The sequence below is a fragment of the Chenopodium album genome, chromosome 8 (assembly GCF_948465745.1).
Source record: "Chenopodium album chromosome 8, dcCheAlbu1.1, whole genome shotgun sequence".
Lineage (NCBI taxonomy): Eukaryota > Viridiplantae > Streptophyta > Magnoliopsida > Caryophyllales > Amaranthaceae > Chenopodium > Chenopodium album.
In genome coordinates, this window is record NC_137841.1 from 5,709,367 (window position 1) to 5,853,545 (window position 144,179).

The window sequence follows — 144,179 nt, forward strand, 5'->3', positions numbered from 1 at the left end:
TCCATTCTCTTCATTTTGTGTTCTGTTATTATTTCAGTACCTCCAATCCAAAAGCTTTCCCTAGGAGGAGCTTAACTGAAGATACAGAACACCTTTGACTTTACTTGTCCATATCATATGCATAACTACTCAAGAAACTGTATTGACTCTAACAACACGTAATCATTACAATCCCTCCATCCCAAGATATAGTGCCTATTATATTTTGCATGGTCTTCAAGATGCAACTTTGACCATCAATATCTTTAATTACAAATTAACAAAATTATAAAAATTTGAAATTTTAAAGCTACACATTGAGACGAATTTATCAATATCTCACATGCCTATATTTTTTTGTATACATTAACGAGAATTTTTGGTCAATAAATTAAAACTTTGACCATGATAATAGAAATGAGCAGTTGAGCACTATATAATGGGATGGAGGGAGTATAAGTTAGCATGCAATTGACCTATGCTACTACAAAATGCTTGGCTGAGCAGCACATCTGTAAATGTGCCAACATTATACTCAAAAGAGACAACCAGGTATAATTGCTAGTTGCTAACCACAGATCACACAAGCTGTATTTTCAGCAACAAGAAGGATCAGAACTCAAAAATGTGATACCAACAAAGCTTACCTCCACCAACAAGGATTCTGATGTCATTATGTGCTTTTGATCGGATTCTTTGCCTTTCTTCTTATTATAGGCTCTAGGGAGACTTGACAAATCATGTGGGTGATATATTTCAACATCAAAATCTATTACACTCCAAAGTTGGAGCATTTTGAGGACCTCTGAATAAATCAGAGATAGGATAGCAACAGATCCACAACGCTGTGCTAGAACCTGTTTGCAAGTTAGCAACAAGACATTCAGAAGCTCACCTTAAAAGTAATGTGAAGTACTTAAAATATAAAAAATTTATAAAAAGTCATCATGCCATACCGAGTGAAGATAATAGTCTTTTGTTGAAGGGTTAGAACCTGCAGTGGTTCTCCGAAAACCCTATCAAGAAACCTCAAGTTAGTATGGTAAAAAAATTTAACAACAGCAGCAAGTATTATTTTTTTAAAAAAGAACTTCTGATTAAACTACAGTGCATGACTAATAAAAGTTGGACAAACTAATCTGGCTATATACATCTACCACAATCACCACATAGTGTGGGTCCTATGACTTATATCTCTTGCAATGTCTAGGGATGCCACCACAGATGCCACTATACCAGTAACCATCAGCACTAGCAAAGAGACTACTTTTGAGGAACACACATCATCACAAATGATGCGATAAATCACTATGTTTTATCATGCATTAACACATTCTATATCCGTCCACACTTAGGTATTGTTGATAATTAAGATATGTCCAATGATTCTAAATGATCTGAATGTCAATGCAGAAATATACCTTTGTGATGTACAGGTACCTCTCTAAACTATCCAAGAGATCCTCTGGTGATGAAGATAGCGAAGAACGATAATGAGGACAATAGCTTGTAGAAAGGTTATCCAATCTCTCCACAAAAGCATCAACTGGAAGAGGTACAGATGAGTGAGACATGAGGGAGTCATCTTCTGCAGCAATATATAGAGCTGTTTTACCCAGGTCAACACATCTATTAATACATATGCTAGTTTCTCTCTCAATCTCAGACAAATTCCGAATCTGTGAATTAAAGCCATCCCTTGCAACCTGCTCAAACACAATGCACCAATCAAGAGAAATTTCATGAGGAACAAATCAGTAAGAAAATAACCATAATAGAATACTACATTGAAAATCACACACGAGCTACTCAACACAAAATGCTTGTTGGCAAAGTATAATAAAATTTTGAAATAAGAATTATAGGAACTTCTTACAGATCTAAGAATTTCTGCATTCATAAATAGGTTTGGCACTCCTTAATAAATACAACTTCCAAATAAACTGCACATTCCTAGAATGAAATGAACACTTAGTCACTTAGGACACCTAACAAAACTGAAAATAATCAAGTAATGTATGAAACATCTTTCGGCATGATTCAATTTTTGAAATTTCTACCCACCTATTGCATAGTATAATCACTGCACACATTGATGAGAGAAAAGAAATTTAAAAAGAAGTTGTGTCCCATATTTAAAGAACATATCATGCCTATGTTGATTGTGTTAATGCTTAAGAAATTTGTCCATACTCCATATGGTATTAATACTCGAACTTGTTTCCGTTTCCGTTTCCATCCAACCTGACTCAACAAAGCCACAAGATCACATCCTAAGTCAATTGAATGCTCCCATATATCCACCTATCCGACTATTAAAGCTGGCTAATGTAACACTTTTAGCGGCCCGCAACTTATACAGTATAACAATCCTGACTAACAACTAGAGTTCAACATTCAAAAATCAACAAACCAGAAATATAAATCAACACAAACAAAATTAAAATGAAAATTTAATCAAATGACCCTATTTTTATAACAAACATAATTGCGATCATACAAACATTCCATTAATTAATCACATGATCATATCACTTGTTCATATGTTTAATCGTTAATTAATAATATCTCTAATAATCAATCATCAAAAAAACCAAATTCATCCAAAAATTTCACCAATTTTCAATCCAAAAAAAAAAAAAAAAAAAAAAAATACAAATCAAAATGAAATTTACGAATTAATTTACAAGAGAAATACCTGAGCATGAGAGATGTCAGTTCCAGAAGAATGAAGAGCATCGTGAAGGACGAATTTGAGGTCTTTTGCAGAGAATTGAGAGCGGCAGAATAATCGAAAACCTGAAGATGATGAAGAAGAAGAAGAGTGAAGTCGAGGGAGTCTCGGAGGAGAGAGAGTGAAGGTTCCAGAAATCCATGGAGAAGAAGTACAATCCATGGCTGGCGCTGCTACTCTGTAATAGGTCAGCGAATGTTGAAGCTAATTACGGTTGCACATCACAGTGGATTCAGTGATTTCATAGATAGATTATTTTTTTTTTTCTTTCATCGGTTAGGATCCGTTCAGTTCAGCTTCATTTCATTTAAGTTTTTAATTTCCTTCTCTTAGAAACAATTCAGTTCAGCCCTAATCAGTTCAATTCAGCCGTAATCAATTTAGTTGTTTTCAGTATATCGGAACAAGCCATTAGTCATGATTTTCTAAATATTTTTTTTCACTTTTTGGGACATATATTGAAGAAAGAAGGAATAATGTTTTAGCTCTAAGCCACTTGATTTGTCTTTTTTGGTATAGACGGTAAACTAAAGAACAACGATGTAGATGAATTCAATCTCATGTTTTGAGTATCCTCTTTTAAAACTTTAACCAAGTAAACTAATTGATTAGTTCCAACATTTGTACTCGTATATATAAGAAGTATGTACCAACTATGTCTTTGCCTAATGGTTAAAACTAAGGGTGTATCAGTGTATGTACAATATCACAAGTTCAAATTACCCAACATTAAGACACCTACTAGTTATAATTTTTAGGAAAAATACACTTTTATAATCTCAACTATGGGCGATCTACTTTTGATAATCCCAACAAAGGTTTATTACCTAATAATCCTAACAATTGGGGGTATTTGCCATTCAATAGTCCCAACTGGTCACAACTAAGTCAATAACATGTTATAACAGATTACCATGACACATGTTAACACGTGATTGGTCCAAATTTAAAAAAAAAAAATAAAACATAAAAAAAAAAAAAAATCCCAACCACCCTTTACCTCCGTGAAACCCTAACCTTGCGGACTGGTCGGCCACCGCCATTTGGCCACCGAAACCAACCGGTCGGTGAATCCCGACCCCCCAAACCACCATCTTAGCCAACGTCGACCCCCAACACCACCAGCCCAGCGCACAAATGGAAAGAACAAAGCAAATAAAAAAAACCAAAAGAAAGATATTTATTGTAATTTTTTATACACATGATGATGAATTTGAATGCTTGAATTGCATTATGATTTTATGAGTGATCATAAGTTCAATTTCTATGCTGATACGAAATAACCCCTTAAAAAACACCACTAGTAGTTTGTCGATCATCAACTCACATATCCCTATCCCTACTTCCCTACTTTATAAAAAGTAGAAAATAACTCTTAGGAATAGTGTGCTACCAAATATACCCTTAAAAATATGTATAAAATTGTGTACAAAAATATATATTTACTTTTTTACCCTCATTAATATGTTTACTCTCATTAATATGTTTACTCTCATTAATATATTTAATTAGGTTTTTTTTTTTCATTAAACATACCATCAATTAATACAAAGTTTTTTTTAACAAAAACTTGTAATGCCTTTTTTTAAATAAAAAAATTATAATGTTTTGTACTTCATATGTTATTATTGTTATTTAAAAAGGAAAAAAAAAAAAAATTGTATGTACGAAGACTTTGTTTATTACCACGAGATGATTTATTTTTACACCTTCGTGGTTGCTCTTCTTATTTACAATTTTGTTGTCCTTTAATTATTACAAATATTGTTATTGTTTATTAGCTTTTTAATTGTGCATTATTTGATGGTACGCACGTAAACAACGTGGAATTTAAATGACATTCATATTAAATAATGATATTTGAGCAGATGTTATCAAGAGGTATAAATAACTTTAAAATCCTAAAATCGAAGGAAATCGATGATAGAAAAAAAAAATGTATTAAATATGGAGAGAATTTAAGAGGAAAAATATAACTAAGTGGTTATTGCTTTATTATTAGATATAGATATAGATATAGATATTAGATGGTCGTAGAACATTGAACTTACATTATTAAGTTTTTAGCTACAACGAACATTTCATATATTATTACTCCGTATGACCAAGCTCACAAAAAATTCGTTTGAAGAAAAATACGTTAAGTATTATTGAATCATGCAAATCAATTAAGAGTTCTAAACTAGATTAAGATATGAAGGGATGCAAATCAATTAAATATTATTTAATAATAATTTTGAAATAACACTGTCAAACTTTTGAGGATTTTAAAAATAATTATTGTTATGGGGTAATTTTGTACAATGGTTGACCGATAATGATAGTCAATGATCGATGCTACAAGACCGGGTCAAGATAGTTACGAGTGCTCCCTAGAATCAAGGAGAGACAGAGGGGCAATAAGAATAATTCTTCAAGGTTGTTAATACGTATCTACACTCTAAGCAAGTCCAAGTTCATTGGAGACCAAGTAAAAGCAATAACCACTACTCCCACTATCTGAGGATGTGGTTGAGGAAATCATGCAACAACCACCCAAAGTATCTCACAACCACGGTGCTGCTACATTGAAGCTCTATAAATAGGAAAGCCCTCTTCCCATGAAGAAGACACATCCTACGTACATAACCTCCTCCTAAACATACTACTCCTTTATTCCCATGCAATTTCTCCAACCTCCATCCACATGGACCTTCCACTAAAAGTGTCATTGCTCAACTACTATATTTTAATCCCAATACCACTCTCCTAAAAGACCACTACTGCAATGTATTTCCACAATACTACTTAGCCTTTTACGCCATATACACCCTGCCATACTACGTACAAAGTCCATACTCCCTGTTTACTTGTAATTAGCTCCGTATATTTCTATAATTATCGTATACATTGTAATTGTAATGTTTGGCTTCATGCCCATATTATAGTGGATTGGTGGCCTCATTGCCACCCGCGGTTTTTACCTACCTTCATTGGGGTTTTCCGCGTCACCATATCATGTCTCCTCCCTCTCCCTTTATTTTTTGTTATTTATATTCCGCATTCCATGCTTATTATTTTAATTTAGTTGATCCGTAGCCCGTATCCCACATCAAATCCTACTTGACGAAATTTAGCATAAACAATTATCATTTAAGATTTTGGTGGCTTTTTTATATTTCTACAAAACCACTATATAGGCACATAACCAAATAGTACGTATTGAAACTACCAGATCTACCACCCAAACCAAAGGTGTAACTACTTGCTAATACAACTTCTATGCAAGAGCTAACTTTTTCGCGCGCATCGCGCGCGTAGGATACCCTAGTTAAAGAAAAAAGGTCGAAAATAGTTTAATTTCCAAAGAATGAAATTGGATTATTTCCGCCCTTAACAAAACCAAAAACTTAAACCCTAAAAGAGAGAGGAGAGAAAAGAGAGTAATTCTAATCTATCTAAAATAAAAAATAATTAAATTTAACATAAAATATTACTATAAATGTTACTATTATACTAATCAAAACTAAAATATTCAATCAATAAAATATTTCGATTAGTTTCTATAATATCGATAATTTTTTTTTAAAAAAATACGAAGTATCAACTCATTTTGTATTTCAATATTCAAAGTTGAGTCTCATCAATGGAGATTGGAGATGGTCTATGAGTAAAGCATAAATATGGTCCTTGAACTTTTATATTTGTGCACTTTTAGTCCCTTAACTTTCATTTGTGCACTTTTGATCCCTCAACCATAGGGGTGAGCAAAAAATCAGGGTACCCTGAATCGGAACCGGACCGGAACCAGAACCTGTACAAGAGGTTCCGGTTCCGGGTAGCAAACTGGAGAACCTGTTGTAATAGGTTCCGGTTCAGGTTCTCAATTTTTTGGAACCGGAACCTGTAGGGTACCCTGTACCTGATAAAAGTATCACTTAATTTCAAATATACACTAATTCTTACTCAATTTTTAAATAATAAATATCAAAATTACAAGTATAACAATATATGTATTAAATTTGTTAGACAACTACTATTAGTTTGTCTTATTTGCAAGTTGCAAACATTATAAATTAGTGACCAACCAGTTTTTTATTAAAAATTCCGCGAAAAAGTTAGTGAGTATATTATAATACAGGGTACCCTGAATCGGAACCGGAACCGGTTCCGGTTCCGGTTCCGGTTCCCAATTTTCAAGAACCTGTTCAACAGGTTTCGGTTCCTGGATTTTTTACAGGGTACCCTGTTATGCTCACCCCTACTCAACCACCACTCTTGGTATGAGTGGTGGTTTGACCAAAAAGTTAGGGGACTTAGGCCCCGTTCTTTAGAGCTGCTTTGCTCTACCCTGCCCTTCTCTACTTAAAAATAATAATTAATATTGATTTATTATAATAATGGTTAATATTTAATAATAATAATAAAGAAATAATTAATATTTAATAATAATAATAATTAATATTTAATAATAATAATCATATAAATGATAATAATAATGATAATAATAATAATCGTAATTAATAATAATAATAATTGGATTTTTATAATAAAAATTAATATTTAAAGATAATAACTAATATTGAAAGATAATGATAATTAATACGAAGTAATAATAATATTAAATAATAACAAATAATTAATATTTAGTAATAATAATAATATTTAATGATTATAATGTAATGCAATAATAATAATAATAATGATAATAATAATCCAAATAATAATAATAAAAAAATATTTATAATTAAAAAATTATAATAATAATGAGGTAATAATAATAATAATAATAATAATAATAATAATAATAATAATAATAATAATAATAATAATAATGAATTATGCTCTACTGCAATCTGCTCTTCTCTGTTGACTCTTGCTTTGCACATAAGCTCAAAAGAACCGGGCCTTACCTAGTCAACAAAAGTTTAGGGACTAATAGTCATTAGTTAATTTATTTTATCTTTTGTAATTTTGTCTACAATTACAAAATTCCTCCGTTAAAAAAAATTAATAAATAAATTCCAGAATCATCTTTCCCTCGCGTCACTCTAATCTAGTGGCGGTTCCATTATGGGTTCAGCTAAATCCATACTAAATTTGGGAGAAATTCATAATTCAGAAATACTGAGTTGAATAAAAAAATAAATAAAAAATAAAAAAGCTCCTTGAAGCATTATGCCTATCCATTCAACGGTCAAGCATATCACATGCAAGACTTCACTTAGGATCAAATCCCTTACCAAACCATTTTGTTTATTTTTGTTAAAGTATTTTCAGTGCACGTTTTGTTTAGTATTGTTTTAATTTACTTCTATTTTAAACCTCTTTTATTGTGCATTTTCCCCCCACAATCATACTTTTTGTTTAAAAAAAAAAACAGATAAACAAAAGTATGATTGTGGGAAAAAATGCACAATAAAAGAGGTTTTATAAATCTTTTTTTTTTTTTTCACATTTAACACAAAAAAACCTGTTAATTTCTAGAATATTTTTTGTGGCTTCATTGATTTTTATTAATGTGTATTATTTTTTTTCCTTTTCAATAAAATCAAACCATCTATCTATAAATATGACTAAAGTAACAACCGTTGACATCATATTGTCCATGTGGCGACGTTGCAAGAAAAATTTTCTCGCCTAAATAAAATATGATGTCATTATATTTTCTTTGGTTTCAAAACTCAAATTTAATTTCATCTCCTTTTAATTTATCTATACTCTTTAATTTATTTATTTTCGGTCTATCACCAACTCTCTATATCTAATGCATCTTTCCCTTATGCTTTATAAAATATATACTTTGTAAAATATATACTCTATGTTTTTTTTAATAGCATATATTCTATGTTTCTTATATGCGGTAATTAAGTAATATGAATACATAAAATATATACTCTACCTATCAAAGAAATTTTTAATGTCGTGTATCACACGAGATTAATCTAGTTTTATACTCCACAGTATTATTTTACATTGTCATACTTTAAGTAATAGAAGTATTATATTATATTTATTTCATTTTTATTATTGTATATTACTTTTTTCCTTTTCATTAAAATCAAAGAATATATACATGTATTATTTTACACCATCATACTTTTATTATGTACAAGTACTATACTAATTCCATTTCATATTTTCTGCAACTTTGAAAAATTTTATATCGCACAAATAATACCCCAAAGTTACAAAAAAATAAATAAACAGATGTAGTATATTTTTTTTTGAAGACAGAGGTAGTATATAATATATTTCGATATACATCAGTTAACAAAACTATCTCATGTTCGATAGCTATGAAAGTCCGAGTATATATAATTATTAACAAATTATATATAAATTGTTCATAAATTAACAATACGTGAAAATAATTAGTAAATTAACAAATAAAGTGAATAGTGATGTCGAATTGAATTTTTATCAACGAATTGATTTCCTTGCTGGTAAATTCCGAATTGAATTTATATCTGGCATACGAAGAATCTATGAGCCTTTTTTGATACTTGTTCAAGCTAGATTGTTGGAAAAAATTCATTTATAATGATGGATGAAAGGAAGTGGGCTCCATGGATCACGAGAAAGTGGACAAGATTTAGATCACCCTCACCCTCACCTTCACCTTCACCGCAACTAGGGGTAAAGGATGTATGTGTCTGTGTTCGTTTGATATATCATAATGAAGATGGGTGTATTAAGTGGTTGAGGCTTAAGATCCCAGGTACCTTGATTGAAGAATTTGGAATCACCGATACAACTGATGACCCTTGTATCTCCACTGTATCTCATTCTTCATTAGCTTGTTCTTATTCGATGGGAATGAAGGAGCTAGACAACAACTACGAGGGTGGGAAGGTTGATGGGGATAAGGGAAAGACCGAAAGAGTGAGGGAAAGGGAAAAGAAACAGAGATGAAAATGGAAATGGAAACCCCGAGGGATAAGGATGAGCATAACCATAAATCCCCCTGTTCAGACGCTAGCAGCACTGAATATGAGTTAAATGACCCCCACTCGGTTATTCTTCACGATTGGAGAGAGATTAGGTGCATGCTTCATCCTATCAACGACCTTTTTCATTTCCATTTAAGGCTAAATGATAATGGATGCATTGTACTAGTCATTGGTGCTTTATGTTTATAAATTGAAATTAAATGCATTATATAAATTTAAAAACTCTTTTTATAATATTGCATGTTTTCATAATAGTGTTGGTAACAATGTCTAATAAAAAACATTAAAAGATAGCTTGCCCTCATGCCATGTGGTAAAAAATTGTAGTAGACCGCTATCAGATCACTGGGATCCATTGGCACAGTTTTCCACCAATCAACTATCTCAAACACCCCTATTGCCGGGGTCTCGTTGTCGCCTTTGGCTTCAACTACTTTATCATTGTCAGCCCCTAGGTTCTCTTTCGTCTCTTTCATTTTTATTTGTTACTTATAACAAAGAAATCTTATCTTAGTTCCTCATTAGTGAGTCGATAACCGAGCTCTAGGCGCTTTCGAAGAATCATAGTTTTTAAAAGCGCCCGGTATTGATTGAGCTCAAGCTCTAATGTCTTGATTCAATTGTACAACATTATCAAAATCAGCTTTTTGTATATATAATTATTAACAAGTTATATATAAATTGTTCATAAATTAACAATACGTGAAAATAATTCGTAAATTAACAAATAAAGTGAATAGTGATGTCGAATTGAATTTTTATCAATGAATTGATTTCCTTGCTGGTAAATTCCGAATTGAATTTATATTCGTAAATTAACAAATAAAGTGAATAGTGATGTCGAATTGAATTTTTATCAATGAATTGATTTCCTTGCTGGTTAATTCCGAATTGAATTTATATCTGGCATACGAAGAATCTATGAGCCTTTTTTGATACTTGTTCAAGCTAGATTGTTGGAAAAAATTCATTTATAATGATGGATGAAAGGAAGTGGGCTCCACGGATCACAAGAAAGTGGACAAGATTTAGGTCACCCTCACCCTCATCTTCACCGCAACAAGGGGTAAAGGATGTATGTGTCTGTGTTCATTTGATATATCATAATGAATATTAGGGTAAGCGAAGGGGAGGGGGGTCGATTTCGGTAGGGGAAACGGGGCTAGGGGCGGATTGTGGTGGGGGGAAGGGGAAAGGGGTGGTTTTGGTTCGGGGTGGGGGTCGGGGCAACGAGAACGGGGAAAAGGAAGGGATTCGCCAGCGCCGGACGCAGCTTTAGGCGCCGGCCGCCAGTAGGGGGGCTGGGTGGCTAACGGGACTACGTGAAGGGCTGGGCTTGGTGTAGTGGCTGGTTTTTGTAAAAAAAAAAATATTTTTTTTTTGGTGGCTGACGGGGAGACATTTAGGGTGGTTAGGATGGAGTGGTGGCTGGAAGGTGGTAATGAGGGTGGTTGGATCTCTCTAACGGAATTATTAACGGATTCCGTTATCTGATAGCAAAATTTTAAAATACGGGATTTGATAGGTAGTAAAATAAAATAAAAGTTTTCCTAGTTAGCAAAAGTGAATTTGATGTGTTTCAGAGGTAGCAAAGTCAAAATAAAAAAACAAAAAACAACAAAAAAAAACTTTCAATAAGGAAATCACCATTAGGGGTGTTCAAAAAAACCCGACCCGACTGTCCCGACCCGCTGTCCCGGCAAATACCCGATGAAAATTTTAGGGAAAAAACCTGTTTTTTCGGGTTGGGTACCCGTCCCGGGAAAACTGCCTTCTATCCGGGTCGGGACATGGGCCGAATTTTTTCAGAAACGGGTACCTGATTACCCGAATTAAAAAAAAAAATAAATTCCCCTCAAGCTCCTCACTGTAGGTAGTAAGGCAATTAGGGCTTTATACAACCTAACAGGAGTCGTCACTCTCCTTCTCTTAACTCTCTCTCCTCTCCTCTCTCTCCCCTCTTTCATCTCTTCCCTTAACTCACAATCACACACTCTCACAACAACTTATCAAGCCTTTTATCAACCAAGTGAATCGATGTAATTGAACCACGCAAGGGGTCTTCGACTCTTCGGTCCCACCGCAGCGGAACGATGAACAACCGCGTGAGAAATCTTCACCGCAGCGGAACAACGGACAACCACCGAGAGATTCCCACCGCAGCGGCAACCGCGCGAGTTTGAGTTCAGATTGCCAAGTTGTTCATTTGGGAATGATAATGGTGTTTGAGTGTTTCAGTGTTTCAGTGTTCTTCTCTATTTTACTCCGTATCTTTGATATTTTGTATTTGCAATTGTATTTTTTTTGAGGAATTGTATTTGCAATTGTTATTTCCCCTCAATTTCTTTTAATTCATGGGTTGAATATTGATTATTTTCAATTTTTTTATTGCAGCATTTTTTTTAAGGATTTTTATTGCAGCATTAAACTTTCTTTATTTTAAGTTTTTTTTTTTATTTTATTCGGGTACCCATCGACCCGACCCGAGAAATTCGGGTACCCGAAATCCGAGTACCCGGATTTCTCGGGTCGGGACATGGGCCGAGTAATTGACTACCCGAAAATTCGGGTACCCGCATTTTTGGGTACCCGAAAATCCGGGTACCCGAAAATGCGGGTACCCGGATTTGAACACCCCTAATCACCATTATACTACGTATATAATCTACTCTGTACTTTCATATATAATCCATAACTCCATGCCATTCAAGAAATCCAATCTTTGTTTTGGTGGATGGTGTTGTGCTAGAATTTTCACCCTAAATTCCTATGATCTACAGGTAGACAAGTTACAGGTTGCAGATTAGCAGCGTACAGGTCAAAGGTAGCTGCCAAGTCAAGACCAGGCAACAGAGCATATTCTCAAGGAATATTCCAAGGAATCTTCGAGTAGGGGAAGGTATAAAATGTTATCCAAAGAAGTCGGGACCACTACTAGCAGTCAAGCCGTTGAGAAAGACTAATTCAAACGTGGGAGTACCAGACCTGGAGACGTGGAGAGAAAGTAGGAACAACTTGAGGCATTAGCTCCGGATTCCTAGGGATTGTGGGAAAGAGCCGTTGAAGATCTTTTGAGTGCTTTTCTAGTATAAATAGGCAAGCTTAATCATTGTAGGAGGTATTAACAAAGACATTAGCCTTAATGCTAAGCATTATCATAGAGAACAATTACTGTTATTACTCATTCCATAATTTGTAACCCGTATTGTAACCTGTTTCACCTAAACACCTAGTGGATTGGTGGACTCACAGCCACCCGCAGTTTTTACCCTTATTCTTGGGGTTTTCTGCGTCATCATTCTTTGTGTCTTCTCCTCTTCTTCCTCTTTTTCTTTTCCATTAATTCTTGTTAGCATATTTCGCCATTTCAATCTAGCTCTAATTATCGCAACCTAGGTCGAACCTGGTAGTCAATTTTTTGACCAAAACAGTTTGGCGCCGTCTGTGGGGATACAGTTAGATAATTCGGCCCATCTTTTACAACGGGAGAAGATCTTGATCCAAACGCAAATGCATTAATCGAGCAATTGCGAGAAGAGCTGAAAGCCTCCATAGAGCGGAGCCAGAAGCTCGAAGAGGAATCTCAAGCAACTTTAGCAAGACTCAAAGCTGAATCTGAAGCATCCTTGGAAAAGCTATCCAAAGAGCTGGAATTTGTCAGGAGTAACAAGAAGAAAAGGGTTAAGATCGATGACATACCCCAGTTCACCCTGGTCTCCTCTGATGAATCTGAAGGCGAAGATGCGGGAGAAGGATCTCGTGATGATGAGGAATAATCTGGTGGGAATCCCAACCCTATGGCTAGGGAAGTCGCCGTTATTAAAGCTCAAAACCGGAAAATGATGAAACTCCTGACCCGCTTACCAGGTGCTCCTAAACCTGTAGCCTATGAATCTCGTGATGGGTTCGCTGAATCCCCATTTGTAGAGGAGATTGCTAAAGTACGTATTCCCACAAAGCTAAGCATCCCCTCCTTCCAAAAGATGTACGACGGAACCACTGATCCCTAAGATCATGTGGCCCAGTACAAGCAAAAGATGTGGCAATTGTCAATTTCGTGGGAACTAATTGAGCCCACTATGTGTAAGTCCTTTGGCGCTACTCTATCAGGACCTGCACTTCAATGGCTTATCAACCTCAAGCCAGGTACCATCGCCAGCTTCTCCAGCTTGGTGAACAAATTCTATCAGCAATTCGCCACCAGCCGAGAGCTGGATAAGCAGAGCAGTGACCTGTATCGGATCGTTCAGAAGCAGAACGAGACAACCCGACAGTACTGGGATAGGTTCAATCGAGAAATGGTCAGAATCAAAAATTGTGACCACTCAACTGCTATCGAAGCCATTCGTAAAGGTCTCAATTACAGATCCAGGTTGTATTATGAGCTGACAAGATATCCTTGCTCTTCATTTGAAGAAGTTAGGACCAGAGCAATGGCTGAAGTCCGCGTAGAAGAAGATGAGCATGCTAGGAGCTGGGTCGAAAGGAGACCGTCGGTATACCCGGGGAATCAATCCTCCAACAATCAAAACTCCGGCACCCGACAGAGTAGCTGGCAGCAAAGGCGCAGCAACGTCAACAGCATATCCGAGCCAAAAGCAGGTGAAAGCTCCAACTGGCCAGCTATAGAGTACTATCCAGATATCAGCTCTTATGGTTTCGACACCGATATAGTAGGAGTGGTAAACGCTCTCAAAGATATCGGGCAACCGGTAAGGTGGCCTAGAAAGAGCGACAAACCCGACCACCAGAAGGATAAATTAAGGTGGTGTGAATACCATGGAGACCATGGGCATAGGACTGACGAATGTAACAGTCTTAAAAGAGAAGTAGCCTGGCTGCTCAAAAGAGGCTATCTGAAAGACCTCCTTAGAAAGAAGGGAAAAGGACCTGAAATCAAGCGGGAAGCACTGCCAGGTCCGCCGCCTTTGCCTACCCCGGGCGTTGTGATTCAAGCAATATCAGGAGGATCTAGCATCAGCGGTCTGACCTACTCCAATGCAAAGCGTATAACAAGAGTTGGCACCTCAGCATCCAGCATCCCCCAAACCTATCCAAGCAGTGAAGAAAAGAAGCTGGATGATATGGCAATACTATTCGATGAGAGTAGGTTTAACGAGCCCAAGCATCATGATTGCTTGGTAATCTCCCTCCATGTGGGTCATTGCAAGATGAAAAGAGTACTAGTAGATAACGGAAGCTCGACCAACATAATTTTCAAAGACGCTCTAGATCAAGCCGGCTTCAAAGACTCCGACATCACCAAAAGGTCTATGGTCCTGGTCGGGTTCAACGGCGAACCTATGAATTCCCTAGGAGAAATCCAGCTGCCTACGCTGCTCAAAGGAATCAACATGATGCACAAGTTCTACGTGATAGACTGCAAAACCGCTTATAATGTGATAGTAGGAACCCCTTGGATCCATAAAATGAAATCTATCCCATCTACCAATCACCAGTTGCTCAAATTTCCAAGCCCGTGGGGAGTGGCAGTAGTCGAAGGAGACAGGAAGCAAGCGCGGGAATGCTACCAGCTCGCCCTAAAACCCCATGACCCCGCCATCTAGCAATTACAGAAAAATCCAGCACCCAACAAGTGCCCAGACGAGCTACAATTAGATGAAGTCGTGCTGGATGAATCAAAGCCGGAGCAAAAGGTCAAAATCGGAGCTGCATTGACAACGGATCAGAAAGAAGCTATCATCAAGTGCCTCAGAGAAAATTCAGATTGTTTTGCATGGTCGCACCAGGATATGACGGGAATCAATCCTGAAATCATCACTCATAAGCTGAACATGTATCCCAATGTAAGGCCGGTGAAGCAAAAAAGGAGAAAATTTACGCCAGAGCGCAATCAGATCATTAACGAGGAAGTCCAGAAGCTATTAGATACCGGGAAAATAAGGGAAGTTAAGTACCCAGATTGGCCAGCTAACGTGGTTGTCGTCAGCAAGAAGAATGGAACCTGGAGAGTCTGTATCGACTTCACAGACCTAAATAAGGCATGCCCCAAAGACCCGTTCCCTCTCCCTCATATAGACTCAATGGTAGATGCAACAGCTGGCCACAAGCTCCTCACTTTCATGGACGCGTATTCCGGCTACAACCAGATCTTAATGCACCCAGATGACCAAGAGAAGACGGCTTTCATGACAGATAAAGGAATCTACTGTTACAAGGTAATGCCGTTCGGCTTGAAGAACGCAGGTTCAACCTATCAAAGGCTAGTCAACAAAATGTTCAAGGATCAGCTGGGGGACACCATGGAGGTATACTTCGATGATATGTTGGTAAAGTCCAAGAAAGCAGCTGGTCATGTGACCCATTTAGAAGAAACATTCAGCATTCTGCGGAAGTACGAAATGAAGCTGAACCCGTCCAAATGTTCGTTCGGAGTAGCTGCAGGTAAGTTTCTGGGCTACATAGTCACCCAGCGAGGAATCGAAGCTAGCCCAGACCAGGTACGCGCTATAATCGATATTCAATCACCTAGAAACTTGAAAGAGGTACAAAAATTAACAGGTAGAGTAGTTGCATTAAATAGGTTTATTTCGAGATCATCAGATAAATGCCACCTATTTTACAACGTCCTAAAGAAAAATAAAGTTTTTAATTGGTCTGATGATCACGAAAAGGCCCTACAAGACCTCAAACACTATTTAATGACGCCACCTTTATTATCTAAAACTGCTGAAGGAGAGTCTTTGCAGCTTTACCTCGCAGTCAGCACCCAAGCTGTTAGTGCTGTCTTAGCAAGGGAGGCTGAAAGCCAGCAGTTACCTGTTTATTATGTGAGCAAAACTCTCCTCAGTGCTGAAACCAGATACTCCTCTCTTGAAAAACTGGTTTTAGCACTGATCGTAGCTAGCAGAAAACTTCGCCATTATTTCGAAACTCACCCAATAGTGGTGAAAACTAACTATCCCGTGAAGGCTATTTTGTGCAGACCAGAGTTAACAGGTCGAATGAGCAAATGGGCAATTGAGCTCAGTGGATTTGGTATAACATACGAACCAAGAGCAGCTATCAAATCTCAAGCACTGGCCGACTTTGTGGCTGACTTCAGCCCCGATCTCGAACAACAAGCAGCCTTGGAATCTGAACAGATCAACCAAATCTGTAACCCAGGTACCTGGATACTCTATGTTGACGGTTCATCTAACTTTCGAGGTGCACGTCTAGGTGTTGTGCTGAAGTCGCCACAGGGGGACATGATGGTACAGGCTATTTGTTGTGATTTCAAAGCTACTAACAACGAGGCAGAATACGAAGCTTTGATTGCAGGTATGAATCTCGCAACAGACCTGGGTATTACTAACTTGCAGGCATTTTGCGATTCCCTCCTGGTAGCAAGTCAAATGAACGGAGAATTTACGGCCAAGGATTCCAAAATGGTTCTATACCTAGACTTCGCCAAATCCTTAGCAACCAAATTCTCAACCTTCACCATAAAGCAAATACCCAGAGACAAAAACACACAAGCAGACGCCTTAGCCAAACTGGGATCAGCCCTAAGAAAATCCAAATTCTCCTCTATCCCCTTGATCCACCTGCTAGCTCCCGCCGTTGATACAACCAACCGCCCATCTAAACCTAGCGTCCCAAAACCTGTAAAACCCGAACCAGACAATCCAGAAACATCCATCCCTAAACCGAACCAACCTATTAAAATCGAACCTGAAGAACCTAACCTCGTTGCACCTGTGACCAACCTAACCAGCTGGACACAACCTATATCTGATTACCTAGAGCACGACACATTACCAGAAAACAAAGCAGAAGCAAGGGCACTCAGATTTAAAGCCAGCAGATACACGATCATCCAAGGTGTCCTATTCAAAAATTCCACCAGAGGTATCTTGCAACGCTGCATAAAAGAAGAGGGCTACGAACAGATCCTCAAAGACTTTCATGACGGAGAATGTGGAGCTCATTCAGCTGGAAGAACCTTAGCCAATAGAATACTCGCCTATGGGTACTACTGGCCAACTTTGCGAGAGGATGCTCACAGGTACGTGCGAAAATGTGATAACTGTCAGCGACACTCAGGTATTACTGACAAACCCTTTATGCCTTTGCATCCCACTTTGACACCATGGCCTTTCATGAGATGGGGCATGGACATAGTAGGTAAATTACCTGCCGCCCCAGGTCAGAAGGTCTATATGTTGGCTCTAACAGATTACTTTTCCAAGTGGATTGAAGCTGACGCGTTTCAACAGGTTAAAGACAAAGAAGTTATCAACTTTATCTGGACTAATATAATCTGCAGGTTCGGAGTACCATCTGAAATAGTGTGTGACAACGGGTCCCAGTTCATAAGCCCCCCAACCAGAAACTTCTACGACAAATGGAACATCACACTAGTCACCTCTACACCCAGATATCCTCAAGCAAACGGACAAGCCGAATCCGGTAACAAAGTCATCATTGGGTCCCTAAAAAAGAAGCTAAAGGATAAGAAAGGTAGGTGGGCAGAAGAGCTTCCAAGAATCCTATGGGCCAATAGAACCACACCAAGAACCGCCACAGGTCAGACGCCTTTCTCACTGGTATACAGATGCGAAGCTGTACTACCTACGGAAGTTACCACCCCAACAGCCAGATACGACTTGATGACGCCAGAGCGCAATAACGAAGAGCTATCAAACGACCTAGATACCATAGAAGAACGAAGAGACCTAGCTCGCATAAGGATAGCCACCTATCAGCAGATGGTAGCTAGAAGCTTTAATAGAAACGTCAGAGCCAGAATGTTCAAAGTCGGAGATTGGGTTCTAAGGAATGTTTTCCAAAATACCCAAGAGCTCAACGCAGGTAAGTTGGGGGCAACCTGGGAAGGCCCATACCAAATTGTAGAAGTCATAGGCAAAGGGGCCTACAGGTTAGCTACAACGAATGGTAAGCTGGTACCCAGAAGCTGGAACGCAGCACATCTGAAACTCTATCACTTTTAAAGTCCTAAAAAAAAAAAAAAAAAAAATTGCATATCCATTTTCTAAGTCACCAGTGCTAACTTAAGCTTTGGAGGGCCGTTGGTGGCAACACCAACGGCCAGCTCTAACCCGTTGTTTTGCAGAATCAAAGGACCAAGAGAGGATAACTAAAGACAACCTGAAAAGCAGCAAGATGTAACAAGGAGCAAAAATATTCAATGAGCAAAGCAGCTAAGGGCCTAAGCGCCAGACACCGCAGATTCACAGAAACAAAGACCAAGGACAAAGCATATACGCAAGACAAAGAAATCTAAGGTATCAAACGGTTACTCAAAAGAAATTGATATGCAATGTTCAAACAGCAGAAAATGCAAAGTTCAAACCCCCGCTCCCACAAGCGAGGTAAAACAAAGTTTAAAAAGAGAAAAACATTATTTTAACAACCGATATCAAGAGTCTAAAGAAACAAAAGCATCATAGATCAGGCATCAGGTAGCTGCACATCCTCCTCAATCCTCCTAGGTGGGGACTCGAGCTGATGACCTAGAGAAGACTCAGCAGTAGACTTCATGGCCTCAGGTTCCCCAGGGTCAGCTTCGCTAGATGCCAGGTCCCTGATATAGCCAACTGTTAGATAATCATCAACAAGCTGTCGAAGTTTCTTCACACCTGCGTCCCCTTCAAACTTCTTCAGCAAAAATCTATTAGCCATATAGGCTTTAATCCTCAGAGTAACCTCAGCCTCAATGTTCTTGTTCTCATCCTCTAGGTCAACCAACTTTTTATAGAGATCTGCCGCCACCTTGTCCTTCTTACTCAGCTCCTCATCCTTAGCTCGTAAAGCATCCTCCTTCTTCTTCATCTCCTCCTCAAAATGTTTCTGCCTACCCTCTAGCTGCAGGTTGACATCCTCTACCTTCTTCTTAGCCGCTTCTACCTGAAGTTGTAACATCTTTTTAGCTTTGTCAGACTCTAGCAGCTTCCTCTCCAAGCCATCAAGCTAGGACTTAGAATACAAAATATTTTGGAAACCCTGTTACGCCAACCAAGCATCTAGTCAGTATGTACCCATCTAGAAACTGATTAAACAGAGCTAGTTCAGAAACCATACCTGTAGAACCAGTTGAGCCCCGTCAGCTAGAGACAGAGAACCATCCAAACTCGCCAAGCGCTTGGCAGCTGCTGGAAACAGGAGCTTCTGAGCCTCTGGCCAGATCCTATTACTTGTGCCTTCCCCAGCCAAAAAGTCAGGAGGGAAGCTGACATCGTGGGTATCCGGGATAATCATAGCCTCAACAGGAACACTAGACCTAGTGCGAGGAATCCTAACCTCTTCTCTGTTGGAAAGAGTCCTAGAAGGGCTATTTTCAGCCCGATGAGTAGTAGTATCAATCGAGCCACCTGCTGAGCTGTCACCTCTCTTCCTTTTGGCACGTTGCAGTGCCTCTTCCCGAGACATGATGACACTCTTCCCTGGTACAACCAAACAGACACCACTCCATAAACACAGTACACAGAACCATATTTCAAGCAAACCAACAAACACAAAAGCTATACCTGAAGACATAGTAGCACTAGCAGTAGTAGCAGAAGGAGTAGGGAGATCGCCTGTAACTTTCCTAGGAATTTGATACAATGTCCTCACAACCAACTCTGAACCGTCCTCCGGCTTAATAGCATCCAGACGCAGATCTGCAAAAGGTACACAAAGTTCAAAACACTTAGTTAATATACCTTATTCCAAAACCTACCACACCAAAGATCAAAACTTTACCTTTATGCCAGCCACTCCTAATCTGTAACACCCCAATAATTCTCTCTTTAAACCTATGAGGACCCTGAACAACATTCAAGATAATTACTGGCGTGCTACCGCCACGTGTTCAAACGTTAAGGCTTTATCAGAAAATAGCAGCGGAAAAACTAAATCAGTTATAAATAAGTTTCAAAACCAACGAATGAAACCAAATTAAGTCATACAACTTGGAACCATTAAGGCCCTTATTCAAAACCCAATAAAAGTAGTAAGTGATTAAATTCAGTGTTCAAATAAATTCAAACCCAAAAGAAATAGTGTCGAATAAAATCGAATTAAAATAAATTCAAACTTGCAAAAGAAATAAAATGCAAACAACCAACTCTCTACTCAAGACCCCACAACCCTGATGAATGTTGCATGTGTAAGAACCTGTGGTAATTCTGCTCCCCAACATTACAAGTGTAAAAATTGGATCATCACAGGGTCATTGAAAGGCGAAGGCCATGACCAAAGAAAGACACACAAAGCACGCAATCAGCAAAGCTGAGTACATACAAGCTGCAAAATAAATTAAGAAATCCATAACATGCTACTAATAATCAATCATCATGCATCATTAAATTATAGACTCAACACACGACTCAACTATTTATATTACTAAGACTCCATTAATTAATAATAGGTAAATCATTATTTTTATTCATTGGATTACGCAATAGACAAGGTTGTCCAACCCATGCTCCATTTGGAACATCAATAAAAGAAAAACCCCATGTCTCCTTTCGGAAACATCAATAAACATCCAACGACCACGGGCGCGACTCCGTGACCGTAGTTAGTATGAGATCTCACCTAACTCCTAGTTTTGAAAAATATTTGAAATAAGAGACTCGTAGATCAGACGGCCTCGAGAAAAGTACACGGCTAATACCCCATGTACCCCAACCCCTGATTGTCATTACTCCAGAAGTGCACCAATCCAGAGTTTTATTGCTCATCCATCTTGCACTTTACGTGATTTACAGGTTTAGACTTGGTGATGACTCATATACATAACAATACAAACATTCTAAACACAATTTAATCAAACAAGACAAGTTTCCAATTTCAATTCTTGATTTATTAGTGACAAACAACATTTATTATTTAATCCTTTACTACCTCGGTGTATAAACACCTTGAGTGCATAAGGCACCCCAAAACCTTAACCTCGTCTTATAAGACTTAAATCCTTCCTATACTCATCCTGTTTGCATAATCATGAATGAGTAATAAATTAATCTTTTTACTAATCACATACCTTTGCCTCTAAACGCACCTTGCATAATTAGAGCACAAATAATACTTGCATTATAAAATAGTGCACATCATTTGAAATTCACAATGTATAACCAAACAATTTAACCCAGTCAATCCTATACATGATACTAAGTTCTCGATCCGTCCTTAAACATGCACCTAAAAGAAAGGTTTTGTAACTCGTACGTACCTTGAGCAAACGAATTGGTATGCCACTTTACTAACTAGAAATCACCTTCAATAAAATCCTCTCCTAAGCCAAATAATAACATCTCAATCAATACACAATCAATCAAATTTACAGCAATACTAACGTACTTTAAAACCTTCAAAATCCAAATCAAACAACACTTTTAAACCTTCCCTTTAGTTAAAATTAAAGGCTTATATATAGTTCTTTAAATTTTCTTCATAAAAACCTTAAAATACACTCTTATACATGAAATTACAGCAAGTTCAAAGTCTAATAAAAATCTGAAAATTATATAAAAACCCCTAATAATCTCCCTTTTTAATGGGTGATTAAACCCTCTTTATAAAACATCAAAAGTAGTACTTAGAAACTATTTCTCACACTTAAAACTTCAATAAAAAAATATATTTATACTTAATTAACTTTAAACATAATTAATTTTATTAATCAAACTCAAGGATAATATTTTAAGTATAAAAATACTTCGTTAAAATAAAAAACTGCCCGAAAATCATATTTAGAGGCTGAATTTGGCCACGATAGGGTAGTGCTCACTACCAAAGGTAGTCCTCACTACCAAAGGTAGTGAGTCTTTCTTAAAACGTTGTTTCCACATGGAAAACACTACTTTTTCATCAAAATCGGATGAGTTCAGAATCTGATCGGGATTAAAACGGGATTAATATTAATGAACGAAAATCTAAAAATTAAAACACGAATCTACATGTTCAAAATAATCTGGAATTAAGTTAAACTAATCAGTAGTTATAATCACCAAAATTTCAAAACATCATTACTATAAAAGCCCTAAATCAATTGTTCATAAAAACCCTAAAATCATGATGTTTATACACCGAGGTAAATCATGATGTTTATTTTTATTCATTGGATTACGCATAAGCTGCCCTGGACTCAAGTCAAAAGTTTCTAGAATTTGCCTATCCAAGTGAAAGAAGGGATAAGTAAAACCATGTTTAAAGGGGTACTCATAGAACACAATGTTATCCTTGCTGCAGAGCTGTGGCCTGTCATCTGGTCCAGGCACAATCAGCACAGCAGATTCAGGGAACCCAGCCGATGCTTTCAGCTCTGCCAAATCAGCCTCCGTAACCTTGCTAACCTTGTCTTCATATGCTCTCCCCATCTTACTTTGGCTCACTCTCAAGTTCCTAGTTATATGTCTATGGCATTTCTTCTTAGCAACATGTTTGATTTTTACCATAATTGAAAGCAATTTTCGCAAAACAAAACAAAGAAAACAATGAAATCAAGAAACAAGAAACAAATTACTTACCAGGGTAAAGGGAATTAGCAAAGCTTGACTCCACAACAGCGAAGTCCCAATTTAAATTGCGTCTTGTCTTCGTCAATCTTGTTTCCCCAATTTTCGCAGATTGAAAAACCCTAGATCTTCTGAAACAATGTTTATCGCAAAAAGGGGGAGTAGTTGAAAGGGTTTACTGCTTATCTATTTATACCACATTTAATTGTTTCTAACGGCCAGAAGTTATCTTTTCTAGAATGTTTATCTTCGCAGCAAATTCGAATTTATCTTTAAAAATTGCATTTTTGAAATACTTATCTTTTCTAACGGAATTTCTGAGCTTGCCTCGTAGAAGTCACTAGAACATCTAAGAGACAAGCTGGGGGCAAACTGTTGTGCTAGAATTTTCACCCTAAATTCCTATGATCTACAGGTAGATAGGTTACAGGTTGCAGATTAGCAGTGTACAGGTCAAAGGTAGCTGCCAAGTCAAGACCAGGCAACAGAGCATATTCTCAAGGAATATTCCAAGGAATCTTCGAGTAGGGGAAGGTATAAAATGTTATCCAAAGAAGTCGGGACCACTACTAGCAGTCAAGCCGTTGAGAAAGACTAATTCAAACGTGGGAGTACCGAGACGTGGAGAGAAAGTAGGAACAACTTGAGGCATTAGCTTCGGATTCCTAGGGATTGTGGGAAAGAGCCGTTGAAGATCTTTTAAGTGCTTTTCTAGTATAAATAGGCAAGCTTAATCATTGTAGGAGGTATCAACAAAGACATTAGCCTTACTGCTAAGCATTATCATAGAGAACAATTACTGTTATTACTCATTCCATAATTTGTAACCCGTATTGTAACCTGTTTCACCTAAACACCTAGTGGATTGGTGAACTCACAGCCACCCGCAGTTTTTACCCTTATTCTTGGGGTTTTCTGCGTCATCATTCTTTGTGTCTTCTCCTCTTCTTCCTCTTTTTCTTTTCCATTAATTCCTGTTAGCATATTTCGCCATTTCAATCTAGCTGTAATTATCGCAACCTAGGTCGAACCTAGTAGTCAGTTTTTTGACCAAAACAGATGGTATATAAATGAACACCATCTAAAGCATGGGTCATATTTAATAACTAATTTAATATGCATATGATACTATTAGACTCAATTTAGAGATAATAAAGCAACATATTATATTTAAATGAAAACAAAAAAATCATGGGACATACCTACTATACTAATACACCTTCTGCAAGCAGGATCCTGGAGCCGATGCTTCTTTTCATAAAAATCTTCGGCTCTTCATCTTTAGGAGGAGAACTGCAGGCGATCAAATAAGCTTGACTTTGATTCACTCGAACAATTGGAGCAATTGCATAATTGAATCAGATTGCAAAAAATTCATGGATCTAATCAACCGTGCAACTGAACAAGAAAATAGCAGACTAAGAAACTCGATACTCTGAGATTGGTAGCCATCCTCACTTGAGAAATAATAAAACCCTAACTTGAGTGAGTTAGAGATAGAGAGCGTGAGAATGTCTAAGTTAGCAAGGAAATGGGAAACGTGTACATTTTGTAAGGAGTTTTTTCGTGTCAAAACAATAACGAGCTGAGCTATAATTCACCATCGAGTGAAGACAAGTAGGAGCGAGATATAGAAAAATTGTCAATTGGCATATACTTATTTTTTCCTATCACTAGAATGGCTTATGCGCGCGTCATATCTAGTCATTTTCTATGTTCTTTTTCATTTGTTGGTTATAGTAGGGAAAAAAGTAAACAAGTAGTTTAGGAATAAATGTTTGCACGCTATTTTAAATAGTTCAAAAAAAAAGGATAATAAACATTAATCACGATAAATTAGCAATATATATATAACATTAATGAAGGTAAAATAAAACTTGTACATATTAATGAGGTTAAACAAGTAATGCACATTTTAAAGGGTGTAATTGGTAACACATTATTTATTAGAGTAACCTTGTATGTTTTATAAAGTAGGGATTTTGCTTCCACTTGCACTCCAAGTCTCCAACCCAACAAAAGTAATCATAAACACTAAAGTGACAAGCTTAATAATAACATGATGAGAACACACCATAAGTTATGTGTGTGCATGTGGAGTGACAATTCACGCCAAAAGACCAAGGGCGGATCCAGAAATTTTTTATAAACCGGGCCAAAGTTATAAAGAATTTCAAATAATAAAGCCCTACGGAAAAAAAATAATTAAAAAAAAAAAAAAGTGCAAGCAAGGCGAATTGAACCCTTGACCTCCAAAACTATGCAACTAGTAACTCATCAACTAAGCCTACTATAAAACTTGAATATTTGTACAAGTTTTTTATTTATTTATTTAATATCAAAATCTGGGCATGGGGGTGGGGGGAGGGGGGGCCAAGGCCCGGGTAGGCCCCCCCCTTGGGTCCGCCTATGCAAAAGACATTCATTCCTCCTAAGCTAAGCCTATATCAGGTTGTCTAGTTTGATAACTAAGGATTTGTTCTCTTCAGCTTATTTTAGGCTAAGCCTATATCAGGTTGTCTAGTTTGATGACTAAGGATCTGTTCTCTTCAACTTATTTTCAGTTCAGTTCAGTTCAGCTCTGTAAATCAGAACAGGTCCTAATCCCCTGCAATATGATTTGTTTTGAGCTCTCTTAAGATAAATTTTTATTTGTTTTGAGCTCTTTTAGGAAGAATTTTTATTTGTTCTAAGCTCTTTAGGTCGTAATTTGTCTATTGCTTTTATTTATGAAGTCTATTAGTAAAAAAAAAAAAAAAAAAAAATGAAGTATTTCCATCGTTGCCAGGGAACAAGTACATGCTCTCCATTAAAATTGCTTCATTTTAGGTGGCCTTCTAACATTCCACACTAATCTCCAAATATCTCCATCTGCATGAGTTCTCGTCATCTCACATGATCTAAACAGCCCAACCAGTAGCCAAACTTAATCAAGTACATCAAATCCTCAATACATTGTACGCTTAATGAAATGGATGACTATTTTTCTCGAAATAAAAACACTAATTAACATGCACCCTCATATTTTTGCACATTACACTAATCTTGAAATTAGTGTGAATTACTTTGAACATCAATACAGAGAATGAGATAATACAAACACTTGCTAAAATATTATTACAGCAAATAATTCACAAGTTGAACTAATAATTACAGCATTACTTCATGTGTTTAAAAACCAAAACCTTTCAAAGGAATCCTAACTTGATGTAACACAAGATCCCAAGCTATTACGAAGTATTTACAAAGGAACACAAGGAAACTACTCCAAATAGATTATAACCAATATAGACTAGGCTATTAAAATGTTGTTGGTTATTATTAAGAGGACTGAAGCTAGATAAGTGAGATAAGGGCTCCAAGAAAATCCATGGCCTTGTAAGCTTTTTCGCACATTCATATCGTACCTACTTGATACTCCTCTTGGCAAACCACATTAGAGGAGCACATACTTTTGTTAACGCTATAACATTATGCGATGATGGCTTCACTACTTGTGTGGTTTTCCGTAGATGATTTTCCATAGGATTAAGGATGTGAAGTGTACGATATTGAAAATGTAACAAGGACGGAGACCCGGATGTACCTGTCACAGGCTTCTGCAACAAATAATCAATTAATGCAACATCAACATACAATACATACAAAACTGTAATGTAAATCTAATGATTGTTATAAAGTAGATTGCACTAAACTTCGATGCATTAAATTTGAAAAACTAGCAAATCTATATTCAAAAGCATCCCGAAAAGATGCCATTTAGATAAACACGAGTAAAACCAACAAGTATAACAAGTCAAGTATATGACATGCTTTGCAAGAATTATTCAAGAAACGAAAATAAACCAAAAACAGAAAAAAAAAAAATTGTTAAGTGAGTCAAGTCACTCAAGTAGTATTACTAATTTGAAATCACTATCGAATATTGCAATGCGGTCAAAATTTAGTCAACAGTGTTTTAGCTAATTTTTTTAGTAAAAAGTTGGAATATTTACCCCAACAAAAGAAAATAATACTGGACCAGATCGTCGTGGCTCCACATAATATTTTTGCTCTGGCAGCACTGTATGACATCAAAAGCCCTTCCACCACTTAACAAAACTAAACAGAGTATTTGTTGTATAAAAATCTTAGTTCAATTGTAATCAAAACTACATACCTTTAGTTTTAGCTTTTGACGTGGCCTTAGGCAGGAGACTTCATCAATCGAAATAGGATATCAAGTTCACAAACATAATATTAAGTAATATATATATTAAGATGCAAATTATACGGAGATGATTCTATCAGAATTTAACAAAATAACTACAAGGAGATGCTTCTATAAGATAAAATTATGAATAAACAAAAGAATAAAATTGCAAACTAATTCTGAACAGTTGATCTCTTCTAATTAGCAACACATAAAATTGACCACTCAACACTCCATATTAAGCTTTCACTATACATTGTCATGCAATAAATATGAAACGAAAGATCATTAGCAACGCTCGATCAATCAAATGCTATTATCTTCATGATTCAAACCAAGGCTACTACATTCATTTACTTCTGTATGATTAAGCAAGCCCCTCGTATAAAAATATCATCCTTTTGTGCAAAATAGGGCAGGTAGCACGTGCGCTATAGCTAGCCATGTCCAAACACTATTCGTAAGAGTTATTTCAAACAATAAAAGGTAGGGAAGTGACACAAGGCTATCACAATAATTAAAAAAATGAAATGAAATAAATGAAAATGCCCATAATCAAAATGCAATATGGTTATGCCCAGTCCTCGGCGAGGAAAAAAGTATGGAAAACAGGTCACTTAGATCAAATTTGATTCAGGTCATATCCAAGAGTTTTAGCCATCCAGTTGAGTCTTTTGCCAGTCAAGCAGTATACTATAAGTCATTAAGTCATTAAAATTGATAACTAAGTTAAGTAACTACAGATACATTTCAAGTTTGGGTCAGATGATCCAGCACCCAAATCTCTCATTAATGAGTGCACTGCAATTATTGGAAAATGTTATGCTCATTTCACATCTCTAATGAAATTGCTTGTTAAATGTTAGGATTTCATCATGCCATAACCTACTCAAATTAATGGGCATAATTTCAGAACTACTTCTCAATTCCTATGCTAGCACTTCAGTTAAAAGGGGAGGATGCAAATTGTATGTATAGACTACACAAATTTTGTAATGTATCTTTCAATGACAAGATATTCATGTGACCATTTTTGCCAAAATTAAGGGGTTACACTAGCATAAACAAACTACTCGGGCAACCAAATAGGAGTAAAAAACAGACTGCTCAACCAAATGTAAAATGTTAGTGCATATGTAATATAGGCATATAGCATCAAACTCTTTTTACCACTGTATGTTGACACCACCAGGCTTCAAGTCAAGTCCCGCATCTTTAAGCTCATATATAATGTGGATTGGCAGCTCATACATCCGTACACTCTTGAAAAGAGATGGAAAATAAATGTCAATAAAAAAAACAATGCAAAGGAAAAAAGGGAGAAAAACAAAACATAAATAAAGGTAAGAGACGTTGAAGTTCCTATATCATTACTCCAAACATATTAGAAGAGCTTTTATCACAAAGTTTAGGTTTCTGAAAGCACCAACACTAGTCTCTATACTGACAACCACTTCCAAGTGACTAGATTATGTTGTAGATAACTCCAATCGTCATTCAATTGCTTCTTGATCTTTAACAGTTCCTCTTTTATTTTAAGAAATGGGTTGCTGCAATGGCTTCCACATTACAGGTAGACATTTGATACTTATCCATGTAGACGCTAAAGGTATAATCCATGTCATTATCCATGTGGCGCCTAGTCATAAATCTCATCATGACATAAGAGTGACATGTTGTCAACATCTTTTCCATTTGAGATTTAATAATATTACAGATTTTTCATATAAAATCTTCAATTGTAAGCATAATTATAAGATGAGGGTGTATGATTTAAGGAGATTTGGTCATGTAAGACAGAGACCAAGTACCACATTGATAAGGAGGCTTGAAGAGTGGCAAAGAGAAAAGAAAGTGAGAAATAGAAGAAGACGAAAGCAAGTTTGGATGAGGGTGGTTGAAAGCGATAAATGTCAAAGAAGAATGGAGAAAGGATCTATGTATATGACTCATGCAATAATGTCTATATGACCCTAATATATATTGCGATTAAGGCATTGTTGTTGTAACATCTTTGATATACTAAATTTGCTATGTTACTCGAACTTGGCTAAAAGGCCACCGAACTATGTCAGTCACTCAACACGACACAAATTCGGACACCCACAAAATTCGTATGTTGGATTCGATAAGAACCCTAGATCTACAAAATTATACGCCATAGTTATGAATGAAGAAAGGAATGCCTTACCATTTCTTGTTTTTCTCTCTCTTACAACACTTTTTTTATTCACGTGAATTTAAAAAACATAAAAATTTCATATGACGCCTAGTAGGCTAGTAGTGTGGTTGACAGCTTATACTGTTTTCCTTTCCTCTTTTTTTTTTTTTTTAATTTCTTTAATTTTTTTTTATTTGAGTTGTTAACCACAATTTCCTTTTCAATCTTATTTTTCTTTTCCTTCGGCCACATGATAATCTAATTGATCTTCTCAACTCTTTTAATTCTTTTTTTCACACAAATTTACAGTATATGTTGGCTCTTTTTTTTAAGTTAAGTAGGCTTTTACATTGGTTTTTAAAACTACTTGGCCTTAGCACCTATTAAATAATTTTAATAATAGCAAGGGTTCTGTGCTAAATATTTATCTTGGATTGAAATGTCTTTAAAAAACCTCTGTTTCCCGCAATTGTATTTCACTAAATATTTTATCATAGGCCATATAATTATACTTCCTCGGTTTTTTTCTTTTTGATGTTGTTATTCTTGTCGCTATTGTTGTGATACTTTGACAAAAATATCAGAGCTTTTTAATTAATGTACCACAACTAAAAAATCGGAGGAAGTGTGAAACCTCAAGTCACCGCTCAGAAAATTTCCCCAATTACATATCTTAATCAAACTTCCTTCCCTAATCATGCGTTCATCACTTTTCATCAATACTAGTTCCTAACATGCTAGTATGCCATACAATAAGGAGGCATATACTAATGGTGGCACCTTAGATGATTGTTGGTGGCATATTTATCATGATGATTCCTCATATGACTATGATAGATTGATAGTATACTACATTTTTGCAACAAATGATATTTTGGAGATTTACAATTATTAGCAACAAATGTATGATTTCCTCATATGCTAAGAATAGGCTTATGAAAAACCTGCTATACTCCTACCTTTAAACATAAATACAGGTTACCGGTAATAATCTAACTTACTAAAAAATCAAACTAAATCTAACTTACTAAGATCTAAGTAATTACTAACACCAACAATCACCACCAAATTATTATACCAACAGCCACCACCCTCACCAACCTCAACAGTAAACCCTTACGCTTACCATCACCTATGCTGCCACCCCCTTCTCCACCCCCATCAAGCCCACCAGCAAACCATCACCCTTGCAACCACTATAACCCGCAGAAACTACCACTGCTTAAAACCACACAGACTCCTGAAAACAACCTCAAAACAATATAACATCAAGTAGCTTATAGCAAATTATTGAAGGAGGCTTTAAACATAAAAAACAACAATGTGCTTTAGGCTTAAGGGTAGTTAGTTAAGTTTGCAAACCAAACAAAAGTAAAATCAAGGATGTAAGAGAAAGAAGATATAAAGAAGATAAATACAAAATACTGAGAAGGTTTACCTCAACCCTTGAGTGAAAATAGCGCTCAATGACACCTCTAGTCATCGACATAGTTTTGACCACATACCATGCTATCGTCAAATTCTTCACCGCCCTTTTCATATTCATTTCCAATTGGAACTTATCCCAAAATTCGCAAGTGACACCACATATCTCATGCAGGTATGATACATTTCTTAGCCCCCGAAATATGTGTTGCCCAACTGGGGTGGTCTCTAGGTCCCCCTCAGCAGACGAGACCATGAGCTTATCCCAAGCAACCAACAATAATACAGCATATTTTTGGGCAGAACTACTATTTATCAAAGCAATGCAAAGATCCTTGACTTGATGACTATGTGACGCCAGCAGTCTGATAGTATCAATGGGTTCTTTCTGCAAAGCATAGGACTAAGTCAAAGCAGGAACTTTATTTTCAAGAGTGGTAAGTAAAAGACTGGAAAGAACAATAAAAGTAGATGATCACCAATTCTGGTAAGCAGAAAAAGTAGAAAAGCTTGGGGATGGATTTTTCATCGGTGCAACCTTGTTCAAAATATTTAAGCTTACTGTGACATTGAAAACGCAAACCCAAGAGTAAAGCTCCTAAAAGTCAAATAAAGAAACCATGAAACAGGAAGGTTTGGGAACGAGGCACGTACCTGAATGCATCTACCGCATTCCAAAGTGGGGTTCCAAAACCACTAAAAGAAAGATCAGCGTCAGCTCCATGATCTAAAAGAACCTTAGTCATGCCATAAGATAAGTTCCTAGCCACCATGAACAAAGGGGATTTTCCCGTATATTTAAATTGCAAATTTACATCCACATCGAGTCCAGATTCAAGCAGTGCAGTAGCACAAGCAGCAGCAGAATGGTGGCAGATCAACTGGAAAACCTTAACTGGAGAATATTTCTGCACCAACTCACGGTTGGCTATCAGGAAAGAGGCAAACTGATCCTTGTCATCGATACCAATAAGCCTTTTGATTTCAGTCACTAAGTTGTAATATGGAACAAGGAAAGCAGCCTCTTCTGATTCAAGTAATCTAGGAGTAACATCAAACTCCTCAGCCAATTCCAAAAGAACACTTGGGCAGACGTTATTCCCAAGATTCAATTTCAAACATTCAAGTATGTCTTCAGGACTCATAAATTCATGTTCCTGTTCACACAAGACCCCAATATCACATCACCATCAATTTTACTACTTCATTACACTTCTAATATAAAGGTCAAATCATTCCTTAAAATAAATGAAAATTAATAATTATAAAATATTCCTTAATGAAAATACTCATATAATATTCTTGTTCACACAAGGCCTATTCATCAAATTTTACTACTTCATTAGTTCATTACACTTCTAATATAAAGGTCAGATCTTTTTTTGAAATAAATGAAAATTATTAATAATAAATTTTACTACTTTATTACACTTCTAATTTCATAGTTCAAATTGTTCAATCCTAACATTAAAGGGTTGGGCAATAAAATAGCAACCAAATATGATTCAATTATCTCGAAAAATACATAATTTCAGGGATATTTTGATTCAATAATGAAATTAGGCTCATAATTTTCTTTTCTTTTGGTTATGATGTTTCATAATCTTAGAATTTAGAACCAATAGTTGAGAGTTTAGAACCCTACACTTAATGCACTGACAATTATACTTAGATGAGATCAAAGATAAACCCTGGATTGTGAAATTGTTGATGATAACAAAAACAAACAACTTCTTACCCCATAATGTTCAGCTTCGGCCGGTATGATTACTTGAAGGCGCGGTGCCATTCAAGTATTCAACTGAGAACGTGGAATGCGCTTCATTGAGTGAGCTTAAATAGATACCTGTGAGAGAGGCAGGGTTGGAGGTCTTGGAGCCCGTAAAAGCCGTGACCTGGCACAGTTATAAATGGGTTAGATCGGTCTAATACGAAGCAAATAAATGGGACGAGTCTTCTAAGGATTTAAAATAACGCGTCTTAAAAAAAAAAAATGAAAAGTACTGGTATTAGTTTTTCTTCGTCTTTCCATTTCTCAAATACGTAGTACTATTTTCACACACCAAAGCTTATATCAATTTTGATAAGTTGTTAAATTTATTTTGAAAACGATTGAAATCACATTAATTAAATAGAGTTTACAACAAACGAAAGTAAAGTAAAGTAACATGAGTAAGAAGCCCTTACACAACACCAACTATTCAACTAAGGTCATTAACGACATTTACCATTAAGCTATTATAACAAGTGCGAACAACACAAATAAAACTTACCAGCTTACATTAACATGCGATAGGAGGAATAAAAATTAAGATTAAATCTAATTAAGTAAGCATAATTAAAAAAAAAAGAAATAAAATACCTCTATGAATTAATGTAAGACGCTCAAGAGCAATTTATGGAAGAATCCGTGGAATTACCAAACCTATGACTAAATCAATCAATCAATCAATCAATCAAAGCCTTAATCCCAAAAGTGGGGTCGGCTAACATGAACCAAATTTGATTATTCCGTGTAGTCATCAACATAAATCTTTCTCCTCCATCCCTTACGATCCAAAACTTCATCCTCACGTAAATCCATGCACTTCATATCCTTCCTCACTCCTTCCAACCAAGTCATCTTTGGTCTCCCTCTTCCTCGTTTAATCCCTCCATGGTCCCACTCTTCCACTCTTCGCACCGGTGCACCCTCGGGTCTCCGTCTTACATGTCCAAACCAACGCAGACGATTTTCCCTTAATTTATCTACAATGCCCGCCACACCTACTTTCTTGCGAATAACCTCATTTCTGATTCTATCTCTTAAAGTGTTTCCACACATCCACCTTAACATGCGCATTTCCGTAACCTCCATCTTTTTAATATGCTCTTTCTTAGAAGCCCAACATTCTGTACCATAGAGCAACACTGGTCTTATGGCAGTCCTGTAGAATTTTCCCTTCAACTTTAAGGGAATGCTGCGGTCGCATAACACTCCCGTGGCCGCTCTCCATTTAAGCCACCCTGACTTAATCCTGTGGGTCACGTCTTGATCAATGTCACCATTCTTCTGGATGATCGACCCTAGGTACTTAAAACATTCACTCATGGTCAAATCCTTTCCATCCAAACTCACCACTTCATTGCTTGTCCCCCTCTGAGTGCCAAAACGACATACCAAATATTCAGTCTTACTCCGACTTAGCTTAAACCCTCTAGATTCCAACCTTTGCCTCCATTGCTCCAACTTGACATTAACCCCATCCTTAGTCTCATCCACCAAAACGATATCATCTGCGAACAGCATACACCATGGAACCTCATCTTGAATTGGTCTAGTTAATTCATCTAGAACCGTTGCAAAAAGAAAAGGGCTTAATGCAGACCCTTGATGCAATCCGATTGTAATAGGGAAATCTTTTGTCAACCCTCCGCATGTCCTCACATTTGTTGACACATCCCGATACATATCCTTAACTAGGTCTACATACCTTCGTGGGATACCTTTCTTCAACATTGCCCACCAAAGTATCTCTCTTGGCACCTTGTCATATGCCTTCTCTAAATCAATAAAGACCATATGAAGATCTTTCTTCTTTACCCTATAAAACTCCATCATTTGTCTTATCAAATGGATTGCCTCCATAGTAGATCTCCCAGGCATAAAACCAAATTGGTTATCTGAAATGCTTGTGCATGCCCTCAACCTTTGTTCAATCACCCTTTCCCACAACTTCATAGTATGGCTCATAAGCTTAATTCCTCGATAGTTAGAACAATCTTGAGCGTCTCCTTTGTTTTTATAAACCGGGACCAAGGTGCTCTTCCTCCAATCTCGTGGGATCCTTGTAGCCGTCCATATCTTGTTGAAAAGGTTTGTTAACCACTCAATACCAATCTTACCCAAACACCTCCACACCTCTATCGGTACCCCATCAGGGCCAACCGCCTTCTTAGGTTTCATCTTCCTCAGTGCAATCTCCACCTCTACTCTCCTAATCCTTCGCACATACTCCATGTTGATTTCTTCATCACTCATAGAGGTATCTCCTATCACAACTCCATTACTTCCATTAAATAATTCATCGAAGTACCCCTTCCACCTGTCCTTGATGCCCTCCTCTTGCACTAGGACCATTTGGTTCTTATCTTTGACACACTTCACCATGCCAATATCCTTCCTTGCCTCTTGTCTTCTCTTTGCCATCTTATAAATGATCCTTTCTCCCTCCTTGGAATCAAGCTTTTCATAAACCTCCTGATATGCCTTTTCTTTTGCTTGGCGAACAGCTGCCTTTGCCTTACTCTTAGCCTCCTTATACGCTGCAAAGGTTTCATCACTCCTACATTTTCCTAAGGCTTGATAGCATTCCCTTTTTTGCTTAATTACTGCTTTCACCTCTTCATTCCACCACGAAGTATCTCTCTGTACCGAAGTTCTTCCCCTTACTTCCCCTAAGGCCTCTTTGGCCACTCTTAGGAAACAGTTCTTCATTCGTAACCAAGTCATGTCCGGATCCACCTCTCCATCCCAATCCGCTTCTTCAATTACCTTTTCTGTAAAAACCTTAGCTTTTGCATCCCTTAGGGTCCACCATCTTATCCTTGGTTCTTCTTGTCTAACTTTTTTCTTCGCCTTCTCTTTCAGACGAATAGTCATTACCAATAGCCGGTGTTGGGTGACCACACTCTCCCCTGGGATAACCTTACAGTTTATGCAACTTTGTCTATCTATGCTCCTTGTGAGCAGGAAGTCTATTTGAGTTGCATTTGCTCCATTCCGAAAAGTTATCAAGTGTGAATCCCTCTTCTTAAACCAAGTATTAGCCAAAATTAAATCATATGATTGGGCAAAATCCATAATAGCTTCACCACCGGCGTCCCTCTGCCCATACCCAAAGCCTCCATGGACACTCTCATAGCCATCTCGGCTCGCCCCAACGTGCCCATTTAGATCCCCTCCAATATATAACTTCTCTGAGTGGTGGACACCCTGCACCACCTCGTCTAGGTCCTCCCAAAATTGTCGTTTCTCTTCTGCATCTAAACCCACTTGGGGAGCATAAGCACTGATAACATTCACAATCTCCTTGCCACATAGCAACTTCAGCCTTATCAACCTATCGTTCTTCCGATAGACCTCGATCACCTCTTTTGCCAACCTCTCATCGAGAACCACACCAACTCCGTTCCTAGCTCCACCATTCCTTGTTCTGTGGCTCGTTTCTTGCCCAACATACCATACCTTATACCCCAGAACCAAGCCTCGAGCTCCTTCTCCTGTCCATCTTGTCTCTTGGAGGCACATGATGTTCACGCGTCGTCTTTTCATTACTTCTACCAATTCTGCTGATTTTCCCGTAAGAGACCCCACATTCCAAGAACCAATCCGCAAACTAAATTCTTTTCTCCCACGCTCCCTCCTGATCCCAACTCCAAGCCCTTGATTATTTGACACCACAATTGGGCAATATGGCGCGTCGCTTCTGGGCGACGACCTAGCAACCCTTACATACTTATCACTGCACCCGGGTCTGGGAAGTGCAGCGCGTCGCTCAGTAGGGAACGCCCCAATGGCACGCCCTTGCTCATTTGACACCACACTCGGGCAATGTGGCGCGTCGCTTCTGGGCGACGACCTAGCAACCCTTGCATACTTATCACTACACCCGGGTCTAGGAAGTGCAGCGCGTCGCTGAGTAGGGAACGCCCCCACGAAAACCTATGACTAAAGGAAAACAAAAAAAACAAAAAACAAAAAAAACAAAAAACAAAAAACAAAAAATAATAATAAAAGGCATAAGGCAAAAATAAATCTCCTTGAGTATTCATAGCCCCTTAAATTCTAAGCTAAAGAAATTATAAAAGAAAATAGAAAAATAAAATAATCAAACATAAGCTATATTATTATTGGATGACGGGCAATGAGCCAATGATATGGCAAGACCACGTGACAAAGATGACCAATCGACCTAAGAACCAAGCCTCAAGAGTGGCCATTAATGCATATGTAAGTGCTACTAGCTCGCGAGGCTTCAGTAAGCGTCGTAGTAGCAGCAAGCTATAGCTCACCATCAAGTGAAGGCAGGTAGGAGCGAGCTATAGAAAAATTGTCAAATGTCGTATACTCAATAGAATTGTTTATTTTGCTTCCATTTGCACTCCAACCCAACAAAAGTAATCATAAACACTAAAAGTCTAAAAATAGAAATACTTAATAGAATTGTTTATTTTACCAGACATGCCAAAATATATAATCACACAACATTCTTTGAAGAATAGGCTTGAATTCCACCAACATATGTAGCCTTTACAGAAGTAAATGCTTCAGCTATAAATTTCTCCCATGAGTTTGTGGACAATACAACAAAATCTGCCCGTTTTCCTGGAGATATTGACCCTATTTCTTTGTCAAGAAAACACGCACGAGCTGCTGAAATCGTGTGCCTGCATGCAGAAAATTTTGCGATATTTAAGAGATGTTTTTATTGGTTTATGAAAATAAAATGCACAAGCTGGAGTGAAGGATTAAGACCAAATCTCACAGAGACTTGTACATGTAGTATAGACTCCCTTCTTCTCTTGCCAAAATTTCCTTTAGTAGATTTTAAGAAGCTAACAACTTTCTATAATGACATCATAGAATTATAAGCAATTAGTTAGCTAATTGTAGGAAAAATAATGTTTTATTTACTTATTGTTACTATACCTAACAGGCAAGTTTCAATTTCAGTAAGTTCCTTTCTAATACACATTACTAATGATTATGCTCGTAATTGCATAACATGACATGAACTACATCTAGAATATACACTTCCACTATCCCTGTTTAATTTTACGTGTAGATGACAAACTTAATAATAATGAGAAAGCACCATAAGTTTTGTGTGTGTGGAGTGACCATTCACACCGAAAGACATTCATTCCTCCTAGGCTAGGCCTATATCAGGTTGTCTAGTATGTTGACACGCCCCTGCAATATGATTGTGAGAGGAATAAGGCAAGAGAAAGCCTCGTTATATAAACTTGCCGGGAAATTGAATGTGGGAAACTGGGACTTCAAGGTAAGAGAGTGACAAGCCAAGCAAAGCTGACATACTATAACCCTAATACTTTAATAGTATTTCTGGAGTCACTAACAGAAGAAACTCTATGAGGTTTTCCGTAAGCAGGTCTACAGAATGATTCTTGAATGATTTTAGTATTCAGATATGACAAACTAAAAAAAGCTCTCACTGGAAACATCAATCATAGGGGATCTACAGAAATGTCAAGACAAAAGATGAGCCTTACGCATCAAGTGCATCATTGAGTGAGAGGGATTCAGATGGAATCCATGATCTTTCCCACATTGGTGGAACCCTTTTTACTGCTGTCCTAATGTTGTTCAAAGGATCAATGTCTGCAACCTAATACATTGTCAGGAAAATACAGATATTAGAAGTTGGAGAAGTGCCAAAAAAGAGAAGATAGTAATGGAAAGAAGTTTTGTTCGCACAGGCCAATCAGATCCAAAAGCTAGCAGTGAGTGACTTGTTAGAAGTGAATGAAAGAGATAAGATCCATGTTCAGCCCGTTGCTTCCCCAATTTTCTTTCTACAGAAATAGCATCATCAAGAAGGTGCACAGGCTGCCAAAATTTAACAGAAATTTCAGAATTTCTGAACAATCTTTTAATATTGATGTGATGCAAAACATAAACATACTGGTGAACAAATTGTCTTCTCTTGAAGTGGTATCACATGAGATGAAACATCATGCATGTTGTAAAGCCAATCAAAAAGTACGTAGTATATGAGAAAATGCAAAGAACAATGTCCCAATCAAACCTGTACTGAAGCAACTACTTCTTGTTTACCAAATCGAGCCGCTGAACCAAGTGCCAAATGCTGAGCATGTTCAATCTAAAATAACATGACCACGAACTCGTGACAGTAATAAATAAGTTTTAAACATGCAACAATGTACGGTGGTCTCATCATAATTGCAGGCCACTTAGCTGATAACAACGAAAGTCAAAAATTTACTTACCCTAAATCTTCGGTCCCTTTCTCCATTCTCAGAAGCAACTGAGTCATACACATCTAAGATTAAGTCATTCGCCTTATCGCCAATAGCATGAATGGCGACCTGGTATAGTCATGAAAAGCGCTTATAGAATTTTTATCCTATCCTGACAGCTTGAGAGATTCTATTGAGTAAAATAGATGTAGTGTCAAGGGACCACCTGCAGCCCAGATTTGTCAGAAAGTGCAGTCATGTTGAGCAGATCGTCAAGGTCCATCACTTGAAAGCCTGAACTCTCAGGATCATCAGCATATGGCTGCATAGGAAAACCAAGAATCAAGAGTGCACAGTTAGTTCATCATAATTACAACTTTCATTCCAAGCATTACAAGAATTGACAATATCTGGTACATAAGCATTCATTAACATCAAAATGACCAATCTAAATGAATAACCATGGAGTAGATATTAGCTCGTGCATGCTAACCTCATAAAAGAGGGCACTATTAGACCCCAACGATCCATCTAAGAAAGCCTTGACACCACCAAGGTAAAGCCACTTGCTAACCATACGACCTGATTTCTGCACAAGATCCTGATTAAGCAGTATATGTAAGCCCATAGTAAATAAGTAAATAAATTAAAACATAGATTGACTGGATACCTTCAGAAAAAATAAGAAAAAACCAAATAAATTAACTTAATAATTGTACAGTAGTACATACAGATACACGTGACCAGGTATCAAGGGGGAAAAACAGACAAACTCTGATCATCATATTTCCAGAAGCATTTGCCCAGTTGTAGACATCTGCCAAACCATATAAAGGGGAAAATTCAATTTAAACATTCAGCAAGAAAAAAAAAAAGATACAATTATTTGATTGCTATAATAACTAACACATGGTCAGTTCAACAAGCAAATTATCAAACTAAAAAAAGAATTCCACGAACTGCATTCCTCTTGGAGGGATTTTAACTAATCACTAGGCCATTGGACTAAATGCTCTGTCCAGAGGAAACACAATTTGGGTGCAGATGATATCAAAACAATTATTCAAACAGCATACAGAAAACGGACACAGTATGAGAATAGCATGTAAATAACCAAGAAATATCTCAAGAAAGAGAAAACAATATGACTACATTATAAAAGGAAAAAACTTTTGGAATAGAGCACATATAAGCATAATTTGTGTACTTCATAACCTGTAAAATCTTGCCATGGTAACTCTGATGAAGAACCGGGAACATATCTTCCCATATCAACCACTGTTGTTACACCTTTGGTCAAAGCATAATAGCTGGCCTTTAATAATGCTTCCCTCCTTTCATCAATGGTGGGTTCTGGGATATTTGGAAGAATAAGCTGTCTTGCAGCATCTATCAGCAATCCAGTAGGCTCTAATAGAAGAATGAAACAACGGAATAAGTGCATATATCACTATATAAAATAGTCACATTACTCAGTACTTAGAATAATATTGAACACCACAATATACCATGAAAAGACACCAAAGAACTTCTGAAGCTTATATTTGCATACATAGAGGTCCCCCCCCCCCCCCCCCCTTCTCCCTCAGGCGGCTATTCTCTGGGAAAAGATGCATCGACATATACAAGTGATATAACTGATATTTACCTCCATCTGCAGTTCTGATTAATGTGCCCCCAGGTGGATCTTTGGTTTCTCGAGTAATACCAGCCATCTTGATTGCCAGTGAATTAGCCAAACCCATATGACCATCCATCCGTGATAGCCAAACCTGCAAGATAATGCAGCATAAATATTTAAGATGCTTCAAAGTATCAAGCTGCAAAAAACCATGTCAAATTTGAAATTTTGACTTTACAGGATTTTGAGGACTTATATCATCAATCCAATTTGCCATTGGCAGTTCTCCTCCCCAAAGGTCATTGTTCCATCCACCACCCAAAACCCAAACACCTTCCTTCTTACCTGCAATGTTTTTTAAGCCAAGTTAAAAAAAAAAAAAAAAAAATTATATTAACTGAGAAGAAAGAGAGCAACCAGAAGGGGCATCTTCCAAAATACATAAAATTCTAGTTCTTTATTAATCCTAAGATGTAACCAGTGACATGGGTTCAAAATATACTCTTAAGGGAATCAGGATATCTAACTATCAAATCTACCATTTAAAGTAGAACCCACATACTACCATTAGCCGCCCTAGTCTCAACGACCAAATGGTGCATAACCAAGCCTAACTGCTGCCTTTGAGAGTGATTGTGTACTTCTCTCGACATGAATGTTAACACACGTGAAAGGGTCTCACAAGATCTCAAGAGATTTTATCATGTTCAGACTCTAAATCTGATGTAGCATTGTTCACATTTGACAAAATGAGACATTGAACAAACAACTGGTATCAAAGGAATAACTAGATTATCTTAATGGTGCACCTATTACAGACAAACTAAACTCGACCCAGTAGACTATATAGCCAGCTATGACTTTGGTCTATCAAAAAAATGTTTACTTATGGTCACTGAAAGAAGAAAAATGTCGGCAGCTCCTATAGTAGGTAAATAAATCTAAAGCTGGAAAATTCATAAATGAGAGCTTTTCTCTTCCACCAGCAGCTGAAATATGGACTTATATTCAAGAGATCTTATTTATTTTGTTTTGGAGCATCTTTATGCAGTGCATAAAAGAAGATTAGAAGCAACAGGTTGTAGAGTCACAATAGATTGTTCTTGTGCCCAGTATTCTTGCCTTCATGGGCTACAGCTGCTCACTAATAGGATCTGTTTTGTTGGGTACTATCAAGATAGAATTGTTCTTTTTTTTTTTTTTTTTTTTTTTTTTGAGGGAAAAGATAGAATTGTTCTTGTTACTTTTGATCCAGTTATGATGTTAGTTTGTACAGTTTCCCATCATATAGATATCATTTTTTGGTCCAAGCATCTATAATTTGCAAAACGTAGCCCTCAAAAATGGAAGAGCAAAGGCGTGGTTGGTTACGACTACAATTACCCATTCTTTATTTCACAATACAGCTTTCAATCCAAGTGAATTCAAGCTGACTGTGCTAATAATCCCTATCCTTTTTCTCTTATAGTTTAATTATCCACTAAATATAATCTCTTTTAAGTTTTTATAATCTTTTAAATCCAAAGCAAAGCCACTTTATGATGCATGGGATACCCAAAAATAATTTTTCATTCAGCAATTTGTAATACTTAAGTGTTCCAACCATTTTATGATATCAAGCTCTTTAAAGTTTACATACTTTTAACAGCGGCTTCAATCTTCATAACAAACTCCTGTTTCGTACTGACACCATGGAGTTCCACTTGAGTCATCTGCTTAACATGTAACAGGTTAGCAGTAATCAGTAATGTCACATAGACTGGAAGATTAGTGTTCAAACAGCTTCACTTTTGCATCCTACCAAAATAACATGCATTGATAATATACTTTTTAGCTGTTTTACAAGATATTAAGAGTACTATTATCATAATCTACTTTTCTTAAAAACATTTTGGTAAAAGTTTCCTACTTTTATAACAATCGCAATAAATAATAAATCAAACTTTAATCACCAAGACTATATATATACTCATAAAGGACTGTTAACATCATTATGTAACAATTGGAAAAGTCTACCTCAATCTCGTTTGTTTTAGTCAAATTAGCTTTTTCATTAATTTTGTAAACCATCATTAATCCTACTTTTATCACACATCAAAGTGATCAAACACTTTTGTCCCTACTTACATTCAACTAAGTGAAGTAGTAAATAACTTTTTTTTTATTATCTCATATGGATATTACATACAATAACCCGAGACATCACCCAAACAAAAAACTAATTTAAAACCATAAAACAATCTAATTCCGTCTACATCACTGCCTTTACTGTAAAGACGAGTTCACAAGAGATTCGCTTTTCAGACAAACCTGTAGTCCACCATAAAGCAAGTGCAAATGGGAATCTATAAATCCAGGAACCACAATTTTTCCCTCCAAATTCAATTTCTCCGTTGTACTTCCTTCAAATCCCTTCAATACAGCAACAAAATAAACTAAATCCAAACTATAAAACTATGAAATTAATTTATTGAAAAAAAACTATAATCTTTAATTACAAAAAACCTGAAGAGATGAATAATTGCCAACACCCAAAAATCGACCATTTTTAATGGCAATGGAACTAGCAAAGGGCAGAGAAGGATCACTGGTGTATATGAATGCATTTGTCACCAACAAATCTGCAACTTCTGCTTCTTTCAATTTCGACCACTCTGAAAAAAAAGTTAACATAATACCAATTTAATTTGAATTTTATAGTAAAATATAATAATTTCTTCATTCTCTTTAAATTGCAATGTCATTACATAATACAAGTATTGTTTGTACAATTTTTACGTTGCGATTAAAAGAGAACGGAGTCACTAATCGAAGTGTTAAAGAATGGAACGAAATGAAGAAGGGGGACTTACTGGAAAGAGGTTGGAGGAGAACAATAGAGAGGATGAACACTAAAAGAGACGACAGTATAAGGAGAGTTGTGTTCATTATCCCTATGAATGGATTAAACAGTTGAATCAATTACATTCTCAGTCAATACAAATACAGTATACGAGTACAATCTTGGATCACGAATCTAGGACGTTCTATCTACGATGTACGGTGTAACTCGTTAACTTAGGTTAGGTTGACTTGTGAGAGATTTCGGACTGATTGAACCCTTCTCCTTAAGGATACATATGATAAATGATACATGTTGATTATTAAAGAGTATACTCATGTTGTTAGCTACATTTTAAAGGTTTTTAGATCTATATTCATAATAGCTAATCATTTATTTGTGGTTAATTATAGTTTTTTAGATGTCATGTGGATTGGATATGTAGCTAGTATCCCTGATCTCTAAATGAATTTCCCTGTCTGCCAAATTTCACGAAATAAGGAGTGTTAAAATTACATTAAACAACTGAATCAAATCGAGCTCAAGAAATTGGAGAGTGTTTAACTGAGGAAGTGGTAGAGCGGCAATGGCGGTGGTGGGTCGGTGGGTGTATGATGATGAGATACAGAGATAGTGTATTGAAAAGAAATGCCTTTGTGGTGGGAGGTTCATAGTTGGGAAGTTTGGGGATTAAGGCGAGGGTGAAGCAAATTATTAAAATGACATTGTAATCATGGGATATCAATGGCATGTTCAGCACTAGCGTTTAGGTAGCTTTCAGCTTTTTAACTTGGTCAAAACGCTACTTGATAGATTAGGCATATTCGGCAAGGTAATGGTGATAGTAGCTTTTAGTGTTTAGAGTAGCTTTTGCCAAAAGTTATCAAAATGCCCTTAATAGTAACAACTGCATTGCTACAAAATTATTACTGTATTCTACTTAGATTTACAAGGTACAAACAACTCCTAAAAGACTGAAACTCAACGAATCATAGAAAGTTTAACAACATACTCCACTAAACTACAATTGCATTATCTGAACGATAAATTTAGCTACTAAATTGAGAGGAAATAACTTCTTTTTTTTTCCTTTTATTATATGAGAATGAAATGAAGCTAAAAATGTATTAAACATTACGAAACGACTACATCAGTATAGCCTCTTTATGCGTGTCAAGAAATTGAAATCACTTTGCACGACTTGACAAAAAAAAATAACTTCTGAGTGAGATGAACTCGGCTGGTCCAGAAAATTTAAAACCAAGTGCCAATTTGATAAAATCAGACAACTAACTCGTACGATTATTTCAAGGCTAAGTGTTATGTCAGTCTCGAACATTTCAGAGGAGTTCGAGCCATACTCTTGCTATCAGATTTGTTGCTGACCTTTGTAGATAAGATTGCCTGAACTTGCAGCCGTGACTGGACATAGCCTGATCGAAAATGAATAAGGTACAGGTTGGATCAAATACTTATCATGGACACATGGGGTCCAGCTATCGTCTCCTCCTAAACCCATATGCTTGTGGTCAAGATGAACCTGGAATCACATTAAGAAAAAAAAAAGGTCAATCGACTAAAGAAAGGGCAGAATGTGCCTCCACTCCAATCAATGCAGCTTAATCAAGCTTATAGTTCGCAATGCATATTATCTAGGTATAATATTACATTGCATACCAGTGAGACGGAAGTGAAATCAACTCTAGTACTACACAGAAAAGGACATGACTAAAACAGATAACCACAAGATCAAAAAGGGGAAACAATATTTTCCAAGAATTTTGGACATGGAAACTATTTAAATCTTTATAGGAATAAGAAAAACCTACATTTAGCCCTCCAAATAACAAATACTCGCACACACACAAAGCATAGTAATAAGAGATTGGCTGGTAGACAAGGTAAATTATAAGGATTCACAAGTTTACGAGAGACAACAAAAGAAGGAATAAGGTTATCTACTTTTCCCTAAGTTCAACTTCATAAAGACAAATATGAAAAAATACACAGTAGTTCAGCACAATGATATCCGGTGAACATGTTACCCAATAATTTTTATTAACAGATAAAAGGTATAACAGCAAGTACTGAAGAGAACTATAAGTGCAAAGAAAAGAAAGTATGGTGCGGTGTGGTGAAAAAAAGACAAAAGAATTATCACCTCAATGTCCTCTCCTTCAACGAGATTTTCATTATGAGTAGCCCGGTCAAGCTCAGTTGTTGTGTAGTAGCTGGCACTCATTTGCATTGTTGGGGAATTATCATATACGGAAGCATACATTCCAACACCATCTTTATTTTGCATAGTCAACCATCTAACCTCCGCCCTCCCACCACATTCTCCAGGAACTATGTAAGGAACATGCATCTCAGGAACAGTTTTTTCATGAATTGCTACCTGGGCAGCTGCTTTTCTATCAGGGTAACACTCAAAAGGCCCCTTTCCATACCAGTTTACTCTGTCCACTTCTTTGTCTATATGGAATTCAACTCCAACCCGAGGCAAAGGCGGAATATCAGACCGAGGTTTGACACTAGTCTCCATGATTATGTCACCAGAACCATAGATTATGTAAGTTATATTCACTGTAAAAGTGATATCTGATTCTTTTGGTTCAGAATTGCTTTTTGATTTCGGGATTCCAAGAAAGACTGCAGCTATTTCAACAAAATTTGTTTTACTCTGAACCGAACAGCTATTGGTGAGGAAAACTATGTCATCGAGCAGGGCAGCTTTCCACTTGGATAAGTAACTGTCAGCACCGCCCCCTTTGTCATTATCTGTAGGAGCTCTCCAGAAGCAAGGAACTATGCCTCTGTTCATCACAGGAACTCCTTGAACCTGCAATGTAAGAGCATTAATCCTACTTGACCAAAAATTTGAATCTTACATATCCGATTCCTCCCCCCCCCCCCCCAACCCCATTCTCTCTATATTATTATAATATTAAATATATCTTCCTCCATTTAAAAAATAATGCAACACTTTGACTAGCATGTAATGCACGTTTTCTAATGCACAACTTTGACCATAAATATCCTTAATTACCTATCAATAGAAATAATAAAAATAAATTTAAAAAAGCTAGTTTTATATTCAACAATACTGTACCTGATACTATAATTACTAAGATATGTGGTAAAAGTTTGTAAACAGATAGTGCAGAACTAAAATGTTGCACTTACTTTACAACGGAGGAAGTTAAATTGCTAGTATATGAAGAAAAAGGATCAAATGAGAGCACCATCTTTATATAAGAATGATTCTGGACCATTAATCCCATTCCCACCCTTTTCAATTTCTTTTCCTTGATTCCATTGCAACCACCATTGAAGCTCTAAGCTAAGCTTCCTCCCTTCCCTCTCCTCATTGTGCATATACTTCGAATCAAATGTGTCTTTTTTAACGAGAAATTATTTTGAACTAAAGGTACAAATTTTTTGAATCAGATGTGCATAGTTTTTGAAGCAAATGTTTGCAATAGACTTGCATAGTTTCTAATGCATGTTTTTGTAGTGCATATATATGTCAATAAAATGCATATATTTGTAATAAATGTGCTTAAGTACTAAATGTTGAGGTTCTTCTCTAATCATAAGGAAACTGAATATAGATTAACTTGTTAACCACAAAAAAGTTATCAAATGCACAGATCCTCCGAAATTATCTATCGACATTCCTATTATAAAAACATCTTACTCTTCAATTATGCATAGATAGCCTTCTACATAAAACATAGAGCTCATTTAAAAATGTAATGATATGGAATATAAACAGTGAAATAAAGTAAGTTTAGAAAACTAGTACCTTCCAGCTCTCGATCAATCCTGTTCGAGTGTTGAACGTAATCTCACTGACATCATGTTGGAAAATCTTGATCAAGTCTCCGTGATTCTCAGTTCGGAGGACATGATCTTTAGGTTTGATAGCCTGTAAATCCATTTTATTTGCAGTTAGTGATGAAACAAAATTCAACTTTCCTTGGATAAAAACACTCTGAATTGTCAATGAGAGAAAAGGGGCATTTACATGAGGAGCAGACTTTCTCTTGGGAGGCAATGGCACTTGCGTCGATGAAATTACATGACCAGCATCCACCCAGCGAGTGGAGTGAAGACGCTTCACATTTATGGTCAAGAAAATTTCCTCAGAAGTACACGAAGTCCAGGCCGAGTACCATGGACCAGATACCCATTCCATAGAAAGGCTCTTTTGGGGCTCAATCTGTGGCAGAGATAACACTCCAGATTCTAGTTCAGATCCATCCCCAAGAACAACCCAGTGGAAATCCAATCCTTGTGTAGTTTCATAGAAATGGGTGTTTGTTATCTGCAAAAGTAAAATTTTAAAGCATCTTGAAACTAGGATTTAGTAGCCTATTGCCATATACATGAAAAAAAAAATCCTGTATTTAGTGAATATTTTTATACCTTGAGCAGTCCTTCCTTGAGCGAAATCTTGATTGGCTGATAAACGTATTTCACTTCTGGAAGAAACATACAAGCAGATACAAATTATGCAATGAAATATACTTTCGAAATTATCTAAATAAAACGAAAAAATAAACAAAACTTAGACAAGGAAAATTTAGATTTCAGTTCTGACTGCTGCTTCAAGTTACCATGCAGTGCTGGATGAGGAGTTCTATCAGGCCATACAAGTCCATTGAGACAGAAGTTCAGATCATTGGGAGTATCACCAAAATCACCACCGTAAGCCCAGTGCTTCTTACCATCTGCACCTTCCTTCAATAGTCCCTGCATGCAAAATGCCAAAATTTACCTTTCTGAAGTGCATCTCTCCCATCAAGAGCATATATAATTGATGCAAGTGAAAAAAAAACTGACTGCGATTAACAAACCATGAATAATTCAAGACTCTTTGTTGAAGCAAAGACGTTGAGCATCCTTTTTCAATGTAAAGAAATATTTTTTAGAAGAAATAAACCATCTCAAGAACCTAATTACATTTTATTGGCTACTTCTCACTTGTCACAATTTACACTTGATTTTTTATTATACAGAACAGTTTTACATCAAAATAAAAAAGAATTGCAATTAACCATGCAGAGTCATATATGGGAAAACCACAAAATGCATTAAAACAGAATGACTTTACAAACATTCATGTTTTGTGTGCCAGAAGATGTCTTCTAAATAGTGTATTACAAACCTGATCAACCCACTCCCATATGAAACCTCCCTGAAGTCCAAAAGTGTTATCAATAGCTTCCCAATACTCATCTATATTTCCATTGCTGTTTCCCATTGCATGAGAATACCTGCCATTTACATCAAAATTTAGCAAGCACATGCCATGTATCAGTAAAAAGAATGATGACAAAACCAATGCAGCAGCAAGAAGCACATTTCAATTTATCTTCATTTACCATTAGAAAAAATTACTATTTTATATTATACTGCCCCTCCCCCCCCCCCCCCTCTTTCTTATCTTACATGTTTGTAACTATAGGCCAAAAAAAAGGGGTGGTGTGTGTGTGTGTGTGTGTGTGTGAGAGAGAGAGAGAGAGGGGGGGGTCAATAAACTTACTCGCATAATATGAGAGGCCTTGCTTCATTTGGATCATTGGCTATCTTTACAATGTCCCACACACGCATGTACATGGGACACACAATATCTGTAGATGAGGTTCGGGATCCACCTCCCTCATAATGTATCACCCTAGAAGGATCTCTTCCTCTTATCCAACCTGAAAATTGTACAATTAGCAGACAAGAAGATATTAATAGATGCAGTTAAGCACTTCAGCATGGTACAGGATCAGGACATAGAGATTCACTAAAGTACTAAACAAGCACCAACCTATGTCACTGCGAGTTGAATTCAACTACTACCTCCGTTTCATAATTTTTCCAACTTGGGAATATTTTATATCTCACACATAATACATTAATACCCCAAAGTTGCAAAAAATATGAAGCAAAAAATAAGAAACATGCATATTTTTATAGAAGCAAATTATTGGCATGCAGGTAGAAAATTATTAATCGCAGTATATTAATCTTATATTCTCATTATGGGTAAAAAATACATGTTTCCACAGAACAGGGTAATTAAAAAAAAAAATCTTATATTTTTGCACCCTAAATCAAACTCAAAGATGAATTATGTAAATGAATTCGTCTATTATACGCAGAACACTCACATTTTCACATGCACCAATATAGTACACATGTTAAAATAACTCAAATAAATATTATCTAGTCAGCCACTTTCTCAGATCTTTCAAATTTACACAAATTTTTTTATAAAGTTACATGTAATTCTCAAGTTTTGAGATTACTCGGGAAACAACCATATGCCAATTGCAACTAATTGAGAGCAATAGATTGAAAAAAGTGGTGGAAGAGAGCAATCCAAGTACTTCGTTTAATTTAATTATAATAACAATTATTTTTAAAAAATTTAATAAAGTAAATAATCTAAAGATGTTGGGATGTAAGAGCCTAAAAATAAGATAAAGAAGTACAAGGGGTTTGCATAATGGCAAGGAGCCGAGGAAGCCTAATATAGGAAGCAAAAGTACTTGATGGAGGGAAGCTCGTTCAAAGAGCCTGAGCTGATATTCATTATATTCTCTTTGGTTGTAAAGACTAGAGTTCAACATGGTACTTAGCACAAACATTTCACAGATTTTGTTCAACATGGTATTCCAGCATCAAACTCCAACCTCTACTTCACTATAACACCTGGAGTCATGTCATCCTGATTTGTTTTTACCCATTATTAAAAAGAGAAAAAGTGTATACTCTAATGCATGGCCCTTCAGCACTATACATATACAACAAACAATGTAACAAATCCTATGAGAATGATGCTAAGTATGAGAATGCATTGTTATCATTTTCATACCAGCCATAGCAGAATGATTTGGTCCATATCCAGCCTCATTGCCCAAGGACCAAGAAATGATGCAAGCATGGTTTTTGTCCCTTTCAACCATGCCTATAACACGATCAAGCATGGCAGCAGCCCAGGCAGGTTCCATTGTAGGGTGTTTAAAAGGACCAGAGTGATCAAAACCATGTGTCTCAATGTTTGCTTCATCTATCATGTACATGCCAAATAGATCACACAACTCATACCATCGAGAATGGTTGGGGTAGTGGCTGTTCCTTACGGCATTAATATTATACTGCTTCATCAATACCAAGTCCTAGATATAACAAAAAAAAGGAGGGGTAACTCAGTTTATTTGAATTCGTTTCTTAAACTAAGATTGTGCCGCAGAAGAAAAAACAGCCGTTGGCATCACCTTAACCATGCAATGCTCCAGATTTGTCTTTCCAAGACGTGGGTGGAACTCATGCCTGTTTACTCCTCTAATCACAACAGGCTGTCCATTAACCAGTAGCTGTTTGTAAGCAGTTGTTATTTGCCTGATACCTACTTGGCATGATTCACAGTCAACCACATTTCCATCTGCATCTTTCAAGATGACAACTAGTGTGTACAAATTTGGCTGCAATTTATGCAAAAAACAAACAAATACGTACAAGGTCATAAAGCTAAAAATGTTAATTAAAAAAAAATTATCAAATAGGTGAAATTATAATTTTAAAAAATACAAGGGATTCTTACGCGCGCGGTATGGCTAGCCCTTGAGGAGAATTGTTATTGATGACCTTTATGTTTGTATTCATATTTGCATGATATTTTATTATATATATTTTCATGGTAATTTTTAAGTACTTATTAAGACGAATTGAATAAATCAAATAAGTCATCATACAATTGTATAATTCATAATTTTTGTACTCCATATATATTATAATTAATTAAGAATGCTTTGTATTAAATAGTGTTTATATTCTAAATAGAAAAAACAGAAAAAAAATGGAGAGACTACAAGATGCATGCTTTAAATATTGAATTATTAACACAAATAATTAATTAATTTTGGTGATTCAAGAGACACTAATTTTAAGGCTTTTGAATTCGGTGGGGGCAAATATGTAAAAGAGCATTTTTAGGGATATAAATGTCCATGCACTATTCATAAGAGTTTTCTTAAACTTTTTATAAGGTTGTAAGAGATTGCTACAGTTTCCACACAGCAACAAAGAAACAGAGGAGTCACTTGCAAATGCTGGAAGGCAGGAAGGAGAGCGATGTAAAGAACATCAAAGTAAATAAATAATGTCAACTAAAAGGGGGATAAAGATGGCCCCTCGGAACTTGAAGGTAGAAGATATAATATGTATTAATTTAGCCAGACTTTGGAAAATCTATTCTATTGCAAAACTCAATATAAAAACCTCAAACCTTAAGAAACCAGGAGGGAAGTTGCAGCAATTCTGCATATATAAATCAGCATTGACAGGCAGCAGCAGAACAATATAGATCTTTTGAATGGGGTAACAAAATCAAACCACCAGGTTTTCTCTTTCATTTTTTATTCCTTTAGAAAGTTTGTGAAGTTTCAAAATTATACAGCTCATAAAATATTATCAATATACTTAATCTAAATACAATAACCCGTACCTGCTCAGCAGACCAAAGCCTAGGCCTATCTATCTTTCCTTTAAAATGATAGCCGTTGAACCTGAAACTTGCAGGTGGTACAAGTTCCATTTGTGTCGCTACAGATGCAAGGAGATCAGCTGATCCATCATTTCCATGCCACATTTCATTATCGTAAACCTCTGCTTCTAGAGTAAAATCAGAAAGGAGGCAGTCTTTAGAAATTCCTTGTGGAATGTCAACTTTAACCTCTACCTACAAAAAAGGACAGGGATATTTATGACATGCTCAAGGATCTATATACAGATATACTGATGTTAGCCAGAACTAATTCACAATTGCAAATAATTTGATGGATACGTTGCTCAATGCTCATCTTCCACGATATCGTTACTAAGCACAGACATCATAGCATAAAAATGTAATCCCTCGTATTTTTAAAATATTTTATAAATGAAATTTTATTTTATTTATAATATTTATTTGTTATTTTCCGGAATTTAATTTCAAAAGTTTCAAATTATTAATCTGGGTCGAAAATTATTTGAACAAATTATTTTATGCACCTTTATTCTACAATTTATTTCCAATCACACAAGCCTAACCCATTTGTTTACTTAATCGACCCATTATTTTTATGATGCCCAATCTTCCTATTTACCCTACAATTCTCTCCTATAAATACCCCATGAATCCCCAAAATTTTCCCACACAAAAAGGTTAGACTTATTTTCTTTCTCCTTAGTTTTATTAATTTGTGTAATTATAATTATTGATTTATGGGTTTTGATTTTATTGTTTGAAATTAATTTAATTAGTATCAAATTGTATTTTGATGATTAAACTTTATAATTTCAGATTTTATAAGTGTCATAATTTTCAGATTTTATAACTTTTATAACCTAGGGTTTTTAATTATTGAAAATCATGATTTTAGGGTTTTTATGAACAATTGATTTAGGGCTTTTATAGGAATGATGTTTTGAAATTTTGGTGATTATAACTAATGATTAGTTTAACTTAATTTCAGATTATTTTAAAACTTAAATTCGGGTTTTAATTTTTAGATTTCCGTTCGTTAATATTAATTCCGTTTTAATCCCGATCAGGTTCTGAACTCATCCGATTTTGATGAAAAAGTAGTGTTTTTCATGTGGAAACAACGTTTTAAGACAAATTCACTACCTTTGGTAGTGAGGACCACCCTCTCGTGGCCAAATTCAACCTCTAAATATGATTTTCGGACAGTTTTTGATTTTAACAAAGTTTTTTTATACTTAAAATATTATCCTTGAGTTTGATTGATAAAATTAATTATGTTTAAAGTTAATTAAGCATAAATATATGTTTTTATTAAATTTTTAAGTGCTGGAAATAGTTTCTAAGTACTACTTTTGATGTTTTATGAGGGTTTAATCACCCATTAAAAAGGGAGATTATTAGGGGTTTTTAAATAATTTTCAGATTTTTATTAAACTTTAAACTTGCTGTAATTTCACGTATAAGAGTGTATTTTAAGGTTTTTATGATGAAAATTTAAAGAACTATATATAAGCCTTTAATTTTAGCTAAAGGGAAGGTTTTAAAGTGTTGTTTGATTTGGATTTTGAAGGTTTTAAAGTAAGTTAGTATTGCTGTAAATTTGATTGATTGGGTATTGATTGAGATGTTATTGTTTGGTTTAGGAGAGGAGTTTATCGAAGATGATTTCTAGTTTTAAAGTGGCCAACCGAATTGTTTACACAAGGTACGTACAAGTTACGAAACCTTGCTTGTAGGTGCACGTTTGAGGACGGATCGAGAACTTAGTATCATGTATAGGGTTGACTGGGTTAAATTGTTTGGTTATACATTGTGAATTTCAAATGATGTGCACTATTTTATATTGCAAGTATTATTTGTGCTCTAATTATGCAAGGTGCGCTTAGAGGCAAAGGTATGTGATTGGTGTAAAGATTAATTTATTACTCATTCATGATTATGCAAATAGGATGAGTAAAGGAAGAATTTCAGTCTTATAAGACGAGGTTAAGGTTTTGGGGTGCCTTATGCACTCAAGATGTTTATACACCGAGGTAGTTAAAGGAATAAATAATAAATGTTGCTTGTCACTAATAAATCAAGAATTGATATTGGAAAGTTGTTTTACTTGATTGAATTGATATTGGATTGATCGTATTGTTTGCATATGAGTCATCACCAAGTCTAAACCTGTAAATCACGTAAAGTGCAAGATGGATGAGCAATAAAACTCTGGATTGGTGCACTTCTGGAGTAATGACAATCAGGGGTTGGGGTATACGGTGTATTAGCCGTGTACTTTTATCGAGGCCGTCTGATCTACGAGTCTCCTATTTCAAATATTTTTTTTAAAAACTAGGAGTTAGGTGAGATCTCATACTAACTACGGTCACGGATTCGCGCCCGTGGTCGTTGGATATTTATTGATGTTTTCGAAAGGAGGCATGGGGTTTTTATTTTATTGATGTTCCAAATGGGACATGGGTTGGACAACTTTGTCTATTGCTAAATCCAATGAAATAAATAAATGTGTTAGTTAATATTAACTAGTGAAGTCTTAATAAATTTGATAGTTGAGTCATGTGTCGAGTCTATAAACTAATGATGCGTGATGATTGACTATTAGTAGCGTGTTAGGGATTTCTTTTATGTTTTGCACTAGTAGAAAAAATGCTATTTGTAACGCCTTATTTGTAACCAACAACATTTTATTAGTTACAAATACTATATTTGTAACCAACATTAGCTACGTCAGTTACAAATAAGACAATATTTGTAACGGAGAACATAATGTTGGTTACAAATATACCCTATTTGTAACGAACAACATAATGTTAGTTACAAATACATCTTATTTGTAACGGACAACATAATGTTGGTTACAAATAATAAAGATATTTTCTCATATATTCTCATAACCGCCCCAAGCCCATTGCTCCCCTAACCCTAACTATACAACCGCCCCCTTCTTTCTTTTTCATCTTTATTCTCTTTCCTTCTCATTTCTCTTCTTTCTCTCTCTTCTCGATTTATCCTAGCTCCTTTCTTCTTCCTTTAATTTGTTCCTTGCTCTTATCAAATCTCTTTGTCCTCATCCCTTCATTCTTTATTTCTCCTCTTTCCCTCATCAATCTCTTAGCAGTTCCCTCATCCACGGGCATCCACAAGCATAATCGCCACCCATGAGCCGTCAATGATCGGACTTCACTTTCAAATTTTTGGAATTATTTATGTATATTTTTTTTTATGTAATTGCAATTTTAACCTATTTTTTAGATAATTGTATAACTTTTTATTCCTTTCGAATTTTTGGAATTATTTATGTATATAATTTCTGTTAATTTTCATTTTTTTGTTTAATTTTTTAGATAATTGTGTTTTAATTTGCATAATATGTGTATAATTTTTAGGATTTTTATAAAAATTTGTATGGTAGATCTGTTTTTATGTGTGTTTGGTGGTGGCATTTGGTGTGTATGGGTGGTGCTTGTGGCGGTCGGGGTGGGGGAGAACGGGTACAGGTTAGGCTGGGAAATCAGTACATCGTGATTTTTTTATGGGTGGTGGTGGTGCTTGTCACGGAGTCGGGGTCTGGTGAGTCGTGGTGGTAGTGAAGATAGTTCGCGGTGTAGGATAGTGGGTTGTGGTTGTGCAGTGGGGGTAGGGGGGCAGTGGGGGTGGGTTTGGGTCATGGGAAGGGGAAGAGGCAGGGTCAGGGTCGCACGGGTGTTGTCCATCTTCGATTCAAGTTCAATGTAAAATCTCAACCTAGCATGAGTGGGGGAGAAGCGATATGGGTTAGGATGGTGGGATTCGTGGGTGGATGGGGGTTGTGGGTCGTCGGTGGATGGGGGTTGTGGGTTGTTGGTGGTGGATTCAAGTTCCACGACACAGTTGTTAAATTGGTGCCCTTACTAATGGATTAATAATAATAATAATAATAATAATAATTAAAGTTGCATCGACCTAGCATTTGCTAGGTTTTTTTTTTTAATATCGAAAATGAGCATTTGTAACCAACAATTAACATGTCCGTTACAACTAGGTACCTATTTGTAACTGACATATCAATTGTGGGCTACAAATATTTACCTATTTGTAACTAACAATTGACAGGACAATGTTAGTTACGAATAGGTACCCATTTGTAACGGACAATGTCCGTTACAACTGACAGGACTATTTGTAACCCCACTACTTGTAACGGCCAATGTTGGTTACAAAAAGCCCGTTTTTGTTAGTTACGAATAACGTTTTTTCTACTAGTGTATGTACTCAGCTTTGCTGATTGCGTGCTTTGAGTGTCTTTCTTTGGTCATGGCCTTTGCCTTTCAATGACCCTGTGACGATCCAATTTTTACACTTGTAATATTGGGGAGCAGATTAAACACAGGTTCTTACACATACAGCATTCACATCAGGGTTGTGGGATTTTGAGTGGAGAGTTGGTTATTGGTCGCAGTTTATCTCTTTTGCAAGTTTGAATTTATTTAAACTCTGGTTTTATTTATTTACTACTTTTGTGGGGTTTTGAATAAGGGCATTAATGGTTCCAAGTTGTAAGATTTAATTTGGTTTTGGTTATTGGTTTTGAAACTTATTTATAACTGAATTAGTTTTTCCGCTGCTATTTTCTGATAAAGCCTTAACGTTTAAACACGTGGCGGTAGCACGCCAGTAATTCTCTTGGATTTTGTTCAGGGTATTTACAGGTTTTAAGAGAGAATTATTGGGGTGTTACAAAAAATGAAATATATGCTGATGGGAGGGAAGGATCTATATACAGATATACTGATGTTAGCCAAAACTAATTCACAATTGCAAATAATTTGATGGATACATTGCTCAATGCTCATCTTCCACGATATCATTACTGAGCACAGACATCATAGCATGAAAATGAAAAATATGCTGATGGGAGGCAGAGCATGAAACCAATCACCAAATTGATAGTGTTCGGTAAATCAAGGAGCATGAAAGCAGACAAATAGCATTCAAAAACTTCCACTGACCAGGAAAGTGAGATAAATGGATGATTGGATGGAATCTTCGAGAAAGAAAAGAAGCAAGTTCTAAGTGAGAGAAAGTACTACATGAAATTCTAAAGTGTTGCTAACATTCACCACTGCTTACCTCTATGAAATTGTGGGCACAGACATTATAAGAGGATATATTTCCTTACTTTTACAAGTAATGTTAAAAAGAAGAGGACTCAATTAAAAATCATAAGCCAGCCACAAACAATCACATTAAAACCCTACCACCCTAAACTCTTCACCTGAAAACTGTTTTTAACAGATTTTTACTGAATTTACTGATCATTGAATTTTGTTGATTCTCCTGTGCTTTTCTCTTATACATATTCTGCTTTTTACTAAATAATAACTTATTAAGTTGAAGAGAACACAGCCCACTTTGATTCTAAGGAACTAGAGCAATTTCTGCGGGAAAGAAAATAAAATTAAATTTAAAAAAATCTCCATTTTGTGTTTTAGATGTATCATGGAATCACACATAAAATTTTAGTACTATCACATAAGAAAGACACTGCTACTCTGACAACAGATAGTTCACAGTAATTGCTTTCACCCAAGTTAGGTATCTAAAGTAAATAAATGATGACAGGAAGAAATTAGTACGGATGAAAACTTACCTCTAAATCTGCATGAGAGAAACTTCCATCCAAATTTGAAATGAAGGAATAATCTGCAATAAAAACCTGCACGCCAATAAGTTTCACCAATTACCTTCTACAGAAAATCTAGCAAACCTTCATATATATTGTAGTATGTCCTCGACTCGAGAAGAATATAAGAAAGTAACATAACTACGACATGACTAACGTGTAGAATATTTCCCTCCTAATCGCCACAGTTGAAACAGCTTGTTAATTGTTTAATAGGCTTAAAATATCCGGTCCCAAGATAGAAGAAAAGAAAAGACCATTCAAAAGGCTGACAACATGCATTAAATAATTAAATCATATCAAAAGAGGAAATTCAAACAAAGAATTTAGTAATGTTTTATACGCCAATGAAGGTATACAGAATTTATATTGCTAAACTCCATTTAAAAGATGATAATATGTTAATCAACAGGGTAAACTATGAAGAAGAATTAAAAGGCTGTTTAATAATTGAAAAAGGTTTTAGTCTTGTTTAAAAAGGATACAAGCGTGTGTGTGTGTTTTCGCAGAGGGGGGGGGGGACAAATGAAATTGAAGTAATGGCCCACTCCCGTAATAGAGTGAACCCAAAAGTCCCAATACTTGGTGTGTCAAATCATACTTGTTTTGCGTCAATCACAACAACCAGATAAATTAAGGTAGTTTATTTGGTTGTGTACATCAGATGTTAGTCAAAACAAATGCTTTGTAACTTGATAAAATTAAAAGAAAATAATAGTAAGTAGAATTATTAAAAGGAAACATATACTAAACAAGTCATTTCATATTCTAGGATAACAGTTCAATGTAACATTATACTTCTATAAGATAGAGATATATTCGAGTCAAATCAACTTACATGAGAACCTCTCTAATATTTCAGTATCGAAGAAAATTGGGCAATGATCAAGAAATATCCAACTGAAACCAATATTATCAAACCTAAATACTTCCTCAACCCTTCAATCACACATGCATTCAAACTTGATGGTCAACCCCGCAAATGGATGCATTACACCATGTTTCCATCAACTAATCAAGATCTTTGCACTGGATCATAATTTTTGATATGGAGATGTACAATTGGCATCACATCAATCAAAATTGTCATCATTCAAGTATAGTTCTTATGGTTTTCTACAAATATATTTCTTTTACATCTCCACAGACTCATCCATATCAATTTTTCTTTCTAATTGTGAGCGCAGAGACATGAAATTGCAGTACTCTAAATTTACTTGTAATGCAATCAAATATAAATTCACGAATGAAAATGTGTAGTCATTTTAAATGCAATAGCACCACTCATTACTTTTTTACATCACATATAAAAACAACTTGGCACAATGCTTAAATTAGTTCATCCTGACTACACATGTTAAGAATTAAACACATCCAAGCCTTTTCTTAATGGTGGGGCAGGTCTTGGAAATCAGAACAAAGTTAGATTTTATTAAGCATAACAGAATATCTAGAGCAGCAGTAAACCAACCTGAGGTTTTGCTAGAAGGAGCACATCACGGTGAATCCCAGACAACCACCATTGATCTTGATCTTCGAGGTACGTACCATCACTCCATTTGAAGATTTGAACAGCTAAAATATTTTTCTTTCCTGAACCACACGGATGAATGTATTCGGTAATTTCAAACTCAGCAGGCAACCGACTATCCTGACTGATTAAAACAAAATAGTCATCTATTAATCACATGTAAGAGGAGTTACATTCTTTGACAAGATTGTAGTTTCACCAGAAGATCCAAGGTTAAAATTTTTGAACCAACAGAGATTATAGGGCAAAAATTATAGCCATATATAGGGACAATATCTACCATGATCAGAATACAAAAGACAGAGAAGATCAAGCAGTAAGCAGTAGAGGAATTATGAAACCGCTGTTTCAACAATATTAGCAGATATCATTGGTGAAATGACCAATAGGCTCTTCACAATGATTGACCAGTATATGTCACTCATACCAACCTAATTTTTTTACCCTCATTATAAATTTAAGTTAGGTAAATAGGCATCAAGACAACAATATCTACTTGCCCACATCCCTAGACCATGTGCTTGATATATTCTAAAGCCTTTTTTTACCTTTGTAGACCTCATTAGTGTTTTCGTCTGCGGACGGTAGCTATATGTTCTGAAAGAAGTTCAACATTTTACTTTGATAGTGATATATATCAGTCTGCAGACTTGATCATTCTTCGTTAGAAATCCTAGATAAAGAGACGCCCTAATGCCTTTGATTCCCATACCAAGACACTGCTTGTGGACGTTGGCCTCCAAGAAAGAAGTCATTTAGAGATACAAACTAGTTTTAGGCCCGGGCGATGCCCAGGGTCATTTTTTGTATATAAAAAATTATAATAAATTAAAGTGAAATATATTGGTGGTTTTATAATTTAAAAAAATATTATTGAATTTTTCAAAATTCATTATGAAATATGCAATAACCTAAATTTTATACTTCATATTAGTTTGTTTTATTTGTTACATGAATCTTTATCTACCATTATAAATTTCTTCAAAGTAACCACATGTTGTGGTTTTAAAATTGCTATATATTTTTGTGTTACATATTTTAAATACGTAGCATATAACCTATATGAATTATGGATGAGTAAATGAAAGAATGGAATTATATTGAAATCAATTTGCTATTGAAATTTTTATGAACATAAATTTTTTGTGAGGAAACATTGATGATAGATTTTAATATGACATGAGTCACATAACCCCACATCATTTATCAAGTCATGACGACACGTGGCAAGAATCATGACACGTGGCATGATTACAATTCTTACCATGGGTTTTAATATATATATATAGATAGATATTGGAAGTTCAAATGAAATTTCACACAGGTTTCTATCACCTAATTCTTGTCCTGCCACAGAGCTTGATCTAGACTGAGTAAATTCTAACATATGTCTCACTGTTTTTGTAATGCTTAAAAGATAATACTGTTGGTGCAAATGGAAACTTCTTCATATTGAAAAAAGAACTGAAAGAAATATTCAACAAGCTAATCTGATGAGCTTACCTGTACCCAACAGGGACCCCATTTACCCATACGTGATAGGCAGAATCAGCAGATTCAAAGTACAACAATATTCTTCGACCTATGAAAAATCCATAGAGCATCTCATAAATTGAGCATAAAATCAAAGGATCTGATAACAGATAAAGGGAGGCTAACAATAAAATTCGTAAGAGTAATAAATTGTAACATGAAAAGAATAGAGAAGCCTCTGTAGAAAAATGACCTCAAGCGAAGTCACCAAAATTCTTAGCAGGCTATTTATCCTTTTTTTCTCTTTTTTTTTTTATGATACAAATATAGATAAACTGCAAATGCACCAAGGTTTTTTTTTTTCATTTTGGCAAGGATGACCAAAATGCATTGAAGATAGGTTTTACACTTAGAACAGAGGTATTGTTCCAAAGGTCATTTAAGATCTACAGTTGCTTACTCACTAAAGGTACTTTCACTTTGTTTAGTGTAATTCAATATTTAACAATATTATGGTTAAAAAAGAAACAATGGTGACAAAATCAATCAGCAAGTACAAGGGAAAGTGTAATACGATGAATTTCACTAGACACGTATGCATGTTTACGTAAGACACAGAAATGTAAGATACAGAAAAAGAGGTTTACAATACAAACATGTCATGCAGTAAAAGATATTCTAGATGGAGTTACATAAAACAGTACTGCTACTTCAAGATGCACTACCAGCTAGGTATTCAACATTGTCAACTCAGTCAAACTTGTAAGAAACAGACTGTACCTTTCCATTCATTAGAAATTTCAAAGTATGTCCTGTAGCAACCTGTAGGATTTTCTGCGGGAAGATGGGGAGGATCAACTAGAAATGGATATTCAGTGTTTGTATAGATAGGCTTATCATATCCTTGCATCTGCCAATTTGAAGGAACTGGCCAAACAACAAAAGAAAATCTGGCATTGTTATAAACTTGTCAATCCAGCAAAAAAAAAAGCACAAGAGTAAAACCCAGCCTTATCAACACAGGCATTAATGTATTATTGAGAGGCACCTCAGATATGTATAGTTGCAAAGCTCAAACTAGTTTCTATAACACAAGTACAAGATTAATGCCAGGTAAGATTAATTTCCAGACTTCCAGCATCTCAACATACACAAATATAAGCAAATAAATGAAGCAATAAAAATCTTCTTTACAGAAAGAGAGTTTGACTATAAAGAGTAGCATAACAACAACCCAGTCGCCATGGATCATACTAGTGAAACTCTGATCAGACGTAAAATGTAACAGTGGTCACTTGGTGGGTACCTAAACCCAATGGGATATTCTCTTTGCATCCAATGCTTAAAACAGAAATCCAGTCAAACATTCTATAGTATCCAGTAATCCATCTAATTCAAAGTAATTGGTCACCATATTGTGAAGGTCATATATGCCAAAAACTCAATTTATGAGTCTGTCCAAGTCCAACTATATGAGTCATCCACCATAAAACTTTTGAAATCACATTATACATTGGCCTATATACAAAATCGGGAGGGAGTGGGGGCTGAAAAAAGTTTATGCTAAGCACCTGGTATAGTTCCCCAATCATTGTCATGAAAGTCACTGTGGTAAAAAAAATTTGGGACGCCACTTGGTCCAGAAGCTAAGTGAAATTTCCAGCAACCAGATAAAGACTTCACAAAAGGCAAGCCTTCGACCCAAGAAGAAGCGCATTTCAGAGCAGCAGCTACAGCATTGTCGTCCCATGTGGCCAAGTTTGATGCTGAAATATCCACCTTGCTTCTTTCAAGCCAGTATCTGAGAGATCCTGTCTCAGAAACAGATGTATATATCACATAATAAATACAAGATCAAAAGGTTAAATGCAGCAATGACTGATAAATGAGGATTTATATTAGCTCGAGTTGACTTATTGCTCAACTGATTTTCTTAAACCATATCTCAATTCTGAATTCATAACATCAAGCAAATTTCATCAACATCATAATTTCACAAAGGTTACACCCTCCACTAATGACCAACTCCGTAGATCCTACCAACTAAATTTAAGGTATTCTGACAACCAATACCCCCTGCCATTATCTCCAAAAATTACAACCATTCACCCTCATCACATAACTTGTAATTGTTATCTTTGTTTTAGTGCATTATTTTATAAGAAAAAAAAATTCATTAAACAGAAAATGAAATAATATCTTATCACTGTATTCCCCAATAACATATATGCCATATATATATAGAAAACCATAGCACAAAATTCGGATACAGCTTATACCTTCTATTGTATCATGACAGCGTAGTGGAACATGTGCATCTCTCTTTCTCCACTTGAAAAAAGATTGATCTTGCCATACATCATTCCTCAGTAAAGAAGGTTCTTCATTCTCTGTCGATGCCATAGATTGTTTTGCAGCCTATACAAGGTTTAGAAGATGATATAAAGAAGGTTGCAAGATCAAAAGGGAGCATGAGTTTGAAAACAAGATGTAGAGTTATCAGTTTGAAACAAAGCAAAGAAGAAAAGTAAATGATGTCTTATAAGTGACATTGTGACTTAGCACTAGTGCAAATAACTTGGGCTGATTCAAATTACCTAAGAGACGATCATCAAGAAGCAACATAACTTGAACAATGTCCTATAACAAAGTCTCGTACTTCAAACCACCAATTATAAGTATAAATGCCAAATATATCAACAATTGCATTTAAACTTCATATAAATCCTCATATTACTTCCAATACAACCACATCAAACATTCAAACCTTGAAATTTCATACAGAGTTATTCAGAAACTCTACATTTGATCAGAAATTTACACTCTAAATGACAGTTGACAGACTTGACACACTAACCAGCACACCACAAACCACGACAATTTTCTTAAGGTTATTTCTTATTTTACACCCGAGTGTGTAATAGACATTTTACCCCCTCTAGAGGCTCAAGACGAACACACAAGTATACAGAAATTTCTTAGCCATTCATAATCATAAGTTTTCAAGGCCTTTAAACCAAATAAAATCCGTTGATCATCAACCTGCAGCACATTGTTCATTATTGACTTAATGACTATGTACCCACTAATATATTTACTCATTAGTCGTACTCCTTGAAACCTGATTAAACATGCAACATGATTGATCATTTCAACATGAATGAAAATGCTACTTGAAAATATCTTTAATTGACCTTTGACTATGCAACATCAAATAACTAAAAACCAATTCCCAATTAGAGCATTAATTTTTCTGGGTTTATCTTGGAAAACGCTAAATTTTGCCAATTTCAATCCAATTCCTAAAAAAAATTAAAAAAAAAAATGAAAACCCCACATTAGATTATCAATGTAAATCAAAAAAAAAAATGGAAAATTCAGACACCCATATGAGATTAAAGAAGAAAATCACACCTGAGCAGCAGGAAGATGGGTTGGTGAACTCTGAAAATGGCAATAAAAAGTTGGAATAGCAAAGAAATTGGTGCAATGCAAAATGTTTTTGGGAAATTTTGTTAGATTAATCGGCTTTGAGTTGAGTAAGCAACGAGAAATTAGGGGATATTCCTGGCATTTTGTTGTTCCGTGCATGTGTGCAGATTTTTTAAAAAAAAAAATAAACGATAAATAATAAAATTACTATTTCCAACTGCAAGAAATGAAGAAATACTTTTATGCTTCTACTTGGAATCTAGGATTTTTAGTAGGATTGGCATTAGTAGTGAAAACATGGGATCAGTCAAAGTTATCAATTGTGGGAAATACAACCCAACTCGCATAGTTGTGTGGTCCATGAGGTGTCAATTCGAGTTTGGTGGGATCATGTTAACTGGTTAGAGGTGAACTTATTAGAGCTGAGCTACACTGAATATTTTATAAGAGAAGGAAATTAGGAGCTGAACTAAACTGAATTGAACTTATTAGAGCTGAACTGAACTGAACTTATTAGAGCTGAACTGAACTGAAAATAATCGTATCAGAACAGGCCCTAAGTCAAGTCTATTCTTTAAAATTTAAGTCATACTAAATTATTATGTTCAAACTAGGGGTGTTAAGACTGTTAACAAGTCGAGCAGGCTCATGAACTGTTCAAGACTCGGCTCGCCAAAGTTGTTATAGGCTCGGCTCAATTGAGCTCAACTCGAGTTCGGGTTCGGCTCGAGATCTTCTTTCTACTATTCTTATTTTTACCATGTATATCATGCACATGGGACACCATGGTGTATACAAGAATTATAAGTTAGACAAAAGTGGTGGTGAAGGTGGCTTGAGAGGGAGGAGAGAGAAAATGTGGTAGTGTGGGTGGTGGGACGGGTGGATGAGGTTGTGGGAGAGGAGATAGAATGTGGGTAAGAGTTTTTTTAGGGAATGATTAAGTTAGGTTAGTTAGTAAATAATAACATATGATTTAATGTGTTAATTCTTAATTGGATTGAAGTAAAGGTTTGTTGATAAATTTACTCAAAAAATTTACTATAAAGGCACTTTCTTATTGAGCAAAAGTTGTAACATCCATTTTGAGCAGAAGTTGCACAAAATAAGAAATGGAGGTAGTATATACATGATGAAAACTACTCCATTTGTTAATTTTAAGTACAATAATTTGACCCACACAATATGTATGAGTTTAATTTGAATTTATGTAACAAAATATGCATGTGTAAATGTGTAATAGGTTCGGAAATTAAAAATATACGAAGGAAGTTCAAAAAACTCAATTTAAAAAATAAATTAATTAATTAAAAGTTTACTCAACTCAACCCTCTTAAGTCTTAATTAGTACTTACAATTTACAACATATCGACTTCTGTAATATTCACATACTATGTTTGGCTTACAAACTTTTACCTTTCGATAATATAAATAAGTCGTTGTAAATTAGTCTAAAAATATATTCAAATTTATCAAAAGTTATTATTAATGGTTAAAGATAGACATTTTATAAGCCTGAACTAGTACATCTGTACATGTAGTTAGAATCAGAGGAGGAATACCTTATAAAGGTCAATATATCTTTAGGTAATATTCTCTTCAACTTAATTTCAATTAAAATCAGTCCAGTTGAGTTCATTTCCTAATTTTCTTCTCTCATAAACAGTTCAGTTCGGTTCAATTCAGCTCCGATCAGTTCAGTTCAGTTCGACTCAGTAAATTAGAACAAACCCTTAGTCATTATGATATGAAACAAAAATTGTTCGCTTGACAAATCTGTTAATTTGACGTAATTTATACTCCCTCGGTCTCTTTTTTAATGTTCACTTTCTCTCTATTATGTGAGTAATAAATGATAGAAAGTGGACATTAATAAAGAGACAGGGGGAGTAATAACTTAAAATTTTGATGTGTGATTATAATAGATACAATAATTACAACAATGCCAATCATTTTTTTGAACCAAAAATCTATGGAGAGAGATTATAATTAGATGAGAAATAATATTATTATAACCAATTTAGTTACATCTTTTTTTTCGGATGCAGGTCTAATCATATTTTGTATTCCGTAAATGTTATGAATAGATGAGAAATAAAATTATTATAACCAATTTAGTTATAGCTTTATTTTTGTATGTAGGCCTAATTATATTTTGTAAATGCAACGCAAACTAATGATGAAATACTAATTTGTTACGGTTTAAAGTTTGGTAAGTTTTGTATTAAAAATAATTTTTTTTAAAACAAAATATTATAATAATAAAGTGATTGAACTGTTTATAAATAATATAGTGTAAATAGAGATTCTTGTTCACCGATGCAAAAACAAGACCAGACTGGATGGAACCAGAGCCAGAATCGTCGTATTCTGCAGATTGGAGACTGCACCCTTAATCATCTGGTCCCATTCTAGTCCAAACCTGATTTAGGTTTGGTTCGTGTTTAGACTTGATTTTTTTTATTTTTGTAATTTTTTTTAAGAAAAATGTAGTTTGACACTCATTTATTCTTCCAATTTCAAAATCAGTGACCAACTTGAAACATTTTTTTCCTAAAAATAAAAAATAAATAAATTGAAAAATAGCTATACAATTATGCATTGTATCAGGGCTTTTGTATACCTAATGATTTTATTGGTTAATTGGGCATAAAAGTATGTTTTAATAAAGTTTTTAAGGGAGTTTTAATGAAATAATCATGTTTCCATACAAATTTATTCCGCACTTATTTCAAAAAAAAAATAAATTATGCATTGTATGTTAATTACTGCAAATCTATTCTAATAAAAAAATAAATAAATAAATAAAAAATAAAAAAAAACATGTTAAATACTCCAAATACTTAAGTAGACTTTGGTTAAGATATAAACTAATAATCTGTAAATAATAATAATAATAATAATAATAATAATAATAATAATAATAATAATAATAATAATAATAATAATAATAATAATAATAATAAGAAGAAGAAGAAGAAGAAGAAGAAGAAGAAGAAGAAGAAGAAGAAGATATAAACTAATAATCATATATAAACTTAAAAAAATTGTGATTTGAAAAAAAAAAAAAAAAAAAAAAAAAATTAGACCTAAATTAACATATTGTATAAACTAATAATCATATAAATTAAAATACACTTACACAAATCAGATGCTAATTACATATTAATATATAAATTAATTCAAGTATTCAATCCATTTAATCGAATTTGATTTAAATTTAAATCAAAATTGGTCGTCGATCGGCGCCTCGCTAGTGACCTGGTGCGAGAGATTAAGAGTCAAGGGGGGAGTGCGAGATAAAATGAAAAGTGATGCAAGAAGGGATAATGATGGTCCCCGGTTGGAGTAACATAAAGTGAAAATGAGATGGAGAGATGATAATCAGCTAGGTTCTTCGGTTTTAGGAAGGCTAAAAGCTTAAGACATTTAATTAAAAAATTATATGCAAACCAAGTTTTCAATATAGACCGAAATATTCATTTTTTACCAAAATCGAACTAAAAATCCAAAATCCTTATTTTCAAAGACCGGGACTGAACTTGAAGAGAAGGTTTTGCGTTAGACCGTTCACGTGAGTCCGGTTTATAATGCACACATCCATTCCTCACCCACTGCCACTACCATTACCTAGCAATTTGTCGGAGACCGACGACCACCCTCCCCCTCCCATCCCCAACTCCTTACCCATAGTACCGTCCACCACTCGCCCATCGCACACAACACGCACCAATCGAACAACTCTTAGTCGCTATTCCACCCTTGCTTCAAATGTTAATTATTTATGTTCAAGTTTTGATGTGCACCCTTCTTTAATCTGTTTTACTGCCTTGGTTCATGCTCTGTATTTGATTGTTGATGGAAAATTTTCATTTCAAAAAAAATCATTTTCTCTTAGTCCTTCGTGCAAACTGCGAACGTGGTTGAGATGGTAGCGTGACTGTCATTTGCTCATCACTTGATTTCATAATGCATAATCATCCCTTGGTCATGAAAGTTCTGCTGCTGGTTTTCAGATCACTAAATACAGTAAGGCTTTCTATTGCAGCAGCTGTGTATTTATCGAATATATGTCTAATATCTGATCAATATCGTCTAATATTTGATCAATATTTTCTAATTTCTGACACTTATTATCTAATATTTGACCAATATTATCTAATTTCTGATACTTATTATCTAATACCTGACAATTAATATCTAATTTCTAACACTTGTAATCTAATTTCTGATACTTATTATCTAAAATCTGACCTTTTTTTTTTTTTTTTTTTTTTTTTTTTTTTGTATGATTAGACTCACGTGAGTCTGTCCTACACAATACTTTTCCGAACTTGAATCTACCGATATGGTCAAATTCTGGTAAGGTTTCACACCTCTAAATGTGAATGGTAAGTCATCTTCAATTAAGTGAGATATTTCAGGTTTAAATCTTAATGTATTAACACATAAAATGGTAGTAAGTCCAATAATAAAAAAAAAATGTAGTAAGTTTTGCAGTAGAATTTTATTTCAGATATGGACGGGAAAAATTCGCCACAAGTTTTATCACAAAAATATTTCATTCTTAAATTGTCCTTTTTCTTTCTCGCAAAGTCGCAAGTGATAGCCATGTAGGTAAGTCGTAAGTTCTTGAAAAAATCCATTTCCGATCAAAGCTAAGTTATAGAGAAGAACCTCTCCCAATTCATAGGTAACAACTAGTATGTCTACATTTTTACGTCAATTACTTGGAATGGAATATTGATTTTAAACCCACTTCATCAAAGCTTCTTTACATGTAGCCATGTAGGGTTTAGCAGTAACTACTTAATTTTGATGTAATTGAGTCATTCTTAGTTTCAAATGCTTTTCTGACTAAAACTTTGAGCCTGTTAAAAAGGAAATTACTGGCATAACGTCTTCGTACCAACAAAAAATTCAGTAGGTTTTGTGTATGGCTGGCCACACGGTGTGGCCAACTAACATACAAGTAACTCTTAATCAAGTAACCTCTATTGATGACCTAGTAACTAGTAACCCCTGACCAAGTAACCCCTCCGACCTACCTAGTAACCTCGAACCTAGTAACCCCTCTAACTTACCTAGTAACCCCTAACCTAGCCACCAATTCCACCACTAAAGCAGCACCAAATCACCAATTCCAACCACAACAATCAACCATCTCCCTTCTCACACACTTCCAAAATCTATGAATTTGAATGGGTGCAAAATGACCCCAAAATAAGTTGAAAAAGATTAAAACAAAATAAAAAGTCCTACCATATATATTTCCTTGATTGCTGTCAGGTAGCTAGGAAATTGTGTTGAAAAAAAAGTAGCTAGAAATGACGACATTGATGGAATGACGGTTGACGAGGGAGTACAAGTAGTCCAGTGAATCTCCGCCCCCATTCTTTCACTCTTGACTTTTTCTTCCTCCTCCCAACTCCATTGTTAAACCACAACTCCTCCTGCTCTTTTCCCCTGCGCAACCCAACAACAATTTCGACTTCTAATCCACTGGCAATCAGTGTTTCAGCGACCAATAATAATGATTTCAGCCATTAATTGCAACAATTTGATAAGGAGCATCTTCGATTTTTGCCTAATTGAAAACCCATATTTGTGGTGTAGAAGAAAAGAGGAGAGAGAAAATCCAATTGCTATCTCGAGAAGAAGGAAAGTGGTGTACTGGTAAGTTTAATTAAATTTGTGGCTGGTGTGGCCAGCCACATATGAAAGTTTGTGCAAAAAATTTAGCTTCTTGGTACTTGTTTTAACATTGGCAAAGCTTTAACTTCTTAAGACATTTCATAATCTAGTCAAGGCTACAAACGTTGTACAAAGATGAGAATAGTGCTCTTCAAGATATAAGGCTATTGCACACCTGTAGTAGTCTGATGAATTTCAAAACAACTGCATGCTACAAGCACAGAGGTTTTTAACTTGCATACATATCAAGGAATGCGGACAAACACGAGAATATTAACTTAGCTATTGACCTATCAATTAGTAGTAGTTGCATTATGGCATCAGCAGAGAGTTCCATTTCAACAAGAATGGAAGGCAACAAAATCTGGCAGCTGATACAGAAAACTATCTAGAAAGAAAGGAGGCAACATAGAAGTGAACTCATTCCTAGACGCCAAAACTTTACAGTCATGTACACTTTACTCCTAGCTGAAATAACTTCTAATTCTGTACAAAATTCACCAGGCATAAAGTTATCAGAAACAACCCCATGACTCAATGCATGAGTGACACTAGCAATGCGCTTCCAAAGGGGAGCAGGAATGTAAGGAGAGCATTCAAAGCTAAATTCTTGGCTGAAAAACAGCTACTGATATCTAGTTATGTACACAAAATAAAGCAAGAATATTACCCATCAAAACAACCAACACTTATCAGGAGCTTGGTGGTAAAGGACTTGGAGGTGGGGGGCTTGCAGGCAAAGGGCTAGCAGGCGAGGGACTTGCAGCAGGTGAGGGATTACCTCCAGGACGAGGAGGCCTTCTGAAATACTTGGATGTGAAGGACTCGGCAACTGAAGGGTACTTTCCCTTAACATAAGTCTCCAAGCACTTGATGTATGAGAAGTCCACATTCTGTCCGTCTGTTGAAACCACATAAAAGCAACGGCTTTCTTGGAAGTTGCTATGCTTTTTAACCTGAATATAGCAACATGAAAAGATTTTAGAAATTATTTAGACTTCATAAATTACGTAACCCACAGAATTAAGTCAGGGTGGCTTAAATGGAGAGCGGCCACGGGAGTGTTATGCGACCGCAGCATTCCCCTACAGTTGAAGGGAAAATTCTACAGGACTGCCATAAGACCAGTGTTGCTCTATGGTACAGAATGTTGGGCTTCTAAGAAAGAGCATATTAAAAAGATGGAGGTTACGGAAATGCGCATGTTAAGGTGGATGTGTGGAAACACTTTAAGAGATAGAATCAGAAATGAGGTTATTCGCAAGAAAGTAGGTGTGGCAGACATTGTAGATAAATTAAGGGAAAATCGTCTGCGTTGGTTTGGACATGTAAGACGGAGACCCGTGGGTGCACCGGTGCGAAGAGTGGAAGAGTGGGATCATGGAGGGATTAAACGAGGAAGAGGGAGACCAAAAATGACTTGGTTGGAAGGAGTGAGGAAGGATATGAAGTGCATGGATTTACGTGAGGATGAAGTTTTGGATCGTAAGGGATGGAGGAGAAAGATTTATGTTGATGACTACACGGAATAATCATATTTGGTTCATGTTAGCCGACCCCACTTTTGGGATTAAGGCTTTGATTGATTGATTGAATAGCAAGAGCTACGTATAGAATACCGTAATAAAATCAACTCCAGCCCCAATTTTAGCCGCTTTATCAGGATGGTAGTTCAGCACATTGTCAATAACATACTTTTGATCATCAGGAGGAAGAGGTTCTCCATCATTACACCTACAAATTAATAATTGTAACACAATGCCAGTCAGTGAAAAAGGAAAGCTTAATAAATAAAGAAATGCTATCAGATTGATGTACAAAAATTTCCCGTTTGTGTAATTCTCACGGTCTCACCCAGCCCAGCACAAGATCCCCCCCCCCCCCCCCCCCAATTAAATAATTCCAACTACCTGCATAAATCATACAAACAGCCAGAAGAAACAAACCAAGTCCTGCACACCTACTCCTAGGTATTTTCAACTGATAAAACCAGAATTTATCATCAATAGTCCAGTTGTCAGTTTGTCACCATCAGAGTTTGCACCTTCCAGTACACCTCTGGTTTGTATCTGTGAACCCTGTACCATTCTTTCACACAGAAATGCAGATTTATACTTTGTTTCATTTTAGTTGACACATGTGCCAACACAGGATTTCAACTATCAATATATTCACTTATCGGCAGACAAAAAGCTAAATGAGTCCATTCTAGGTGAAATGCATCTAACAATATATTCACTTATCGACAGACAAAACTATCAATATATTCACTTATCGACAGAAAAAACTATCAATATATTCACTTATCGACAGACCCAAAAAAAAAAAAAATGATATTCAGAAAATGAAGTCACAAAAAACAAAAGAAAACAAATATCAAATCATCAATACTCCTAGGTGAAATGAATCTAACAAGACAGCATCACTTTTTTCAATAATCACTGAAGGAACAAGGTAATATATAGAGCCTATGTCAAAACTTTTCAACTAATAAGAAACGGACAACAATTATCATCCTTGCAAATTAAACTAAGAAATGCATCAATCAATTAAATACAGTAGAGAAAAGTTGTAGATATACCCAGACTGATGCATGATTCTTCGAATCGACTGCATAACCAATTCAACTTCAGATAGGACATCTTGCTCTTCAGCTGGAAATAAGTCCATTCTTTTTCTAGTAGCAGTTAGTGCCACACTTGCAGAATCATCATTTGGTCCCCTTGGAGGTCGATTCTGGTTAGGGTTATGATTTTGATTCTTCCTGCTTTTCCACTCACCAGTGTTTGAGGAGCCCCAGCCACGACCACCTTCAGGCCGTTTTTTATTCCATCCAGACCCTCCAGGCTGTCCCCAAGGTGATTGTGAATCATCAGAAGAATCCTTCTTCCAAGCTGAAGAATTTGGTTTCCCCCAAGAGTCTTGTTTCTCACTATCCTTTACAAAGTTGGTCTCTTCAGAACCCCAACCAGATGAATCCTCAGACTGCTTTGACTTATCAGAACCCCATTGATCAGAACTTAGTGCAGACTTCTTTAGGGTTGAATCACTAGGCTGTCCCCATGAAGATTGAGACTTACCCTCTCCTTTTTTGGCATCCCAGTTACTCAGACCATCTTCTGCAGAGGCCTTATCCAGTTTCCAGTCACCAACACTTTCAGCATTACTCTTTGGTTGTCCCCAAGAGGATTTTGCATTGTTTTCTTTCTTCTGAAAGTCCCAACTTCCAGACCCACAAGCCCCACTTTCCTTCTCTAACTTCCAGCTACCTGCAGCTTCATTGCTATTGTCCGACTGTCCCCAAGCAGATGCCTGTGGCCTGCCTTCCTTTTGAGATCCCCCAGAGCTGGAAACACCATTGGCTTTACTAGTGCCCCAGCCACCAGGACTTGTATTACCATTAACCTTGCCAGAACTCCACCCATCGGCACTACTTCCAATGTTCTTATCCTGTTGATAAACTTTATCAGATTTCTTTCTTCATAATAAGAATTATTAAAACAACACAAATTTATCTGCGTTAAATCTCCTAAATCATACTCCCCCCCATTACTATTGACACACTAGCACTTTTCACGCATGCCAAGGCATAAGTTTGACCATTAATATCTTTAATAGTGTATTAAGTAAAAATTATACGGTTGATATTATGAAAATATAAATTGAGACTACTCCAACAATATATTATACAACATTAAACAATTATATATAAGTAAAAGAAAATTAACTTAAAGCTAATAGGAGAATAGTACAAAAGGTCAAAGTGTGTCACAAAAAAACAAAAAAAAAGGTAGTACTGTAAAATGAGTACATGATAGATCAGCCATATAGGATTTACACCAAAAATTATGTTAGAAAAAAAGCTTTGATAACAGAGATATCATGCAGTATACAAAATAAAATCAATAGAAAAACAAAAATACAGGTATATAATTTAGGTTTAACTCTGCAAGATATAAAAGCAATTCAAATTTCAAGTGGTCTGTTGAACAAATGAGGAAAGTCCTTTACCTCTTTGCTATCATTACTGGTTGGGTCAACTTGCTGTCCCCAAGACTGAACATTGCTTCCTTTCTTATTGGAATCCCAGCTTCTACCGACTCCCTGCTGATTGATCTTTGAAGAACCCCATCCACCATCATTATTGTCGTCGTTCTTTTGCCAGGATGAATCTTTAGGCTGTCCCCAAGTCACTGCCTTGTTCTCTACTTTCTCAGATACCCCTTGGGAAACAGGGTGCTGGTTACCCTGACCAGAGCTCCAGCTACCAGACCCTTTATGACTTTTACCCCAGGGTTTTCCTTGTCTTGCACAATCTAGTTCATTTCCCCCTTTTTTCTCACCCTTACTAGCCCAGTCATTACTTCTTTCGAATCTGGTATCCTTTCCTCCAGTAGAATCCCAGCCTTTAGAACTTGAACGCTGATTCTGTTCATAATTCCAGCCACTTGTTCCTCCCAGGCTCCCAGAATCTCCTTGAGGATCATTTTTCTTCCACCCAACGCCATCAGTTTCTTTGGCTGGTTTACCCCAGGCTTTACAGGGCTCTTTAGAATTAGAATCATTCGCATCCCAACCATTTTCTTTAGATGAACTTTCAGGCTGTGGAAGATCCTTCTTTGGTCCCCAAGCTGACCAACCACCACCTTCTCCGGAGCCGGAAGCAAGATCTTTTTGGGAATCACTTTCCTTCCAGCCTGCATTTTCATCAGCCTCTTTGACTGCACCCCATGCAGATGAAGGTTGTTTTGGTTTCGACCCAGCCCAAGACTTTGAAGATTCCCAACCACCTGTTCTTGGTGAATCTTCTTGCTTGGACAGATCTTTCTTTGAACCCCAATTTGCCCAACCACCACCACCTGCCGAGACAGAGCCACAAACTTCCTTAAGATCATTCTTGATGCTAGTGTCATTAGGCTCTTTGACTGGTTGGCCCCAAGTAGGTGAAGGCTCCCCATGATTAGATCCACCCCAAATTTTTGATGCATCCAATTCATCAATCTTCGATAAATCTTCTGGCTGTGGCTGATTTTTCTTCGACCCCCACGAAGACCAACCATCAGACTTGGATGCATCTTCTGGCTGTGACTGACTTTTCTTTGATCCCCAAGAAGACCAACCACTGCATTCTGCTGAGCCAGAACCAGTATCAGTTTTGTTTGCATTCCATCCTATACCAGATGAAGGTATTGCATCCCAACTTGATCCACCTGCTCCAGGAATTTCAGAATCTAAACCCATTTCAATAGCGTCGTCAAAGACAGCCTTATTTTCCTGTTCAGGGGATAAAGCTGGTTCCATGTATACATCCGTGTCAAAGTTGTCAATATCTTCACCCAAACCCCCACTATCAACCTCTTCCTCATTTGCGCTACTCATCAGATGAAGGAAGTTGTAAACATCAGTTGGTTTGTCAGCCAATTCAATCTGTGGGATTTGAATAGTGATCAGCAAAGCAATTGGATGAAATAACAAACGGCGAATATAGATTTTCAAACACACGTGAATTATAAACAGGACACAATACCTCTTTTGTGTCCCAGAGGAGATCGAACTTGGCACCAGTACCAATAGCAACACGCTTACCCCACGAGCATGATCCTACAATGCTTGCCAGAGTATCCACATGACACTTCTCAGAAGCTCTTTCAAAACACTTGCGCGGTGTCTGGCCAAGGAGGAAAAAAACATACACGACACAATATATTAAATATCATTAAAAGATCACTGATAATAAATACTAGTTACTCTCATTCATTATATAGGCCACATAATATAGTTTTATATGTCATAAATTAATTTCATTCAAGGGAAAAAAATTCAGCATTAAACACAAATTTTCTAGATAATTCTCACTTCCTCGGATCAGCATTTGATGCAATGTTTATAAAAATTATCAAATAATCATAAACTTTTAAATATCCTGATTCAAAGGATCCTTTTCTGCCTCAGCTATGAACAGCAATCGCCTTATATGATGAACTTGAGGAGTATCAAGAACTAAAAATAAAATTAAATAAAGTGAAACTTCTTACATATAGAGTTGCCTCAGTGAAAGGAATTTGAACATTCAGTGTTCGGCATAAAGTCTTTATTCCACTTGTATTAAAGCCAACCAAATTCCCTGCGCAAGTCATACTACTGGCCAACAAAAGCAGATGCTCTTTGAGAACACCTTTTGTGACCATAGTTACAGATGTTGAAAGGCGCTGCAATTACCAGAAAACATACATTTAGCGAGTTGGTCAAACAAATTTTGATTTTTTTTAAGAAAACAGTAATACTTCCTCAGTTCTTTTATAACTTGCAACACTTCCCCATTCACCGCTTGAAAATGCATTGGTTCAATAGCTAATATCTTATATTACTACTAAAATTTTAAAAATTTAATTTATAATAATATTATGTTATGACAATAAAAGTGAGACACTGAGACGAATCAAACAAAGGAAGTAACAATAAAGCACCAGTGTTAATGAAGAGAATATAATTGCAAATACAAAAGTGATTGTCTACTAGTCGCAAATATTAGCAAATGTTATGCATGGAAAACCTAAGGTTAATGAAGAGAGAGAGAGAGAGAGAGAGAGAGAGAGAGAGACTTAGGTATCTCCACAATCAGATATATCTTCAAATAAATTTGTGCAAAATCAGAAGCTTTTAGATAATAAGTAGAGTCGCCGCCTCAGGAAATTGAACACCAGTCTCAGATCATTTTAACAATTAAGAACCATGCAGCAACATCTAATTACCTAAAGTTGTGCCGATGCATAGATAGATAGAGTTCACATCGGTGTGAACCCAAAAAGGAGAGGTTCACCCCAAACATTATATTGGCAAAGAAAAGAAGAATTATATAGACTATTTCCACAAACCACAAAATTAGATAAAATTTGGTAAGTTTATCCTAAGAATGAAAATTAATAATTACTACATCAACTCAGAGCATTGTCAACAAGGAATATATATAAATAACCTAATGATAACTAATACACAGGTTGAATCCACACGCATACAGAGTCAAAGTTACTAAGCATTACTAAGCATGACGATGAACACAACAATGCTAGGTGATACAAAACAGGCTGAAAATTTGTTGACCAAGGGGATAAAAAAAACACAGCACCTGCTTCCAACAAGATGATAAACCAAAGAGCAAAAGGCACATATCTAAATGCAAATCCAGCCAAAACCAAAACAACCAGCGCACAATACAATCTCATAGCCAAAAAACATGATATAAAAAGCTGAATTCTAATCTCAAGGGATCTTTGAAGCAGGAGACAATAGTAATACGGAGCAGCACTCATTTTCCCTTCTACTTCAAAGAAGCATGTCAAGTCACAGGGCCCTTATACAAACCTCAAAGATGTTGGTAGTAACCGACACACTAAGCTTCAATGAATCAAGACACGATTTTTAATCAAATCAAATGGGTATCTAAATTACAAAAGAAAAAATTTTTAAAATCACCTGGAGCAAGACGCAGTCTATATCACACCAATATATAAAAGATGTTTAGAGGATGGAAATAAAGCAATACAAGCAAGTAGTGATGGATAATCAGTTGAAATGTACCTGCACTGCCTGATCAAAGGCGCAGGATATTCCAAATAGATCCTGGATTTGCTTTATTGCGTATGGAATAGAGCGCCTTGTATCAATCAGATGAAATACAGGTAGACAACAATCCAGTACAATCCTCCACGCATCACCACTTTGCCTGACAGCTGTCTTCTCCAGAGCCACCTCCACAGCTAATTCACCCTTTGTACTGCTACAGGGACTCTGTACCCAAGTTGTAGTGCCTGGACTAATCCAGGTAATATTGACAGTGGAAATTCGAGGATCACCTGCAAAACAAAACAAAACAAATTTCAAGATTTACTAAATTCATCCGATCTTCAGGAGAAAATTTAACAGAAAGAACACATATAGCAGCCTCCACTCAGTGCAGAAGCAGTATCCTAATTCAGATTTCCATGCAACAATGTTCTGATTCTCTTAGAAGGGAAAATTTCATTAGAATTATTGATAAGAAAGTACATCAGAATAGGACAAGTCTTCCATAATAATGCAAAAAGGAACTCCATACCATCAAAACCCTCTCTTTCAACTCATCCCAAACCAAGTTTAAAAACCTTGCAAAGAAAAGAAAAGAAGACTAAAGATTCCACATCTTTCAACTCCTTAATTTCACCCAAAACCAAGGAACCAATTAAACCAGGTATCATTTACACAAACATAATCAGTGTAATGTTACATTACAACCTCATTTGCATCCTAACACTCAGTAAAATTATAACTGTTATCCTATGCATAAAACCTACATCCTTTTATCACAAATTCGGTGCCAGCACCATTTACAGTAAAAACAAAGTTTCCACTCTTCTAAATGATTTCACTCCCTAAATCAGTCTTAACTCATTAAGCTAGTAATTTCCACTATAACCATCTTAAAATAAAGGTCAAAACTCAAAACTGCATGGGTAATCCATACACATGTTGGACAAGTGAGTACCTATTGCAGACAAAGTAATCAATCCATATTTCATATTTACAGAGTGTTGTGAGCTTTACATAACAGAGGGAATCATAACTAGTAAAAGTAAAAAAATATTCCATAAAGTTGCAGCTGAAAATCAGAAGATGCATGAAACCAATTAAGTGTTAAAGCAAGAATATATCTCCTTATTCCCAAACTATCATTCTTCTAGAAGCTTACAGTCCTGTTCTTGACCAATAAACTTACTAGCATCACCTACACAGATACACACATCTTACACAGCACAACTTATCGCTAAAAAACACAGTTTCTAAGATACAGATTAAACTCCCCGCAATTGAGCGACAAAACCATTGCTATTACAGCATACTTAAGCTAACATGCTTTGAAACGGAAATGACATCCACTGCAGTACAAAAGTTAAACATGGGGGCAAAACATTCATACCACAAGAAAGCAACTCAGTACAAATAGAATTTATCAAGCAAATTCTGAAAATTTCCCAAAATTAAGTAAAAAGAACCTTTAATAATTGTATCCAATAGAACTGGGCAGATCATATCAGCCATGATATGTTTTGTTCTTTCCAAATCAGAGTCAGGCATGTCTTGCCAATAGAATTTCAAACATGGCATGTCAGTCCATTTGCTATCAGAATGGTTGAAAAAGCAACATTCACTGCCATCAGAGAAGAAAGAGACATTCAGAAATCAGAGCTATCAGAAGCATTCGCAGTCATCCATAGCATAAGCAGGGATCATAATTGACACAGCTATTATGCCTCAAAATTATTATGCACTGTTTAATCCACGAAATTATGTATAAATAACTATCATCAAATTATCACCATCAGAACAATCAGATACTACACTACAAAAAAACAACAAGAAACATGTCATGAACCTACCTGACAGACAAAAGTATCCTCTTAAAATGATAACTATATTTCTTCTTCTTACGTAACATGTTTACTTGTTCTTCACATTTTTGTAAAATGTCACGCATACCAATGCCCGATGACTTTAGCAAGCCCTACACAACATAAAACTTGTCACATAATTGAAACCTTTCTACAAGGAAAACTAATGTTTACAAAGTCAATAAGATATAAGAGGGTAAAAAGTCTACAAACCACATTGAGATGAATATGACCAACAAGTCCTGTGTCCATTTCACAACTTTCAGGTTCAAGCTTTGGCCGCTTGTACCTGTATGGAGCGATCCCATAAGCATTCAAGCAGCATAAAAACAGATAAAATATATATGGAATGTAAAGCATCTATTGCAACTGTAAAGAACAAACATTCACCAACATAGCATCACTCATTTGAATATACTAAAAAGACTTGGATCACACAATAAATCAACATTTTAATTTTGTAAGCACATCTGTACGACTGTACATGAATGATTGACAATTTGAATCAAACATAATTAGTTAAGAAAATTACTTATGGACCAAGGGAAAAAGTACTGAAGAGATATGGCAACATAAATTTCTCAACAAGGCATAACAACAACACCATATAGAATTCTTATACCCAAAAAAAGGTGGTAAAAGAAACTTACTCAATTGATAGCTCAATTGCAGCATCTCTGAGGCTAACCTTTTTCAAATGATTTTTTACCAGGCATGATGCATTTTCTTGACAATACTTCCTACCACAACAACAATCATTCAGATATAATATAACCCGCCGATCATTATTATCATTCCTGAAATTCGCACGGCAGAACAATATTTCCTGGTACAAGTAAGATGAATCAGCAGCTAACAAACAAGGAATAAGAATTCAAATAGAAATTCATCAAGTAAACATACACCATAAGCTAGATTAACAATTTAAAGTCAATATGTTCTTGTTAGTAATAACTAAACAGACAATGAAAGAATACCTTCATCATATCCCAAGAAGAATTACTATTGGGAGAAGAGTCCAGAACAGCCTTGTAAGCAGGATTTGACATGGCAGTTGCTGCCAAAACTCCAACAGGCTCTCCAGCAGGAAACAAACTCTGGGATGCCATCCCACCAATCCCATATTCAAATTGAATGACAGAGTTACTGCTGATATTTCTAACGGTGCCATCATAGCAAATGACAACATCTCTAAGAACTGCCATCAAATTCTTAAACAGTGTTCCAGGCTCAGCCAGTCCTTTTGATGAACGGACAATTACCTCCCTGGTAGCAATAGAGTGAACTATCTCTTCATAAGGATCCAGGCCATGGAAGAAACAACTTGTTACAAATCCAAACTCCTCTGAAGGATGCGAAGTTGCATATGGATACTTTTGTTGAAAGAGACTAGCCACTTCCTCCACCAGTCCACTAGAATAAAACTTCCTTCTATCAGAAAGCTGCAGTCCCAAAAACCCAATTTGCTGAACAATTTTATCAATTGCAGAGTCACTCCTAGAATCAATCAGATTTCCAAGTGCTGAAGATATAAGAATAAAATTTCCAACTGGGGATTTGAGCTCCCGAATATGATTTTCAAATTGCAGCTGCACTAGTTCATTGAAGGATGATCTTAGCTGCATTAACAGGGGTGAAAGATCTTGTAAATTCCTTTGAATATTTTGCAACTCGGATTTGGGGAAAAAAAAATCATGCAGCCCCACACTAAAACCCTCAGAAAACAAATTTTCCATCAAAAGGGGTTGCAAAGAGTCAAAAAAGTTCAAAGCATCTTTTGGGCTTTTGTTAAAGAACAATGACGTGAGAACGTCACTAATGACTGATGCCACAATATCCCGATTGAAGTCTAACTTTAATACTTCACTGTCATGTATCAACAGTCTATCGCCATGACATTCAAAGTGGGTTGGTAAAGCCGTCTGCAAAACTTGCTGAGCAGTCCAGAGAGGACCAGAAGAATATGCTTTCTCTTTTTTCGAAACTGAAGGACATGCTTTCCACAGTGCAGGAGATGGCAAAAGATTAGAGGCATACATAGCCAATTGGTTAGCCGATGATCTGTCAAGAAAATGAACCTTAAACATAGTCTTTAAAGACAACAGAGAATCAGTAGATAGCTGCAAGTTCAGATTTCCATTATGTGAACTCAGCAACTGTTTCTCAACAGAAAACAGCTCCAAAACTTCAGCCCTAGCAGAAAGCGACTGGGGATAAAATAAGTGAACACAGTCCCCATCAAAATCTGCAGCCAGAGGACCACACATAAGAGGGTTAATTTTGACCACATGATCTTCATGAATGTACACACGCAATGCTTGAAGAGAATGCTTATGTGTAGTAGGAGGTCGATTAATGAAAACTATATCCCCATCCATAATCCTCCTATGAACAACTTGGCCAAGTCTTAGAAACGTATGCCCCTTAGAACCCTCCCTCAACGAATATGTTGACAACCCATCCCTAAAGGTGAGACACAAGTTGTTATCTACCAGATTTTGAAGGTACTGTATATTATGCACGTTCACTCTCTCTTCAAATGTCATTTTTTGGGCAATCTCACAGGGCACACCAACTTCATTTACAGCCCTGTAAGCATCACCGGTGATGACAGACCTTGAAGAGAAACCAGACCCTTTGCTTATGAACAAGGTTTTCATTTTGTCGACCCAAGCTTTTGAAGTGTTGTTGCCTTCTTTGCTTACCCCATACCGGTTGTCACCATCACGAGCAGCCTGCCAAAAAAAATTACTGCCTGTTAATAAGTAAATCTGTACGCTCCCAATAATAATTAGCTCATGCAATTGCATTTTTACATCTAAGTAAAACTATGGGCATTACAAGTTATACCTTCCCAGTGCCTCTGACTTGGAGATACTGTGAAACAGCAACTTGCAAATCGTTGGCTTCAACTTCATGCGACTCGAAATTGGGTTCACCAGATCGAGAGCTCCTTATAACCTCGATTTGCCTGAGAACTTTCTTCATCATCGCTGAGCAAAGATCCTAAAACATCACAAGGCAATAATTATAACAGGTTTAAGTATTGAAATGTCAAACATACAAATATAGCACAACTCACCGATGACATAACACTGACTCCATCTGATACATCTGGAACAGATAAGCAGTTAGGAGGAACAGGTACATAGCGCAAAATGTACCCCTCTTGCGGGATGTATCCTTTCTTTGCAAGCTTTCTTCTTGTATCTTCAGGTAATTTTTTCAACATCGCTAGAACCTGATTAGTTGTGAGTAGATGGATGAGCAAATATAACTAAACTCCAGGATGCACGTCAATGGATAAGTTCGGGGAAGGGGGGCACACTTAGATAATCAAGATATACATAAGATAATTTTAAACTCTATTTTGATTATTATTTGATTAGAAAAATTTAAAGAGGGAAAGAGTGTTGGTACATAAGAAAGAATAACATAAAACACAATAAAAAAAATATTGATGGGTACTAACAGATTTACTGAAACTCAGTCAACCAACCGTCAATTATGATTACATTATTGCAATACTGGAACCAACATACATATGAACTGACAAAGATCATAAGCTTCGAGGACATCAACACTTAACACAGAATACTTTTGATGTCATTGAAAGTAAATAACAAAGCAAACAGCACAGTTACATCTGTAACCCAAATCTTTTGAGAAAGTTCCAAAGACAGCAAAAAATCATGGGAATCAAACCTCAGAAGGAAGCAGCGTCCTAGCACAACCATCCCCATATCTGTAACCATATCTTTCAAGAAAGTTCCAGCCATCTTGCACTCTTGATCTGGTTGGTATTCTCAGCTCAAGGAAAACAGCCCCATCACTGTTCTTGATATCTTTTATCGATACACTGCAGGCTTCCTAAGAAAAAATCGAACCACAATGAAGTAAATACAAACAAAAAACAGCATATATAAAACTTTAAAAATACACACACACACACACACAAAACAAAAACACATGGTAAATACACAGTTTTCTCCACACACCGTTCTGAAGAGTCCAAATAAACAAAGCTTAAAATGGCAGGTCCAGATATAGCATACAGCAGGGTAAATTTTAATTAAAAATGAACTTACAAGTTACAACTAGAATGTAGTCAAGAAAATTTGTACACTTGAGACTTTATCCTACACACTAGAGTTGAAGTCAGGAAAATTTGTTCACTTGCGACTTTTTTCCTATGGTGCCTATTTTCTCATAAATTGGACCGTGATATGTAATTAAACAATAATGAACATAAGCTCAATAGTTTTACGCATTAATTAATATCTGCATTCATTTTGTAATAAAAGACAGTAAAATAATTTAATGACCTATAAGTATTCAAGAAAGCAAAAGTTTATATAAGACTCTTAGGGGGTGTTTGGTTCATCAAGTTGGAATGAATTGGTATGGAATCTCATACTAAAGAGGTATGGATTCTAAAACTCATACTAATCTAATGTTGTTTGGTTTTATCGTTGGAATGGATTATATCCTTCATAAATAGAATGGATTGTGAATCTTAAAGGGAGGGGTGGGTATCTGATTCCATGGGTAGGGGGGGGGGGGGGGGGGGGGGGTGGGGGTTAGAACCCCTTGGGTATCAGATTCCATAACTAAAAACCTCAACCAAACAAAAAATTAGATAGAATGGATTCTAACTCCATTCTAACCCATTCCAAATGATCCAAACGACCCCTTAAAAGTTTCTAACTCACAATTGTTATCTAAATTAGTATTAAAAAAAATGTCTTGTTACAAAATTCATGAGAAACATAGCCAAAGCATTTACCCCTCTGATTTCTTATTGCAGACTCTTGTTTCTAGGAGAGTTTAGTGGGTGTGAGAAAATGGACTAGGAAAGAAAGTGTATGTATAAAAAGTAGATGGTTGTATATAAGTTGAATGTATGGTGAAAAATAAGGTGTGAATATTGTAGGATAAGGGGGTAAGTAGAAAAAAAGTGTAAATATTGTAGAATAAGGGTATAGAAAAGTTGGACAATATGAATAAATAACACAGCCAGCACAGGAACCCCCTTCCTTCAACATGAATTTGCCACTGCAACAGTAACTATGAACTTAATCACTTCCCTTCAGAAGTCATGACTCCCACAACTGACCATCTTAAGTCTTAACTCAGAAAGACATTGATAACAAAAAAGGGTCCCTTTCAAACTACAACACCAACACTTATTGTTTTCGAGCTGACCATAAAGGTTCATTAATTATAGGTGAATTGTAAATACGAAGTAATATTCTATTTTACTTCTACATTAGAATGTACAATACATAAATGCACTCTGTTCAAAGCTACCCTAACTAAATATGTTCAATACATTGATCCTAAAGCCCACGCGGGGGCAGAGGGGGGGGGGGGGGGTACCAGCAATCCAGCACTAGCTTCAAAAAGTTATCATCCAATTTGTTTATATTTCAGATTTTAAAGATAACATATAGAGCATAAGTTGTAAGTTTGTCACACAATTTTTAAAAAAACAAGATATATATACAGAACGTGAATACTTACATCACAACATGCAGACAATAATTTCTCCGCAACACCATTGTTCTTCACTGGGAACTGGAAAGATATACAACAAGCAAACAAATGAAAGATCAAAGAGGATTGAGCCTATCCATACAATGCAAAATATAACATGCAACGCAAGAGCTTAAGCCAAAGTTAAATAACATTGTAGCAGTTTATAATTGGAACAAGCAAAAATGTTCGAAATGAAGACTCAAATCATTTTGAAAATTGGCGGCAAAAAATTAAAATTTACATAGCCAAAAACACAACAATACAATATCACAGTATCGGGAAATTGAACAAAGGCAGAAACTGATTATGGACTATTACGTACATACGCAGAAGCCGAATCTTAATTTACTATGGAAAATATAGTTAACTACGTACGGCATTACAATTCCCTATTAATTGGTTGTTCAATTGAGCTCCAAATATATGTGAAGTATAAATTCCACGAAGAAATTCGATGAACTGTTTGGTTGGAATTGGCATAGGAACTTCTGTTACAATTCACACATATTGGCAGACGCTGCTTACCTAGCTCCCTTAGGAAAGTAGACCTTCCCCCAAGACTGCAGAAGACTTCTTATGATCACCCAAACTATTATACACACATCACGGAAAGGATAGCTCCAAAGAAATTGCCAATTCATAGTAATTGCAACTTTCTATCTGTAACCAAACAGCTACTTATTACTCTTACATATACTTCCTTTGCTTTTTTTTTTTTACTAGCAACGTTTCTTATTTTCACGTTTGCAGATGCATAACTTCAAACATTTATAACTTTAATTATACATTTGAAAAGATTACACTTCCTCTGTTCTTTTTAGTTGCATTACTTTCCTAAAATGGAAGTTTCAAATTAGTTGCATCACTTTCCTTTTTAGTTAATAAACTCTTTCTATCTCACTCTTAATCACATCGATCCATTTATTTATTCTCTCTCTCTCATCTCCAAAATTGCCTAGGAGTCCGCGATTTGCAAAGAATCTAAAAAAACGGAGGAAGTAATAGATTTTAATAAAGCAGACATTGAAATCAATCTAACAAGATCACAAAATTTTTCATTGAAATCAATCTAACAAGTAAAAATCACAAAATTCAATTTAAGTTGAGTATGTGAATAGTAAGCACTATTGAAATGTTGTGGGTAATTAAAAACAAAGGAATTATTGCCACCAATCTAGTACCTATATCACCTTATATGTGTGTAACCTTACACTTATTTAGGAATCTAGGACTATCAATAATGTGAAGTATTGCAGCATCAAGAAATGATATCTATCAAATGAAACCATGATATTATGTAAAGAACTGAATATAATGTCAGATCAAAATAAAAAGTGAAAGAAAGCATTTAATGAAGAAATAGCAGCCCACAAGCCCACTCCATCCACAAATGCTTTAACTTATTCAAAATACTATTAACTAAAAAGAGTAAGAAAATTCTAACAGGGGTAATGGTATGAAAGTAAGACAGTGAAATAAAATCTATTTAACAAAAAGACAGTGATGAGTGATGTCATTAACAATATTATAATCATTACTCCAGCAGTGTCCAGCATTTTTTATCAGAATAAAAGTACTTTTGCAACAACACTGATCTACAAAACATTTACTTCAATTATTTCAACTCCATACCTTTTCTTCAAAAAAAAAAAAAACAAACAAAAAAACTTCATACCTTATTTGACTTCATCTTTAAACACTTGAGGCACACTAAGCTCAACAGACGTTTTAATTCGCTGACATGAGATGGGTGGTAGATAGGTATTGGTAACTCAATATAGCCGAAGTGACCTGAAAATAAGGTATTGATAATAAGTAACCACCTTATATCTTTGAGATGTGACAGACAATGAAAAACCAAACCAGATAGGATACTGATGTAGCTAAACTGATTTAAAAGAAGGGAAATCAGCCACCACACTTTGCTCATCTTCCTTCATTTTTGTTTTAACCACAAAGAAAAATCAAGTATAGTATAAAAGAGGGCAAAGTGAACAATGAGGTAAAAATAGAATACAGTAATTTAGTGAAGAAGTAAACATTCTAACTTCTAAGACAAATCTTGATGACTGAAATGATGAATCCTTAATAGGCATTAGTTTAGTAACCCATTACTCACCGGCACATAGATTTGTAAGTGGGGTTTGTTGGAGAATTAAACATTATAGAAAAGTAGTAGGGTAAAAACTAAAGGATATGAGCGGAGAAAATTAATTTTTAAAAATATAATTAAATAAGAGAAGATTTCCAAAATAATAAGTGATGCACTACAAAAATGACCAATTTAGAGAAGTGATGCACTTAAAAAAACATAGGGAGTATTTCAATTAAAGGCTAAAGTGGGAAGTACATTATAGTTTACAAAAGCTTGGCCATGATTACACTAGTAAATTAATAAAATGATAAATACAAAGAGGATCCTTAAGGCTTCAATGCTGTTATAAAACAGAAAAGTGTTTTTTATGCTGCAGGTGCCTTTCATCAAGTTGCTATGATTTAGCTTTACAAGTATATAATTTAATCGGTATGTTGGCCACTAATTTAATTGTTTTTGTTATTTCTCATGTTAAACGAGTAGGCAATTCAATAGCCCATCTAGTAGCAAGATGGGATACCAATGATAGTTCCGAACTAGTATGTATGAACTCTTTCCCCCAAAGTCTCATGACTTTGGCGGAGCTTGATTTGCAATGATAAACCTACTAACTTGTTTCCCTCACACACACACACACACACACACACACACAAAACACCCTTCTATATAGGAGAGCATATCAGTCGCACTAAATATTGATAGCCGGGCAAGGTCATTCACAGCAGCATGCCTTCAAGCAACCACTATTCAGTTGTACACGATAAGAGACATTCTGCTTCCATCAAATTTTTATTTTTAACAAAAGAGGATATGTTTTACCTTCACACTTTCCGGGTTCTGCAGTACCACAAGACTCGCATTTACCCATTTCCAAAGGTAAGCCTAGAAAAGGATTTGCCAACTGACTAGCATGACTAATTGGACAATCGCTGATGGAAGACGTTCGCTGCAAGGTGAAAAGGGGGAAAAACCTCATTATGCATTACATATAATAGATCAACTACATATAGATTTGGGCAACAATATGTCATCCTTCAAAGAAATTCAATACCATCTTCCGGAAATTAGCCACAACTAGCATTTTTAAAAACTCCAAGGCATCTGAGATACTCTTACAGAATAATAACTAACTCATAAATATTTAGAAGCAAAGAAGAGAATATGAACTGAAATTATTAGCCAAGTCATAATCAGAGAAACATGGGAGAAGCAACAGCCACCATCAAACAGGATGGCTGAAATAGGACATGATGATGAGGGAGGGAGGAATTGGAGCACTGCACACGTCATAATAAAACAGCAATTCAACGACAAACAAATGAGAAAGAACACACACAAAAAAAGTTGTAAAGTGCCACTCTCCATACTATAGTAGTAGCATCATTTTTCTTCCTTGCTTGAAGTGAAAATCGTACTCCCTACGTCACAAATTATCTTTTCCTTATGGGGTGTGAGAGGATGTCCACAAATAATCTTATTGTAACTTAATACTATGTATGAAAATTTAACTCATTTATCCATGCATCTGACCCCATCAGTAACTTCTTTCTCAAACTCTAAAACTCCAAACTCAATGTCATGTAGGTCCTTTTACCCACTAACTATCTTCCAATCAATTTATTTATTCTAAGACCCCATATTCACCAAAACATCTACTCACCCTTCTAATTCCCTTATTAAGTGTGTCCAACGCTAACAAAAAGATTTTATTGGAGGACAAAGGGAGTACTACTCTCTAAAATATTCAACAGGGGTGGAAGGGAGAGAAAAGCATACGATTAGTCGGTTAGTGGAAATTTTCGCTTTATTCAATCTCTACTAGGTGACCCCAGACATTGACCCCTCTCCCTTATTGGTGTAACTCATAAAATATCAAGCAACTCTTATTCTTTACCTGGAAAGAAAGCTTAATTTAACTTCAACAACCTACAAGTATCTTTATTTAATAGAAGACAGATATATGATTGGATCCATAGTTAATATACTTGTACCATTAGTCCATTAGTACTCAAGAAAAAAACAAAAATTATGATGTGTAGCAAATTATAACCAGAAAAACAAGAAGCTGTAGTTGTCCATCTCTTGCACAACCACCATGTACAAATCATATAATGTCCGGATATATGTACACTTCCATGCCAATTGACCAAACTATATTACACTCTTTACGCTTCAAAAGAAAGGACTCCCACCGATTATTTTTCGGCACTAGGATGTACCTTTGCTTTTGTAGAGGCTTCATTTCAGCAGGAACAAAAAAAGATTTCCATTTTACAAATCACAACCTAAAGAAGCTAGACAGCAGGATATGCCCAAACTAAGAAGCTAATACAGAACAGCGATAGTACTTTATAAAACCACAAGTGAGCAATGAAAATAAATACAAGATTAATTGATATATACGAAGTATACAAGCTGACCAAACTAACTAGCAGCATTGCAATATCATGACGCACATAAAGCATGAGACAGAAAAATTGAGCTGCCTACTCACAATTTCATGATCGCTTGCAAGGCCGAACTTAATTCCAATCAACTCCCCATCAGGAACAGTTGAAGCCTCGCTTTCCTCCATTTTTGAAAGAACAAGAAATTTGATTCAACTTATGGTGGCATACAAGAGAAAAGCACTCCTGTGGAAGAACATCGACACATACAATAATGAGTGAGCACATGTGATTATATCACAAGTTCATAACAGATTAACAGCAGCATCTTTGAAAACAAGGTATTCCTAAACTATGTGAGCTTTTTTCAGTTCTCTCAAAACAATAAAAAAAAAATTATTATATATATAAAGAACCATGTTCGTTAGACAAAATTACAAACTACTAATTAAACTAACAATTGATGTATGAAGATTCTCCTCAACACAGAGAATGGATTAATCAAAAAACAAGCACATTGATGTAACCTAAGTTGCTCATCACTCTTCATTGCCCTCATGTGGCAATGCCGAATAATCGACATGGGTAAAGAATATGCCATTAGAGGACTTCATTTCGGACTAAGATCATACAAAATTTCATGAAATGGTCCTGTCTAATACTTCAAGCCGGGTCAAAGTGACATACACAGTATAACCTCATCCTAAGCCCAAAATACTACTCCGTACAAGACAAGGTGATTTCTACAGCCAGGATTATTTCAACCAGTCAACAGATAGGCCAAGAAAACAAAATCTCCCATCTTAGGAAACACAACCAATAATGAGACTATCAACAAATCAATTCTCTTAGCTCCGGCTCCACTTCGCCAGAAATCGACTCACGAAAACGGCCAAGCTAATCATTATTTACTCAAGACTAAGCGCTAAAAAAGATAAATCACAAGAAACAAATACCCAGAATAACTAGGGCAACCCACATTTACCTCTATGTACAACTATTATTCCTCCATACAACCAAATTGCCAAATTTTTACCAAAAGGGCACACAAAGATACAAAGAAAAAAAGGAAAAAAAATCCCATTTAAAATTTCCAACTACAGTGCAGTGGCTCATTAACATCGCCATTAAAGCTATTTAATCAACTTTTCCAGAAAAGAACAAAACAAAAATAGAACATTTTCTTCTAAAATCACATAAAAATACGAAATTTTTTTACCCAAAAATACAAAATTATGATAACATTGTTTGTAGAAATTTCCCGACAAAATACACTAAAAATTGAATATAAATACACATGCAAAATCACAATCAAAAACATAAATTTCAGTAAAACACAAACAAACGCAGATGATCCCACACTACTGAGAAATTCCACAAGAAAAACCCAAAATGTAACACTAAAATGAGTGAAAAAATCAAACACCAAAAAATTCAAAAATTAAGAAAAAATCAAACGACTTACCAAAATCAGAACACAGTGCTGATTATCCGAGTCCAAGAACAAATTAATTTAGCCAAATGAGAGAGTAAAACCCTAAAATTACCCCCAAAAAACCCCCAAATTCACGAATTTCGGAAGCGAATTTCGGAGGAGAGAGAGTGAAGACGAAGGAGGAGAGAGAAATGGGGGGTTTAAGCTTTTGGTTGTACATGCAGTGAAACCAAATAGTGTGAGTCGTTGAGGTAAAAAAAAAATAATTAAAAATAAAAAATGGGTTTTATGAAATGACTATTTTACCCTTATACCCATTTCCTCTTTTCTCAATCAGTAGTACTGCACAAACTATTTGTGTGGGGTCCACATATTCACAGTCTGTTGCTGAATGGTGTACTAAATTTTTTTGACTTATGAAATTACCAAAATGGGTTTGAGGAATTGAGGAGAGTTAAAGGGGTATTTTTGGAATTTGAAGGGAGTTAAAGGGGTATGTGCCACTTTGATAAAAAGCCAAAAAAGGGTGAAAAGGAAAAAATAATTTTTTGAAAAGTTTGGCTCAAATTCTAAATATTGGCGAAGTGTTTAAGGTATCCCGCCTGAATTTTGCCATTTTACCAAGGTTGTGGGACTTGTAGAGGGTTGTGTTATGCAATCATTATCGTAATTATATCAATAATTATGAAGTCTATATTTAATGCTACTTTTGGTTCGTATTATATGTAATTTGATGTATTATTTGTGAAATGTAAAAAATTTCAAAGTTGCATATAATACGAATAAGAGCCTAGGGATATTTTTTTTTTATTCATATGAGCCACAAGAGCGGGTACAACGGGGGGCGGGGGAAATTCCAGCATATGCTGGGGGCAAGGATCGATCCCGTAACCTCGAGGTTACGAGATGGGAGTACCATCAAGCCAACTCCACATCCTTAATAAGAGCCTAGGGATATGGGTAGGCAAATGTTACAAAAGGTACTCCAAGTTAGTGGTTGAGTAGACCAGAATATGTTGAGAGAGCAAAGAGTAAATTGACTAATTGAAAAATATAATATTAAAGTAAAAAGTAAGTAGGTAGCAAGGAGTACACCAATATGCAAAGAAATTTTTTAACACGGATCTACGCTATACCCTAAAATCTATTTTTTTGAGATCAATCACCCAAAATTGTTATTGTTCTTCAAGCCTAAACTTTGAGGAGACCTTTGTCCATGCCTTTAAAGACTATGAATATGCCAGGGCAAAGTGGGGTCACTTTACCACTAAACGACATATCCTATTTGATGATTCTAAAGAGCGCCTTAAAGATAATATCTTGCATCAAATCATGTGCAACTAGTTCTAGGAAGCCTTTATTTTCTTAGAACACGATTTTCAAAATTATGGAACTATATAACAAGCTTGTCATTAAGAAAAAGAAAAGAGGTATGATTCCAAAGCACTCACAAGTCCAAATGAGAAAGGGGTTTTATATATGGAGAGTGAAGTCTTACAGGTTTTGAGGGAATGTGTTGAAGCTTATAAGTTTTGATGATGATGAACTTAAACTAAAGCAAACTCAACTAAAGGTTTACAAGTGTTTAAGTACAGGAGAAATGGACCTTGGTGAAGGAAGAACATCTTGTATTATGAAGACTTGAAGAATCTTTAAAGAGTTAATCAATAGAAGAAGAGTTCTCTAACAAGAACTAAATTCCTTAACATGAATGTTCCCTAACAGGAACTTGAAGGTTGTAAGCTGAAGACAGTAAGTTCCGCAAGGAACTTAGGCTGCGAAGTTCCAGTTGTGAACTGGAGACCAAGTGACAGCAGGAACTTGTTCCTGGCCTGCGTGAAGCCCAAGATATTCAGAATTACAGAAGCGCGACATTGAGATATTAATTTAGTTAAGATTTTATCTTCTAGATTTATTGTTAAATATGTTAATAAGATATGCATGAAATCTATTAGAGACGTGACAAGATAATTTGGCAAAAAGATAAAATTGGAAAAATATAAAAAGATAGATTTTGGAAAAAAGATTTTGTTTTAATTTATTTTCCTAAAATCAGTTGCAAAACGATATTATTCTCTTATATATATCTTCTTGTATTTTTCGGAAAGGATTTTTCTTTAATAAAATGATTTACCAAAAATCGTATTTAGAGATAAGGAAAGTTAACATCTTTATCTTTTGAAAACCTACTTTCTATACAAGTTATACTTGTATAAATAGTAGAGGTAAAACTGCTTTCGATTTTTGTAAGTTTATGCGTGAAGAAAATCTTGTGAGCTTTATCAAAGTGTAAGTTTGCCAAGCTTTATCTTGTCATATTAGTTTCGGGTTTTATGCATAGCTTGCCTAACATATTCTAGAAATTTTATTTACTGTAATTGATTGGGTATTTGGGTGAGAGTGTATGAGATTTATTATCACATACAGTAGAAATTATTTTGTGAAAAAGAGTGCATTGGTACTGTGAGAGTACGAGTGAATTCAAGTCATGGGATTTGAATTGGGTAGGATTGAGTCTTACCGTGCTACAAGTTCTAGTTGGAACTTGTGTTTAAAGGTCTGGATTATAATAGGTTTGTAATTTCTTCATTGCCCTATTATAGTAGATTGTTTGTGTGTTTGAAATCCCTTAGAAGGGTCGAGGTTTTACTTTCAGTTGGGCCCTGGAAGGTTTCCTCGTAAAACTGTGTGTGCACTATCAAGTTCCTTTTATATTCTGTTTTAAATTTACAAAAGTAGTCAATAGGAACTTAACTACAATTCCCCCCCTCTTGTAGTGTTCGTTTCAACTAACAATTGGTATCAGAGCGAGGTTCTCACGTGTAAGCAGATAATTTTGCTGAGTAAGATCTTGAGGAGAAATGAACTACAAGGAAAAACTTGAAGAAGGGTACTCAACCCTACGCCCACCTATGTTTAACGGTAAGTTTTATACCTACTGGAAGAACAGAATGGAGATTTTCATTAAGGCTGAGAATTACCAAGTTTGGCGTGTTATTGAAGCTGGTGACTATGAGGTAAACGCAACAAATGATAAAAATGAGGTAGTTCCTAAACTTATTTCTGATTATGACAAAGAAGACTATCAGAAACTCGAAATGAATGCTTTAGCAATAAAGTATTTACATTGTGGTCTTGGACCTCATGAGCATAATCGTATCATGGGGTGCAAGACTGCTAAACAGATTTGGGATCTATTCGAGGTCACTCATGAAGGAACAAACGAGGTAAAACGTTCTAAAATTGATTTACTGATGTCTAAATATGAAAGGTTTGAAATGCAGTCTAAAGAAACTATGGAAGAAATGTTTACTAGATTTAACGACATAATTAATGAACTAAACTCCCTTGGCAGGCATATTCCTATTGATGAACAGGCTAGAAAGATTTTGAGAAGTCTTCCACAGGATGAACGTTGGAGATCCAAAGTTACTGCCATGCAGGAAGCTAAGGACTTCACCAAGTTCAATATGGAACAACTAGCTGGATCACTTATGACTCATGAATTGCATCTGCGTTCCAATAACGAAAGTTCCAAAAACAAGAGTCTTGCTCTAAAGGCTCTAGACTCAGAGGAATCTGAAGTTGATGAAGAGGAGATGGCTATGCTAGTCAAACGATTCAAAACGATGATGAATAATAGAAGGTTTGACAGAAACAAAAAGCCCACTGTAATCCCCCGTATTTTTAAATATTTTATAAATGAAAATTTATTTTATTTATAATATTTATTTGTTATTTTCCATAATTTAATTTCAAAAGTTCGTTTCAAATTATTAATCTGGGTCGAAAATTATTTGAACAAATTATTTTATACACCTTTATTCTACAATTTATGTCTAATCACACAAGCCTAACCCATTTGTTTACTTAATCGACCCATTATTTTTATGAGCCCCAATCTTTCTTTTTACCCTACAATAATTCTCTCCTATAAATACCCCATGAATCTCCAAAAAATTCCCGCACAAAAAGGTTAGTCTTATTTTCATCCTCCTTTGTTTCATTATTTTGCTTAATGTTAATTTAATTGTTTTGGGTTTTGATTTTAGTATAAAGATTATATTTTTAGTATCAAATTATATTTTAATGGTATAAAGATTATAAATTTCAGATTATATTTATGTTATAAATTTCATATTTTATGAATTATAAACCCAGGGTTTCAATTTATTGAAAATCATGATTTTAGGGTTTTTATGAACAATTGATTTAGGGCTTTTATAGTAATGATGTTTTGAAATTTTGGTGATTATAACTACTGATTAGTTTAACTTAATTCCAGACTATTTTGAACACATTGATTCGTGTTTTAATTTTTAGATTTTCGTTCGTTAATATTAATCTCGTTTTAATCCCGATCAGATTCTGAAATCATCCGATTTTGATGAAAAAGTAATGTTTTCCATGTGAAAACAACGTTTTAAGAAAGTTCCACTACCTTTGGTAGTGTTCACCACCCTTTCGTGGCCAAATTCAGCCTCTAAATATGATTTTCGAGCAGTTTTTGATTTTAACGAAGTTTTTTATACTTAAAATATTATCCTTGAGTTTGATTAATAAAATTAATTATGTTTAAAGTTAATTAAGCATAAATATATGTTTTTATTGAAGTTTTAAGTGTTGAAAATAGTTTCTAAGTACTACTTTTGATATTTTATAAAGAGGGTTTAATCACCCATTAAAAAGGGAGATTTTTAGGGGTTTTTATATAATTTTCAGATTTTTATTAGACTTTGAACTTGCTGTAATTTCATGTATAAGAGTGTATTTTAAGGTTTTTGTGAAGAAAATTTAAAGAACTATATATAAGCCTTTAATTTTAACTAAAGGGAAGGTTTTAAAGTGTTGTTTGATTTGGATTTTGAAGGTTTTAAAGTAAGTTAGTATTGCTGTAAATTTGATTGATTGGGTATTGATTGAGATGTTATTATTTGGCTTAGGAGAGGAGTTTATTGAAGGTGATTTCTAGTTAGTAAAGTGGCATACCAATTCGTTTGCTCAAGGTACGTACGAGTTACGAAACCTTTCTTTTAGGTGAATGTTTAAAGACGGATCGAGAAATTAGTATCATGTATAGGATTGACTGGGTTAAATTGTTTGGTTATACATTGTGAATTTCAAATGATGTGCACTATTTAATAATGCAAGTATTATTTGTGCTCTAATTATGCAAGGTGCATTTAGAGGCAAAGGTATATGATTGGTGTAATGATTAATTTATTACTCATTCATGATTATGCAAGCAGGATGAGTAAAGGAAGAATTTAAGTCTTCTAAGACGAGGTTAGGTTTTGGGGTGCCTTATGCACTCAAGGTGTTTATACACCGAGGTAGTAAAGGAATAAATAATAAATGTTGCTTGCCACTAATAAATCAAGAATTGAAATTGAAAAGTTGTTTTACTTGATTGAATTGATATTGGATTGATTGTATTGTTATGCATATGAGTCATCACCAAGTTTAAACCTGTAAATCACGTAAAGTGCAAGATGGATGAGCAATAAAACTCTGGATTGGTGCACTTCTAGAGTAATGACAATCAGGGGTTGGGGTACATGGGGTATTAGCCGTGTACTTTTCTCGAGGCCGTCTGATCTACGAGTCTCTTATTTCAAATATTTTTCAAAACTAGGAGTTAGGTGAGATCTCATACTAACTACGGTCACGGAGTCGCGCCCGTGGTCGTTGGATGTTTATTGATGTTTCCGAAAGGAGGCATGGGGTTTTTCTTTTATTGATGTTCCAAATGGAGCATGGGTTGGACAACCTTGTCTATTGCGTAATCCAATGAATAAAAATAATGATTTACCTATTATTAATTAATGGAGTCTTAGTAATATAAATAGTTTAGTCGTGTGTTGAGTCTATAATTTAATGATGCATGATGATTGATTATTAGTAGCATGTTATGGATTTCTTAATTTATTTTGCAGCTTGTATGTACTCAGCTTTGCTGATTGCGTGCTTTGTGTGTCTTTCTTTGGTCATGGCCTTCGCCTTTCAATGACCCTGTGACGATCCAATTTTTACACTTGTAATATTGGGGAGCAGAATAACCACAGGTTCTTACACATGCAGCATTCATCAGGGTTGTGGGATCTTGAGTAGAGAGTTGGTTGTTTCCATATTATTTATTTTGCAAAGTTTGAATTTATTTTAATTCGATTTTATTCGACACTATTTCTTTTGGGTTTGAATTTATTTGAACACCGAATTTAATCACTTACTACTTTTATTGGGTTTTGAATAAGCGCCTTAGTGGTTCCAAGTTGTATGACTTAATTTGGTTTCATTCGTTGGTTTTGAAACTTATTTATAACTGATTTAGTTTTTCTGCTGCTATTTTCTGATAAAGCCTTAACGTTTGAACACGTGGCGGTAGCACGCCTGTAATTCTCTTGAATATTGTTCAGGGTCCTCACAGGTTTAAAGAGAGAATTATTGGGGTGTTACACCCACTGGTTCCAGAGACACTACTTGTTTCAAATGTGGAGCAAAAGACCACTTCATTAAGGATTGTCCACTCAAGGACGGTAAGAACAAACCCAAGGAGCAATTTAAGGAATCCAGAGTGTATAAGCCTTACTTCACCAAAGACAATGTGAAGAAAGCAATGCTAGCCGCCTGGGGAGATACTGATACAGAAGAAGAAGAAGATCAACCTCTTGAAGAAACAACCCATCTGTGCCTAATGGCAAAAACAGATGAAAAGGCTAAGCTGAAGGAACTTGAAGCTGAGGTATGGTTTTCTGAAAGAGATCTAGAACATTTCTCTAAAAAGAATCTAATATATGTTGTTTTGGAAATTCAAGAAGAGCTTAAAGAATTGCATAGAGCCAAATAGCAAAGTGATAAAGCTTTAATCACTTACCAAGAAAATAGTGAGTGGGCTGATAACATGTAATTTGACATTCAATATATATTCTTTAGTCTTTTTGATGATAATCGTATTCTAAAGGAGACCTTAGAAAACTTAAAGCATGATAACATACTCTTGAATGTTGAACTTTCTTTGTTAAGATCAGGAATAGACTCACCTAATTCTGAAGTTCCTTCTCTAACTCAAATCACCAATTTTGAAAAATTGAAATCGGATTTAGAGGAAATTAAATAAGAGAAAGCCAGAGTTGAGGGGGAACTTGAGAAGGCTAAGAAAGGTAAGAACCTTGTTGAGTACATAGTTCCTGACTGGATTACTAATGATCAGAACAAAAGAACAGAAGGACTAGGTTTCAAGAAGAAGTTCCAAAGAAAAGAAGTATGTTAATTTGCCTAGTAGTATTGTTTGTCATTTCTGTGGAAAAACTGGACATAAGCAGATGAATTGTTTAAAGAGAAAAGGTAGTACACAGAAAAATAAAAATTATGTTGAGCAAATTTGGGTTATGAAAAATAATCCCACTCCTATTACACAGGAACCCAAGGAAACCTGGGTTCCTGATACTAATGCTTAATTCTTCATGCAGGTTCCAGTGAGGGGGAACAACACTTGGTACCTCGACAGTGGTTGTTCGAAGCACATGACTGGAGACAAATCTAGATTTCTCTCACTGGTTACCTACTATGGAGGAACTGTGACCTTTGGTGACAATACGAAAGGAGATATAATTGCCATTGGCAAAGTAGGAAGTTCAAGTTCCCATGCTATTGATAATGTATTTTTGGTCGAGGGTCTCAAACACAACTTGTTGAGCATTTCACAATTTTGTGACAAAGGAAACTCAGTAAGTTTTACTTCAAATAAATGTAGAATCATTCATAATGACACTGGGAACATTATTTTAGAAAGAACTCGTAAAGGGAACACATATGTTGTGGATCTTAACGAAGTTCCTAAAAGCAGTCTTACATGTCTCAGTGTTATTGAGAATGATCCTTTATTATGGCATAAAAGATTTGGTCATGCTAGCTTTACATTACTTGATAAACTTAGAGCTAAGGAACTTGTGGAAGGTCTCCCTTGCATCAAGTTCCTATATGACAAAGTGTGTGATGCATGAGTTAGAGGAAAACAGACTCGAAGTTCCTTTAAATCCAAGAAAATGGTAAGCACCAAAAGACCTTTGGAACTTGTTCATATGGATCTATGTGGTCCTATGAGAATCCAAAGTAGAAGTGGTAAGAGATATGTAATGGTAATTGTTGATGATTTTTCAAGATTTACTTGGGTTTTCTTTCTTGTTAGCAAAGATGAAACATTTGATGAATTTGTATCCTTTGTAAAGAAAGAACAAAGAAGAATAGGTAATCCACTGATTCACCTTACGTCAGATCATGGCACAGAATTTGAAAATTCTAAATTTGATGAATTCTGTACTGAGCATGGTATGGATCACAACTTCTCGGCACCAAGAACTCCACAACAAAATGGAGTGGTGGAACGCAAGAATAGAAGTCTTGAAGACATGGATAGAACAATGCTAATCTCAAGTGGTCTGCCAAGAAACTTCTGGGCAGAAGCAGTTAATACAGCATGCTATATTCTCAATAGAGTATCTGTTAGAGCCATCACCAACAAAACTCCCTATGAGCTAATCAAAGGGAGAAAACCTAACATTTCTCACCTCAGATCTTTTGGTTGTAAATGCTTTGTTCATAATAATGGTAAAAGAAACTTAGGAAAGTTTGATGAAAGAAGTGATGAAGTTGTTTTCTTAGGATATGCCTCAAATAGTAAAGCTTATAGGGTTTATAATAAGAGAACAATGTGTGTTGAGGAATCTGTACATATTATATTTGATGAAACTGAACAATTGATTGATGTACAGGAAAGTGATGATGACTTTGAAATAGGACTTGTTCGCAAGATGGATCAAGATGAAGAGTCAACATCATTACAAAAGCAGCTGGAAGAAAATGAGGCAAATACAGAAGCAAATGAAGATCCTACATTAGAGAATGCAACAGGAACTCCTCAAGTTTCAGAATAGAACGAAGCTGATCAAGAAGTTCAAACTGAAAATCAAGATGAAGTTCCAACAGTTGAACCAGTCACCGACAATGAAGAAAGATTGTATCCAATTAAAGACTTTACTCCAAAGCCTTGGAAACATCAGAAATCTCATCCAGTTGATGCAATCATGAGTGATATCACAAAAGGAACTCAAACCAGATCTCAGGTTAGGAACTTCTGTGCATTTTATGCGTTCCTATCTTCAATGGAACCTAAGAACCATGTTCAAGCTTTGACTGATGCAGACTGGATTAATGCTATGCAAGCCGAACTTAACGAGTTTGAAAGAAACAAAGTATGGCATCTAGAACCTAGACCTAAGCAAAAGAAGACAATTGGTTTAAAATGGGTGTTTAGGAACAAGCTAGATGAGCATGGTATTATTGTCAGGAACAAAGCTAGGCTTGTAGTACAAGGTTTCAATCAACAAGAAGGTATTGACTATGAAGAAACATTTGCTCCTGTAGCCAAGTTAGAAGCTATACGCCTACTTATTGCATTTTCTGCTTATATGGGATTTAGGCTGTACCAAATGGATGTTAAATGTGCATTTTTGAATGGATATCTTGATGAAGAAGTCTATGTGGAACAACCTCCTGGATTTGAAAATCCAAAATTCCCAAACCATGTCTACAAGCTTGACAAAGCTCTTTATAGGCTGAAGTAAGCTCCTAGAGCATGGTATAAAAGACTGTCAAAGTTCCTATTGAAAAATGGTTTTAAACGTGGAAAAATTGATAAAACATTGTTTTTAAAATAAAATGGAACTGACATATTAGTTGTACAAATTTATGTTGATGATATTTTATTCGGTGCAACTAATGAATCTCTGTGTAAGTATTTTGCTGACCTAATGAGTGGAGAATTCGAAATGAGTATGATGGGAGAGTTAAACTTCTTTCTCGGATTGCAAATCAAGCAAACTAAAGAAGGAATCATGATCCATCAACAAAAATATATCAAGGAACTGATCAAGAAATACAAGATGGAAAATGCAAAAACCAATAAGACTCCTATGGGTATTGGAACTAGATTGGATAAAGATCCAACTGGAACTTGCATAGACCAAACTATGTATAGAGGTATGATTGGCTCTTTACTCTATTTGACAGCAAGTAGACCTGACATATCTTTTAGTGTAGGTTTATGTGCCAGGTTTCAAGCAAATCCAAAGGAGTCTCACCTCGTAGCAGTAAAGAGAATTCTTCGTAACTTAAAAGGAACTGATGACTTGAGTCTCTTCTATCCTAGAAGTGACTCATTTGAATTAAATAGCTTTACTGATGCTGACTATGCAGGTGACTTGGTTAACAGAAAAAGTACTTCAGGTATGGTTCAGTTCTTAGGACCTTGTCTGGTTTCTTGGGGTTCCAAGAAGCAAAATACTGTTGCATTGTCCAGAGCTGAAGCTATGTATGTGGCAGCAGCAGCATGTTGCTCACAAGTTCTATGGATAAAACAACAGGTTAGAGATTTTGGTATTATTTTTTAATGTGTCCCTATTTACTGTGACAATACCAGTGCTATTTGTATTTCTAAAGATCCAGTTCAACACTCAAAGGTAAAGCATATCCACATTAGGCATCACTTTTTAAAAGACAATGTGGAACAAGGGAATATTAAGTTAGAATTTTGTCAAACAGAAAGTCAAATTGTTGATATTCTAACCAAACCCTTGAACAGAGAAAGATTTGAGAAATTGAGATTGGAACTTCGGATGATCAAGCTAACTTGATTGCTTCTGAAGTTCCAAGATATGGCCGATTCAAAAATAGTGTAAATAAAGTTTAAAGAGCTTTTGGCGCAACTTTGGTGTGACAAACATAGCTGAAGTGTCACCATTGTTAATTACTAAAGGTAAGTTCAGTAAAATACTTATTTATGTAAGCAATTAATAATATACTGTTCATATGTGTTTAAACCGTGTTCCAATATGTGTATATTTAGAAAGAAGTTATGATTTGTGAAATTAAATGAATTTGGAAAGAAAGTGAATTTTGAAAATACATCCTGCCAAATGATTTTACAAATTAATTGAATGTGTTTCAATTAATGACTGAACAGTAAAACCATTCAATTCCCTTGCACCGCTTCAATAAATATAAAAAGCATCTTTCACCCACCTTTTCACTCCACTTTCAAATCACATTCATCCTCTTCAGTAAAAAAACTCAAGAACTAAATCACAATCAAACACCATGGTTATTGTAGGCGTCATTCAAAGTGCGCCTACGTTAAAAGCATGTGTGAATATGCTTGGCACTCATAGGAAGTGGGAATTGACGTATACGATTAGGGACAAGGAAAGTAGGGAGTCGCCAACAAGTTTTTAAGGAACTTGTAAACCATTCACGGATCATTATAAGGCAACCACGAATAAGGGACAATGAAAGCAACAACGATTGACCCGTGAAGGTTACACCCCATTCATAATCCATGAGATTACTAACTCCATATGGTTCGGAACCATGAAAGGAGGATCGGGGATGATGGTACGAAGTGAGTCATGGAGTCACATTCGCCCGTATTGGCCTCTACTCGATTCTTATAGTGAAAAGTGATTCCTGCGATCTCAAAGGCATACAAACAAAATATTCAATTCGCTCCAAACTATTATTAAGCTAAATTGGTTGATTATTAATGCAACATATAATTCTAAAATATTTGTGATCACTTGAATTAATTAACAAGATTAAAAGGAACCTAAACCGGTTGTCCAAATTATCTTATTAAGCGTGATTTTCAATTACATATTCCCTTTAAACATGCAATATAGTGATCATAAAAATAATAGAATAACATCAATATTGGAAGCAATTCAACAATAATAGCGTTAGTCAAATTAAATATAAAATAACCTAATCATGATACTAGCAATATTAAAATAAAATAAGAGTAATTAATTTAATTAATTACTTACATTCCGCGCGTTCCTTTAAATTGCTACATCATGAATAAATTGTTAGTAACTTCAATAAAAATATAAAGTAAATGAAAATTAAATTAAATAAAAAGTAGAGTTGATTTGGTCCAAACCCTCAGTTATTTGTACCTTTCACGCCTTGGTTTAAGGACAGAACCTCGGGTTAAGTATAGACTCCTTGGAGTGCTTAGGGGAATTGTTATGAAAGAATAAGGAGGCTAGAAATTAGGTTAAAGAGGGAGAAGAGAATGATTTTTGGTGTAAGGTGAGAGAGAATGATTGTTGCTGCCCCGAACTGCAGAAAGGGGGGTCCTATTTATAGGGAAAATGAGCAGAGGGAACACGCGGAACCCTAAAAAGATAAAAACCCTAAAAAATAATACCGTTTCACGGCAAAGAGCACCGTGACACGGTGGCAGGCACCGTCAGATGGGGGAAGATCCCGTGACACGGGGAAAAACTGAGTGACGCGGGAAATAATTAGGTTACGGGAAGTGAAAACGCGTTTAGGGATTACGCGGAGAAAACACGGAGCAATCCCGTGGCACGGGATGTGCACCGTGACACGGGAAGAAATTCCGTGACACGGCATTGTCCACCGTGGCACAGTGCAGTATGCCATGTCACGGTGTAAAAAGTACGCGGAAATTACACGAAATATCCCTGTGTCACGGAATGGGCACTGTGACACGGGAAATTGCACCATAACACGGTGCAAAATCCCTTGAAACAGGAGAAAATTGTGCAGAATTACAAAAATGGGCACCGTGTCAGGGAATAAGTCCCGTGACACGTCAGCTTTTGCCGCGTCGCGGCATTTTTGCTGCTGCGCGGTAATTTCAGTTTTTTACCCGTTTTTAAAATAATCATAACTTTTGATCCGTAACTCGGAATAAGGAATATAATATATCATTGGAAAGATTATCAAGTCTAATTTCCAACCCAATTAGACTTAAGTCAAAATGATATGTAGATTTTAAGATATGGTCGTTTTATTGGAAGGGCGTCGGTTTTAGGCCGAGTTTAGTGTTTTGCTCATATCTTTTTCGTTATAGCTCGGAATTGGGCTTATGATATATGGTTGGAAAGATTATTTAAAGTCCTATCCAACAAAATAATAATTGGATCAAAATTTTATAGCCATAAAATCAGTTTCTCTCAGTTTTGCGATGTGGACACGAAAAGTGGAAAATAGGTTATGGTTTAGGGAAATGAGCTAGAAATTGGATTGGTTCATGAAATATATTGGATAGAACATGGATTTAAGCACTCCAAAGATTAAATACTCAACTCGACCAATAATGGTGGTGAAAGGTGTTCATCAACGGGTTTGGTTTTGGGGAGACATTTTTAGGTGTCTACAGTTATCATTGCAGAAATCGTTTCTTCTGAAAATTCCCAAAACACCGAACACACCATTCAAGAAGAAACTTCACCTTTAGCAATGGTGAATTATAAACCTTCTCCAAAATCAACCAAAAGTACCTCTGATTCTCCCAAACCCTCTGAAAACCCGAAACCTTTACCATCAAACCCTAAGGAAGTTGAGAGCAAGAATGTTGAAGAAGAGTACAGTACTTCAAGTGTACTCGATAAATTGCGTCAATGGAAACAGAAAAAGGAGAAAGAAAAGTCACTTGAAAAGGAAATTGAGGAAGTTGATGGGTTCGAAAAGGGGGAAAATCTAGGCGAAGGGGAAAATCAAGGCGAAGAGGAAAATCAGGAAGAACAAGAGAATCAGGGAGAAAGTGAAGTGGATGCCTTTGTAGAGGAAGAGGAAGAAGAGGTTGATGCAGATGATGACCAAGTGGAACTTCTTGCAAGCGCGGGAAGGTATGTTACTTGTAGGGAATATTTCAAGCGTTAACCCCTAGCTTGAACCCCACTGTGATCATACACTAAAGTACGGTGGCGTCCAAAAGGGAAGAAGATAGAGCAAAAGAGTCGCCAACAAGTTTTAGGAACTTGTAAACCGTTCACAGGGTGAAGGTTACACCCCTTAACGATCCATGAGATCGTCAACTCCATAAGGTCTAGAACCAAATAAGGGTTCGGGGATGAAGGTACAAATCCAACCTAAAAGAGATTGAACCTGCCCTAATAATAGGCCTCTACTTTATTCTGATTGTATTCATGTGCGCTTTCTGACTAACATGCAATCAATAGGATTACCCTAAACCTGTTTATCTATGTTGGTTGAATACAATGCACACATAAACTATCATTGGCGATCACTTGAAATTATAATCAAATTAACCCTAACAAGATTATTAAATATCTTATTAAGCGTGATTACAAGTACTAATTCCCTTTAAACATGCATAAAATGTGTGATCAAGCAATAACAATAAATATAATCAAGAAACATAATAATAATCATCATATTAATAATAATTAAAATAATTATCATAAATAAAATAATCACCATCGAAATAATAATATTCATAATATTCGTAATCATCTTAAATTATAACAATTATAATCATAATCATGTTCATGTTAATATTAAAGCATAATAATAGCAAGATCCTAGGCATGATACTAACAAGATTAATAACAAACCCTAGCATGTCACTAAGCAATAAAAATCAAATCTTTAACCCTAACATGTGTAGGAGTTTATAGGTACTACGCAGCGGAAAAACATGAATCATATTCAATCAAGTACCAATCCCAAGAATCACATGCATAACACACAAGACACATAATCATACCTTTGACACGTGAATTCCAAGAAGCTATTCAACAGGCAAATCAGGGAGAGAATAGAGCCCCAAGCATTGCTCCTCTACTTAGTCCACGAGATTCGAACGAGCCGTCCACCAATACTAGATTGGTCGAGTGATTGAGGAAAACCGCGATCACTACCTTTACGGACAACCGACCACCGCACGAACCACCACCACCGTGACACACCACCGGCGCTGACAGGGTAAAGTCGTATCCCCTAATAAAAAATAAATACCTAAATCACTAACTAAGGTAGATAGGGAAGTAGGGTCGATCTCCACAGGGAAACAAGTCTTTTTACTTCCAATTAATTATTATAATCTAAATTATTTAAGTAACCAATATTTATAATTAAGTATGAGACTAAACTACAAAGAATAAGAGTAGGGAGAAAACAATATATAAAGGGATCTAGGGTATAGGTTCACCAATAAACAATACTCCAGGGTAAAACATAGGAATCAATCATTGACATTGCATAAATAACATGATTAACAGGCTCTCGCAATTTATTAATCAACATAGATCTAACAGGCTCTCGCAATTTACTAGATCTAAGTTCTTATTGAAAATAGCCTTTAATATCAAATTAACATCTGCTCGATTCATCAATTTAATATTGCTATACTTTTACAAGCCGCAATTGTAAAACATTAAAACAATCCAATAAGAAATAATCATGCAATACCAATAATCAATAATAGTCAATCATCAATGCATTAATTAACCAGATTGTAAAGGGCTCTCGCTACTTATTACAATCACACAATTAATTTATCGGTATTAAATCTCATCTCTCGAGTCTTGACTTAACCATTTATAAATTAACCTGCCTATTGAAACTAGACCTAAACATTAATTATCATCTCTCGATTCTTGAATCAATATTGTCAAACTCATGCATAAAAGATAGGCCTAATCTAGTCACAGAGCATTTAATCAATCAATAGGAAATTAATCTAGCATTGATAATTAACAACAATAATTTACCCCTTCATATTATTTATTAGATCCCCATAAACCCTAGAAATTAAATTACTCACACATATTAAAAACTAAACTAATCAAAACAATAAAATAAATCATGGTGAAAGGAATAAAATAAATAACTAAGATTAAGGGAAAAGAAATCGTTACCAAAATAAATCTGGAATTAATGAAAGAATTAAGAACAAAAGTTTAGAGAGAGATTAAGAGAGAGAAAACTAAGTAGAGAGAGAAAGTCTAAGAGAAGAGGGATTGAGAGAAGAAGAAGTGGTCCAAGAGAAGAGACCCCTAATTATTCCGCACAAAACGTATTTAAAACAAAACTAAAACAACTCCTAATTAGAAACTAATTGCTCGACAAAAGAGCCTTTCCAGAAACACGCGCCCGATCGGGCGAAGGGCCGCCCGATCGGGCCCGCCTTTTTACAACACCCATTGCTGGCATGCCGCGCCCGATCGAGCCTACGCTTACCCGATCGGGCCCGGTCTTCTTCTTCGAGGCTTGGACTTCGATTGGGCTAGATTTCTCGGCCCAATCCGGATTTCCTCTCGGGTATCGAATACTTGGTCCAAATGCCTCGTGATCCCAATTACCGAGCCCTTAATCACCGGCTCTCCCCGATCCTGGGCTCCAAAAGTGGTCGTGTCCTTCTAGCTTCCGTAGTCGATCCAATAAAGCCCGGGAAAATGCTCCAAGAGTGCAATTTCCTGTAAAATACAACTAAAACTACGAAAACACTAGAACACACAAATTAGTAATAAAAGTGGCCCGAAAGAGCCAAAAACACTACTAATAACGACCAAGGGACGGGGGTAAAATACTATATAAAATAGACATATCAAACTCCCCCAAGCCAAACCTTTGCTTGTCCCTAAGCAAAGCAATGAATAAATAAATCAAAACTTCACCCCAAATACATTTCAAACCAATAAATACAATTCAAGGTAAATCCGACAAATAAGTATCAAAGTCAATCAATCAAATCCGTCTAACTACCAATCTTCCCTAACAATTGACAAATAGAGCAAACCACAAGAGCATATAGAATTCAAGACTAGTGCTCACACACTCAACTCTCATTTATGTGGCGAGTAAAAGATGTACTCGATCGCTCTCCATCCAACCCCTTTAATGTGAACAATGCCCTCCCAACTCACACTCTTGTGTGTATAAAACAATGAACGCTCAATCCTACTAGTCGACTCGAAATATGCCAAATCATAACTTGCATTGATAAACAACACTTTCACATTCATACAATTCTATGCACAAAGGTCGGAAGGTCTTTAAAGCTTGTAATGTAAGGCTAGGGTAAAGGGTAAGATAAATTTGGGAATAAGTGAGAGAGAAGCTATGCTTAAAGGAGCCATATCCTAATAAAACCCATGATCAAAATAAATAATGATCATACATCTCCTACATAACCAACTCTAACATCAACCAACTAAACTCCAATCATAATAAATAATCCCAACACTTACAATTTCACTCATAAGATATAATAATGAAGAAGTAGAGTGAATAAACAAACTTATTTTCCAAACTTGAATTTTTTTCATTGAGGATCAGAATTATTTTTCTTTGATCAACCTCCAACTAGAACATTTGAACATTTTTTTCTCTTGAAGTTCACTTATTTTTTTCACATTTTTTATTTCTTTGAACTTCTATTTTTTCATAACATCATGCTTTATTTTTTTTTTCAAGAAAATTATAACTCTCATACTCATCAAAAATAAACATGAATAACAACAAAACAACTTCTCAAACCCCACCCAAGTTGTGCAAATAGTAAGCACACTACAAACTCTCTCACCTCACTCACTAATAGCTCCCCCAAGCCAAGCTTGGGACTAGTAACCAATGGGGCAAAATAGGCTTGTAATAAGGCTAATAAACAACAAAAAGTCAAGGCAACAACATGGGTAGCAAGAAGGGAACAAATGTATCTACAATGTCTGGAGGCTACCTAAAAGAACAAATACCTTCGTCCTCCACAATGTGCATAATAATGAATCATATAAACATTACTAGTAGTTGCAAACCAATACTCAAATTCATTGACATATCAGGAACTATGGAACTATCACACATTCCTTACCAAATCAACTAGTCAAGCACTATATTCACAAGTAGTTGGACAAAATTGACGCATGTTAAGGTTTCAAGGCAATCAAACATCAAATCATGATCAACTAATCCACAATATTTATCATCAATAACCAAGAATCAAAACAATTTCGAAAAATTTTCATCAAGGGGCACAGGAAAGCATGATTCATAATTCATTGGAATAAAACTAACCTAAGAAAGCAATAAAATCTGTACTAAGAAAAATAAAAGTAAAAAGAGAAGAGAGAGAGTGAAAGATGTACCATACGAACACGAGAACCTCCCCCCAAGCTAAACAGACAATGTCCTCATTGTCTTAAAGGGAAGCTAGTAGTCAAGGTGACTACTCTTCATCATCACCACATCAATGTCACCAAATTCTCGAGGATTGCAATACATCTCTTTGGAACAAAATTGGGCAAGAAAGAAACAAAGTGTTAGTGGGAAAAAGTTCAAATTTGAGTCAGGTGCACTATTCTGATCATAACTTTTGATATATAAATGATAATGCAGTTATTCCAATTGCATTGGAAACTAGACTTGAATAGATTTCCAACGACAGGTCACACGCAAAAATCGGATAAGAAACGCAAAAGTTATAGCCTGTCAAAGTTGACTAAGTTTGCTGACGCGTACGCGCGCCCGATCGGGCGAGCTCTGCCCGATCGGGCCCGTGCTACTGATTTGACGGGGCAGCTTGCTGCTGCTAATTGCTCCGGGATTCCTTTAGCCCTTCGATCTTTTCTCAACTTTTCTAGTATCTCTGCACAAAATCACACTCCCACAAATATAAGATATACTCTCCTCTACCTCTCTAAAACAAAACAAAAAGAAAACACACAAACAATTAAATAAATAAAAAACTAAATAAAAATCAACAAAATACGGGTTGCCTCCCGCAAAGCGCTAGTTTATCAAGGTCCCGCTCGACCATACTCCTTCTCTCAATCGGAAGAATTCAATGCCTTGAGTAACTTATCAAACGCTCCTGCAAACATTTCATTAAGCACTATATAGGGCTTAATAGCAAGCACATTTATCCCTACAAAGGAAAAGTTAGGAGTATATAAAGAGAACTCAAGGTAGAAAGAAAAATCAAAAGAGGGGGATGAAAATACACCACAACCTTCTACTTCCTCCGCTAAAAATTTAGAATTAATATAACGAACATGGAGGTAGTCATTGTCTTTATCATCCAATAATGACTTTAAAATTTTACCCTCACAAATAACCTCATCATCAACAAAGGAATTACCAACCACCGTTTCTACAGCTAATGATTTTTCAATCACTGATTCGTCAACCAATGATTTTTCAACCACAAATTCTATAACCGATGGTTCTTCATCCTCAATAACATTCATATTATTATAGTGTCCATAGACTTTTTCATCAAGAGCCTTCCAATAACTTTCATTAGCAACTAATCGTTTCCGAATATGATCATATGTATACGGAAAGACTCTAAAATCATCCGGAGCACGCACAAAAAACTCACTATGAGGGCATTCAGGATTTTCATGACAAAGACGTTGACAACTACAGTAGTTAGGTGATGCATAAAAATTATATAATTCTTGTAGTGACATAAGCATGGATATTTTCAACTCATAAAAAAAAAAAAAAATTAAAAAATAATAATAATAATAAATTAAAAATAATCTAGACTCTAATAATAACTAGAAATAAAAATAAAACCGTTTCCCCGGCAACGGCGCCAAATTTTGACAGGGTAAAGTCGTATCCCCTAATAAAAAATAAATACCTAAATCACTAACTAAGGTAGATAGGGAAGTAGGGTCGATCTCCACAGGGAAACAAGTCTTTTTACTTCCAATTAATTATTATAATCTAAATTATTTAAGTAACCAATATTTATAATTAAGTATGAGACTAAACTACAAAGAATAAGAGTAGGGAGAAAACAATATATAAAGGGATCTAGGGTATAGGTTCACCAATAAACAATACTCCAGGGTAAAACATAGGAATCAATCATTGACATTGCATAAATAACATGATTAACAGGCTCTCGCAATTTATTAATCAACATAGATCTAACAGGCTCTCGCAATTTACTAGATCTAAGTTCTTATTGAAAATAGCCTTTAATATCAAATTAACATCTGCTCGATTCATCAATTTAATATTGCTATACTTTTACAAGCCGCAATTGTAAAACATTAAAACAATCCAATAAGAAATAATCATGCAATACCAATAATCAATAATAGTCAATCATCAATGCATTAATTAACCAGATTGTAAAGGGCTCTCGCTACTTATTACAATCACACAATTAATTTATCGGTATTAAATCTCATCTCTCGAGTCTTGACTTAACCATTTATAAATTAACCTGCCTATTGAAACTAGACCTAAACATTAATTATCATCTCTCGATTCTTGAATCAATATTGTCAAACTCATGCATAAAAGATAGGCCTAATCTAGTCACAGAGCATTTAATCAATCAATAGGAAATTAATCTAGCATTGATAATTAACAACAATAATTTACCCCTTCATATTATTTATTAGATCCCCATAAACCCTAGAAATTAAATTACTCACACATATTAAAAACTAAACTAATCAAAACAATAAAATAAATCATGGTGAAAGGAATAAAATAAATAACTAAGATTAAGGGAAAAGAAATCGTTACCAAAATAAATCTGGAATTAATGAAAGAATTAAGAACAAAAGTTTAGAGAGAGATTAAGAGAGAGAAAACTAAGTAGAGAGATAAAGTCTAAGAGAAGAGGGATTGAGAGAAGAAGAAGTGGTCCAAGAGAAGAGACCCCTAATTATTCCGCACAAAACGTATTTAAAACAAAACTAAAACAACTCCTAATTAGAAACTAATTGCTCGACAAAAGAGCCTTTCCAGAAACACGCGCCCGATCGGGCGAAGGGCCGCCCGATCGGGCCCGCCTTTTTACAGCACCCATTGCTGGCATGCCGCGCCCGATCGAGCCTACGCTCACCCGATCGGGCCCGGTCTTCTTCTTCGAGGCTTGGACTTCGATTGGGCTAGATTTCTCGGCCCAATCCGGATTTCCTCTCGGGTATCGAATACTTGGTCCAAATGCCTCGTGATCCTAATTACCGAGCCCTTAATCACCGGCTCTCACCGATCCTGGGCTCCAAAAGTGGTCGTGTCCTTCTAGCTTCCGTAGTCGATCCAATAAAGCCCGGGAAAATGCTCCAAGAGTGCAATTTCCTGTAAAATACAACTAAAACTACGAAAACGCTAGAACACACAAATTAGTAATAAAAGTGGCCCGAAAGAGCCAAAAACACTACTAATAACGACCAAGGGACGGGGGTAAAATACTATATAAAATAGACATATCAGGCGCCAATGGAGGAGGAGAGAGCCGTGTGAGAGAGAGGACTTTGAGAGGGGTTGGGTTTCGTGTTTGCTAATTAGGGTTTGATCCCACTGATCAGTTAATTGCTTATCTTACTGCAAACCTAGGCACCTAGTCTATTTATAATCTCATTATAATTAGACTAGGGCACGAAGCCCAAAACTCCTTCTAATCCACTACATGGCCGGCCACCTAGAGTGATGAGGCCCGTGATGGGCCTCGTCCTCTAATGCTCGATCTAGCCCCTTTGTGTGACCTTATAGGATCCGTCCAATTGGGCTTTGGTCTATTTTACTAGTCCAAAGATTGTTAGTACCTCTAGCTATGGCAAAACGACGACCCAAATGTACGAACTTAATTATCTCCATAATTTGATTCAATTATATATCTAGTAATTGCACATGACGAAGACATAACTCCTTCAATCTCCCACTTGTCTGAGACAAGGGTGCAATATTCAAATTCCTTAAGTCAATATATGTGTCGATTTGATAATATGATTGCATCACATGTCGAGATCATATTAATCTACAAATCGTTTCTTGAAATCTGAGTTAGAATTACAAAACCCAATGATTACTGTGTAATGCATTTGAACGCGGCCACGTATTTTCTGAATTCTCCCTCTTCAAGCGGCCATGACACATTTCCTAATTTAATATGTAGACTCTATCCAATCTTGTGGTAACATGACTCCCACTCAACTTCTGAAATAACCGGGAAACACCCTTTATAATCTCCAGTTACGGCTAGACGTTTGAGTGTACCACAGTCACAACATCCATTGAATGAAATCAATGTTCCACTCATGTCAAAGGAATCCAATAATATATACGGAAGCTCTATACTTGAACTTAAAGTAGGTCAATAGTTCGATCATGCATCATTCATGCATATCCAAGTGATTGACCGAGCATCACTATGCCCCTATAGTCCATGAAACTGCGCTATCCAATCAATCTTACATGCTACTTCATTTACTGAAATCATTTATGTCCACTTTAATGATCTCGAACTAGGAACTTTAAATAATATATGAATTTTGTTCACCTGTGGGGTTTCAATTCACCAGGTCATCAACCTGATGAGCCCATCAATTCATAATTATTTTGGACATTTTATTTAATTTCCAAAACCATAATTAAATAAGAGAAATAATAATTTCTATTTTAAACATAATTCTGCAAATTAATGCATTTCTCATGTAATATGCTTTCTCAAAACATATACAACTTAAATTACATAACTTGCTTCAATCCTAAGACTTTAATATGACTCTCATATCTTAGTCCATGGAAGGGGTTTAGTGATTTCTCACTCATAATAAAACTTTGCAGAACACGACCTTCCGCTGGTCAATGATCTCATAATTGAGGTGATATCTCATATCCTTTTGTTTGGATTTGTGATGTGACTCTGGCTCCTTTGTTTTGGGCAAAGGTGACCTGTTAGTCACATGACATTTTAATCCGAACTTCCTCTGTAACTATCTGACTATAGTTTAATACACATATTCTGACATCGAGTATGCAACAGTGCTCTGCTTTGAACTCTCCAAGCTCACTGTCCTTTTCCATCCAGACACAAACATGCATTTAGATCACCATCTAGAATCATCTTGCCTGTTTGGAAAACTTGCATTTGTGTAACCTTTTTGACAACTTGCTTAAATTACAATAGCTAGAAGAGTTCTTTTTAGTGCTTCTCAAGTACTCAAGGATTTGTTCCTGGTAATTCTGTGTATGCTTATTCTGAATTTGCTTGAAACCTGCTACATATGTACAAGTCATATGCAACATCTTGCTTTGTACATTTCATGGCACATATAATGAACCTTTTGCAAAAGAATAAGGTACACTATCCATACATCTCAACTCTATTAGATTTTGAAGGCACTGAGTCTTACTGAGTTTATTATCATGAAATATGGGAAGATATCCTATCTTAGAGTCTTGCTTCATGAACTCGTCAAGATCCTCATCAACATAAGTCTCTCGATTCATTCCAGTCATTCTTCAAGATTCACTTCATGGATTTTAATTCCCAATGTGTACTCAACATCTTCTAAGTCTATCATATTGAAACAATCTTTCTAACCATTGCTTGACTTATTCAAGCATTGATATATCATTTCATATGAACTGTATGTCAACTACATACTAGACTAAAAAGACCAATTTCTCCCACTAAACTTCTTGTCTCTACAAGAATTCTTTCGTTCTACTAAGGAAATCAAACTGTTTGATTGCCTAATCAAAACGAATGTTCCAACTCTTTAATGCTTACTTCAATCCATAAAATGAATTTCTGAAGTTTGCAAAAATTTCTAGGAATTTCTGGATTTCAAGACTCTTAGGATGTATCATATACATTCTCACCATCAAGAACATTTCATGAAAGTGATTTTGATATCCATAACTAGAATAATTCGAATAGGCTTACCCAACTAATAGGTTTGACCCTATTTGTAAGACTATTATGGACTAACACATTTTTACAAACATGGAGTCCATACTGGATTTCATGGCTTTAAGCCATTTCCTGAGTTGGCATTTGTCCAAAGCTTGCTTGTAGGCCATGGATTCTAACCATTTTAATAGGAAAATTTTAGAATCCACCTTTTCTCAGAATTTCAACAAACTGTTTGTTTTGATCCCAAGTAACCTACGATAGGTATGAGCGACAATAAAATTATTCTCTTCAACTCTTTGAAGTCTTTCATTCTAGTGGGACGATAGAAGCCTCGCTAGTTGAATTAGCTTGCTTCGACACATGGTTTATCAGATTAGCTGATTTCATATGCCTTCGTCTCTGATGTAGTGTTATCCACATCCATTTGTTGCTCGTCTTGAATCTCATCAAGATCATCAAGATCTAACTTTACTCCCACTTGGCTTTGTAAGAAGACATTCTTTCTATAAAGACACTATCGCGAGCAACAAACACTTTGTTTCTACGCGATTGTAGGAATAATACCTCTTAGTTTCCATGAGAAGACCCATGAAGAACTACTTTTCTGATTTAAGGTGTATTATGTTATCTTTGTAAACATTTTACATTGATTTCATAACCCTTAATCCTGTTTAGGAAAGATAACTTTTGGAACATTTCCAAATCATAACTCTTATGACATCTCTTCTTATTGCTTTGGTTAAGTTTCTTGTTTAGTGTATTCGCAATTGTTGTTGTTTTAATGCATATCCTCAAAACGATATTTGTAAATCATTAAATCTTGGATCGAACAATGGCAAGCAAAGTTTGATTCCTTCTTCATAAACATACAATTTAATTGTAATGTTTCTGGATTGTGAATTAATTCAACAATTCCCTTTAGATGATCAATCCTTTTTGAGCTAAATATTTATCACAACAATCATACTGTGGTGTTAAATTGTTTATCTCAAACTGATTTTACATTTCATTTGGAAATTTTGAACATTTCAATGTTTCCAATGCTTTACTTCATTAAGTAATTATCGATGTATTTACTTAAATCATTAGTAAAACCAATGAAATAGTTAAATCTCTTTGCTAGTTTTGAACTTATTGATTCACATACATCATATGTATGAGTACCAAAAGGTCATTTTAGCTTCCTTGTACCCTTTCTACTAAAAGGCAACTTGGTCATCAAGCATGACTTCTAATTCTCAAGTGATTCATAATCATATAAGAATGAGAGTCCATCCAAAACTTTGGATGTGCAAATGGTTTATGTGACCCAATCTTACTTTGTTATAAGTAAGTGTATTTTGAATCATCTAAATCTTATTTTGTGATCTACTTATATCAATGTTATAAAACAAAATTAACTCATATCTAGCAAAAATGAAAAAAATTTATTACCTTGGTCATGGATCAACACTTGTCCAAGCCAAGTAAACCAAATTCAGTATTCAAAATAAGAAAACCGAAATATTGTCTCATCAAAACTGGAAATTGTTCTAAAATCATGATAAACTAATCAAAATTTAAAACTATGAAGCTATCTCTGGCCACTCAAATACTTTTAGTGAACCTTCAAGCTCCATTTCCTTGCTAGCTTCACTTATTTGCAGTTCCTGCGCAACATCACTATGTTAAGCACTGCAACTTGGTATCACATACCTAAGTGAAAGTTAAATGTTTCTAACATTATACCTGAGGTTGATGCTCCATTCTTCTTGAGGAAGTCATGGTATTTCTGGCAATTTCGCTTCCAATGCCCCTTCTTCTTGCAGTAAAAGCATTCACTTTCACTTGCAACCTTGGGCTTTGGAGTCGTCTTAGGCTTTTCAGGAGCCTTGGCAACTTGCTTTCCCTTGCTCTTGGCACTAGCCCTTTGCCCCTTATTTTTGAACCCCTTTCCCTTTTGAATCATAAGAACTTCCTTCTTAGGTTCCTTAGGGATTTGTTTCTCAGCACTAACCAACATTGCATGCAATTGATTCATAGTCTTTGCAGTGGCAGTCATGTTAAAATTCATGATAAACTGGTTAAAACTTTCTGGTAGTGAATGGAGAATGATGTCTGTTGCCAAATCATCACTGTATGGGTGCCCCAGTTTTCCATACTTTGAATTAGGCCGATCATTTTGAAAACATGATCATGAACTGTGGCTCCCTTCTCCATCCTACAATCTAGAATCTCACGATGGAGCTCATACCTTTCAACTCTAGCTTGTTTCTTAAACAAAGCTTTGAGTTCTTGCATGATTGAGTAGGCATCCTGGTCCTCAAAACGCTTTTGAAGACTAGGCTCCATGGTAGCAAACATTAAGAAAGTGATAGGTATAGCTCTATCATGAGCTTCCTTGTGCTTCTTGATCTCTGCCGCAGTTGGATTTTCTGGCAGAGGTCCTGGTAATGGGGTATCAATGATATCCTCTTTACCCTCAGATTTCAGAACAAGTCTTAGCATTCTTTTCCAAGTGGAAAAGTTCTCCCCTGTCAACCTATCCTTCTCAAGGAATGGTCGAAGGTTGTAAACGTTGTTGTCATTGTGGTTACGGCTACCCATCTATGTCAAAATAAGGCAAAGTTTAATAATTATGTTTAATTTAAAACTAAAGTACCATAAACGCATTCATTTGGTAACTTTAAAATACTTTATTAAATGATTAATTAATCCCAATTGAATTTTAAGTGATTCCAAGATCCTTTTTTTGTGCAATAATTGACCGGACTGAGGCCCTACCATCAAACATTACATTTTCAAGGTGAGTAAACTCTTTACTGATTACAACTCTTGTAACTCTTGGTTGAATAATTAATCATCACATGCTTAATTATTACCCTTAGCTTCAAGGTTCTAAACTCTTTAGGTAACCTTGTTGAGTATAACCAATTAAAAGTGTAAAACGTGATTTACCCCCACTCCCCTAAGATATAATATGACACCCAGCTGAGGCATGACCCATCATAAAATATCAAAGGTTTCATCGGGTTTTTAATTGGAAAAGCTATCTCAATATTTCTGGGATCTAGATTTATTATGTTGTGATTATTTAGTGAACTCTAGCGCATCATCAATCAACATAAATAAAATCTAACATGCATGATCTACTAATGCAATAAATCATGACATAGTATGGCCCCTTAGTCCTAAGAAAACTAGAAATGAAAAAGCTCCCACTTGAATCGTCATGGATCTCCATCCACCTTGCTCCTTTGGGCCTTCACTTCATGGGCTTCTTTGGGCTAACACTATTTAAATAACTATTCTATTTACTTTAAATAAAAGTTACAAAAATACTTAACGGTACGCAGACCGTATTTAGATTACAAAAATACATCACGATGCGCAGATCGTATTTAAGAATCTATGGGCCATACTAGTCTATATATAGCAACATAATATCATATATTATAAAAGTGCCATATAATAAATCACTCAACATGCTTGTCTAAAATACAACATCGAATGTTCATAATAAAGTCAACGCATTTCCTAAAATATCTCATATTTTAATCATAATTAGATAATATCATATATTATTCATGACCATTTATTAAATATCATATATTTAATTTAGTCATGAGATAGAATCAAATCATATTTTAATCTAGAAAGATAAATCATATTTAATCTTTCATGATTATCCTAACAAATTTAGGAGATTCTATCCTAATTATTAGCCAATCAAATAAATTTAAAATCAATTATATCCTAATCTAATTATGGGATAATCACATTATTTAAATCAATTATTATCCTTTTGGAATATGCTCAGAATATCCTAATCAATCTTATCCAAAATTAACCACTTTAATTAGGATAATTACCAATTTAACAACTTTAAATATGGATAATATCAAATATAACAACTTTTGAATATTTGATTTTATCCTAAAATAAAAGATTTTATCCAAATAAAACCAATTTTATCTTTTAAAATAAAAGATCATATTTTCAAAATATTTTATCTTATCCAAAATAAAACTGATTTTATCCCAAAATAATTCATAATTATCTTGAAATAATTTTTTAAAATAAGATAAATTTTTTTTTTTGAAAGAACCGTGACTGCACGGTTGCTGGCCACCGTGGTTGGCTAGCCGGAGCTAGCCACGGTGGCTGGCTGCTTTGCAGCAGCCACTGCCGCAAGGCAGTAGCAACCAGCAGCAGAGGCAGCCACGGCAGCAGCGTGCAACGCTTGCACAGCTGCTGCCTCAGCCATCAAGACCGCCGCCCTCCCCTTCCCCTCCCTCTTGGACCGCCACCTGGTCGGCAGCCGCCGTGGCTGCGCCACCCAGCCGCGGTTGCCGACCACCTAAAACTTTTTTTTTTGTGTTTTAATTTAATTAAAATAACACTTATTAAAATTAAATTAAATCAATCCAAAAGATTAAAATTAAATCACATTTAACTTTAAAATTAGGATTCTTCATAAAATTAATCCCAATTTAATTCTAACTTTTAAAATTAAATTGATGATCATACACAAAACACTTTTATGCATAAATCAATCCGATTAAAATTATGAATCATAAAATAAATCGAATTAAATCAAAATCAAGCACAAAAAACATAATTTTTAAGGCTAGGATTTTCGAAAAATTCGAAAATTAGGGTGAGGGGGTTCGAAAATTTCGAACAATTAGGGCTAAAATTCGGTCTCTTCATGGCTATTTTGAGCATAATTAAATCACATTTAATCGATTCCAAAAGTTTAATCACATTAAATATAATAATTGAACCATAATTAGATTAATTTCTCCCTCTTAATTGATTATAAAATTAACGTGGACATCAAATAATCGTATTATTATGATCAAGCGCGTTCATGCAAGAGGCTAACTGATACCACTGTAGGAGTTTATAGGTACTACGCAGCGGAAAAACATGAATCATATTCAATCAAGTACCAATCCCAAGAATCACATGCATAACACACAAGACACATAATCATACCTTTGACGCGTGAATTCCACGAAGCTATTCGACAGGAAAATCAGGGAGAGAATAGAGCCCCAAGCGTTGCTCCTCTACTTAGTCCACGAGATTCGAACGAGCCGTCCACCAATACTAGATTGGTCGAGTGATTGAGGAAAACCGCGATCACCACCTTTACGGATAACCGACCACCGCACGAACCACCACCACCGTGACACACCACCGGCGCCAATGGAGGAGGAGAGAGCCGTGTGAGAGAGAGGACTTTGAGAGGGGTTGGGTTTCGTGTTTGCTAATTAGGGTTTGATCACACTGATCAGTTAATTGCTTATCTTACTGCAAACCTAGGCACCTAGTCTATTTATAATCTCATTATAATTAGACTAGGGCACGAAGCCCAAAACTCCTTCTAATCCACTACATGGCCGGCCACCTAGAGTGATGAGGCCCGTGATGGGCCTCATCCTCTAATGCTCGATCTAGCCCCTTTGTGTGACCTTATAGGATCCGTCCAATTGGGCTTTGGGCTATTTTACTAGTCCAAAGATCGTTAGTACCTCTAGCTATGGCAAAACGACGACCCAAATGTACGAACTTAATTATCTCCATAATTTGATCCAATTATATATCTAGTAATTGCACACGACGAAGACATAACTCCTTCAACATGATACTAGCAGTCATAAATATTAGGAGGAAAATAAAAGGCATCATAGCAATCATATCTAATATTAAAAATACCCTAGACATGATACTAGGAATATCATAACAACAATTTAAACATGATTTCTACATCATAACATCAATTAAAACCATTAAAGCACTTACTTTGATGCCTCATACCTCTTTCTAATAACAAAATACACACGTTAGTAACTTCAAGGAAAATAATAATCAAAACAATTAAATAATTGAAATAGAGATTTGGGACCAAACTCTCAGAAATTAAACCTTTCACGTCTAGGGCAAAGGCAACTTCGAATATGGCTAGGCGTTTCTAGATCTAATGAATGCGGAATTTTGTATGTAAAAAAAAGTTTAGGAAAAGAAAGAATTGATGAATGATTAAGAGAATGAGAGGATTAATTGAATGAAAACTGATTGTAGATGAATGTTAATTAAAACTGACTGTTGATGATAACTGGTGAATGAAAACGGAGTTTTTAATACGTTATTTATAGAGAAAATCAGCAAAAAAGATAAAATAAACAAAACAGAGTCCGACGCACAAAAAACAGAGCTGGCGCAAACCCTGGCTAACTAGCGCCAAACACCAACACTAGCGCCAGGCGCCAATGGCTAGCGCCAGGTAGGGATGGCAGTGGATCTGGACCCGACCCGGATCCGTGGATCCAGATCCGTTTTTCACGGATCCGGGTCCTCAAATTTTGGACCCGACGGATCCGGATCGGATCCGGGTCCAGCTGGAAAAAACGTACAAGAGTACAAGTGTACAGGCGTACAGCTATACAAGACTCACAAAGTGACTCACAAATTTCGGCCCATATTAGAAATTGAAATCAACCCACAAAAAAAAACCCTAATTTTCTCTCTCTAGATTCCTTCTCCAATCTGGAAATCTCCACCAGCCACCACTTAGCCTACTCTCCACGAACCATGACTCCATCAGATCGGCGGCGATCTCCGATCAGTTCTGTAACTTCTGTTAGATCGGTGGCGATCTCCCTTCATTGCTGTAAGTCCCGTATTCCCTCCTCTTTTTAGTTTCTTTGTTGTTTACTTGTTTACTTTGTATGAGCAAATAAACTAAAGTAGTAGTTCAGATTTGTTTGTGATGAATTTGTACAAGTTTGCATTTCAGTTGATGAAATTCGTGGGTTTATTTGTGTTGTTGACGAAATTAGTGGGTTTATTTGTGATGTTGATTCAATTCATGGCCTTGTGGAGTTGTGGGTTTATTTGTATGTCATTTGATGAAATTCTAAATTTCGTGGGCTATTTGTGCATGTTTTTGCTGCCAATTTGGTTGCACAATGTCAGTTTATCAACTATAGAAGAACTTAGCAATGATAATGGGAATTTGTATGTGAAGTAACTGTGAAGTAAAGCAGCTTATTCATTAGCGTGATTGAATCTGTTTAGCCTCAGCAAGTCAGCAATAGTTTGTTTTGTTCATTTTTATAATGTATGAAGCGTTACAGTGAGTGAGCGAATGATTGGGGCTTGCACATTACAATTCTAAGCTACATAATTAGCACGTATTATCAACTCTCGCTTTTTAGTACATTACAATTCTAAGTTAATTTTATTTCTGATTCTTTTTTAATAGAATTATATTTCTGATTTTTTTTAATAGAATTATATTACTGATTTTATCCTTTATAATAATTTCAGTTTATGGAAGCACAATCAAATTTTAAAGATAGTAATGATGAACCATTTATGGTCCCTTCGGATAAAGAGGAAGAAGAGGAAGGAGAATTTGAGGGTTTTGTTGAGGTCGAAAATGATACTACTAAAGAAAGTGAGTCTAGTAGTATTAAGAAAAATAAGAAACTAACTTCTGAAGCATGGGACTATTTTGATCTGACTAAAATCAATGGTATACAAAAGGCAGTTTGCAAGTTTTGTAAAAGTATGCTCTCTTACACTGGAAATTCAGGAACATCTCACCTTCTTAAGCATGCTAAAAAAGTATGCTCGGGAAAGCATTTGAATCTTGCCGCTGGTCAATCACAATTGAAGATTAAGACTGAAGTTGATGGGACTTCTTCTTTGTCCGTTAAGGAAAAGCAAAAGAAAGTTCTTTTTGATCAAGATGTTTCAAGGCAAAAGTTGGTTAAGATGGTAGTAATACATGAGTATCCTTTGTCTATTGTTGATCATATTGGATTTCGGAGTTTTGTGAAGAGCTTAAATGAAAATTTTAAAATGATTTCAAGGAACACATTGAGAAGTGATGTGATGAAAATGTACGACAATGAAAGAGTTTCTCTTAAGGTTTTTTTAGAGGCCAATGATAGTAGGGTGGCAATAACAACTGATATGTGGACCGCCTCCAACCAAAAAAAGGGGTACATGGCTGTGACTTAACATTTCATTGATCAAAAATGGAATTTGCATAATCGAACACTAAGGTAATTGTCTAATCAATTTATTTCTAATATTAATGTATATATAATGCAACGTCCATATTTATCATTTAGTTTTTGGCTATTTGAACTGTGCTATTATTTGTGATAATAGCTAAATGTTATAGCTTTTATTCATGTATTTGGTATGTTTATTTTGGATGTAGGTTTTGTTTTGTGCCTTGTCCACATACGAAGGGGGTTATTGCTAAGATTCTATTAGATAGTTTGTCTCAATATTCTTTGGAAAACAAAATTTCATCCGTTGTTGTTGATAATTGTACCACAAATGATGCAATGATTAATGTATTGATGGAGAAACTAGAAAGTAGTTGCTTGGTGTTAAATGGTGAATTTTTGCACATGAGGTGTAGTGCTCATATTCTAAACTTAATTGTGAAAGATGGTTTAGAAGTGATTGATCATGCAATTGGAAAAGTAAGAGAGTGTATAGCATTTTGGATGTCTACCCCGAAAAGAATTGAAAATTTTGAGGAAGCTTGTCGTCTTTTGAATGTGAATAAACCTAAAAGAGTGGGTCTTGATTGTAAAACTAGGTGGAATTCTACTTACTTGATGCTTGAATCTAGTTTGCCTTTTAAGGATGTCTTTCATAAGTTGAAGCGTTTAAATAAAAGGCTTAGGTTTTCTATTCCTAGTGATGATGATTGGACTATGGCTACTCTTGTTTGTCAAAAGTTGGAAATATTCTACAAGGCCACTAAGGTTTTTTCTATAAGAAATCATCCAACTGCTAATTTGTTTTTTCGAATTATTTGTGAGATAAGACTTGCTTTGAATCGGTGGGTGCAAACTGATAATAATGAGGTTATTAGGACAATGGCTAAGAGTATGGTTGAAAAATTGACAAATATTGGTCACATATTAATGGGATTTTGGCTATTGCTGCCATTTTAGATCCTAGAAATAAAATGGATTGTGTGGCTCATTATTTTGGAAAATTGTATGGAAGTGATGCCCATAGTGAAATGGCAAGAATAAGAAGGACCCTTGATAATCTTGTCCTTGAGTTTCAAAATAAGAATGAGGTAGTAGTAGGACAATCACCATTAAAGAGAGGCTTTGATGAGTGTGATGATGAAGATGATTTTGCTAGATCAAAGAGACAAAAAGTTAGAACAACACCTTTGAGGAGTGAGGTAGAACAATACTTTGAGAGTGCCACATTGCTGGAGGATAATGAATTTGATGTTCTTAAATGGTGGGGTAGAGATCAAAACTATCCAACTTTGAAAAAAATTGCCAAAGATATTCTTGCAATTCCCGTATCTTCGGTTGCATCGGAAAGTGCATTTAGCATGGGTGGAAGAGTGGTTAGTGCTCACCGTTCTCGACTTCATTCTCAAACCGTAGAAGATTTGATGTGCTTACAAAGTTGGATGGTCGATGATGTAAAGGGTAATGTTTTACTTAGTTTTTTTTTCTCTTACTTTATTATAGATTACACTTATAATTCTAATATACAAAGTAAATTATTTTATTTTATTTATGATAGGCTCTTTTGAAGGATCACTTTCATGTTCAACTATAACCGAAGATCGGGAGGATGATAATGATAATGATGTACAAGAGGTGGATATAATTGATATGGTAAGGTTTATAAATTATTATTTATTAATATTAAGACATATGATTGATACGAAGTATAATTTAGTTTTTGCCAATTACTAATTCTTTTCTTTGTTTGTTTTGTTTCTTTATTTTAGGATGTTGATGATATTAGTAGTGATGAAGATTAGTCCTTTCGGAATATGGATATTGGATGCTCAAATCGGAATCACCATTGTTATTTTTTTTTTGTTTGGTCATTTGTAACATCGTACTTTTTTTTATGTTTGGATTTTTTTTTTTCAAAGACAATATGTATAATGTGTGTTACATTGTATTTTTAGTTGTATAACTCTAATTTATGCATTGAACTTGGTTGAAATGCGTTTTTATTAAATTTGTTTGAAAAAAGTAGGCAAAACGTGCAAGACCCGTTTTGGACCCGGATTCGGACCCGGATCCGTTGGATCCGTCGGATCTGGATCTGGGTCCTCATTTTATGGACCCAACGAATCCGGGGCGGATCTGGATCCAAGGTTGAAAAATGGATCTGGATCCGGGTCCATCTGGACCCGGTCCAGATCCGACCCATTGCCATCCCTAGCGCCAGGCGCCAGGCCTGGTTCCAGGCGCCAATGCCTGGAGTCAGGCGCCAAGCCTGTTTTTAACGCGTTTTCGAAAATCAGATAAGTTTGCCGTACTGGAGGATAAAATCATATAATTTCCTCGAAAATGCTATTTGATTTTAATTAAAACTCTGAAAAGTCAACAAAAGTCAATTTATCAATGCTAATTGAATTAGGAATGAAAAGAACCTTCTAGAAGAATCTAGAAGACTAAAACCATTCAGGAATGATAAATCATATTAGGCCCTCCTCTAGATCATCGGGCCGCATATAAGGCTCAAACCGGGCCCAGTTTAGTAAATTGGCCATAGCTTCCTCAATATTCATCGGAATTGGGCTTATAATATGTCGTTGGAAAGCTCTTGTTAAGCCCCATCCAACTACACTACTATTGGACCCATATCATGGACCAAATAAACTGGATTGGCTGTTTTCTTAAAATAAGTTTTCAAAAACAGAGAGAAGAGAAAAGGAATTAAAACTATCCGCAACACTAGACTTTCCACACTTTCACTTCATTCGATTATGATTCGACGTGAAAGGTACTCATCACCGGGTTTGGTTTTGGGGAGACACAAATAAGTGTCTACATTACTGGTCACAGACTTGATAGTACATGGTGTAAGAAGGCTAGGTTTTTAGAATTCTTCGATTTAATCAAATTTCAAGGGTGGGAGTATATGTTATCTACTGCTTCTAATAATGTGCTATATCCCGTGGCTATGGATGAATTTTGTGCAAAATTTCAAGTTAAACAAGGGAAGATTTCTAACTTAAGTAAATAAAAAGAAAATTGAGTTTGATGTTGAGAAACTAGGTAAAATTTTGAAAGTACCTACTGCTGGATTTGAATTGTATGTGAAGGGGAAGAATACTGTGAAGATAGAAAATTATCTCAGTGGAGATATAGTTGAATTTTTGGGAGGACAAAGGGGGAAGAATGTTATGAGCCATAATGATCTTAGCCCTCTTAATAAGCTGTTGTTCAATTTGGTGAGAAAAACCATATTGCCCAGAACTCAGAAGATAAGCCAAGCATGCTTGATGGACTTGGCTGTCATCTTTTGTCTCTCCAAGAAAATCAAAATCAACTTTCCATCCCTAATGTATCAACACCTAGCACACTTGTAGACACCCATTTGTGTCTCCCTAAAACCAAACCCAGTGATGAGTGCCTTTCACATCGAATCATAATCAAATGAAGCGAAAGTGTGGAAAGTCCAGTGTTGCGGATAGTTTTAATTTCTTTTCTCTTCTCTCTGTTTTTGAAAACTTATTTTAGGAAAACAGCCAATCCAGTTTGGTTGGTCCATGATATGGGTTCAATAGTAGTGTAGTTGGATGGGGCTTGACAAGTGCTTTCCAACGATATATTATAAGCCCAATTCCGATGAATATTGAGGAAGTTATGGCCAAATTACTGAACTGGGCCCGGTTTGAGCTTTATATGCGGCCCAATGATCTAGGGGAGGGCCTAATATGATTTATCATTCCTAATGCAATTAGGAATGGTTTTAGTCTTCTAGATTCTTCTAGAAGGTTCTTTTCATTCCTAATTCAATTAGCATTGATAAATTGACTTTTGTTGACTTTTCAGAGTTTTAATTAAAATCAAATAGGATTTTTGAGGAAAATATACGATTTTATCCTCCAGTACGGCAAACTTATCTGATTTTCGAAAACGCGTTAAAAACAGGCTTGGCGCCTGACTCCAGGCATTGGCGCCTGGAACCAGGCCTGGCGCTAGTGTTGGTGCTAGTTAGCCAGGGTTGGCGCCAGCTTTGTTTTTCGTGCGCCAATACTCTGTTTTGTTTATTTTATCTTTTTGGCTGATTTTCTCTATAAATAACGTCGTAAAAACTCCGTTTTGATTCACCAATTCTCACCAATTCTCATCAACAATCAGTTTTAATTAATATTCACCTACAATCAGTTTTCAATCATTAATCCACTCATTCTCTTCTTTAATCATTCACCATCAATTCTTTCTTTCTCTTTTCTAAACTAATTTTTTACATACAAAATTTTGCATTCGCAAGATCTAGAAACACCTAGCCATATTCGAAGTTGCCTTCGCCCTAGACGTGAAAGGTTTAATTTATGAGGGTTTGGTCCCAAATCTTTATTTCAATTATTTAATTTAATTGTTTGTTTTATTATTTTCCTTGAAGTTACTAACGTGTGTATTTTGTTATTAGAAAGAGATACGAGGCATCAAAGTACGTGCTGTAATGGTTTTTATTGATGTTATGATGTAGAAATCATGTTTATATTATTATTATGATATTCCTAGCATCATGTTTAGGGAAAAGGTTATAATATCAAATATGCTTATTATGATTCCTGCGATGCTTCCTATTTTCTTCCTAATATTTATTCATGCTAGTATCATGTTAGGGATAAATATTTGATTTTTATTTCTTAGTGACATGCTAGGGTTTGTTATTAATCTTGTTAGTATCATGCCTAGGATCTTGCTATTTCTATTATGCTTTAACATGATTTATGATTATTTTATAATTGTTTTGATTATGATCATAATTTTATTATTGCTATAATTATTGTGATTAATATGATTATTATTATAATTATGATTATTGATTGTTATTATCATGATTATTTCAATTATAATTGATTATTTATTATGTTGCTTGATACATTATTTATTGTTATTGCTTGATCACGCCTTTTATGCTTGTTTAAAGGGAATTTTGGTACTTGTAATCACGATTAATAAGATAATTAATAATCTTGTTTATGGTTAATTTGATTATAAATTCAAGTGATCGCCAATAATAGTTTATGTGTGCATTAAATTCAACCAACATAGATAAACAGGTTTAGGGTTAATCCTATTGATTGCATGTTACATGAATACGATCAGAATAAAGTAGAGGCCTATTATTAGGGCAGGTTCAATATCTTTTAGGTTGGATTTGTACCTTAATCCCCGAACCCTTATTTGGTTCTAGACCTTATGGAATTGACGATCTCTTGGATCGTTAAGGGGTGTAACCTTCACCCTGTGAACGGTTTACAAGTTCCTAAAACTTGTTGGCGACTCTTTTGCTCTATCTTCTTCCCTTTTGGACGCCACCGTACTTTAGTGTATGATCACAGTGGGGTTCAAGCTAGGGGTTAACGCTTGAAATTTATTCCCTACAACACTGTATTCCACGAAAGAACAAAGTGGGATATGGTGCTTTGTTGTCTACTGTGTTTGAGGTTCTAGGTGTGAAGCTTAAAGGAGTTTATGAGGGATTGGAGGAAAAACCACAAGATGTGATTAATGGGAAAACACTTCAAGGTATAAACCTTGAAGTAGTAAATGGAAAGGTCAGAAAAATTTAAGTAAAGAAAACATTGGGAGGAAAAAGAAAAGGGAAGGAAGTTCCAGAAAAGGCTGTGAGGAAGAGTAGGAGGATCTTAGCTGGTAAGGCACCTAAAACTAGCTTGGAGAAACCTCTTGAGATAGATGAGGATGAGGACAAAGTCATTGCAGGGCAAGTGGCTGAACTGGTGGACAGAGCTGACATTGCAGAAAAGCAGTTGAAGACAACCACAGAGCAGATACAAGATCTTGAGAAGAAGGTCCAAGGTCTTGAAAGTAGTCTCAAACTACAGAAGTTGGAGTTCCAGAAGGACCTTAAGAGTCTTCAAGATAAATTGGAGGAGTATGTGCAGCAAAATGTTGAAGACAACAAGAAGATCCTTGAACTCCTTGAAACTTAAACAAGACCAGCCTCATCCATCCCATTTTGTCTAGCCTATTGCTAGCCTCACTTTTGTTTCCCTGTGTTTTATTAATTCAGTCATGAACTTGTCACATTTCAATTTCTGTTTTAGAATTGTTTTTTTAATATTGTAATATTTTGGAAAACTAAGAAGGAAGTTTCTTTTGACTTTAATGAAACATTTTGGAACTTGGTGCAACCATGTGTGTGTTATATTGTGAAAGCTTATGTAGAAAAGTTGAATTTATTGGAAGTAAGTTAGCAGCGCTGCCTTCAGTTTCCCACACTCGATGAATTGCTTGTGGGGCTGTTGTTAGCAGTTTAATAATCTTGAAAAAGCAGGACTTTTTGATGATGCCAATAGGGGAAAAGAGGAAGCAAACTTGAAGGTTTCAGTCGTTCTGGGTTCCAGTTGAGAAAATATCAAAACTTCTCTATTTTTGGTAGCTTAGTTATTTCATGTTCTGTTTTTCTTTGTTTTTTTTGTTTTATTTTCCTCATTTTATTTTTGTTTCTTGTTTTTGAGTGTTTACTTTCTTTCAAAAAATCAAAAATACAAAAATACGTCCTTCTATGTGTTTTAACTTTTGTCATGAGTTTGCTTAAGTTTGTCATCATCAAAAAGGGGGAAATTGTTGAAGCTTATAAGTTTTGATGATGATGAACTTAAACTAAAGAAAACTCAACTAAAGGTTTACAAGTGTTTAAGTACAGGAGAAATGGACCTTGGTGAAGGAAGAACATCTTGTATTATGAAGACTTGAAGAATCTTTAAAGAGTTAATCAATAGAAGAAGAGTTCTCTAACAAGAACTAAATTCCTTAACAGGAATGTTCCCTAACAGGAACTTGAAGGTTGTAAGCTGAAGACAGTAAGTTCCGCAAGGAACTTAGGCTGCGAAGTTCCAGTTGTGAACTGGAGACCAAGTGACAGCAGGAACTTGTTCCTGGCCTGCGTGAAGCCCAAGATATTCAGAATTACAGAAGCGCGACATTGAGATATTAATTTAGTTAAGATTTTATCTTCTAGATTTATTGTTAAATATGTTAATAAGATATGCATGAAATCTATTAGAGACGTGACAAGATAATTTGGCAAAAAGATAAAATTGGAAAAATATAAAAAGATAGATTTTGGAAAAAAGATTTTGTTTTAATTTATTTTCCTAAAATCAGTTGCAAAACGATATTATTCTCTTATATATATCTTCTTGTATTTTTCGGAAAGGATTTTTCTTTAATAAAATGATTTACCAAAAATCGTATTTAGAGATAAGGAAAGTTAACATCTTTATCTTTTGAAAACCTACTTTCTATACAAGTTATACTTGTATAAATAGTAGAGGTAAAACTGCTTTCAATTTTTGTAAGTTTATGCGTGAAGAAAATCTTGTGAGCTTTATCAAAGTGTAAGTTTGCCAAGCTTTATCTTGTCATATTAGTTTCGGGTTTTATGCATAGCTTGCCTAACATATTCTAGACATTTTATTTACTGTAATTGATTGGGTATTTGGGTGAGAGTGTATGAGATTTATTATCACATACAGTAGAAATTATTTTGTGAAAAAGGGTGCATTGGTACTGTGAGAGTACGAGTGAATTCAAGTCAGGGGATTTGAATTGGGTAGGATTGAGTCTTACCGTGCTACAAGTTCTAGTTGGAACTTGTGTTTAAAGGTCTGGATTATAATAGGTTTGTAATTTCTTCATTGCCCTATTATAGTGGATTGTTTGTGTGTTTGAAATCCCTTAGAAGGGTCGAGGTTTTACTTTCAGTTGGGCCCTGGAAGGTTTCCTCGTAAAACTGTAGGTGCACTATCAAGTTCCTTTTATATTCTGTTTTAAATTTGCAAAAGTATTCAGTAGGAACTTAACTACAATTCACCCCCCCCTCTTGTAATGTTCGTTTAAACTAACAGAATGAAAAATGATTTGTAATGCCCTAATGATTTAATCACAACTATGGATAAAAATGAGAAGATTTAGATTAGGGTATCATACCTCTTTTCCTTTTTCTTAATGACAAGCTTGCTATATAGTTCCAAAATTTTGAAAACGTATTTTAAAAGAAAAGGCTTCATGGGAACCATATGCATATGATAGATCACTAGATTGTAGATAGTTAAATAAGGGAAAATATGAGTTTATCTTTGTTTGTGGGAAAAAACAATAGCAGGAAGTGACACTTAAAATTAAAAAGTTAGATAACACCAACCATTGTCTGAGTCTGGCCACTTTTTCGATTAGGGAGAAGGGCATATAACGACCGATTTTTTCTTCGTGTTGTTGTCGTTACAATTGTGGGAGGGTTTTAGATATGAGATATCAACAGTATCGGGAAATATATGTGTGATATATTTTTCATATTGATATTATGAGGAGAATAATATACGTAGTATTTAGGATTATTTATGTTAAGATATTATTCAGTATCTTAGGGTTTATGGTTATGATCTCATGTTTTGTAGGATTTATTGTTTTCTATCTAATGATCTTAGGTTTTGTATAAATGCTCTATGTAATCCCTCGTATTTTAAAATATATTATAAATGAAATTATATTTTATTTATAATATTTATTTGTATTTTTCCGGAATTTAATTTCAAAAGTTTCAAATTATTTTGGGTGGAAAATTATTTTTAATACAATATGATTTTTATGAACCATCATTCTTTTATTCATGTCCAAACAATCAAAGTCAATCTCACTTTACATACTTGATTGACACATTAATTTTATGAGGCCCAATCTTACAACTTGCCCTACATCACTCTCTCTCTTATAAATACCCCATACATCCCCAAATTTTTCCCCACACAAGAAGGTTAGTAAATTTTTTTCTCTTTATTTTTTTTCTTTATTTTTCCTTTATTTTTCTTTTCTTTTTCCTTTTTCTTTCTTTTCTTTTTCTTTCTTTTTCTTTCTTTCTTTCCTCCTTCACGTGAGAAAGACCTCACTGCCGCCCACCAAGTGCTTGCTGCCGCCACTTGCCTTGGCCGGATTCCGGCGCTGCCGCCCCCTACTCGCCGGCGGACCACCAGCCAGCCACCGTGGCTATCTCATCTTCTTCCCCCTTTGTTTTATTTACCTTTTATGAATTTTAATGTATTAGTTTTGGGTTTTGATTTTGTGGTATAAAGATTATATTTTTAGTATCAAAATCATGTTTTTGATGTTTTAAACTAATAAATTTCAGATTTTGTGATTATAAAACCTAGGGTTTTAATTTATTTAAATTGGGATTTTAGGGTTCTTATGAGCAATTAATTTGGGGCTTTTGTTCCTATTGCATTTCTAATGATTAATTAAGCATAAAAATATGTTTTTAAGGAAGTTTTAAGAATTTTTAATCAAATTTATATTGCTGGAAATTTGTTTAAGTGTTAATTTGTGATTATTGGTTGTTTTCTAGGAGGTGATTATTCTCTAGGAGACTTTTAAGTGATTAAAAGTGGCACAAAGGATTGTTTACACGAGGTACGTACATGTCTACTTCGTTGTAAGTATTATCATGTTTAGGTACCAAAGAAAAGAACTTAGTTTCATGATTAGAGAACACTTGGATGAAAATTGTTTGGTTATACATTTAATTAATTCATGTGCTTATGTTTATGAGACATGTTTTGGTGAATTGATTATGTTTGTATGGAATTATGGACGCAAACATGTTGAATTATATTGGATTAATTGTTTGTATGGAATGTTGATAAAAGCATAATTTTATTGGATTGGTTTGTTAACCACATTTGGATTATTAAAGGATTGGAATTGAATGGTTTAAGTGGAATGAATTTATTAATTATTCCACAAGGTTGTTATTTATTTTATTTATTAATCAAGCATGACTTGTTAGTATGTTGAGTAAAAGTGGATTAAGCCGAAATGGCTAGGTGGGTTGACTATTGTAGGGAATAATTCAAGCCTTAATCCCACTAGCTTGAACCCCACTGTGATCATACACTAAAGTACGGTGGCGTCCAAAAGGGAAGAAGATAGAGCAAAAGAGTCGCCAACAAGTTTTTAAGGAACTTGTAAACCGTTCACGAGGTGAAGGTTACACCCCTTAACGATCCAAGAGATCGTCAACTCCATAAGGTCTAGAACCAAATAAGGGTTCGGGGATGAAGGTACAAATCCAACCTAAAAGAGATTGAACCTGCCCTGATAATAGGCCTCTACTTTATTCTGATCGTATTCATGTGCGCTTCCTGACTAACATGCAATCAATAGGATTAACCCTAAACCTGTTTATCTATGTTGGTTGAATTTAATGCACACATAAACTATTATTGGCGATCACTTGAATTATAATCAAATTAACCCTAAACAAGATTATTAATTATCTTATTAAGCGTGATTACAAGTACCAAATTCCCTTTAAACACGCAATAAAGGTGTGATCAAGCAATAACAATATAAATCAAGCAACATAATAATCAAAGTATAAAATATAATCATGATCATAAAATTATAACAATGAAATAATCATCATAGTAACAATCATATTTAACCATAATAATAATCATGTTAACATTAAAGCATAATAAACGTAGCAAGATCCTAGGCATGATACTAACAAGATTAATAACAAACCCTAGCATGTCACTGAGCAATAAAAATCAAATCTTTAACCCTAACATGATACTAACAATCATAAATATTAGGAAGAACATAGGAAGCATCATAACAATCATATTTAATATTAAAAATACCCTAGACATGATACTAGGAATATCATAATAACAATGTAAACATGATTTCTACATCGTAAATCAATAAAACCAATGAAAGCACTTACTTTGATACCTCGTACCTCTTTCTAGTAACAAAATACACACGTTAGTAACTTCAAGGAAAATAATAAACAAAGCAATTAAATTAAATAATTGAAATAGAGATTTGGGACCAAACCCTCATAAATTAAACCTTTCACGTGTAGAGCGAAGGCAACTTCGAATATGGCTAGGTGTTTCTTGATCTTGTGAATGAGGAATTTTGTATGAAAACAAAGTAAGAAAGAATCGAATGTTTATTAAAACTTGTGAATGAAGAGAATTGGTGAATGATTGTAGGTGAATGAATGATTGTCGGTGAATGAAAACGGAATTTTTGATACGATATTTATAGAGAAAATCAGCCAAAAAAGATAATTTAACAAAACAGAGTTTGACGCACGCAAAACGAGGTTGGCGCCAACCCTGGCTAACTGGCGCCAGGCGCCAATGGCTAGCGTCTGGCGCCAAGACTGGTTCCAGGCGCCAAGGCCTGGGGTTGGACGCCAAGCTTGATTTCAACGCGTTTTCGAAAATCTGATAAATTTCCCGTACTGGAGGATAAAATAATATAATTTCTTCGAAAATGCTATTTGATTTTGATTAAAACTCTGAAAAGTCAACAAAGTCAACTTATCAATGCTAATTGAATTAGGAATGAAAAGAACCTTCTAGAAGATTCTAGAAGACTAAAACCATTCCTAATTGCATTAGGAATGATAAATCATATTAGGCCCTCCCCAAGATCATTGGGCCGTACATAAAGCTCAAACCGGGCCCAGATCGGTAAATTGGCCATAACTTCCTCAATATTCATCGGAATTGGGCTTATAATATATTGTTGGAAAGGTCTTTGCAAGTCCCATCCAACTACACTACTATTGGACCCATATCATGGACCAACCAAACTGGATTGGCTATTTTCTTAAAATAAAGTTTTCAAAAACAGAAAGAAGAGAAAAGAAACAAAAACTTTCCGCCACACTAGACCTTTCCACACTTTCGTTTCATTCGATTATGATTCGACGTGAAAGGTACTCATCACTGGGTTTGGTTTTGGGGAGACACATTTGGGTGTCTACAGAAGCCCCCACTTTGACTGAGTTTGGAGAAACGCAAGTTTCGAAAACAAAAGTCAAAGTATCGATAGGGACGGAGAATGATTCAGAACGTTCTGCGATCCTAAACCACTCTTGTAACACCGATATCTGCAAAACTAGCGTTAGTTAAACAGATAAAAGAGTTAAGAAACGCGTATCTTGCACCGTCGAGCACACGTCTCTGAAAGTAACCAACTGTTTGATGACCTCCTGCAAGCTAGAGAATGCCATCCCGCTTGAAAACCGCTACGCCTGTAACTGCTTCCAAATTAGAAGATTGCTTCGCCTGAAACGATCCTCCTCCGCAATGATAATATTCCGCGTCCAAGGGAATACCATCGAAGATTATTTCTCTTGAAACAATCCTCATCCGCATTGATAATATTCCACATCCTAGGGAACATCATCGAAGATTATTTCTCTTGAAATAATCCTCATCCGCATTGATAATATTCCACATCCTAGGGAACACTATCGAAGATTATTTCTCTTGAAATAATCCTCAGTTGTTTGTGACAACTCTCCACAAGCTAGGGAATGATGTCGAAGATATCTTCTCTTGAAGTCATCCTCATTCGATGCGATAATTTCCAAAGGAAATTACCGAAGATCCATGCTCGTCGATCTTTAAAAGTTCGCCTGAACTTTGCTTCCGCTGTGCCTGTACGTCGGCGCTCTTTTGCTTTGAACCTGTATGTCGGTGCCCTTTACTAATGAGCCTATGCTTAGGCGCTTTAAGCTAAGTGAGACGATCTCTTATCAGGTCGATCACTTTATGTAATCAAGCCGATTACTTAAATCATGTCAAATTTCTTAGAGGGGCTAACTGGCGTACCAAGGAACCCAAAACATGTTGCAAAAGGCTAGCACAACCTCAACAGGTGGCTGAGTGCTTTGGCGTCGCTGAAAAACTATCAGCGCAAGCCATTTGGTGTTAGCGCCAGGCGCTGATGTTGGCGCCAGGCGCCAAGCCCAGATTGTGACGCCAATGCCTAAGGACTGGCGCAGGCATGAAATTTTCTTTAAATGCCCGTTCCTTCTTCATTTGCTGCTCTGTTCGTCGCGAAACTGCTCGAAAGAAGTCCGAAACTTCAATTGCTCATTGCTTGCTCGTTTCTCAACCGAATTCACTCAAATTTGTTGCAAATCAAATCTCTTCTCATCTATTTTCCCGATCTATGTAAGTTTTCCTCAAACTCACATCGGTTTTTATGAATTCTTGGCATGAATATTCACAAATTTCATGAAAATTCGAATTCTATGATGCTCAATTTGCTTTGTTTGTCAAGTTTTATGCCATGAAATTGCTTGTTTATGTTTATATATTGCCTTGGGAGTAATTTGAGACTTGTTTGACTCAATTTGGTGAAAAATGAGCAATCTGCCATTGTTGGACCTCTTAAGGTCGTGAAGAACAATGTGACTTGTTCTTGACATTCTTGCTAGCAATTCTTGTTCAATTTGTCACAATAATCACTGTAGTGTTGCAAGAAATTGTTTGATTGCTTGAAAAAAATGTTGTCATGCTCAATTTGAATTTACTCTGTTTTAGTACTATGTACTCTGTTTTTGCGAACATAGTATCATGCGGCTAGGCGAACCTTAGATACTATAGAACCTTAACTTATGATGATTTTGCACAATGTAGAATGGCTAGACAACGAGGCTCGGGTTCACGGTCTCGAAACACTAGACGGGAGCATAAGCCCGTGGAGGACGACGCCACGCCGTCCACTTCGCTTGGTCGGCTTCCGGAGTGGGACAAGCAAACTCTGTTCTTTACCCCTGTCCACCACATTTCTGAGAGGGTGAGACGGGGAACCGAGCCCGGGAGGACACGGCATCACGACTCTGGCTGTGACGGTCTGGGCGACTTGTACAGGATGCACATCGCCAGGGACCTTGAGACGAGACTCCTATGGGAGTCTTGCGGGCTAGTTACTCTGTTTGAGACCTCCGAGGCTATGGTCGCCTCCAGCGGGGGTCATCACGTAGTGCGCGCTTTGGTGGAGTTCTTCTGGGACACCACCAACACCTTCCATTTTCCCTGGGGCGAGATGATGGTCACCCCTACAGACTTCAGTCTCATCACAGGACTGGAGTTCACTTCTGTGCCACTGCTGTTCGACGGTGGGATCGACGTCTTTTCTTCAGAGGTCGAGGAGTTGTTGGGGCCGATTGCTATTCGAGCCCGAGCTGAGGTCGAGACGACTCAGTTCAGTGCTAGAGGGATTCGCCGCTCGACGCTGGCAGCGGCTCTTGATGACGATGCAACCACCCGAGAGCAGCGGGTGCGCATCTTTGTGCTGATGTTGTTGTCAGGGACATTCTCCCCTGACAAGGGTAGTAGGACATTGCTTTACTACCTCCCTGCTGTCCGTGATCTCCAGCGGATCGGGACTTATGACTTGGCCAGCTTGGCCTATGCTGATTTCGTTCGTGCGCTGAGGGACTCGTGTCGTCATCGGTCCTTTAGGACGAACGTTGCTTTGTCTGCTTTTTGGAAGGTCGTAGAGGTAAACATTATTCCCTATAAAGTTTAGCCCTACATATTAGTTAGCATTTATTCACACTTCTAACTCTTTGTAGATCTGGTTCTACGAGTACTTTCCTTCTGTTGCTCCAGCGAGACCATCGCCGAGGCGATTTCCGGTGAGCGCCTCTTGGGGCGGCCACCATGTGGACATGTCTACTGCATGTGTCCGGAGCTGGATCATCTCGGTATGACTTTTAGTGTTTATCTTACTCTTCTGCGGTGCTTTACATATATTCTCGCCTGATTGACGCTTTTTATAGGGACTTGAGGTGGTATACCGACCGTGGGGCGGTTGGACAGTCCCTGGATTAGCCGCACAGTACTCTGTTGAGCGTCGCTATTTTCTGGGGACCTATGGAGCGGTCGCGTACTTAGGAGAAAGAGTCGCTAGACAACACTCTTCTGATGTCTTCGTCGTTCCTGCTCCCCCGCCACGTCACATGTTTGACGAGGCACGGTTGTCGAGCATGGCTGAGGGAGCTGGTACTCTTTGGCGGTCCCATGTGATCCTCAGGCGGTGTTACGCTGAGGAGCTACTACCTTTATTAGCTCCAGCCCCTGTACCGGCTGAGGATGTAAGGGTAAGATTCTTAGCTTTTTATTTTTCGCCAAGTAGCCCCCAAGTAATACTTTGCTGATTTTTTCTGTTTTATCAGGATGATCCTGCTTAGTTCGTGTCGCCCCGTATGTCCATTCACTACCAGGGGATATACGGGCCGATCGAGGAGATGATTTCTCCGGCTCCCGAGGGCGAGCGCTTCGTGGAGCGGTCGATTCCTCGCCACCAGACTAGTGTAAGCCTAGTTTAATTCAGATTTTTTTTTTTTGTGTTCATTTATCATGCATTTTCGCTGACTTATTTTTCTGACAGTTTTCACACGAGGTGGTTTTGGTTATGGCACGATGCATAGATGCCTTCCGGAGCCAGCTCGTCCAGATGGGGAACGCGGCCACCTGTCGTCGGGATGACGTTGTCCGAGAGGTAGCTTTTCTTTACTCATTATTTCTGCATTATTGCTTCGGTTTTACCTTATTTCTGATTCAATTCCTTTTACAGGGCCAACCTATCGCTTCTCACACCCGTACGAGACCTGAGGGGCGGAGAGATCCGGCGAGGTCTAGCTCGAGACGTCGTCGTACTTCGTCAGGGGGTAGAGGCGGTCGCTCTGAGGCAGCTCGAGCCGACGTTGCTGAGGGCTCGGGATCTTCTTCTGAGGGTGCTCCTGCTGCACCGGTAGGAGAGGCTACCTCGGCTTTCAGAGGTGGTGGGATGTACGAGGTTGGCTCGTCATCGCAGCAGCCTCCGCGGTCTCAGCCTCAGGTTGATCCTAGCTGGAGTGGTCCTATCTTGAGTCTTCCTCCTCCTACAGAGACTGGAGCTGGTGCTGAAGCTGGAGCTGGTGGAGAGGTGACTCCTCGTACAGCGCAGTTTTATGGCATGATGGGCCTACGTCCTCCGGCGCCGTAATCTGTTTCTGTATATATATTTTATTTTGACTTTTTATAGAACTTTGCCTTTGACTCATTATTTAGACACATTTTGTATTTTTATGTGTGTGCAAAAGAAGTGTGATAACAATTTTTGCGCAAAAATTCCGTCATTTTTATTATTGATGGAGGATATTATCCGACTCTCTCCCCCAAAAAGAAAAAATAAAAAGGAAAAGAAACGAAAAAATGCCGGTTTTTTTGGAATTTAAAATAAAGTCCAAAAAAAGGAAATATAAATTAAAAATAATTGCTATATTTAATTAATTAAGAAAAAAGATAGAAAAGATGTTTAGGAATAGTAAACGGAGCCATAAAGTCATTAACCGACTCGAGTTTAATATCAAAAACGCAAACTGAGCACGCGCGGCTGTCATGGTGACTTGGCGCCACACTATGGCGCGTGGCGCCAGGCGCTACACTTAGCATGTGGCGCCAAGCTCTGGAGGTTGGCGCCAATCTCGGGGTTTTGACGCCAATTGACGCTGACTCCGTGTTTCGGTCTGATTAAAACTCTTCGCAATTTGTGCATAAATAGTCCCCTGCTCAGCCGATTCTTCTCATAATTCCAGCGAAAAAATTTATTCTCTTCTTTAGAAAATAATAATAATCATGTCTTTAGCCACTAAAACCTTCACCCAATACACTCATGAATTGTGTCGATCTCTTAATGCTAGAGACAAAAAGGAATTAGATTTATTTCAGTTGGGGGGAATTTATGGCATCAAAGGGGTAGATCTAGACCTAGACTTTATACATACCGCTTTAGAATTTTGGAATATTGATACGCATTGTTTCAGAATAGGGTATGATGAGATTAGCCCTTTGCCAGAGGAATTTGGTGCTATCTTAGGCTTCCCTGCAATAGACCTGGTAATAATCCCTAGAGTAGATGCATACTACTATAAGGATTTCGAGCGCTTTTTTAATTTAAAGGAAAGGGATTTATCAAAAATAGTAGATGGCAATATAGTTAATTTGAAAGAATTCGCACGCTATTATTTTGATAAACCTCTTTCTGAATCTTTTCATATATATAGAAGAAGGGTGTTTTTATTTTGCATGCTCAATCAATTTTTTCTTAGTAGTGGTAAAAATAATGAGGGTCAATCAATTATCACCACTGTACTAGAACAAATTTAATCAGGGAGGAATCCAATGCCATTAATAGTTGGAGAGACCATGATTAGTCTCGATGAATTGAAAAGGGACCCAAAAACGTCTTTTCGCGGTTCTCCAATTTTATTACAGGTAGAAAAATAACATTTTTAATTACAGAAATCAAAAAACATATTTTTGTATTGTAATAATAATTTTATTTGCATTGCAATTTTTTACAGATGTGGCTAATGGAGAGGCTAGGATTAATTAGCCCTCCGGATGACATCGAAAAATATACACCCAATTGCTTCGTGAGAAGAAAGAAGCGCATCCCTAAGATTGGGCGCCATGGGTGGAGAAAAGTATTTGAATCACGTGATTTTGCTATCAAGTGGGTCATCCCATGGTGGAAAATAGAAAGGATAGTTGGTGTTAACAAGCAACCTTTCTGCCGTCTTCCAAGCTTGTCTCGCGTAACATATTATTATCCCTGCAGGGTAAAGAGACAATACGACTTACTTCAAAATATTCCTTCCGGGGTTCTTCGTCCTCCCTATGAGTACCCTGTATCTCAAGAAGTAGATAGATTCGACACTTACTGGAGCGCTAGACCTTTATGGGAAGTGATTACCCAAAAGGTTCCCCCTTTTTTACCTAATGATGTAAAGAAGTGGTTGCTGAAGAAATTTTTGGTTGATCAGGGTAGAACCGATGTGAAGAATCGTCTAGGTGACAGGGTGACACCTGCAAAAGAACGCCTAGGTGCAAAAATTGAATTCAAAACACCTACAATGCCTAGGAAGAAAAATACTACTAGAGACAAAGGAAAAAGGAAAGCTAACACCACAGACAAAAAGGCTTGGGTGGAAAAGAAGCATGGAGTGCTAGCTGAAGGGGAGACAATCTATTCCAAAATTGAATGTAGGTCGTCTAAAGGATGCCTACTAGCTAAAGTGATGGATGAAGAGGAGGAAGCAGAAAAGAATTGGAAGAGAGCTAAAAAGGAAAAGAAAGATTAAAAGCATTGCTTAGCTTTAGATTTATTAGACTTAGATTGTTGCTTTTATTTAAAGTTAATTTATTTCAGCCTTATTTAAATTCCATCAATAATGTAATTTTATTTTATTAATGAAATTTCGGCTTTCAATTAAATTGTTACTTTAAATTTATTTTATTAAAGTAATGAAAATTGACAAAAAAAAAAAATTAATTTTCCAGAAGTTCTTCGAGTACGGAAGTCGAAAATTCTTCGAAAAACACCGAAATTTGCCCAGATTTGATTCCCAAATTGGCGCCAGTAATTGGGGTTTGGCGCTAGCTATTGAGGTCTGGCGCCAGGCGCCAATTCCATCGGCTGGCGCTGATGGCCTCTAGCTGGCGCCAGGCTCTGTTCTGCGACGCCAATAATTTGCCGATTTTCTGTTGACTTTTTAATTGATTCTGATGTCGAAAAATAAAGTGGCCGCACCCGTAAAGGGTTGCCTACGTATCCTTTCCTAAGGAATCAGACCGAACGTAGCTCTCTTGAGTATCCTACTCAAGTAATTATGGGTAGTATTTTTTTAGTTGGTCAAGATCGGTCATGTTTGAGAATTCATTGCCATCCATATCAGTTAGTTTTGCTGCACCACCTGACAGGATTGTTTTGACAATGTAGGGGCCAGACCAGTTAGGTCTAAATTTTCCCCTTGGGTCTAAAACATTTTTCCTTAGTGCTTTTAATACCAAATCCCCTACTTTGATATTTCTTGTCTTGACCTTCTTATTAAAATATCTAGCCATACGAGTTTGATAACACTGAGTGTGATGTAGAGCTTCTAGTCGTTTTTCGTCGAGTAGAATCAATTCTTCATATCTTGCCCTAGTCCATTCAACTTCATCGAGTTTACTCTCTAGCGCAATGCGTAGAGATGGTATTTCTAGTTCGACAGGTTGTACGACATCCATTCCATATACCAAGGAAAATGGCGTATTTCCCGTTGATGTACGGATTGACGTGCGATAACCCCACAATGCGAAGTGGAGCTTGTCAGGCCAATCCTTATAATTTTCTGTCATTTTCTCGATGATAGTCTTTAGATTCTTATTAGCTGCCTCGACTGCTCCGTTTGCTTGAGGTCTATAAGGGGACGAATGATGATGTTGGATGCCATATTTTTGTAGCAATTCTTCACATTCGGCTTGAAAGTGAGTTCCATTGTCACTTATCATTTCATGTGGGACTCCATATCGACAAATAATATTTCTCTCGATAAAGAGTGCTACATGTTTTGCAGTGAGTTTAGCGTATGATTGCGCTTCGACCCACTTCGTAAAGTAATCAATTGCTACTAGAATAAATTCGTGGCCTCCTGTCCCTGGGGGAGTGATTTTTCCAATTATGTCAATTCCCCATGTAGAGAATGGCCATGGCGATGTGTAGGTGTAGAGCAAAGATGGAGGGATATGTTGTAAATTGGCGTAAATTTGACACTTAAGGCATCTTTTTACGTATTGATGGCAATCCTTATTCATTGTAGTCCAATAATATCCTTCTCGCATTATTTTCTAGACTAACATTTTGCCATTTACATGAGTGCCACAGATTCCTTCGTGAACTATTCTCATTATTCTTTGTGTATCCACCTTTCCTACACATAGGAGAGCTCGACCTTTAGGTACTCTTTTATGTAGCTCATTGTCTATGAGTACATATTGAGAAGCCAAAAGTCTTAGTGCTCGCTTTGCTCTTTTGTCAGCATGAAGGGGGTATTCTCCATTGGTGACATAGTTGAGTATGTCTGTGTACCATGGTTCTTCTTCTTGTTCTTCTTCTTCATCTTGGACTAAGTCGTCGTCTTCTATAGCCTGGATATACGCTGGTTTATGCCTTTTTCCAATAGTTAAAGGCATTTGCTCGATTTCCGTGGGAATCCTAACCATTGAGGCTAATCTTGCCAAGGCATCAGCAAATTGGTTTTCTTCTCTAGGTAGGTATGTGTATTCTACCTTCTCTAACTGATCAGTAAGAGTTTCCAAATAAGTTTGGTAAGGGGCTAGGATTTCGTTCCTTACTTTCCACCTTTTAGATATCTGATTGATGATCAAAGAAGAGTCTCCGAATATCCTTAACTTCTTTACTCCCAATGCCAGGGCTGTTTCAAGGCCTACCACGCATGCTTCATATTCAGCAGCGTTGTTGGTAACGTCGAAATCAAGCTTTATTGAGATTGGAACGTGTTCTTCTTTAGGTGATACTAGTAGCACTCCGACGCCACATCCCTTTTGGTTCGAGGCTCCTTCGAAATACAAGGTCCAGGTATCATCTTCAGTAACCATCAAATCTTCATCTGGAAATTCATTGTCCTGTATTGGTGTCGGGTCTTCTATTGGAAAGTCTGCCAGAAAGTCTGACACCACGGATCCTTTAATAGCTTTTTGTGGCATAAACCGTACATCAAACTGGGCTAGATTGACTATCCATCTTGAAATACGTCCATTGAGTGTTGATTTCTCGAACAGATATTTGAGTGGATCAAATCGGGAGACTACGAAAACGGTATGTACCAACATGTAATGTCTCAACTTAGTTGTGGCCCACACCAAGGCGAGGCACAATTTCTCGAGCGGTGTATAGCGTGTTTCGTATTCGAGCATCTTTTTACCTAGGTAATAGATTGCGTTCTCTTTGCCTTCTACCTCTTGTGCTAGCATGGCTCCCATTGTCTCTCTGGTAACCGTCCAGTATAACCTAAGAGGTATTTCGGGAAGTGCTGGCGCTAATACGGGAGGATTTACGAGATAGGCTTTGATCTTGTCAAAGGCTTTTTGACACTCGTCATCCCATATTACTGGTACATTCTTCTTGAGCTTCTTGAAGATTGGTTCACATATCGTTGTCAGTTTTGATATGAACCTACTTATGTATTGCAACCGGCCAATAAATCCTCGAATCTGTTTCTCAGTCTTGGGCGGTGGCATCGACATGATTGCTTTAATCTTGGTTGGATCTACCTCTATTCCTCTAGAGCTTATGACGTATCCCAAGAGCTTGCCCGAGGTGACTCCAAAAGCACATTTTGATGGATTCAACCTCATATTATATTTTCTTAGCCTTTCGAAAAATTTCTTTAAGGCTACTTGATGGCCTGGACGGTCCTTTGATTTTACAATCATTTCGTCAACATATACTTCGACTTCTTTATGCATCATGTCATCGAGTAAGGCAGTTGCTGCACGTTGGTAAGTAGCACCCGCGTTTTTCAACCCAAATGGCATTACCGTGTAGCAGTAAGTGCCCCATGGTGTGATAAAGGTTGTTTTCTCCGTGTCTTCTTCTGCCATGAGAATCTGATTGTACCCTGCGTATCCATCCATGAATGAGAGAAGCGCGTGATTTGTCGCGTTATCTACCAGAATATCGATGTGTGGCAAAGGGAAATCGTCCTTTGGACTTGCCTTATTTAGATCTCGATAGTCGACACACATCCTTACCCTTCCGTCTTTCTTTGGAACTGGGACGACGTTGGCGACCCATTCGGGGTATTTGGATACCTTGATGAAACTTGCATTTATTTGTTTTTGAACTTCCTCTTTTATTTTAAGTGCTACGCCGGGTTTCATTCGACGCAACTTTTGTTTTACAGGTTTCATTCCTGGGATTAGTGGTATAGTGTGTTGAGCTATTTCTCTGTTAATGCCTGGCATATCTTCATATGACCAAGCAAATACATCGATAAATTCTTTAAGTAAGTTAATTAAATCGGTTCTTTCTTGTTTATTCAATGTTAGTCCGATTTTAACTTCTCTTCTATGAGTTGAATCATTCGAGATGTCAACTATTTCAGTTTCTTCGATTACTGGTGTTTTCTTTTTGAGTGTTTCCATTGCTTTAATAATTTCTTTGTCTTTTTCATCGTTAGCTAAGCAATGCTCGTCATCTTGGGTTAGGGAAGAACATAAGAAGTAAGGAGAACGAGAAATATTATTATACTCTGAGATCATTACATCAAAGAGTGATATGTCCTCAGGGACTGGATCACTAACTATCCTAGGAGGAGAAATAGGAAGGGGAGGTGTTATTGCTGAATACTTAGAAGACTCTAAAGGGAAAGACTCTGACTCGGACTTTGACTCAGACAACTCTTCGAACATCGGCCCTTGCCTTGTCGTGATGGATATCTTCCTTCCACTTGGAGTAGTCAC

The 144,179-nt window shown here is 36.0% G+C and overlaps 7 protein-coding genes and 1 pseudogene across 9 annotated transcripts in view; 2 read left to right on the forward strand and 6 right to left on the reverse strand.

Moving 5' to 3' along the window:
- Positions 1-2,965, reverse strand: part of LOC145641660 (uncharacterized) — an 8,551-nt gene extending 5,586 nt beyond the window's left edge. For 2 of the 3 annotated variants that reach the window (XR_014115487.1, XM_081692561.1), the window contains exons 1-4: positions 2,678-2,961; positions 1,401-1,685; positions 936-995; positions 627-836 (exon numbers count right to left, since the gene is read on the reverse strand). Coding sequence is in view for 2 of the 3 variants with exons in the window: in XM_081692561.1 (XP_081548687.1) it covers positions 627-836; positions 936-995; positions 1,401-1,685; positions 2,678-2,875 (753 nt within the window). In the remaining variant the exon portion in view is untranslated. Of the gene's footprint in view, positions 1-626; positions 837-935; positions 996-1,400; positions 1,686-2,677 lie in introns of all 3 variants that reach the window. The other variant, XM_081692562.1, reaches the window with a different exon arrangement.
- A 10,717-nt stretch (positions 2,966-13,682) lies between these two features.
- Positions 13,683-15,212, forward strand: LOC145642670 (uncharacterized). Its single transcript, XM_081693848.1, has one exon. It carries the CDS (start codon positions 13,683-13,685, stop codon positions 15,210-15,212), a length of 1,530 nt encoding a protein of 509 aa, XP_081549974.1.
- A 3,695-nt stretch (positions 15,213-18,907) lies between these two features.
- Positions 18,908-20,002, reverse strand: LOC145555728 (uncharacterized). Its single transcript, XM_081617456.1, has 2 exons — positions 19,693-20,002; positions 18,908-19,614 (listed from the first exon to the last, which is right to left on the reverse strand). Exon 2 carries the CDS (start codon positions 19,531-19,533, stop codon positions 19,063-19,065), a length of 471 nt encoding a protein of 156 aa, XP_081473582.1. The 5' UTR covers positions 19,534-19,614; positions 19,693-20,002; the 3' UTR covers positions 18,908-19,062.
- A 6,162-nt stretch (positions 20,003-26,164) lies between these two features.
- On the reverse strand, positions 26,165-37,238 carry LOC145641662 (uncharacterized). The gene is made up of 9 exons (XM_081692564.1): positions 37,111-37,238; positions 32,631-32,787; positions 31,547-32,049; positions 31,372-31,453; positions 30,906-31,280; positions 28,477-28,568; positions 27,274-27,311; positions 27,110-27,177; positions 26,165-26,713 (listed from the first exon to the last, which is right to left on the reverse strand). The coding sequence occupies exons 2-9, from the start codon at positions 32,679-32,681 to the stop codon at positions 26,522-26,524; spliced, it is 1,401 nt and encodes a 466-aa protein (XP_081548690.1). The 5' UTR covers positions 32,682-32,787; positions 37,111-37,238; the 3' UTR covers positions 26,165-26,521.
- On the reverse strand, positions 36,975-43,508 carry LOC145641661 (protein LONG AFTER FAR-RED 3-like). Its single transcript, XM_081692563.1, has 15 exons — positions 43,349-43,508; positions 43,002-43,150; positions 42,807-42,908; positions 42,136-42,208; positions 40,735-40,841; positions 40,524-40,647; positions 40,091-40,285; positions 39,607-39,692; positions 39,369-39,476; positions 39,102-39,197; positions 38,906-39,004; positions 38,704-38,778; positions 38,373-38,504; positions 38,168-38,283; positions 36,975-37,321 (listed from the first exon to the last, which is right to left on the reverse strand). The coding sequence occupies exons 1-15, from the start codon at positions 43,422-43,424 to the stop codon at positions 37,132-37,134; spliced, it is 1,728 nt and encodes a 575-aa protein (XP_081548689.1). The 5' UTR covers positions 43,425-43,508; the 3' UTR covers positions 36,975-37,131.
- An 870-nt stretch (positions 43,509-44,378) lies between these two features.
- Positions 44,379-64,209, reverse strand: LOC145641664 (uncharacterized). The gene is made up of 18 exons (XM_081692565.1): positions 63,928-64,209; positions 62,793-62,931; positions 62,085-62,324; positions 61,294-61,440; positions 60,544-60,622; positions 58,981-59,164; positions 57,477-57,542; positions 51,824-52,057; positions 50,595-50,801; positions 50,192-50,495; positions 48,869-49,028; positions 48,491-48,599; positions 47,940-48,075; positions 47,749-47,804; positions 47,348-47,647; positions 47,126-47,248; positions 45,479-46,159; positions 44,379-44,857 (listed from the first exon to the last, which is right to left on the reverse strand). Exons 1-18 carry the CDS (start codon positions 64,102-64,104, stop codon positions 44,687-44,689), a joined length of 3,513 nt encoding a protein of 1,170 aa, XP_081548691.1. The 5' UTR covers positions 64,105-64,209; the 3' UTR covers positions 44,379-44,686.
- A 5,819-nt stretch (positions 64,210-70,028) lies between these two features.
- On the reverse strand, positions 70,029-90,819 carry LOC145641665 (DNA-directed RNA polymerase V subunit 1-like). The gene is made up of 20 exons (XM_081692566.1): positions 90,550-90,819; positions 89,192-89,330; positions 87,517-87,643; positions 86,278-86,393; positions 84,588-84,641; positions 82,770-82,934; positions 82,147-82,305; positions 81,915-82,070; positions 80,042-81,799; positions 79,715-79,890; positions 79,278-79,353; positions 79,053-79,177; positions 78,669-78,823; positions 77,218-77,492; positions 75,675-75,848; positions 75,167-75,307; positions 73,651-75,066; positions 72,221-73,089; positions 71,259-71,373; positions 70,029-70,595 (listed from the first exon to the last, which is right to left on the reverse strand). Exons 2-20 carry the CDS (start codon positions 89,270-89,272, stop codon positions 70,332-70,334), a joined length of 6,402 nt encoding a protein of 2,133 aa, XP_081548692.1. The 5' UTR covers positions 89,273-89,330; positions 90,550-90,819; the 3' UTR covers positions 70,029-70,331.
- Positions 90,820-103,842: 13,023 nt separating this feature from the next.
- On the forward strand, positions 103,843-124,134 carry LOC145642671 (zinc finger BED domain-containing protein RICESLEEPER 2-like; annotated as a pseudogene).
- The last annotated feature ends 20,045 nt before the right edge of the window (positions 124,135-144,179 follow it).

What these genes read in the sequence shown, in the direction of transcription:
- LOC145642670 (XM_081693848.1), top strand. Translation starts at nt 13,683, where the DNA reads ATGTGGCAATTGTCAATTTCGTGGGAACTAATTGAGCCCACTATGTGT.
- LOC145555728 (XM_081617456.1), bottom strand. Translation starts at nt 19,533, where the DNA reads ATGTTACAACTTCAGGTAGAAGCGGCTAAGAAGAAGGTAGAGGATGTC.
- LOC145641662 (XM_081692564.1), bottom strand. Translation starts at nt 32,681, where the DNA reads ATGGCACCGCGCCTTCAAGTAATCATACCGGCCGAAGCTGAACATTAT. An exon ending in CCGAAGCTGAACATTATGGG is followed by an intron (nt 32,050 to 32,630) that starts GTAAGAAGTTGT and finishes TTGTGTGAACAG; the next exon opens with GAACATGAATTTATGAGTCC. An exon ending in ATTTTCACTCAAGGGTTGAG is followed by an intron (nt 28,569 to 30,905) that starts GTAAACCTTCTC and finishes TCTCTTTTCAAG; the next exon opens with AGTGTACGGATGTATGAGCT.
- LOC145641661 (XM_081692563.1), bottom strand. Translation starts at nt 43,424, where the DNA reads ATGAACACAACTCTCCTTATACTGTCGTCTCTTTTAGTGTTCATCCTC. An exon ending in TGCTTTATGGTGGACTACAG is followed by an intron (nt 42,209 to 42,806) that starts GTTTGTCTGAAA and finishes CATGTTAAGCAG; the next exon opens with ATGACTCAAGTGGAACTCCA. An exon ending in ACCATGGCAAGATTTTACAG is followed by an intron (nt 39,693 to 40,090) that starts GTTATGAAGTAC and finishes ATGGTTTGGCAG; the next exon opens with ATGTCTACAACTGGGCAAAT.
- LOC145641664 (XM_081692565.1), bottom strand. Translation starts at nt 64,104, where the DNA reads ATGCACGGAACAACAAAATGCCAGGAATATCCCCTAATTTCTCGTTGC. An exon ending in TCTCTCATGCAGATTTAGAG is followed by an intron (nt 52,058 to 57,476) that starts GTAAGTTTTCAT and finishes CCTTTTTTGTAG; the next exon opens with GTAGAGGTTAAAGTTGACAT. An exon ending in AAATCATTCTGCTATGGCTG is followed by an intron (nt 49,029 to 50,191) that starts GTATGAAAATGA and finishes TACAATTTTCAG; the next exon opens with GTTGGATAAGAGGAAGAGAT.
- LOC145641665 (XM_081692566.1), bottom strand. Translation starts at nt 89,272, where the DNA reads ATGGAGGAAAGCGAGGCTTCAACTGTTCCTGATGGGGAGTTGATTGGA. An exon ending in GTCATATTCATCTCAATGTG is followed by an intron (nt 79,178 to 79,277) that starts GTTTGTAGACTT and finishes TATGTTGTGTAG; the next exon opens with GGCTTGCTAAAGTCATCGGG. An exon ending in CTGGAGTTGATTTTATTACG is followed by an intron (nt 70,596 to 71,258) that starts GTATTCTATACG and finishes TGCTATATTCAG; the next exon opens with GTTAAAAAGCATAGCAACTT.